Source organism: Leptodactylus fuscus, chromosome 7 (genome assembly GCF_031893055.1).
Source record: "Leptodactylus fuscus isolate aLepFus1 chromosome 7, aLepFus1.hap2, whole genome shotgun sequence".
Taxonomy (NCBI): domain Eukaryota; kingdom Metazoa; phylum Chordata; class Amphibia; order Anura; family Leptodactylidae; genus Leptodactylus; species Leptodactylus fuscus.
The window spans coordinates 103,609,590-103,753,768 of record NC_134271.1 but is presented as its reverse complement, the minus strand read 5'-3'; the positions used below and the strand labels follow the sequence as shown (position 1 = coordinate 103,753,768).

General features: G+C 40.5%; 1 protein-coding gene across 2 annotated transcripts; it reads left to right on the top strand.

Annotated features, from left to right (window-relative positions):
- Nucleotides 1–51,257: 51,257 nt before the first annotated feature.
- On the top strand, nucleotides 51,258–109,216 carry JAG2 (jagged canonical Notch ligand 2). 2 transcript variants are annotated; one of them, XM_075282640.1, is made up of 26 exons: nucleotides 51,258–51,507; nucleotides 52,534–52,860; nucleotides 73,565–73,619; nucleotides 79,674–79,928; nucleotides 80,083–80,143; nucleotides 85,504–85,634; nucleotides 86,746–86,865; nucleotides 87,007–87,120; nucleotides 87,541–87,654; nucleotides 88,991–89,104; nucleotides 90,277–90,323; nucleotides 90,955–91,128; nucleotides 96,488–96,638; nucleotides 96,913–97,077; nucleotides 97,260–97,373; nucleotides 97,484–97,597; nucleotides 97,715–97,828; nucleotides 99,349–99,465; nucleotides 100,979–101,006; nucleotides 101,702–101,787; nucleotides 102,591–102,704; nucleotides 102,808–102,923; nucleotides 103,468–103,710; nucleotides 104,376–104,507; nucleotides 105,432–105,588; nucleotides 105,881–109,216. In XM_075282640.1, the coding sequence occupies exons 1-26, from the start codon at nucleotides 51,349–51,351 to the stop codon at nucleotides 106,315–106,317; spliced, it is 3,759 nt and encodes a 1,252-aa protein (XP_075138741.1). In that variant the 5' UTR covers nucleotides 51,258–51,348; the 3' UTR covers nucleotides 106,318–109,216. The 2 variants fall into 2 exon arrangements, with proteins under 2 accessions (XP_075138741.1, XP_075138742.1); XM_075282641.1 differs by lacking the exon at nucleotides 88,991–89,104.
- Nucleotides 109,217–144,179: the final 34,963 nt, after the last annotated feature.

Genomic DNA, 144,179 nt, shown 5'->3' with positions numbered 1-144,179 from the left:
AAATAGATTCTAACAATGAAAGTGGACAAGTAGAAAAAGGTAAGTAAACTGACTCTCAAGTGAACACCGCATATTATATATACACATTATATATATATATATATATATATATATATATATATATATATATATATATATATACTCCTAAAAGTTGTCTCTGCTAGCACCCAAAGTATTATAACAGATCAGACTTTTATTGATGGAAGGCATATTTGCAGTATCTGTGGCAAACAGATTTGGGTTATCTGGTTAGTACAGTGCTGCAGAATATGTTGGCACTATATAAATAAAATGTTATGTTATGTGGAAAGTACACTGGTCTCTGTGGCTGAAGCTGACCATATAGACATACCCTCAGTCAGAAAACAGCCATCTTGACCAACCATACACATACAAACTTGGCTTGGCTGAGCAGTGCACATGTACTAATGGAAAATGGAACAAAGTCACAGACTCACTGCTATTCGCCTCTGGCGCAGCTTATTTTCCCTTGAACATAAGCATCGGGCAGCTGAATCTGCTATTAGGGGACAGTCAGAAGGTCCCATACACATAAGATGATTGACTGATTCAAATTGTCATGGTTGGCCAAAGCCCATCTAATGTCGATGACGAATTTTACTTTTTGGGGCTAAGTGACATATGTTACATATTAGTTTGGTCAACAGAAGACATCAAGTGAGAGTGGTGGTACCCATAAACATTAAAATTTACATTTAATATGGTGGGGGAATAGTCACAATTCTTTTTTTTTTTCAATAGGAGTAGGGAATACGCTGTTTTCAGATTTCTCTGACATTGGTATATCTTCTGCAGGAACAAAGGATTACTTATACTGAGATGTAACATGTTTGATCCTTGTTTCCACCAACAATGCAAATGGTAGATCCCTATACAGATTACAGAGTTGGCAGATATTGCCACAGTTGGAAAATTTGTGTGACTTTTATTTAATGTGTATGGCCTGACTTAGATTGTTGGTAGATTCCATTGTGTTAGGGGCCAGTTTTACAAATCCAGAGAAGGGGTTTTCCTTAGATTGAGTAATCAGTATGTCATTGATGGGGGCTCCACCTATCCTTAGAATAATACATCAATTGAAGATCAGCTAGGTTCCAACAACCAAAATCCCACAGAGCAAACGTTTAAAGTGACACAGGCCAAGTGACATCACATCGGTCACATGTAAAAAAAACAGTGGAACCGCACACTCATATATTGGATTGAGGTGCAAGCAGAAAATGGGTCCTCCGACCCTGTCAGTATCCAAAAAACAAATTATCTGCTGCACACTCTTGAATCAATAAACAAATACATTTATTGTGAAGGTAACATAGGTTGATGCGCCATGGTAAAAACGGTATTTAGGCATACATCCAATGTTAAGCAGGGGCATTTCGGTCCAATGACCTTCATCATGCCAGATCAATGTGTGAAGTACAAGGAGCCTCCACGCCATGTTACCTTCACAAAAAATGTATTTGTTTATTCATCACTGAATCAAGAGTATGCAGCAGATAATTTCTTTTTTGAACATTGCCTTGTCACATTATCGTATTAGGGTGCATGCACACTGAGTAACGCCGGGCGTGTATGAGAGCCGTACACGCCGGCATTACAGCAGACTGACGAACACTTCCCATTCACTTCAATGGGAGCGCTCGTAACAGCGGCGTTTACGAGCGCTCCCATTGAAGTGAAAGGGAAGTGTTCGGCAGCCCTGCTGTAACGCCGGCGTGTACGGCTCTCATACACGCCCGGCGTTACGTAGTGTGCATGCACCCTTATAGTGAATGCACTGAGCTGCAATACCAAGCTCAGCCACTACAAAAATGTACATCGCCATCTGCCTGAAAAAAATCCTATTAAAAGTTCTATTAAAAATCCTATTAAATGTTCCTCTGACCTTTAAAGTACAATTATACTATATAAAAGTTTGAGGCTACGCTCTGATGTATGTCCTTCTAGCTGCAAAAATGGAAGAGCCAATATTTTTGTCTTGTCAGGAGGCCCAAACATTCTCTATAAATGATAGTATACACAGCGTAATTCATTCTAATAGGATATCAAATTACTGCACTGCAATTGAAGAATGAGATCTGTGTCAGTTTCCCCAAATAATTTCCTTCACCGTCCATAACCTGTTTTTGAACTGTCCTATTATTCAGATCCACGACAGTGTAACAACCCTCCCTCATAATAAAGACCTATTGAGCTTGCTCACAACAGCATCTGGTGAGATGGCAGCGGGCAGAGCTATTCGGTGTCATAAAATGATATTTGGCAGCATCCTATTCCATCTACCAACTGTAGGACTTTTATTTGTGTAAAGTTTGGTCATCAAACTTTTATGGGTTTTGCCACTGAAATAAAATATAAATGTTGATAAAGAAAGACAATATTTAAACTGCTTTACCCATTGTTCGGATACAATCTCCTACATGTAAAGAGAAGGTTTCTCTTCTAGTTTTCTGCCTGTTATTTTAAGTGATACATTGAAATGTGTCAGTTTGGAGGCAATGACTGGACCACTGCAGTTACATGGATTTTCTTCCCATGCTGTTATAATTTTATGTGTTATAATGGCATTGATATGAGCTAGATGGATGGATGGATGGATGGATGGATGGATAGATAGATAGATAGATAGATAGATAGATAGATAGATAGAAATGGATGGATGGATAGAGAGAGAGAGAGATAGAGAGAGAGAGAGAGAGAGAGAGAGAGAGAGAGAGAGAGAGAGAGATAGTATGTTCTGTAGGAGATAGATGCATTGATATGAGATAGATAGATAGATAGATAGATAGATAGATAGATAGATAGATTCATAGATAGATAGATAGATTCATAGATAGATAGATAGATAGATAGATAGATAGATAGATAGATAGATAGATAGATAGATTCATAGATAGATAGATAGATAGATAGATAGATAGATAGATAGATAGATAGATAGATAATGTAGCAGAAGGAGCTAAGCAAACTGATATATAGTTTTGTGGATAGAGATTCAGTATACATTTACTATATTTACTAAAGTCCTGTCCATTCCTAGCTTAGGAGTCCAGTTCAGTAGCATTCAGGGTTACTGCACTGTATACAGAGCTGTGCTAGTGCTGCTGCAGCTGAGGCCACTTCCATTAGCTAATCTGTGGGAGTGCTCAGAGTCTCCACTAATCTGATATTGATGGCCTGCCCTTAAGGATACATTATCTATATTAAAGTCTCAGAAACCCCTTTAGGGAAAACTCCAATGATAAAGTGAATTCTCAGCTGCAATTTTTATTATATTTGCATACGCTCTAAGCATGTCCACTCCTAGAGGGGCAGGATTGCAACCAGTTCCCAGAGGTAGAGGGAGGACCCACATGAATGACATAACTGTTACCCTGTCAAAGGATTTATTCTGGGTAACGCTCTATTTACTCTATCTTCCAGTAAGTTTTATAGGGGTTGTCCCTTGAAATGGAAATAGCAGGACCAGATAAACTTAAAGGGGTTGTCCATAAAAACAAAACAAAGAAATTACACTCACCTGTCCCCGCCATATGTGACGCTGAAGCCAAATACATATTTCACTGTCTTCTTTCCTTAGGACATGGGGACAGGTGATTATTTTTTTTTTTTTTTTAGGTTTCACCTTCCTTGGCCTTCTGCCAAAGTACTGACATTACCGGACAACACTTTTAAAAACAGCCCAGTTGTCCATTAATATACTGCTGTGGGCCTAGATCCTAGAAAATTTAGTATTAAAACCTGGCATTGTTGGAGGTCCCGTGAGCTGCACCCACAGACACCATTGGATCACTAGGGTAATAGCTTTTAGAGAAGTGATGTTTTATATTTAATCACATATGTAACATAATCTATACATATTTTTTTCTGCTTATATAACATATAAAGCCAGTTTCATTAATATGTAGTTGTCAACAAATGGCCTCTTGATTCCTTCCCAGTAGCTCACATGATGTCCATGTCAGCCTCACAGATCCATGGCTTTGACCCAGGAGTGACTGAGCATTATGAGAACATTGAGACATTCGTTATCTTAACAACGGATAGAATGGCAGCCTTTCATTATCTACGTTCTAGATAATTGCTTCCTCAAGTAAACTCTACAGAATTAACCTTTATGGTGAAATGACAATCCCACTTCCAAATAAAGTGCATTGTCTTATTTAGAATTAAGACACAACTACATTGTAGATGCCTGAGTCTAGATTGTATAGATAACCAGCATTAAAGAGCTTTCTGGAACTGAGATATCGAAGACCTATCCATCATCAGTATGATTCATATTGGTGGAGGTCGACAACCATTCACTTGAATAAAAACTGTATTAACTGCAGTAGCCAAGGATGGTGACTACACAGTGTATGGAGCTGTGTACGTATGGAGAGCACAGCTCTGTATACTGTCTTACTTCTAATGGCTATGGCTTCTGCTATCAGTTAATTGTAGGGGGTGCTAGGTGTAGGTGACCCCACTGATATAACTGAACATGGAACATTATTATCTAACTCTCAAAATCCATATAAACCAGTTATCTATCTTGATAGGTTTAGTAGTTTAGTATGTAACATGGTAATATAATAAGATTGAAGAAATACATATATCCATCAAGATATATACTTATAATAATCTTGCAGTGTTCATTCAAAAGAAACGTGAATTCAAGTAGTCCTGGCCATGGTATAGTTACTGTACATCCTGTGGCCCTAGGTCTTCTCTGGAAACAGGGACTTTACTGCAAAGATATTGACTAGAACTGTTCAGAAAAGCAAACAGAATGACACAAGTAGCTAAGTAGTAGGTCGTTGTGAAAGTAGAACCAATGAGAACTTCTCTAGGCCCCAACAACAGGCACTGTACTTCCGCTAGCTTGGGGCTGCGATGCTTGCCTCCCAAAATCTAATGACAGTGCAGCCTAGAAACCTGGTGGTGCTCTAGTTCCAAGTGTGGAAGCAGGTCCTTAAATATTATGCTCCTCCCATCCTGAGTAGCCTGGGCCACCTATGACATCAGTGGGCTCCACCCATGAGCAACCCTTAACTTATCCCTCGATGCAACTCTTAAGTGCAATACAGTTCTGCCAAGTCAATAGCCATGATTGCATAATTCAACTTTCAGGAACTTCCAAAACAACAACTGTGCGATGACCTGCACCAGTTAAAGTGGCAAGTACTGAAGTAAATGGCGTTGAGGTGCAGTAACACTAATAACAACCGGTGGACAGGTATGGCAGTGTTGGAGAAAGTAGCCTTGTACTTATTTAAAAACAAAATACTCCTCCAAAGACAATCAGGTTCTAATACAGAAAATACAAATCAGGCTGACTATGGCAAATGCCACCTTCAAATTCAGTTGTATTCAATGGATTACTATGGGTAACACCACTGTTTTAAGATGCATTCTGATTTGTTAGGTTAGGGATCAATTTTTGAAGGGGGTTATAGGCAAAGGAGATTCACTGTTTGACCTTGAAACTTTTATGTCCCTAGAAAATTCCAAACTATTATCCTCCAATGTTATATCAATATTCACTGAAAGAGAACCTTTATGGTGCAAAACATTATGCTGAAGGTTATACAACCTGGTATATTGTGGTTTATACTGCACCAAAATCCATGGAAAAACAGTAACAGTTGTTAGTTTTAAGGCATTGGCACAATGGCAAAGTGTTCCTGGAAATAACTTTAAGATGTTGACAACTATGGTAGACTGATAACATTATCTCTGTAACCAAGAACCCAGGCTGCATAAGCCGAAATAAGTAGATACAAAATTGGTGCTGAGATTGTTATATCAAGGCTGATATAAAGTAAGTTCACCTTTCCCAGTGGCGGTGCAGCAGACAGTGTAGATGGTTTTTAGAAAAGGCTGCTTATGCCTTCTCACTTTTTAAAGATGTGGTTGTAGGGAATTTTGATGGAATTTTATAATTGTGGTCCTGCCATAAAACCCGGGCGAAACACCACAAAAATACCTGTACTAAGAAATGTCCATAGTTTGTTGTGAACAGAATTAGACCCCAATGCAAGACTCAAAATATTGTTTGGCTATTGTATTTTAAAGTTGTTTTATGACTACCGCCCACTGTTGGGTTGAGGTCTAATGTAGCTGAGCTCTCAGAGGGTCTTAAAGAGGACCTTTCTTGGGTTAGGGCACAGGCAGTTTTATATATACAGTAGCTGGAAAGCCAACAGTGTGCTGAATTCAGTGCACTGTCAGCTTTCCCGATCTGTGCCCCAGGTGAAGAGCTATCGGTACCGGTACCGTAGCTCTTCACAGTCAGAAGGGCACTCCTGACAGTCTCTCAGGAACATCCTTCTTCACAGCAGCACCTATCATGCTGTACAGTGTGAACGGGGAGGAACGCCTCCCTCTGCTACTGATAATACTCGTCTATGGACGAGTACTGTGAGGATAGGGAGGAGTCGTTCCTCCCAGGTCTCACGGTACAGCGCTATTGGCACTGCTGTGAAGAAAGATGTTCCTAACAGACTGTCAAGAACGCCCTTCTGACTGTGAAGAGCTACGGTACCGGCACCGATAGCTCTTCACCCGGGGCATAGACCGTGAAAGCCGACAGTGTGCTGAATTCAGCGCACTGTCAGCTTTCCAGCGGTATATAAAACTGCCTGTGCCCAAACCCATGAAAGGTCCTCTTTAAGAGATGAGACTCTACTCAACAAGTACAAAAGATGTCAGCTATCAATTCCATAGAGATATATACAATAATCAGACCTACTCTTTGTTGCAGACTCAGGGTGGTCTCGAGTTTGGTGCAAGCAATGTCCACCAAGTAATAATACATTTGCCTAGATGGCATCAGGTTCTTCCAGTTATATCAGTTGTGTGCTGTTGTTTACTATATGTCTGTCATCAGTACTTCTAGGGGAAAAATTTGATCCAGGTTTCCATGTGCATGGATACATGATGAGCCCTAGAAGTTTTACTGTACTGAGTAATACATTGTATTGTTAGTAAAAAGGGTTAAATACCAAAACACTAAAGCCTCTTTACTAATTACCAAGCACTTAGTACCAATAATTGCTTGGTATGGTAGCCGGGCTGAGCTGCAAACAGACCACATGACAGATTAATGTAATATCATTGGTCTGTGAGCGAAAGTGCCATTTCAGGTATCTGATTTGTGCGGGTCCAAGCCATCAAACCCCCCACAAATCAGATACTTGATTTTTTTTTTTTTTTTTAATGTAGATTGTGAGCCATATAGGGATCACAATGTACTTTTTTTTTTCTCCTATCAGTATGTCTTTTTTATAGAATGGGAGGAAATCCAGGTAAACATGGGGAGAACATACAAACTCCTTACAGATGTTGTTCCTGGGGGGATTCGAACCCAGGACGCCAGCACTGAAAGGCTGCAGTGCTAATCACTGAGCCACCGTGTTGCCCCCACAAATCAGATATTGATGACCTATCCTAAGGACAGTCCATCAGTATCGTGGAAAACCCCTCTAAATAAAAAAAAAAACTTCAAATGCTCCTAATCACAGCCTGTATAAGTGCCAATGGTATGTGGGTTGCAGAGACGTCAAAGGGCTAGTTCACACGTAAAAACCGCCTGGTTTATTTTGGTCCCGAAAAAAAACGCTTCCTAATTAGGAAGCGGTTTTTTGACCTTGAGGCATTTTTGGAACGTTTTCTGGAGCAGTTTTTGGTAAAAACTGCTTCAGAAAACGCCAGGCGGTTTTCCCCTACCCTAAAGTGAATGGACTGTAAAAAAAAATGCTAGGTGTTTTTCGCCTCCCATTGACTTCTATTGCTTTCCTCAGGTGGAATCCGCCTGAAGAAAGGTCATGTTGCTTCTTTTTTCTGCTAGCAGCAAAAAACTGCTAGCAGAAAAAAAAAAAGCTAGCAGTCTCCATAGACCACCATTGTATGAAGGCAGATTTTGAGGTGGAATCTGCTGTCACAATCTGCCTCATTGCCCCCATGTGAACTAGCCAAAAGACTTCCCTACCATATAAGAATATACCAGTACAATATTTGGCATATGGTAGGCTAATGAAGCTTCAGAGCATTACATCTATGGGCTGTATCAACATAAATACTGGTATATACTATTACTGTATATACTGCTTATGGGGGTCATCACAAGACATGTAGCTTCAATCCCATGTCCTGGATCCATACCTTCACCTCTACATTATAGGGCACCTCACACATGCAGTGAGCCCTCCAAACAGTGTAATGTAAATATTAAACACATAGATCTTTTATTATGTCTGTCTGCTTTTATGTCTTTTAAACCCTTTATTTAACTTACACAATTTTATAAAGTGTTTAGGTTTGACAGCAGACCGTGCCGTCTGCCAGAGCTGACCTCTGTTAACCTGGCCTCTATACACAGCCTGTGCAGTTGTGCCACTAGTAATTGCAAGACTGTTTAAAGAAGGATTTGGTGAAGCATATCATACCACGGTGCGTACGAGTCCTGTCAAGTGCTGGATGTTTTTTTCTGTGGGTTTACTTGTCAGTTAATAGAGTTTGACCCTTCTCTGGACATCTGGCATGTTTCCAAAAGTCAGACAGACCCCCAACATCTGGCAATATGACACTTAACGGCTACCCTTAACATTGACATAAGGATCAATAGGACCTAATAACATTGACCATAAAAGGACATAGTGGAAGACCATACTTGGCAAAGACTTTACTGAAGTTACTTGGAAGTTTGCTGTGGAAATGTGCTATGTGAGAAGGTGATTTAGGAAAGGGAACAAATGCTATCAATTGGACAAAATGGGAGAAATATTTTATGTGTTTAATGTAGTGAAATCTTGTTATTTTTGGTTTCCCCTGCTCACATGAAACACCTTATGACTAGAGATGAGCGAACAGTGTTCTATCGAACACATGTTCGATCGGATATCAGGGTGTTCGCCATGTTCGAATCGAATCGAACACCGCGTGGTAAAGTGCGCCAAAATTCGATTCCCCTCCCACCTTCCCTGGCGCCTTTTTTGCACCAATAACAGCGCAGGGGAGGTGGGACAGGAACTACGACACCGGGGGCATTGAAAAAAATTGGAAAAAGTCATTGGCTGCCGAAATCAGGTGACCTCCATTTTAGACGAATAGTGGATTTCAAATCCGGGTCATATGAGAATGTGAACTTTGTGACTATGAGACAGGGATAGCTGTACAGGCAGGGATAGCTAGGGATAACCTTTATTTAGGGGGGAATGTTATTAAAAATAACTTTTTGGGGCTCTATCGGGTATGTAATTGTGATTTTTGTGAGATAAACTTTTTCCCATAGGGATGCATTGGCCAGCGCTGATTGGCCGAATTCCGTACTCTGGCCAATCAGTGCTGGCCAATGCATTCTATTAGCTTGATGAAGCAGAGTGTGCACAAGGGTTCAAGCGCACCCTCGGCTCTGATGTAGCAGAGCCGAGGCTGCACAAGGGTTCAAGCACACCCTCGGCTCTGATGTAGGAGAGCCGAGGGTGCACTTGAACCCTTGTGCACCCTCAGCTCTGCTACATCAGAGCCGAGGGTGCGCTTGAACCCTTGTGCACACTCTGCTTCATCAAGCTAATAGAATGCATTGGCCAGCGCTGATTGGCCAATGTATTCTATTAGCCTGATGAAGTAGAGCTGAATGTGTGTGCTAAGCACGGAACTCGACCAATCAGCGCTGGCTCTGCTGGAGGAGGCGGAGTCTAAGATCGCTCCACACCAGTCTCCATTCAGGTCCGACCTTAGACTCCGCCTCCTCCGGCAGAGCCAGCGCTGATTGGCCGAAGGCTGGCCAATGCATTCCTATGCGAATGCAGAGACTTAGCAGTGCTGAGTCAGTTTTGCTCAACTACACATCTGATGCACACTCGGCACTGCTACATCAGATGTAGCAATCTGATGTAGCAGAGCCGAGGGTGCACTAGAACCCCTGTGCAAACTCAGTTCACGCTAATAGAATGCATTGGCCAGCGCTGATTGGCCGAATTCCGTACTCTGGCCAATCAGCACTGGCTAATGCATTGTATTGGCGTGATGAAGCAGTGCTGAATGTGTGTGCTTAGCACACACATTCAGCTCTACTTCATCGGGCTAATAGAATGCATTGGCCAGCGCTGATTGGCCAGAGTACGGAATTCGGCCAATCAGCGCTGGCTCTGCTGGAGGAGGCGGAGTCTAAGATCGCTCCACACCAGTCTCCATTCAGGTCTGACCTTAGACTCCGCCTCCTCCAGCAGAGCCAGCGCTGATTGGCCGAATTCCGTACTCTGGCCAATCAGCACTGGCTAATGCATTGTATTGGCGTGATGAAGCAGTGCTGAATGTGTGTGCTTAGCACACACATTCAGCTCTACTTCATCGGGCTAATAGAATGCATTGGCCAGCGCTGATTGGCCGAATTCCGTACTCTGGCCAATCAGCACTGGCTAATGCATTGTATTGGCGTGATGAAGCAGTGCTGAATGTGTGTGCTTAGCACACACATTCAGCTCTACTTCATCGGGCTAATAGAATGCATTGGCCAGCGCTGATTGGCCGAATTCCGTACTCTGGCCAATCAGCACTGGCTAATGCATTGTATTGGCGTGATGAAGCAGTGCTGAATGAGTGTGCTTAGCACACACATTCAGCTCTACTTCATCGGGCTAATAGAATGCATTGGCCAATCAGCGCTGGCCAATGCATTCTATTAGCGTGAACTGAGTTTGCACAGGGGTTCTAGTGCACCCTCGGCTCTGCTACATCAGATTGCTACATCTGATGTAGCAGTGCCGAGTGTGCATCAGATGTGTAGTTGAGCAAAACTGACTCAGCACTGCTAAGTCTCTGCATTCGCATAGGAATGCATTGGCCAGCCTTCGGCCAATCATCGCTGGCTCTGCCGGAGGAGGCGGAGTCTAAGGTCGGACCTGAATGGAGACTGGTGTGGAGCGATCTTAGACTCCGCCTCCTCCAGCAGAGCCAGCGCTGATTGGTCGAGTTCCGTACTCTGGCCAATCAGCACTGGCCAATGCATTTCTATGGGGAAAAGTTAGCTTGCGAAAATCGCAAACTGACAGGGATTTCCATGAAATAAAGTGACTTTTATGCCCCCAGACATGCTTCCCCTGCTGTCCCAGTGTCATTCCAGGGTGTTGGTATCATTTCCTGGGGTGTCATAGTGGACTTGATGACCCTCCAGACACGAATTTGGGTTTCCCCCTTAACGAGTTTATGTTCCCCATAGACTATAATGGGGTTCGAAACCCATTCGAACACTCGAACAGTGAGCGGCTGTTCGAATCGAATTTCGAACCTCGAACATTTTAGCGTTCGCTCATCTCTACTTATGACCAGAACAAGATCAAATTAATAAAAACAATACAAAAACTATCTTAAATACTATAATAAACTACTGAAAATAAAGCATGAAGATACCAGAAAATGACAAAATAGGACAAGATAGTTTGTAGCCCCAGTATAAGGCTCTATTAAATGGAATCTGCCACCACCAAAATTGCTTTGAAACCAATTATATATTGCTGTAGTAAACATACAGATTCGTAGTAAATATACACTGTCGGACTGAAGTGCCTAGGGGCCCACCAGAGGAACTTGTTCTTGGGGTCCACCCAAGGCTTTGATACTATGGCATCAAAGTCATGAGTAAGGGAGAATTTTTTTTTTTTTAATTGTAGACACATGATGTGTTTTTAATTCTCTATTAAAAGTTATGTCTTACTTTACAAGAAGATTGTCATCTTGATTTGGTGCTGGAATCATTGTTTTCTTCATGTCTATAACCCTACAGTGATGATCCAGGAGAAGACAAGAAAAGCTCATGAGGCTTATGCCAATTGCCCCATATTAGGGGAAAAACCTCCTTTCCGACTCCAATCTGGTAATCAGTATAAGAAGATACTGATGAGAAGAGGAAACTACATGCTACTGGGGAAAGAGGAGTCCACTGTGGAGATCACTGCCTAATATGTGTCCACCTGCCACCACCTGAGGGGAAGATGAGACCCCATGGACTGTTATACCCCAATACTGCCCCTTATAATCACCCATCCACCTCCGAACGTCCCAACTCCAACCCCCCCCCCCCCCCCCACACACACACACACACACACCATACCCACCACTCTCTTTACTTTGGAAAAGCTACATGTCTATTTGGATGTGCCAATAAAGCTTTTTTGATTTTATTTGATTTCATCCGATTCAATAAAACTCTGGATGACCTTGTTCCTAGTAAATATTTTTAGATGTGTTTATGTTGTTGTTTTTATTTCATTTCTCTTTTTCAGTTTCATTATTGATTTATTTACATATATAAAACAAAATTTTATATGTTCTAAGGTTTAAGTTGAATGCCCTTTGACCTATCTGTTTATTTTACTGCAAAAGTGGGTTCAAAGGCCCAGTCCCTGTGTTGCACATACTTTCAAACTTGATACAGGGTTCAATTCAGTACCTGAAAAAAGTTGTCCTAAATGCACAATAAAGTACAATTCACCTATATTGAAAATTCAGTGAATTCCGTATTGGGGTCAACATTTCTCCGCTTTTTTCTTTGGATGTTTCGTCCCAATGTTTGGTCTAATTACATATATTAAACCAGGTGTGATCCAGACGGCTGAGATATGTCAAGGTCCTAGTGGAAAGTGAGACTCTGAGAAAAGTTGAGCATAAAACACTTGGCCCAATTACCTTCTGCCTCCTGAAGGTTCTCCACATGATCTTGTTCTCTCTCCTTTTTTTTTGTTTGTAGACAGTGTAAACTAGTAGTAAATACACCTTTGGCATTGGTCAGACAGCCCAAGCATCAGCTCCCCTTATATATCAGCCATAATAGACAGGTAGGCTTAGTCTCTGTGCAACATTTCCATTCAGCCAAGATTTCCATTCAAGAGATTATGGCTGGAAATTTATGTGGGCAGCTGGTGCTCAGGCCAGTATGGCATTGCCCATGGTTTACTTTTTATTATTATTTGATACATAGATAACATAATGAATTTATCTGCATCTATTGGCCATAAAAGGCTGCAGAGTCTGGACTTCAGGGCAGATCCTGAGAGCAAGAAGAAGTGCCTGGGTCTGTCCTGATACTGTGAGACTGCTGAGACGATATTGTTCTATTTTTGGTTGATTTGTGTGGCTGGTAGCAAGCTCCACATACAGTTAGTATTTACTGTTTAGTTAGTAGCTCAGACGAGCAGGATTTTGTTTCATACAGTTTTTGCCTGAAGTTAAGGTTGTATTTAAATTACTCATTTTTTAGCATGATGTGAAGGTTTATTTGTTGTTTTTTCAAATACAGTAAACCTGTTTGCTACAGTTTTGTGTCCCTGTCTCTGACTGGTTGGGTCTGCACCCTTGCTGCTACAGCGTTACCTTCTCCACTATGCACAAACCTGAAATACATTGTAATACATTTATAAATCTTGTTATCTAATTGTTCTTCCAGACTAATCTACATTTTGAGGTCTGGCTGAGAGCTGCAGCCCACATCCATACAGTGGAAGGAAGAATACCACAGAGCCAGGTTTGCTAATATTAGAGATAATTTTTTTGTAGTTTGTAGACGTAGGAGCTGTCATTAGTTACGCAACTATAGTTAAAGGGGTTGGCCACTTTCAGACCAATATTGACAAACAAATATACAATAAAAAGATATACAATTTTCCAATATACTTTCTGTATCAATTCCTCACGGTTTTCTAGATTTCGGCTTGTTGTCATTCATTCTGTCACTTCTAGAGGATAAAACTGTGACCATGGTCATGTGATTTACGGTCCATGGTCATGTGATGAGCACACAGGTGCACAGCTGATTACCAGGCAGCTGTCTGAATACTGTGCTGTGACTATAACGAGCGGCACCTGTGTCCTCATCACATGACCATGGACCGTAAATCACATGACCATGGTCAGACATTTATCCACTAGAAGTAACAGAATGAATGACAGCAAGCAGAGATCTAGAAAACCGTAAGGAATTGATACAGAAATTATATTGGAAAATTGTATATCTTTTTATTGGACATTTGTTTGTCAATATTGGTCTGAAAGTGGCCAACCCCTTTAAATTATTTTTCTTATTGTTCTTGCTATGTTCATCCTCCTCACTAACCATACTCATAAAACTGACCAACACCACCAATTTTTTGACACCTATATATTTTTTTTTACTTTGAGGCTAAGACCCCACATACAAGTGCTGCTTTTTTGTAGGTATAATTGACATGCTGTGATTTCCAAAGGACATAAGAGTTTTTTAAATTGTAGCATATGTGGGTATTTGTCTACAACGTGTGGATGGGATTTCCAGATACTGTAAAACTCCATGGCACGTACATCACAAAAGGCCCCGGCCTTAATCTCCATTCTTGTAACTGATTTATAAAAGCCCCTTTGTGCTGATCTACAATAACTACTTCAGAAGTTACACATCATGGACACACTTTGTTGCTAAATGGTAGCCTTCTGTTTTCTGTATGTGTAGATGTTGTGGCACAAGACTGGTTACTTCAATCCCATTCATTCTGGTTACAAATTACCTATTTGTAGTACTCTGTTTCACATTGTAAAGAAGGACAAAGAGTCATAGATCTCCTCAGGCCACACCCAGCTGAAGTCAAAGCCAGTTGGCAAAAAAAAACCTCCTCTGGAATCAAAATTAAAGGTTTTGTTATGCACGAATGTTATCATAGTATCATATCTATTGCACCTGCTCCAGCATGTGGCCCTTATTTGTTTTTCATCAAGGTCATCCAGGAATTATATACTCTTCGTGGCGTTTGTCAAAGTTAAATACTTACAAGAAACTGCTTAAGGTGTGCCTGTAGATGGAAACAAGCCTGGGCTTCTTAAGGCTGGAATTGCACATGTAGCTGTTGTGGCAGTTTTTGGAGGATTTTTTGAGTCAAAGCCAGAAGTGGATCCAGTAAGAAGATGTCTATGGGTAGATTCACAAACTGGCGGAATTTGTTGAATAAACTTATGCAACTGTCCCATTCATCTGAACAGAGACTGCAAAAATCCATGTACTTGTTGCCAAAGCAACTACTTTTATATGAATGTATTTGAAGTCAAGGTATACCAACATATTCTGGTTAAATGTATGCCATATACAGTACATTGCTAAATATAGCATATAGGCACATTAGATGTATATGTCAGGAGAATGTCCCAGTGTATATGCTAAGCATAGAAGCTAGAATTGATGTAAACCTAGCCTAAACTATAATGATGAGCATATTAGTTAACACCTACATTCCCAGGTTGTAGCTATGACCAATGGCAAATAGAATTATTTTCAATTTCATAGAAGACTAAGTTAATTTCCAAACAAGCAACAAAAAACTATTTACTAATTATTTTTATTGGACCCAAGAAATATGAGATATTGAACATAAATGCTACAACATAAGTCCTTCTGGTCCTGATGATGATGTCAAAGTGCTGTTTTTAGGACTCCTCAGACCTCAGGATCTTCTTCACCCTCTACAGTTACTTCCTGGGGCAAAGTGAACATTGTATTTGTTGATCATGATTTATCTATGATAATCGGAAGAGCTGCCATCACAACTAGAAGAAGGGTAATGCATCTACAAAGATCTTGGATCTTCAAGAGGCCAAAGGTAAATGAGAGAACAATACAAATTATTCCTATTGACAGCTCTCCTACTTTAACGTACACATTGGAACTTGTCGTCTATGTCAGCTGTTGGAGAAGAACAGCCACCTACCTCCACTATTTGCTTTCATGTACAGTTTCAGAACACAAGTTATATAACATCACCATGTTCAACCTCTCCCGACAACATGTCCCTTAGGTTGAAACTCAATAACGGTAATCTAAGACCGGGGGTTTTAGCTTACACATAATGCAGAGGATAAAGGAAAAAAACCCTATCAATAAGGAATGCTCTTACTGCTAAACTTTAAGATCTTTGCGATCTGCGGCCACAAGTGAAACCAACACAGCTGCCCGGTGACAGAACCATATATAAACCCTTGGCGCTACACGTAGCCTGATCTTGTCTCGTATCCATTTTTTTCCATTGATTCTATGGAAAATGTAACATTTTTCTTAGGTTCAATTATGAGCGAGTTCTTTTACATCAATGTTTATTGTTATTAGGAATCATTTCAAAAATGCATTGATTTATTCAGAGTATTGTTACATTTTCCTGTGGGTTTTTCTTATTTCATTTTACAAAGGAATGTTTCAATGGTAATAGTTTAGGATCTTGGTGTCACGCTTCCTGAACATACAAAGGCCCCTTTTCTAAAATAACAGTTTTTCAATTCGACTTGGCAAAGCAACAAGGTTAAGTTATTGCAAAACAACTGTTTTGCATAAAAGACAAGGTTTTAACAAAAGAACTGCGCCTGCATTGCTCCAAATATCAAAGCCATTGTTCTCTATCCATCTGTGACACAGAACATAAATATATCAGATCCCCGAGCCATAATGTAAGCCATTTACATGATGAAATAAAAATTCTTGCTTTTGACTATTTTTGAATTGAGTCAACCAACAATAAAATGGTGGAATATACATGAGGATCATGGGTAATTTTAAGAAGGACAAATCATTTTTGTTAAAGGCATACTCTTGTAGAAACTAAACTCTTTGAAGAGTTCTCCCAATCTGCTCTAAAGGCTGACACCCCACGTTGCAGAAATACAGCTTTTTTTGTTGCAGATTTTCTATAAAGGGAATGGGAAATATCTAGAAGCTTCTTATACTTCTACCTTTTGCTCAATCCACTCCTGGCTTTGGTTCAAAAAAAAAACACAGCACATTCTGCAACAAAAAAAAAAGCTGCATTTCTGCAACATGGGTCCTCAGCCTAAATGTCTAAGACCTGAAAATTGTAAAATGGTTACCTTTTAAATTCCCCGTTTTTTCCATAAATTGTCATTATGGTCTTCTCTCATATCTTGTTTATATCAGTAGCACATTAACAAACGTAATGCATGATTTGGTTACATCGGTGACATACTATACATACATACCAATGGGGCCATTGCATCGATAGCAAGGGCTCATTGCAGAATTTAAAACATATTGATCATTTCATGAGAGGTAACACTACATCTGGTCATTATATGATTTATAGTCTCCAGTTTCTAGTACTTTGTATGCTGTGTATGCTGTAACTGTAGTGTTCACTGCTCTCTGTACTGGTGGATAGAGACTAGCTACCATACACTGTACACAGTGAGTAGAGGGAAATCTGCACTATAACTCTCTGACTCAGAAACAGCCCCAGGAATATGCAAGACATATACACAAAAGTACTAATATGTAGCGATAAATATGTAGCGGTGACAAAGTTTCTATTCATCTTCAAGCCTGTCACTTTTTTGGCTCCTATCTCCAGCATTTTCTGTTCACTTCTCCCTCTTACACTTCTATAAAGATGAGTCAACTCTGATATGACTATGCACTCTGTCTCAAGATAGATACAGAAGTAGGGTTGAGCGATCGGGATCAGAAAAGATCGGAACCCGATTGGCGATCGAGTAAATGTCACGATTGCGATCGGGTTCCGATCCAGCCTAAAAAAGATTGGGAACGGAATTCCGATCCCGATCGCTCAACCTTAGTTACCTGCACAGAATCGCTTCTGCTTTTTGGAGCCCCTGGCCGTTGTTCTCTGTCCTCTCCTCTCTCATTCACAAGCCGGCAGAGCGCCGTGAGTGTCCCCGCCTCCCTAGGCTAGTGTTACTGATGCTGGGAGTAGGCGGAGGCTTGTTGTGGCTTAGGAGAGTGTGGGCGGGTACAGGGTGGGAAGACATGAGAGATTCACTAGGGAGGCGGTGGCGCGTATGGCGCTCTGCCGACGTCTGAATGAGAGCGGAGAGAAACGGACAGAGAACAAGGCCCGGACCTCCGGGAAGCAGCATACACACCAAGAGGGAAGGTGGCAGCGGTTCTGTACAAGTAACCGGACAGCAGGGGGGACTAAGTAGCCGACAGATTTTTTTAATCACTACACAGCGTGGAGTTCAAAAATTGAAGCTTTGGACTCATTAAAAAATCCGATTGACTTGCATTAGGATCGGAATTGGGATCAAATCCGTTTCGGATGGAAAATGATCGGAAATCGGTTTTAAAAACGATCCTGAAATCTCAAGATTGGCTCAATCTTATACAGCAGTGTTTTGCACAGTGAAAAAACATACAGGGGCATAGCTAGACTGCGCAGAGGTAGCAGTCGCAACCCAGTCCTGGTACTGGAGGAAACCTAAGAATCTGTTCACATGGTGGAATTTGGCAGATTGCGTCTCAAAATTATTGGTGGAATTTGTTGAATTCCACCCTGACTCTACCTCCCATTGTATTCAAAGGGAGGCAGTGACCAAAGCAACATGCTGAAAAAAAGTGTTCTGCTTGATCCTGCCATGGATTCGTCCGATTCGTCCTTAGAACCCCGTAGGCAGCTCCTCTGATTAGGCTCATTCATTTCAGAGGAATTAGTGGGGGAAATTCAAAGTAGAGATAGGCAGGAGGAGTGGAAATCTGCCTCAAATTCCTCTACCATTTCCTCCATGTGAAAATACCCTAAAGTTCTTTCTGTCACATTAGTTTTGTATTGAGAGTGGGCTCCAGGATCTTCAAATATTGCTTAAGGACACCAATACAGAATTAGGCTAAGTGCACACAGAGTTTTTTGGATCGGAACCTGAGGCGGAGACTGCCTCAGGTTCCGATCCATAAAATGTGTTGCGGAACTGAAAGCCGCGCACCCTCCTCCGGATCAGGCTCAATGAATGGGCCTAGTCCGGAAGAGGGTGTGTCTTCAGGCCGAATCACCTGAATCGTGCTGATCCCCCTGAAGAATGAACACCTCGCTTATTTTTTCCGGAAATCGGCAAAACCGGCTCCCGGAAAAGCCTCCTGAGCGGCTCCCATTGATTTCAATGGGAGCCGTCTTTCTGGTCCGGGTTTTAAGGCGTTTACAGCCTCAAAACCCTGACCAAAAAACTCAGTGTGAACTGAGCCTTAGTTTACAGGACTCCTGAGCCTCAGTGGGAAATTTGGAATAATCACCATGTACCAGAGTTTCAAATTGATACGAAATTCTCATATGTTTGTTCTTTAACTTTGTGCATTATCTGGTGAATTATGAGCCAGTTTTGTTAACAGGTATGTTATTTTTGGTAAATGTGTTTTTTTCCCACTATTTTATATGTGAAATTTTAGTGAAACGCTGTAATGTCAATATCTTAAATACAAGTGGCAGAATTGCATTAAAACAAATGTAGTGTACAGTTTTAACCTATAACATTTTTGTAAAATGTTATTATATTACACAAAGTAGTGTAGTCAGCATGTAAAAATATGATTTTCTTAAAAAACAATACAACACCATGGATTACTCAGCTATTTATCTGTGCAGCAATGAAAGAAATAGGGCTTTTGGTTGTACTATCTGGAAGGCCTTATAATCGTGTGTGTGAATCTGTAACAGGAGATGTCAGAATGTGCTCCTCTACGTCTATATTTAGGTCGAGTGGCAGACATACTGTATTACTGAAAAAAATAAACTTCCAGGAGGGGATTCAGTGTCCACGTGACACACGAGTAGTACTGATTGAATTTTCTAGATGTCTGTGTAAACTTTTTATAGCAACGTACGCGGTCTACAGCGCTCACACACCTCACTAAATAAACAGGGGTTCATCGCTATCAAACATGTTAGTTGAAAGCAAGTGGTTTGCTACTTGAGCTTAGGAAAACAGCGTTGGCAGCTGTTGGATCACAAAAAAAAAAAGCCTATAGTGGTTAAGATAGCATATTCCATTAATTTTCATACACAATACAAAGCCCATCTTACATGTATTGCTATGGCAGTTTTAAGCAAATAAATATAATCCTTCATATACAATTTATTAAAAAATACCAAGATTTTATAAGATCAAACAGAGTTTGTGTTTTTTACTTATATGTTTAGTTGTTTTTTTTTTTGGTACATTCCTGATTCCAAAAATGTTAGCATGCTGTGTAAATGGTAAAAAAGAAAACAAAAAAAAAACAGGTGCAATGATTTGGAAATCTCATAACCATGTTGTATTCACAATAGAACATAGAACACACATCAGAAGGTAAAAGTTAGACATTTTTCCATTATATTTGAAAACTTTAACTTGTTTTGAAATTGATGGTAGTAACACATCCCAAAAAAGTTGGGACAGGGTTAAAAAGAAAGCTGAGAAAGTAAGTGGTCCTAATGAAAAACAGCTGAAGAGTCAATTTTCAGCTATGTCACGACTTTATAAAAAGCGCATGTTAGAGAGGCAGAGTTTCTCAGAAACAAAGATAGTTGAGAAAAACTGCATCTAAAAATTCTGGAATCATTTCAGAAAAATGTCCCTGAACTTAAAATTGCAAAGAGTTTGAATAACCTGTCGACAGTCCCTGGGACAAGGCTGATGGCCACACTGCTGGATGCAGGGGTGAACCTACCCCTTTTGCTGCCCGAGAAAGCCCCCCCCCCCCCGGAGGAGGGGGCGGGGTGAAGGGGCGTGGACGAGGGAAGGTGGCGTGACGGAGCAAAGGGGCGGGGCTTAGCGCCGTTCGCAGGCAGAGAGCAGGCACGGAGATGACCTGCTCTCTGCCTGAGCGTGAGGGGAGGCTGCTGGAGCAGCGCTACTCCAGTGGCCTCCCCAAACCACCGCTCGGTGCTAAGCCAGTCCAGGACAGCTTGTCCTGGACTGGCTTAGGTAATCAAAAATGCCGCCCTCCCTGAGGCCCTGGCATAGCGCCACCTGAAGCTGGATGGATGCTCATGATTTATGGGCCCTCAAGTGGTACTGCATTAACCCCTTTAACCACCAGTGACATACCTGTGCATCATTGTTGGCGAGGGAGCTGAGCCCTCTCCATATAAGGCACATGTCAGCTGTATAGTACAGTCAGCAGCCACTGCTAACAGCCACGATCGGTGCCGACAATGATTGTGGCTGTTAACACTTTAGATGCCACTGCTAAATGTGACTGTGGCATCTAAAGTGTGCAAGCCTTTGGGCGCTGCCATTTTTTAACAATCACATGGAGGCGATCAGTTGCCATAACAGCTGGGAGCCTATTGAAGGCTCCCAGGCATGTTATTACTATAATTCTATTATACATTATCAAAGGCAACATGTAATAGAAGTCAATGGCTTTTAATATACACTGCAATGCATTAGTGATCAGAACCAAAGCTCCAATGTCTCTAGCGGGCTCTGAAAATAAAACGAAAATAAAATAATTTTTATTATATTATATATTATATTTAAGGGGTGCAGTTTTGAAAATGGGGTGATTTATGGGGGTTTAATACAAGGGTTTTTCAAAACCCCTTCATAACTGGATTAGTCCCTTAAAAAATGGGTTTTGGAAATTTCTTGAAAATTTTGAATATTGTTGTTTCACTTGTAAACCTTATAATGTCTGTAAAAAATAAAAGGGTGACTAAAGTTTGATGCTGACATAAAGCAGAGATCTGGGACATGAGATTTATGATATAATTTTGACAGTCTGACTATCTGTATGCAATGCACATCATATCAAACTTAATAAAATGCATTTTTCTTCAAAATTTCCACCAAATTTCCTATTTTTTTATAATTAAACACAAAACATATCAACCAAAATTTACTACTAACATGAAGTACAATGTGTTACGAAAAAACAATCTCAAAATCACTTTGGTAAGTTAAAACGTTCCAAAGTTATTGCCACATAAAGTGACACATGTCAGTTTTGAAAAATCGAGCTTGGTCAGGAAGTCAAAAAGTGCCATCGGCGGGAAGGGGTTAAAAAGGTATTAAAACATTAAAAATGCTATATTAGGGTCACATTGAGAAAAATGGCGAGGAATTTGGTGTGGAATTTCAGCACTGAATAAAAGCCTCCCATTGACTTCATGTGGCTCAAATGCATTTTATTTCCAATTCCATCTCATTCTGAATTTTTTCCAGCTTCCTAGTAAATTACCTAGGATATTGAATGGTGCAATTAACAAAGCAAAATTTTTCCTTTAAATACTATCATGTAGTAATCATGTCACTTTGTGAACCAAAACATAAAAAAAATTTGATCTTGGAATGTGGTTTAGGTAAAAACGAATATGCAAAAAAAAAAAAAAAAAAAAACGAAAATAGGCTACGTGTTAAAAATAGGCATGAATCAGTAATGAAAATCCCTGCATGGGCTCAGGAATACTTCCAGAAATTGTCATCCGTGAACATTTGCTGTACAATCCACAGTTGCAAGTTGAAGCTGTATCATACAAAGAAGTCATCAACACGAACCAGAAACCATGTTGTCTTCTCTGTGTCAAAGCTTATTTAAAATGGACTAAGGCAAAACTGAAAAATGTTCTGTGGTAATATAAATGAAAACATAAAATGTTTTACAGAAACCATGGATGCCATGTCCTGTGGACTCAAGAGGAGAAGGACCATCCAGCTTGTTCTCAGCATACAGTTAAAAAGCCTTCATTTCTATGGCATGTGTTGTATTACACATGGGTTGATGCTTACATCATTGGTACTATCAATGCTGAGCAGTACATAGAGATTTTAGAACAAGATATGCTCCATATATCAGCAAAATAATGCTAAACAACATGCTGCATCTATCACAACAACATAACTTTACAGAAGAAGAGTCCGGGTGCTAAACTGTCCAATCTGCAGTCCAGACCTTTCATTAATAGAAAGTATTTGGCACATTATGAAATGAAACTTCAGAAAAAGAAGACTGTTGGGAAGCTAGAATATTACATCACACAAGAATTGTAAAATATTCTTCTCCCAAAACTCCTGCAATTTGTTGCCCTCCTCACTTACCAGACTTTTACAGACCGTAAAAAAAGACAATGGTGGTCATTTGGGATTTGTTGCTGCCACCAGTTTCTAAATAAGTTAATTTTGTCAAATGAAATGAAAAATGTCTAAGTTTCACCTTCTGATGTTTGTTATTTGTTATATTGTGAACAAAATATGGTTAAATGAGATTTCCAAATCGTTGCATTCTTTTTTCTTTACATTTTAAACAGTGTCCCAACTTTTTGGAAATGGTTTTGTAAATTTTGTATATTTGAATATACTTTTTAATTTATGTTTTAATTGTAGATTTTTATTCTAGTGCCATAGATTTCATATAGATCACTATCTGACATGTAAGGGGGCATTCACACGGGGTAACGCGGTGCTGATTCCAGCACGATAACTCGCGTAAGAATCAGCGTTGCAAAACAGAATCCCATTGACTTCAATGGGTTCCATTTAGCACGTGTAACACTTTGAAATTAATGGGAGACTTTTTAACCCATTGATTTCAATGTGTTACGCACGTTTAACGGAACCCATTGATGTCAATGGGATTCTGTTTTGCAGCGCTGATTCTTACGCGAGTTATCGTGCTGGAATCAGCACTGCGTTACCCCGTGAGAATGCCCCCTAAGGGAGCAACATCTATATAGAGTTTGTATGTGGATATCCTCCCACACTCCAAAGACATACTGATAGGGAATAGAGATGAGCGAACACTGTTCGGATCAGCTGTTCCGAACAGCACGCTCCCATAGAAATGAATGGAAGCACCTGGCACGTACACTTTGCCGGTGGCCGGTGACTGTGCTAGGTGCTTCCATTCATTTCTATGGGAGCGTGCTGTTTGGAATGGCTGATCCGAACAGTGTTCGCTCATCTCTAATAGGGAATTTAGATTGTGAGCAGGTTTTGCTGTGGTTTTTTGAGCCAAAGCCTAGAATGGCTCCAAAAGTAATGGGAAATATATATGTGAAGTGCTTATACTTCTCTCGTCTGCTCAATCCACTCCAGGCTTTGGCTCAAAAAAAAAAAGCAGCAAAATCTGCAACAGAAAAAGCTAAGTTTCTGCAAAAGTTTATGTCTTATATAAGTGTTATAATGTATGGAGGTTTCCACACAATTTGGAGGGTTAAATCTAACATTTAATTTTGTACATTTCAACACCCATAAGGAACATCAAGAGTGTTGGAGCTGCAGATTGGCAAGAGAACGGAGAATTACTATAGATTTTATACCGGCTCCCTGACAGGTAAATGAAATGAAGGCTTATTATAAAGAGTTGTTTGGTTTAGAAGCCCCAACTTCCTAACACTGTATTGAGGAATTCTCAGATATTCAAATGAGGAGATTGCCTACTACTTCTAACAATTAGCCTGAGCAGAAGGTGTCTGGAGGGCTTATGTTCATGCTCTACAGATGTCCCTTTAGTTTGAGTACCAAGTATTGCTTTATGTCTCCTGTGGTGGAACTAAATTGTTGGGTGGGACACCATATTATCAAGGGACCCTTGCAGTAAAAATAAATTACCCAAAGTAAAATACCTATTTGAGGCTAAGGCCCCATATAGCGAGCCGCAGCCAAAATGTGATGTGGAAAAGACCGCCATGGAAAAGCATCGCATTTTTTTCCGCACAGTTTTTCAAAGAAAGTCTACAGACTTTTCCTCTGCAGAAATTTGGTCCTATACAGAAAATGTTTCAATAAGTATAATTGACATACTGTGAATCACAAAAACGCAACGATTTTTGAAATCACATTCATTTCCAATGTGGATATATTTCTGTAATGTGTGGATGTGATTAGCCAGAATCCCATCACTTTGCAGGTACTGTAATAATATGCAATGGTTTTTACCGCAATGTGATGTCTTCACAATGAGGGGCTGCGGACTGAAAAGCTGAAGTAGCACTCCCACTAACATTTCTATTCCTTGGCCCATAAAGGTATGTGCACACAGAGTTTTTTGCAGGAGGATTTTGACGCAGAATCCGCCTCAAAATCCACCTGAAAAAATGCCTCCCATTCATTTCAGTGGGAGTCTCTCACAGGTTTTTGCCGCTAGCGAAAAAGGGAAAAAAATGTGACATGACCTATCTTCACACGGATTCCGTGACTGAGTCAGCTGCGGCGTCCACAGCCCGAGACTCCTTCCTAATTAGGCTGAATCGGCATCCGGTAGCGGCTAGCCACATGAAAGAACCAGCTGCGTAAAGTGATCTTCTTCATTTCTTCTTCATGTGAACTTACCCTTAGGGCTCATTCACACGGAGTAAACGCCAGCTTATTCTGAACGTAAAACACGTTCAAAATCAGCGGCGTATAAAGCAGTTCCATTCATTTCTATGGGAACCGGCATACGAGCGCTCCCCATAGAAATGAATGGGCTGCTTTTTTCACTACGAGCACTCCCATTGAAGTGAATGGAAAGTGCCCGCGTATACGGCTAGCTCTGCTCATGCCGAACCGTACACGCGGGCACTTTCCATTCACTTCAATGGGAGTGCTCGTAGTGAAAAAAGCAGCCCATTCATTTCTATGGGGGGCGCTCGTATGCCGGCTCCCATAGAAATTAATGGAACTGCTTTATACGCCGCTGATTCTGAATGAGTTTTACGTTCAGAATAAACTGGCATTTACTCCATGTGAATGAGCCCTTAGGAAGGTACTTGATGTAGTACACAAAAACAAAATTAGTCAGCACTGCTCAATAACATGAACTATATGTGCAGGTGCACATTACCATGGCTGCAATATACATGCAAACAGAAAATTGCAACAGCACTCTGCTAGCACGAAGAGCATTACTGCAAATAGCTACTGTATATAAAATTACTTGAAACTGAGGTTCTTGATTACCAGTTAGATAAAATCGTGTGACCCATCAGCCAGGATCAAGGCAACATTTTTAGATGGGATCCTATAACAATTGGAGAGTCTTATTGGATAACCTATGAATACAGCCAATAGTAAGAAGATTACCTTCACTACAATTTACATCAGATACCCATGGGCCAGAGAATAAACATCCTTGTGGGAACGCTACATTTAGGTCAATTGTGATGACAGAAAATGCCTTACATAATGGGTGTTGTGAGCAATTTAGATTGCTTACATGATGAAGAAAATAATTTGCATGACTGATTAGTTTAGCTGCAGTTTGTCTTCTAAATGACAATTTTTGTCATATCTTATTTCTGATCATTGTTATTAGTGCATTACTCTAGAGTTGAACGTTCAATAATATTTCCAAGCAATAAACACAGATTCCTGGTATAGCGCACATGGCAGTAATTGAATCCATACAGTCTCTTTATAGTCAGAAAAACAACATGCATTGGAAATAGAGAATTGTATTTGACTTGCAGGTGGAAAAACAATGTCCCCTCCGTTTGATCTCCTAAAATTAACAGTTGCTGCAGTGTGAAATGTGATCTCACCCACTGTTACATGTCTTGAGATCTGGAACCTAAGCTATAGGTTTACATAGGAAACAATAATAAAAAATGAATACAACAAATAAAACGATTCTCTGGTGTCCCCTTTATACATACTTTGGCTGAATCTACAAAGATGTATGTTGCTTTAAAAGTAGACATTTGAGAAACTGATGTGAAAGACCCCTTTAAACTTGTGCATCTTCAGCATACCCCAAAAGAAACTATACCCCAAAGTCCCCATATGTCCTTTGAGACAGTCAGAAGCCCAGAAAGCACTCAAGTGAGATACCATGTGAGATACCGTTAAAACTCCTGTACATGGCAAAACCATTTGAAGAGGTATGACAGCAAACGGTAATGTAAAGGTTCTTACAATGAAGCCATAGACACCGTATGATGCCTCTGTAATAAAGCATGAATTAATCTTTGTTTGGGACCCATTCATGTGTCTTCATATGGCACGACGCCTGGGTCTGCTGCTAACTCACTTGAGTGCTGTCTGAGGTTCTAACTGTCTCAAAGGACATGGATTAGGCATGTTGCATAAGATACGAATATATTTTGTCCTCCTAATGAAAACTTTTTATAGGGTTATGAATAATCATGAACGTCTATGGGAAAAGACTGTTCTTGAGACAAACCCTTTAAAACAAAAAATATACCAGACCCTAAATAGGTTTTATCTAGAGATGAGCGAGTACTGTTCAGATCAGCCGATCCGAACAGCACACTCCATAGAAATGAATGGATGCACCTGGTACTCCCGCTTTGACGGCAGCCGGCCGCTTAACCCCCCGCGTGCCGGCTACGTTCATTCATTTCTATGTGAGCGTGCTGTTCGGATTGGCTGATCCGAACAGTACTCGCTCATCTCTAGTTGTATCCAGAACAGAATATTAATGTGTGATCCCAGTGGTCTTTACCGATGGGACTCCTAGTGAGCATGAACACCATACCATTCAATCCCTTGATAATATTGCAATGAGAAAAACAAAGAACATGGGATCCCCATGTCTAATGATCAGTGGGGATCCCGGCAATAACACATTTATCAGCTATCCTATGATGTATATCCTTTGTGGGGTTAAAAATACAAGATAGCTTTAGAACACACCCAATTTTCACTTATGAAATTTGTATCTTAAGTTGTAAATTAACAAGCCAAAGTGTCTTCACTTAGGATTTACAATCCATTTTGGACTAAAGTTCCACTTTGAGAAGAAAATGCTGTGAAATAAATATTGTCCGGACTACACGTGGAGCTCAGTGTTCAAACCTAAAATATATCAAGCTGTGGTTTACAGTTACACATGTAAGAGTGGCAGAAACCCTGAAACACCCCATAAAAGGTAAAGTGTCTCTTTTCTTGTAAAAACGCAGAAGAATCGTAGATCCTATTTCCTTAACTATTATCTGCACATTTGTATATGTTCTAAAGAAAACAAGGACAGATGCCAGCCGGACGGATTACTGAGCATAATCTTTAATCTTTTTTTTTTTTTTTTTTTGACCAGAAAGCCTCGGACAATAAATCACTACACAAGCCTGCACTAGGGCTGCTCCTACTGATTCTATGAAACCTATCACCATACATAAACACTTTATTTTACTAATGTATACTTAGGTAGCCACCCAAAGAGTGGACCTGGAGATACATATGCAGGAACGGAAGATACCTTGGATTATGTCAAATCAAGACATGATGGGTTTTTAGATACGGATATAAAAATTGTTATTCTAAGTGTTCGGAAGTATTTTCAAATAGCATTTTATTTTTTTGCACATTTACTATTATGGTAGATAAAACACTGACCTAAAGCATCCAAAATACTGTACTACATGCATTATAGAAAATACATACTATATTTCTATTAGTCTTAAAGTGGTTGTACAGAAGTATAAAATAATAGTGGCCTTCTTCTAGAAACAGCACCACACCTGTCTGTAGCTTATGCCTTGTATTACATCTCAGCTATATTGAAGTAAGGCTAGGGCTACACTGCGACTTAGGCCACAACTCCCATCACGTAAACAAAGATCATCATGTCACCCTACGACTCCTTCACGAATGTAAGTGAATAGCCTCGCATTTCAACCCTGAGGGTGCTGCAACCTTGACATGTTTAAATCCATGAGTGCTCAGTCTTTTTGTGAGTGGGGATCACAGTACTACTCCATTAGTGGTGGAGTCGGGGTGAGATGATGATCTTTGGCCCTGTGTTGGGATTTGTGTCCAACACCACCTTGTAGCCGTGGCCTTAATGGGGTAATATGTAATACCACACACAACCTGTAGAAAGGTGTTGAATTGTTTTTGGAAATAAGTAAAAACATTTTTTTTTGGTGTTTAAAGAAACACTTAAGACTCCACTAAAAAAAAAAAAAAATTGTCCCTACCATTTAAAAATGAACTGTTGGCTATTTTAATGTTACTGAATAACTTACTGAAGCTATATTGTTAAGTTGCACTCCTCACAAGAACACTAGTCTCCTTTCCACCCCTCAGTGTGGCTGACTTATCATGGCACGAGAAAACTGGCATACATGAAATCATTCACAATCTATATGCAAAAATTATGAATTTGTAAGTTTTGCGCCCCACTTGCTACGTTCCTGATGTTGGACATAATAGGGTGTGGAGGGGGCGTTTACATCGGCCCTGTCCTTCATTTACAACAATTTTCTGACCTAAATGATTCCATAAATCTATGCCAGGAAGGAGCTGGAGAATATTTGTGTTTAGATGAAAAGACCCCAGGAAATGTACCTAATATATAACGTTAAACTGAACACAGTCATTTTCAAATAAGGGGACAAAAGAATTTTTACTGCAGTGTTTCTTTAATCCTGTAAAAATTCAATAAACCTAAAAATGACACGTCAGCATGGTCTGTATCATATGTGGCAGTTACTGTGCAGTATTCGTGAGAAGGTAGAAGGAATTCAGCTTTCCCCAACCCCTTCTCTAAATGATGTGATACGGTGTTATCTGCCTCCATCTTTATCACTTATGACTGCTGACACTGCCTGCAATGTCAGCAATAACCTTCCCTTACCTCTTTTGGATCTCCATGTGGCATCTATTTCTCTCCCGGTGAGGTCATGTACCCAGGGTACATGAAGCCACCAGGAGAGCGCCGGATTCTGCGAGGAGGCGCAAAAGAGGTAAAGGAAGATGAGTATGAATGTTTTGTTTGTTTTTTTTCACCTACTATACTATGGGATATGAAGAGATCCAAGAGTGTAATGCAGATGGCATTTAGTTCACCCGAGACAAATGTCCACTTATTGGGTTTTGTAAAAAGATTAACAATATAGAATATTCCGATTGAACCCAGGTCACTACAAGTTGGTTTGTCCATGTCTAATAAATAGTGATAATAAAGTCTCAGTGGGGTTTGCTCTATGCAATGGATATATTTATATCTTCTTTTAGTCTCTTATTATTTCTACCTCACTAAGGCCCCCCAAATTAGCCTTTTGGAAACTAGAAATTAGCAAAAGTGATCACTACAAGTTTTCTGATCTTTGAACCTTCTTTATTTAAAACAAAACAAACAACAACAAAAGAAAGAAAGAACTAACTGTATAAGTAAGAGTCTGACTCCCAGCATATTTCAGGAACATTGTGGATGCTACATATAGTTGTTTTACTCGAGTATAAGCCGATCCGAATATAAGCCAAGGCCCCTATTTTTACCACAAAAAACTGGGAAAACTTATTGACTCGAGTATAAGCCTAGGGGGGAAATGCAGCAGCTACTGGAAAATTTAAAAAATTAAAATGGTCAGAGTTTTTGGGTGCAGTAGTTGCTGGGTGCTGGGAAAGGGTGAGGGGATGTTTTGGTTGCCTGTCTGCCCCTTCCCTGAGCTTGAGTACTGGGTTTTTCCCCTCACTTGGAATTCAGCCTGATGAATATAGAGTATCTGCAGTGCTCCTATTTAATTATATAATTTGAGTGTCCCTTTATTTTCTTGTTTACAGCGTTTGTTTCATTTGAGTCTTCAGCTCCAGCACATACGGGTTTTGCTATTATTCATGTATAATATTATGAAAGCCTCAAATTAAACTATTATATGCCTTTTCTAATTACTCTAATATGTACTATTTTCCTCCTCAACTTGTTTGTATACCACCAAGACTTCTCTTGAGCTGCACAGATTATCAAGAAATGAAACAGGATAGAATTAATTTTAAAGCTTAAGACTGAGGCCCCACGTCGTGGAAACGCAGCTTTTTTGTTGGAGATTTTTGTGTTTTTTTGAGCCAGAGCCAGGAGTAGATTTAGCAGAAGGAAGAAGTCTAACTACATCCTATATATTTCACATTCCTTTTGGCTTTGGCTCAAAAAAATTGCAGCAAAATCTGCAACAGAAAAGGCTGTGTTTCCACAGTGTGGCCTCAGTCTAAAAGGGTTTTCCTATCCCCCTCACTCATCATTTTGCCTACTGTCTCTTTTTCTCACTTCCTGTATTCTTCAGCAAGCTGGTGGGCAGACTTTGATTATTTGATGGACAGAACACTATAAAGTAACTCATTAGATATAAACATTATCTTTATTTAGAGATTATTTATTATGATTACTAGAAATTTATAATAATGCAGATTAATATGCACAGTAAGTGTATACATGATTACACAAGTTTCGTGAGAACACTTTCATGTTGCAAGGACTGACAACAGACTTGCAGTAAATTCAATATTATTTGTGTTTACATAAGCAGAATATTAGCTCTGTCTGAGCATTTATCAGCAAAGTGGACTTCGCTGACTTGATTGCCTAGACAGAAGAGCAGTAAATAACAGGTTTGAAAGTAATACAGAGAACTCAGTTCCCCTCCACAGAGCAGCAAGTCACGTCAGCCGTCCTTGATCAGATAACAGGCCGGGTGCTTTGACAATGATGTGTGAACAATGGGAGGAATAAGATAGCAGTAAAGATAAGATATTTGATATGGGAATACCCCTTTAAAACCAGAGGTGTAATTAAAGGCTACAGACCCTGGTGCAAAAACTCAGCTTGAGCCCTCCTACAGAGCTTATCTTCACAACTGTCAGCTGCTCTTAAAGGGGTATTCCCACGCCGCATACTCACCAGTCTTCACTACTTTAAAAACTTCTTTCTTCCTGGTTTCTTGCATCATTTGGTGGGCCGGGTTTCATGCAACCTGCAGTTTAGCTCCGCCCCCAAATTAGTCTGTAGCTCCGCCCTCCGTGATCCTATGGGGCGGCTGAAGGGCCTGTGATGTCATCAAAGGTCCTCAAACAACACAATATGCACAATACTGCCTGTCTCTGCCATAATGAACACAATTGAATTATCTAACCTGATAAATGGGAGAACAGAAGACGAGTCCAGAAATGCAAGCAGCTCCTCTCCTCTATCTGAGAGCATGGAGGTAGGTCAGGTGGTGAACATACAGGAATAGCTAGAAACACAGGCTGGCTCCCGTGCACTTAGCCCCTCCCTCCTCCCCCCTGAGAGCAGGCAGATACATCACTTGACTTTTGAGCAGATAAGTCAAGGGCTGTGTCAACAATGAATTGTATAAAGTAAGATAGTGGACAAACAAAGCAGTTTTGCTGAAGCCATGTATTTAGGAAAAGTCTTACATTCACATTGACAAGCAGTATAGATAGGATCCTTGTGATGGGACAACCCCTTCAACTGTACATTTTTAGAAGAATTTATATTTCCTTTTCTATTTGGGCCCAGATCACCATGAAGACTTGTTCACAACATGTTGGCGCCCACAACATTCTCAAAATTTCCATCCCCAGTCCGTGACCCTCACAATAAATGAGCCTACTGTTTGTGCCACACCTTCCTTCCACAGAATCCCTACTTGACTGACTGCTACTTTGGGCAATAAACAGTTAATTTTCTCCTTTCTGACAATGAAATTCTATGTATCATAAATCTTTTTCACTCCAATATATCAGAGGGCAAATATCATAAATTTGCTATGCACAGACTACCAGCCACTAAAGGAAATCAGAAAGTAGATCTTCTGGCTTATGGATCCTGTGACAACTACAACCACTTCAACCTCTTTATTTATGCCTGTACTTATGGGCCCTCTAAGGATAGTGGTTCCGGATATGACTGCACCCTCTGCACCCCCTCAAGTTACACCTCTGGTTAAGACTACTTTTTATTACAATCTATCTATTTAATACTGCTACAATTCTTTTGCACCTCCTATCACCCTGATATAATGTAATACTCCAAATTCTATTCTATTTATTACTGAAGTTATGGTTATAAAGTCTATTTACACCAGCGACCCAGATAATTCCTGTTTTTGAACTATTTAGGAACATAATAAGACTGATCTTGGTACTTGACCCAGATATTATTCTTTTCTGCTTAATCTCATCTAGGGCAAGACATACGGTGAGGATGACCTCAGCACATGACAGTAAGGAAAATTTTAAGAACTACAGTATATTCTTTAGGATCTATTACAGATTATTGCACATTTCTCTCCTCACGTTCAGTTTTAAATAATGCAATTGAACTCTTTACTGTCTCTTTCCATAATTCAGACAGTTGTAGACATGCTGCTTAGAGGGGTTCAAATCTCTATACAGTTCAGTTGAGCAATTTTGTTCTAGTCATCAAGCTAAATTTCCATTCTTCCTAACAGAGTTGCCCAAATTTACTATTGTTCTTATAACTAGACACTGACATAACTATGGCACATGTTTGTAGCAATTTGGCACATCTAGGTTAGGCTATGATTTTTTTGACATACTAGACATGTGGGTGTGGATTCTCAAAAAAAGGAGGCATGGCATGGCATTCTCCACAGTGTTACAAAATGCAACAAAATAGTATCAAAACATTCTGACTCAAAATAAGCCAACTAAAAGTTAATATAAACCTAGACAGTCTATACATATACTAGATTTATCATTTAGCATCAGCCATTGTGAAAAATCTACTGTATTCTCAGTCTCTCTGTCTACGTAACTGTAATTCTGGGGCAGCGAGTGCCATTTTAGCAGTATGTGAATGAGACCTGACAATGTATGCTAGAATCTGTAGTTTTAGCTTGACAGCCACAAGTTGCAGACAACTGGTTTACTATGTAGTTGAATTATGGGAGGCATAGCTTGGAGATTTGGAGATCCTGGGTCCCATTGCATTGTCTATAACAACCCTCACACACATACACACACATCTACCATATACCATTTAGAGTACAGATATCTTCCTGCATGGAAATGATCCTTTGTGTCTTCTAAGGCTCCAGGGCCTGGGTGCAACTGCTTCTCTTCACCCCCTATAATCTCACCTGAGTGTATTACTGCGGTAGCTGGGAATCACAGGGTTAAAGAAGCTGTCCAGGAAACAAGTGACGGTGGTCCTGAATCATATACCTGCTGGCCATTTAAACAGACATAAATAATAAAACCACTGTGTGGCCCAAGTCTAGTACTGACCACCCTTCTTACATTTATATTACCATTTCCTGGACAGCTCTAGCTTTCAGCATATTGTTAGTAAGAGATTTACCTAAATTGTTGGAACATAAATCACCTTAACTTCTATGCCCGTGACAAAGCCCTGTAAATTACTGCATGTAAACACTGGCTCCCGGTTGCCATATTAGGCTGAACACTGCTTGCTTACTTTCCTTGTTAAATGACTGCTGTCCACTCTACTTTATGGGTCTCTACTGTACATAGAAGCGTAGACCAGGAGGAATTGGCTGCACAACTCTTTTATTGTAGTTGTTGCCATGTATTTGGCTGATAAAACATAAATAACTGTTTGCATTGCTACATAGAATGGTTTCGTTTTTGGGACTATTAAAAGAGACAAGATAATCTTCAGATATGTCATGGGCAGAAATGAGAGAGTGGCAAGAAAAAGTGGGGCTGAATGGATGCTTTATCTAAGGAAAAGAATTGTATTGAGCCAAAGTGTATTCAGCAGGAAGGAGATGTATAAGAGCTTCCTCTATAGCTCCCATTATTTTACAGCCTCATTCAAGTGAACAGTGATAATCTGAGGTCACTGAGACTCTCTGCATTGATCTATGAAATATCTGAAAATAATTTTGCCTGGATATACCCTTTGATAGGTGGTGGCATATCCCTTCTGGCCAACTTGCACCTCAGTGAAGGGACAGAGGTCCATTTTGGCTATTTCTTTGACTTGAATGAGGCTGATCTTGAATACCAAACAGACCATGAATGGGAAAGGTGCTGTAAATGGAAAATAGTACCATGATTTTATCTATAGAAAAGTTACCAAAATGTTAAAATAATAAAATTGGAATTATTTTTATTATAATTTCTTATTAGTGCATCCCCTTTATTGATGAGTGGCCTATAGCTGTGATACGTCAGATGTGCAGATATACCCTTCAGTAGTATACACAGAATAGAAGAAACCCCATAGCAAAGGCTACAATGCATATTTCCATCTGCACCCCATTTCAATGCCAAATTTCCCCCCCTTGTACGGTTACAATGCAGTTCCTCTGGAGAGAGCAGCCCTGCACATGTCCAACTTCTTACAGTCACTAGCTTATACTATAGCACCCATACTGAAAAAAAAACCTTTTTCCCCTCTTCTAATCAGAGCCTACTAAGTATAATAAAACTAGGCTAGTAAATCAGCTTTAACTCAGGTGACTGTTGTTCTGCATTTCTGTCTAGACTGGATTCTCTTAACTGGAATGTAAGCTCTAGCTACATTACCCTTATAATCCATCGCACCATGTTCACATCCAAAACAATGTGTTCACAGAGAGGAACGCTGACGTCTTCTATACAGTGTATTACAGCATAAATAATCAATGCCACGCTGCGCAGTGCGTCAGATGTCTTGTTCCCTGTTGTTCCCTGTTATGTGTTCCCAGTGAAAGTCATAACATCATATCCACATGTTTTTAAAGGATATTTATCAGATCTGAAGAATATTATGTCACATACAGGTATTTATGGAAAATATCTACTGGTACCTTCATTTACTTGAAAACCAGATGACTGAATAAGAAACAATAATAAGGTATCAGTGTCAGTATGGTCTGTCTATGTGGTCTGAGTCTGTGCAAAAAAACTTCTGGAGTCACAGCTGCTGCTATGGTGTTGCATATGGCCACCCCCTAAACTCAACTGACTGAAACATGCTTATGATGTCACAGCAGATTACTTGACAGAAACATTATCATTAGAGATGAGCGAACACTGTTTGGATCAGCCGATCCAAACAGCACGTACCCATAGAAATGAATGGAAGCACCTATGACGCCGGCCGGCCGCCGGCAAAGTCAGCGTCACAGGTGCTTCCATTCATTTTTATGGGTGCGTGCTGTTCGGATCGGCTGATCCAAACAGTGTTCGCTCATCTCTAATTATCATTAAAGTGACTTAACCTAAGTAAAAAAAGATGTCACAAGATGTTACCTCTCAGAAACTCACTTCTGATGTCACAGTGGTTTACCTCACTTTAATACACTGTGATGTCACAGAAGTTGACAGACATTTACCTCACTAGTCTAAAAACCACTTGTAATATCACAGTAAACCGACATGTAGGTTTTTGCTGTCCACTTGAAAAGTCGGACATCTTTGGGAACGGACAGTTAAGGAAACCCACGTACTGTAAAAGAACACACCCGATGTCCATTTAAATCATTGCAAATTGTCACGGACACAGTTAGTATCCAATGCTAATGTCCGCATAAGATTTTGAACGGACATTAGCAGCGGACACTAGCTGTCGGACACTGACGGTAGTGTGAACGCTCCCTTACCTGACAGTAACGCTACATTGACATGAGAGTGATCAATGGCTGTGTAATGTCCTTTTTTTAATGAATGCCACACAGCAGCTTTAAATTTAATATCGGTGAATGAGGGCTATCCACATGACTGTTACAACGGACCGACAAAATATAGGTTGTGTACTATTTTGCACCCTTGGGTGCAAGACTGCAGTGAAAAATGTATGTCTTTCAAGGCCGTTCTGCATCTCGGTCGTCTTAATGAAGCCTTAAGCAGTTGTGATGTTACAGTAATGCAGTTGTCTGAAACAATTGATGCCAAAGCTATAAAAGTTGTGATGTTACCACTGCTGACTAGAAAGTGTAATATTTGTGATGTCACAGCTGAAACTTGTGAAGTCATAGTAGCTTACCTAGGAGCAGAAATCAACACAACAGAGCTCAGTTGCATGAATAGCATATGGGTTTCTTGATTTCTATCTGCTAAGGCCTCGTTTACATCTGCGTCGGTAATCTGTTTGGGGGAGTTCGCCAGGGGAACCCACCCTGAACGGATTACCGAATGCATTGGCAAGTGGTGTGCAGTAAAAGCACATGGACCACATAGACTGTAATGGGCATTCTGCACGGTCTCTGCATGGAACATGCGGACAGAAAAGTAATTCACAATCTAATTTCCTGACCACATGACTTGTGCGGAGACCGTGCGGAAAGCACACGAACTGCATTATAGTCTATGGGGTCCGTGTGATTTCACTGCACACCGCTTGCCAATGCGTTCAGTAGTCCGTTCTTGGGGGGTCCCCATGCAGACTCCCCTGAACAAATTACCGACACAGATGTGAACGAGACCTAACTTGATAACAGTGAAGCGCTAGTCGTAAAAACATTACGCATGGCTCAAAAAAATCCCTGATCGCTGCACCAATCTAACAGTATGTGTGAGACATGGATAGTAGTAACGACCCATTATTATTATCTTTACCAGTACTCCCCATGACTGCATAGTCTATGTACAGCTTCACAGGCTGCACATATGACATGCCCACCGCTGAATAAATATAGAGATAGATAGATAGATAGATAGATAGATAGATAGTACACTTTTTGAGATTTACAGAAAATAGACAAGTTGTATTGAATCCATTGAAAATTTTCGGCAGTCTTTTTGTGATATGATAGAAATCTTAATAATTGACTCCTTTGAGGATACATGCAAATCAGATCCAACAAAGAATACAAAATGTAATATATTATTAAGTTAATGAGGTGGGCAGGTTGTAATGCCAAAAGTTTATGTAGACAATTTCAATTTTATATTTTGGCAAATTATGGCAAACTTTTTCACAAAAAAAATTGATGACACTATACAGAAAATATCAATAAATAATCTGGGCAGTGTTGTCTACATTGAGCTGATGCTTGGACCACCAATGATCACCTCTAATCTATTTGTACGTCTGGCAGCAGGTGTTTAGTTCCCCTGCAGTGCCACCACAGGGGAAATTAAGCATTACATGATACCCTTTGAAATCAATGTGCTGTCTTTGTAAAGCAGGAACATGCCAAGTCCTCCAGAGAGATAGACTCTTCATTCAGGCTAACTGAAGGAGATCCGGAACAAAGAATCGCCTCAATTACCTAAGCAGATATTCGAAACCAGACAACCAGTGACATCACTCTGGCATTTTATGCTATTAAAGGGATATTATAGCACATATAAGTCTCATGAAGTGATTAGTTAATAAGCCAATGTAGCATTTTCCAATTATATATACTACAGAGCAGTATTATAATAAATATATAGGCTCAGTCCATATAATGGACTCCTGTTTATTTTTATCCATATCTATTTTGTGTTCTAACTATGTAGTACTAGCTGCAAATTACATATAACTGTGTTAGAATACAAGATGCAATTGTGATAATGAATACAATTAGAATATTGCATACAAAGTGTGCAAATGTGCATAGCTGTGCACAGCTGGCATGGAAACATGCCTGGAGCCTAAATCTCAATTAAGTATTCATTATCAAGCCTTTCTTCATAAATTTGCATAGCGGATATTTTTTTAATAACACTCACTCATTATATTATACATAAAAAAAGGAATTATTTAGAGCCTACATATACAATAAGTAGGGAGTAGTACTCAACCTACTCCATTAGGGCTCCATGGTGTGTGCGTATCTTTTTCAGTTAAAGTTGAAACTAGAGGGTTTCTAGCTAAAGGGTTGTCTAGAATCAGCTGTAATATGTAGGGGAATCTCATACTAAGCATTAAAGGGGTTGTCCCATCTAAAGGATCCTATCTATACTGGTAGCTTATGTAAACTAAAGACTTTTCCTAAATATATTGCTTTATAAAATCTGCTTTCTTCTCCTGCTATGTGACCTTATCCCTTTCATTGTTTACACAGCATTGCTATAACCATGGACCTGGACTCACAGCTCTTGCTGGCAGGACAATCAGCTAATTGCAATTTGCTGATAGAGTCTGTTATATGTCTATGTAAACACACAGATAACACTGAGTCAATTCTCTACAAGCATCTGCATATTATCTGATCTGTATAAGGATTGTGTGCCCCTCAGGAAGGGGGAAGGGCAGGGAGGAGAAATATAGGCAAAGTTGAAACAAGGAGATGGGAAAACCCCTGCAGCTCCATCAAAGGAGAAATGAACCATAATGCAATTCTCAGCTAAATAAATTTAGTACACGGAGCTGCTGGATTCTCCAGGGTGAGAGACCTAGATAGAGGACTCCATCTACTAACTTTAAAGGGGTTGCCCAGCCTAAAAGTTAATCTATTAATTAGGCCCGAGGGAGGAGAAAACCTTACCTGTCCCCGATGCTCCATTACCACCCCACGCGATCTGGTCCTGCAGCTTCATTGTTGTCTTCCAGTGGTAGTACGCGCCACATATCAAGGGATTTGGAACGTCAAAACCAATGGGAAATTCATCAACAAGAAGGCAGCCAACGAGAACGCCCTGGGAGGACACCGGAACATCAGGGACTGGTATGTTTTTTATTATTTTTCAGGGCGGGTTCACACCTGCGCCCAGTCTCCGCTTTGCAGGTTTCCGTCTTCTGCCCGAGAAACTGGACAGGAGATGGAAATCGGCAGTCAGTTTTCAAAGCCATTCACCTGAATGGGTTTGCAAAGTGACTGCACATGAGCGTTTTGTGCCTGTCCGTGGCGAAACATTTTTTTTTTTTTAACCGGACACAAAGTCGAACATGCAGGCGGACACTGACTGCCAGGTTTCCATCTCCTGTCCAATTTCTCGGGCAGAAGACGGAAACCCACAGTGCAGAGACTGGGTGCAGGTGTGAACTTGTCCTTATTATGTTTTTATTATTTTTTACCTGGACAACCTCTTTAAGTTCCTACATAGGGTATATGAAAAGGGGTTTTCTACAACAGGCAACCAAATAAAATGCATTCCAGGATTTGCTATTGTATGGTATACTGTAACTACTGTATATACAGAATATGTCTAATATGTTCAGACTACTACATATTAGCATAATACAATTCTATTCAAAAATAGAGACGTAAATAAAGAGGCCAAACCTGGATTTAGTAAAATCTTCTGGCTTTAATTAACTTCCAATAAAAATGATGAGAGTGAGATGCAGTAAGCGTTCATGTATCGATGTGCTTCGTCTGAGCCTGCATAATAGAATTCTATGCCATTCTTTGTATAGATAGCAATAGACGTCCCTAAATGATTTCAATCCCTCAGAATGTTTTGCAAACATAAGAAAATGGGTTCGAACTGCAAAAGCACAATGATGCACCTATAGAGGGGTGAAAGCCAACAGCTCCAGTCAGCAACATTAGGTGGTTGACTGTTATTGGTCTTTTATAGTATCCCTACAGGCTAGGGCTCGTTCACATCTTCGCCCGGGAGTCCGTTCTGCAGGTTTCCGTTTCCTGCACAAAACAGAGCAGGAGACGGAAACCTGCAGGACTCTTTCATACCCATTCATTTGAATGGGTTTGAAAGGTGTCCGGCCGTGAGCGCCGGTGAGCGTTTTATGCTCTCTGCGGTGAAACCATTTTTTTTTTAAACGGACACAGAGTTTAATGCAGAAGACAGAAACCTGAGAACGGACTGAGGAACGCTAGTGTGAACCCAGCGTTAGCAGCCCCTGGTTGATTTTGTATCTATGGTGTCATGTTTTTACTGATTGTTGTACTGATGTTTTAGAAGCACTGTATTTTTATTTTGCATTGTGATGTGCTACTTGAAGTTTTCTCTTGCAGGAGGAGCACAGCATCCCTCTCTATAGATCCTAAATGTAGTTTTATGGGCTTCTTTTATTGTGTATTCACCTTCTTGATAAGTAGGGGATAATCCTTAAAGCGACACTCCATTGAAGGCAGCATAGACCTCCTGTTTGCACAGTAACCCATGCTGAAAAAAAGATCCCATTGTGGTCATATGACTTTCTGAAGAAGGTAAAGGATGGGGAAAGACCCTGTGAAGAGACAACTATTAGATTATATTCACACGAACTGAGACTTGGACATGTGAGTGCACGATCAATGCAGTATCCATTTCTTCCACTGATCCATTCATCTCAATTGGTGAATCTTGTCTATTACAACTGTCCTGATAACCTGATGCAATTTTTTCACTAGGACCATGTGGTTGATGAACTCGGTAGTCTGAATAAGGCATAATTATTGAGGGGAAGGTCTTTCAGACATGAGCAATTATTTACATGAGTAAAAAAAAAATATCACCAAAATGTCCCTATACAGTGAAGTCTGACATAAAAATTAAATTGGTTATAAACATAATCATTGTACCTTGAAGAGGTGACACTAAACTTTCCAAATATGCCTCTCTTATTCACTGAAAAATAGAAAATTGACAACAGAAAAATACCACATGGCCCATGTAGCCTGCCCTCATATTATTACCAGTTTTATCTTAGGACAGACATGTTTCTCCAAGTCTTGCTAAAATTCACTTATTGTACATTTCCTAACTTGGAAAATTTGTTCCAAACCTTGGCCTTGGAGATCCGTGTTATTGTAAGGTGAAGGTTTATTCACATGCAAGTGGTGTACTTTTTCCTGAGAACCTAGAGCTGAAATCAAAGTCCAGACAAGCAAAAACACACCCCAAAGCACCTCACTTGTATATGAATAAAATACTGATTTACATGAAATTGGGACTTCAAAGATGAATAACTGAGACATCTTTGGAAACTGTGGAATCACCTCTGCAAGGTAACGTGATTAGATTTACAGTATAACCAATTTACTGCTGTTAAACTCACTTTAGTACAATTCTTTTACTCAGTATAAAAACTATCAATGCATGCTCCTATTCACAGAAACTGAAGTCAAACATAGATGTTCTTCATTCCAGACTTCAGAAGCACATACATGACCATGATGACCATGTATGTCTCCTTTTGTCATGAAATGTTGACCCGCATTTGGAGGGTATGGCTAAGGGAACAGGGTGTTGGCTGGGAGGTCCACAGTAATTCTTTGTGCCAATGGTAATGGTGTTCCTAGTTCTCCAGTAAGGGCCGCGCTAACCATAGATGCAACGGTGCAGCTGTACTAGGCCCTATGGTTGTGGGTCGCCCCTCAGCTGCCCCGGATGAAGCGGGATAGTCCCACATTTTGAGTGATGTCTTGCTGTTCCAGGTGGCACTCAGTGACTTCACCTTTGTGTCCTTAGGACACAAATAGAGTTTGAATACTATAATGGAGCACAGAGCTATTAGCTCCATTCTTCATTATTCAGCCTTCAACTGATAATGTCTGCGGTAAGGAAGCGCAATGAGCACCGAGCCACAGACATTACAGTTGGAGCCTGCAGGTCCGCGGGAACACAGTTCATTGAGTTTTTTTTTTTTTAGATATAAGTTTGGTGGTTGAGAGGGGCGGAAGAAATTAAGCTGTGAGTGGGCATTGGGGGGCCCACTTTCAAAAAGCTTGCACAAGGCCCCCCAATGCATTAAAATGGTCCTGTCTCCAGTAGTTTACCATAGATTGTAAGCTCTTGCGAGCAGGGCCCTCAGTCCCATTGTGTGAAATGACTTTCTTTGTAATGTATCTTTCTGTCTGTATTTGAACCCTACAAATTGTACAGCGCTGCGGAATATGTTGGTGCTATATAAATAAAATTTATTATTATTATTAACAATGATATTTCTGTAATTGGACCTAATGTAAAGTCTTACATGGCTAATTTACTAAATTATGCAGTGACACGGTTAGTCGTGCTTTTGGAATATTCATCATCTTCACAAGGTAGACACTTGGATACTTTTCTTGATAAGTCCTCTTATGGTGCTCTTTTCTATTAATCTCTGTGCAATGCTTAGTTTATCCTGTGGTGTTTCCTGCGTGATGGGTGCCAGGGGCTACCAATAAGCCACTCTGCCTTGTCCACAGCATTTATAGCTAGAGCAGTGAAATGCATATTTGTCTTGCGCTAATGAATCTTATGCATATCTCTAAAAGAATTTTCCAATTTCACAATACAGGTGGCCTTTCCTTAGTATCAATATTAGATTGGTGGGGAGGGGGGGAACAAAACTGTCCGACACCACTGCTAAGCTTACACCGTGCAGGTTGTTGGACACATGTAAATGTGCTTGAGCCCTGTGGCCCCTGGAAACAGTTGATTGGAGAGAGGAGCAGAAAGTCCAAGATGATGCTTTAATATTACAGAAGTTCCTAATGCCAGCTTTACAAGCTTCCTACAGATACTGTCAATTCTATGTAAATCTGTAGCTGGTTATCGGCGACAGTGTAAACAAAATAGGGGTCTGTAGACTGCAGCTGCCTGACTCTAATGTGAATTCCTTTAAGACATTGCAAGCAGCATGATAGTACTGACATAGATCACATAGAACAAATACTGTGCAGTCTTCTGTAGTCAAACCTGTTTCCGTTGTTAGACTCCTTCATAAATTATGAAATCAATACAGAAAAGATACACTAAAATTTAACTTTTAATAGTATAGGTTAAAAGTATTACAGTATACATTTTAAAATAAATAAATTTAATGGAGAACTTCACTAGAACAAAACCAATAAATGCACTGGTATTAGGATAGTGTGGTGTTAGTAACAATAGATAGGACGACCAGTAGATACACTGGTATAAGGTAATATATTCCTATCCCAGTGTATAGACCGAATGCAGCCACCTGTTTCCTGCATCATAGTCTAATACTATTGATACACCTACTTTGCATCTAACCCTGAGGGGTATTATGTTCTATCCTTCATAAGTTACTGTATTTTTCGGACTGTAAGATGCACTTTTTTCCCCCCAAATCTGAAAGAAAATGATGGTGCGTCTTATAGTCCGAATGTGGTGTTTCTGGTGGAGATCGCCATGTTCCTGCTGCTGCTGGCTTCCTGCAGCAGCAGGAGCGTGGCAATGCTGCAGGCCCCAGCACCTCTGCCAGCGTCTAAAACCCCCTTCCCGGCATCCACCGTTCTATTGCCGGGATGTCGGGTCTGTAAGAATAATGGTGGCCACTCTGCTGCAGAGCGGTCACCATAGCAACCGGGTCTCCGATATACGCGGAGGCCCAAACCTAATGCCCGCAATTAGAATGCATTCTAATTGCGGGCATTAAAACTTAATCCACTCCCTCCCCCCCCAAAGTGTAGAATACACCCCCATACAAGTGAAGTTGCAGGCCGGCTCCTGTGTGGTGAGGTTGCAAGAGCCGACCTGTTCTGGTGACAGCCGAGAGCCAACTGAAGGCTCCCAGGCCTGTCACTGCTATATTATTATTGCGGTTGGTCTATGATCAGCCGTAAAAGTAATGTAGAGAATGTCCCATAGATGGCAATACACTTGTATTGCAGTCTATGGGGCTTGCAATCAAATGATTGCAGGTTCAAGCCACTTAGGGGGAAGGGGCAATAAAATAGTGGGAAAAAAAAAAATCTTAAAAAAAATTAAATAAATAAAACTTCTAAATCACCTCTTTTCCCTAGAATACATATAAAAGTAGAAAATTACTGTGAAACACATACACATTCGGAATCCCTGTGTCCGAAAATGCCCGCTCTACTGATATTTTTCAAACTGCCGTGTTTTTTTTTCACCGTTTTGCCTCTGATTTAAATAAAAAGGTGATCTAAGCAATAGACATTCCCCAAAATGGTATAACTAAAAAGTACATCTGGCCCCGCAAAAAAACCGCTCTGTGGATCTCCGTACAGCTGCAGGGTCACCTGTTAATGTGACCTTGCAGCTGTTGCAAAACTACAACTCCCATATATGAAATATTTTACAATTTTATTGCTTCAAATTTTTTCCCCCCTATTTTCCTCCTCTAAAACCTGCGTGCAGGTGCGTCTTATAGTCCAGTGAGTCTTATAGTCCGAAAAACACGGTACATTTAGCTAGTTTAAAGGGTCGTGCAGCTGAAATAAAAATCCTCCTGCAGGTTTAAGAGATATACTATATATATATATATATATATATATATATATATATATATACACAGTATATTGTTATATATACAGTATATATATATATACATATATATATTATACATATATATATATATACATATATATATATATATATATATATATATATATATATATATATACAGTCCTATGAAAAAGTTTGGGCACCCCTATTAATCTTAATCATTTTTAGTTCTAAATATTTTGGTATTTGCAACAGCCATTTCAGTTTGATATATCTAATAACTGATGGACACAGTAATATTTCAGGATTGAAATGAGGTTTATTGTACTAACAGAAAATGTGCAATATGCATTAAACCAAAATTTGACCGGTGCAAAAGTATGGGCACCTCAACAGAAAAGTGACATTAATATTTAGTAGATCCTCCTTTTGCAAAGATAACAGCCTCTAGTCGCTTCCTGTAGCTTTTAATCAGTTCCTGGATCAAGGTATTTTGGACAAACAATTCAAGTTCAGTTAAGTTAGATGGTCGCCGAGCATGGACAGCCCGCTTCAAATCATCCCACAGATGTTCAATGATATTCAGGTCTGGGGACTGGGATGGCCATTCCAGAACATTGTAATTGTTCCTCTGCATGAATGCCTGAGGATTTGGAGCGGTGTTTTGGATCATTGTCTTGCTGAAATATCCATCCCCGGCGTAACTTCAACTTCGTCACTGATTCTTGAACATTATTCTCAAGAATCTGCTGATACTGAGTGGAATCCATGCGACTCTCAACTTTAACAAGATTCCCGATGCCGGCATTGGCCACACAGCCCCAAAGCATGATGGAACCTCCACCAAATTTTACAGTGGGTAGCATGTGTTTTTCTTGGAATGCTGTTTCTTTTTGGACGCCATGCATAACGCCTTTTTTTATAACCAAACAACTCAATTTTTGTTTCCAAAATGAAGCTGCCTTGTCCAAATGTGCTTTTTCATACCTCAGGCAACTCTATTTGTGGCGTACGTGCAGAAACGGCTTCTTTCTCATCACTCTCCCATACAGCTTCTCCTTGTGCAAAGTGCGCTGTATAGTTGACCGATGCACAGTGACACCATCTGCAGCAAGATGATGCTGCAGCTCTTTGGAGGTGGTCTGTGGATTGTCCTTGACTGTTCTCACCATTCTTCTTCTCTGCCTTTCTGATATTTTTCTTGGCCTGCCACTTCTGGGCTTAACAAGAACTGTCCCTGTGGTCTTCCATTTCCTTACTATGTTCCTCACAGTGGAAACTGACAGGTTAAATCTCTGAGACAACGTTTTGTATCCTTCCCCTGAACAACTATGTTGAACAATCTTTGTTTTCAGATCATTTGAGAGTGGGCTGTCCATGTTCGGCGACCATCAAACTTAACTGAACTTGAATTGTTTTGTAGAAAGAAATGGTCCAAAATACCTTCATCCAGGATCCAGGAACTGATTAAAAGCTACAGGAAGCGACTAGAGGCTGTTATCTTTGCAAAAGGAGGATCTACTAAATATTAATGTCACTTTTCTGTTGAGGTGCCCATATTTTTGCACCGGTCAAATTTTGGTTTAATGCATATTGCGCATTTTCTGTTAGTACAATAAACCTCATTTCAATCCTGAAATTTTACTTTGTCCATCAGTTATTAGATATATCAAACTGAAATGGCTGTTGCAAACACCAAAATATTTAGAACTAAAAATGATTAAGATTAATAGGGGTGCCCAAACTTTTTCATAGGACTGTATATATATATATAACAAAAAAACTATTTTACATTTTCATCTATTTTTCTTAGTGCCGCCAGGGCCTGATGAAGCCCCTTGTAATGCTTGCAGGTGACCGCTGCAGCCAATAACTGGCCAAACGACACAGACAAATATATACATTCGTAAGCCAACTAACTTTTATAACTTTATTTTTTCTCCACCCTACTAAATTAGCCCACTACACCTACTGTGTCACTTTCGTTGTTCCCTTATGGCCAGAATTGCTGCTTTACAGTCTCACACAGAATCACAGTAAAAACCTGCATGTCACATGTAAGCCACGTTTGTAAGAATAGTGGGACTGTAATGTGCCTTCAGCAATAATCCTAAAAATTTGACAGTTTAGGATTTTTTGCAATTGCTGGTGCGTGATGACACATGTAAAGCATTGTATTTCCTGATGTAAACCTCTTATAGACTTCTGTTATTAGAAAAATAAAAAACATATGATGTACATTGTATACATTTTTATTCTATGGCTTTGCATTGATAAGCACCACATTCTAACTACACTTACCTACACAGCTACTGAAAAAGTATACTAAGGTATAACTGTCCTGGTGTCCAGTGGACACCAAAATTAATTTTTTTTTAACCCATTAGGTCTAGAATGCTTCATGGATTGATTTGTGAAGCATGGAAATCACAAGGAGGGTGTTAACACAGCCTTACATTGCTAGCATGTTTTAATATACCCTATACATTTACCATTGATACTATCAGCAAATAAATATTTTGAAATAATATTTGCGTACGATATATTTTGATATATATATATATATATATATATATATATATATATTCAAAGAAGTTGCTGATCTTTGCCCTGAGTGTGTCTTGCTCAGGCTGATCCACTGTACAGATGACTAAGCACTAGGGTGGTATGTTCGTCTCATCACCATGTTCTGCATTATTTAAGCAGAAGGGGGAGCTCAATGGATTAGAAATCCACTTTGTATTTGAACATTACATGCATCTACTATGTAGGTGCAGGCAAAGTATTAACTAATCGCTGTCTGGTAAGATTTTTAGAAATAGAAGAATAGATTTAGAAAAGTATGTAGAAATATGATTATTAGAAATCAGTGATGTATAGGATGTATCTTAGCATGTTATTGGGGTTGAGACGATCTTGAGATTTCATAATTGTTTTTAAAATCCGATTTTCGAGCCGAGCCCGATTGTGAAATTTGCTCGATCGCCAATCAGGATCCAATATTTCCCGATCCGGATCACTGAACCCTATATGTTATATATAATATCACATATTATATAAGTAGCAATTAATCCATATCATGATGTTAAAGGGACTGGTAACAAATGCTAGAAATATCAGGTCTATATGCCACTGTCTCCTGTTGGCCTCATATGGTATTCAATGGGTGGCTGAATACAAGTGTAGCCATAATAGTCAAATCTCATAACTGTTATGTGAGTATTCCCCTCTGCATCACATATGGTGGAGACTGCAGTGGCTGGGTTATATGGACACTCATTCTCCATATAGTTACCGTAATTTCCTAAAGATACTGTAGGAACTGGCAATTGTTGTATGTCCTATGTCTTTTTAATGTGTTGAGTCTAGTTCATTCTTCTAGTCTGTCACTTGACAAGAAAAAGTTGGGATTACAGGGCTCTTTTTTCTCTGATATCAGACAGACTCTGTGTTGGACAGACGCATGATATGAAAGCAAATGTTCACACTTCAGAAACTACACTTGTCTATTAGAATTAATATAATTCTCTGATATAAAGAGGGAGAAGCAGGGGCAACTCCTGCATGGAGCAAAAGTTAGGTCCTGTATCCCCTTCTTCACAGGGTAACTGAAGTGAGTTTTAGGCTGAATGGTAGGTAAAATGGCCTTGGCCATATGGCTGGTGGCACTGAAATATCTGTAGTGTTTGTACGTGGTTGTTTTAATGAGAATAGAGGGGACAGTTCAGCAGGGATAGGTAAACTAGAGTTTAACAAGGTGGTGCAATGAGCACAAATGCATGCAGATGATGGAATAAGGTCCATTGAGTGGGGACTTCTGGCCAGGGGCTACACGTTCCTCAACTTAACCGTAACCTTTCCCTAAGTCTTATTGTAAATTTATTCGCAACAGCATTAAAAAAACAAACAAACAAACAAACAAACAAACAAACAAACAAACAAACCCTTATACTTACCTAGTGTCTGCTCAGTGGTTCAATGAAGCCAAGGGAAATACAAGTGACTTCATTGCGTATGCACCAGACCTTGTACTTCCCGGTTTTCACTGTAACCACTGCAAAGGCTCTGGCAGTGCCAGAGGAGAATTTGATGTGATTCATCTCTAGGTAAGTATAAGGCTGAGGCCCCACGTTGTGGAATCGCAGCTTTTTTGTTGCAGATTTTGTTGCGGTTTTTTGAGCCAAAGCCAAGAATGGCTACAAAAGAAATGGGAACTCTATAAAAAGTTTATGCTTCTTCCTTATGCTCAACCCACTCCTGGCTTTGGCTCAAAAAACCGCAACAAAATCTGCAACAAAAAAAGCTGTGTTTCCGCAGCGTGGGGTCTTAGCCTAAAGGTTTTTTCTTTTTAATGCGGGCATGGACAGGTTTACGACAGACTTAATAGGGACCCTAAACCCTTGGTTCATAAGCACCTGTGGGTGGTTTAATGTTCCAAATGCCCTTAAAGGTTCCCCATGGCTTCAACTACTGTACAACATACCACAGGTTTTGCAGTTGGGTTGCACTGGGGCTACACAGCCTGCGCAGCAAATTTCTAGATCAACTGGTTCTGGCATGCCATGAGTTACCAATATCTTCAGGGTTGGGGGTAGATGGGTAAGATGGGCACTGTTCACACTACTCTGTAATCTTCAAAAACTGTGGGCAGCTGTGCCCTGGTTCAGTGGGTGTGATACAGCTATCAGTCAGGCTTCCTCAATGTATTCACATGGCTTGAATAAATATATTGCCATGTGCAATGTCTTCTGTGTTTATGATGTGTTGGGTAGTCAGGGGGTTTAGCATGTTTAGGCTTCATGCACATGATCATCAGTGAAAATGGCACGGGTGACATCTGGATTGGAACTGCCCTACTAGCCCTATAGTCAGTTTGTTCTATTTGTGCCTTAGTATGTTTTTACTGTAATAATGGAAATGTAAGAGCCTGCACATTAAGGCCGTGTGAGAGCTTAATATGCACACCTTATGATGGGTACACAATGACATAGGTAGGGAAAAATGGCTCCCATTTAAGGCTATCAATCAGATAAATTGGAGGCTGTATTCGGCCTGCTCAGTTACATAAATGTTCCTCTCAAAGCAAGCGATTCTCATAGTAAACACATACTAAGGAACAAATAGGGTGACCTGACTATATGACTATTATGGTAGTGCGAATGAAGACCCGTAACCCTTTACTTGCTGATAGCACGGAAAAAAATAAATACATTTGTGAACCTGTGTCAGGTCTAGCTGTTGTATGGAAATGTATGACATTACATATTACAGTATATTTATCCACAAACCCTTTCTAGCGGCAACAGTGAAAAACAATGGCGATAAGTCCAATAAAATGGTACGAGTGATGAACCACTAAGGAACCCAGGACAGGCCTCCATTTTCACACGAAAATTACTTGACAGTGCCTCAATACACAAGTCAAGGTTGGTGTATAAATAGTGGCATTATATGAGGGAAGGTTGGCATATAAAGAGTGGCGTTATATGACGGAAGGCTAGCATATAAACAGCAGTGTTGTGGGAAGGTTGGCGTATGAACCATGGTGTTATATAAGGGAAGGTTGGGCTATAAACAGTGGTGTTATATGATAGAAGGTTGGCGTATAAACAGCGGCGTTATGTGACGGGAGGTTGGCCTAAAAACAGCAGTGTTCTATGAGGGAATTTTGGCCTATAAACGGTGGCGTTATATGACGGAAGGTTGGCCTATAAACAGCAGCGTTATATGAGGGAAGTTTGGCGTATAAATAGCGATGAAAGTAGCCTGGTGTATAAACAGTGGCCAACAGAAGGTTGGCCTATAAACAGCGGCGTTATATGAGGGAAGGCTGGCATATAAACAGTGGCGTTATATGAGGGAAGGCTGGAGTATAATAAGTGGTGTTATATGGCGGAAGGTTAGTGTATAAACAACAGCGTTATATGACGGAAGATTGGTGTATAAAAAGTGCTGTTATATGATGGAAGGTTGGCGTATAAAAAGTGGTGTTATATGATGAATGGTTGGCGTATAAAAAGTGACGTTATATGATGGAAAGCTGGCCTATAAATATTGGCGTTATATGATGGAAGGTTGGCGTATAACTAGTGGCGTTATATGACAGAAGGTTGGCATATTATTAGCGGTGTTATATGACAGAAGGTTGGCGTATAACTAGTGGCGTTATACGACGGAACATTGGCGTATAACTAGTGGCGTTATTTGTATGTGTATTAAATTTACATTTTGCGAAACTGAACCTGCGGAGACATCTTTGCAAAACGCAATGTAGTGAAGCAGGTAACGCAGTCGCTGAGAATTGTATTTATCTCCCAGGATCTGAATGATAAATATTAAGCAGCCAAAAATTTCCACCTAATAAATATGGCGCCAGCTTAGAGTTCCCTGTATAAAGCAGCCATGAGATGAGAACAGCTTTGCTTGAGTTGCCTGTTCATGAGAAAAAATAGGATTTGCTTTTTTTTTTTTTTTTTTTTATTCTCCTCATATAATGGCAAATAGCTTCTCCTCATGAATCCGAGTGTAGAAACGGGCGAAACCCGTGAGGTGATTCCCTCCTGAGTGAGGCACGGCGCCCCCCTCCCCTCCTGCGCCATTTCTTGGCTAACTGCCGTCACTATCTTATATACAGCAGGTCTCCATAACAATTGCGGCGCTAGGAGCGCAAACACTGACGCTGCTGCCACCACCTGCAGCCTGGCCCCGCCCACCGCGCGCCGCCTCCTCATGAATATGAATGACGCAGCGCCCTCGCTAGTGGCTAGACGGGCTGTCAGTCAGTCAGCTCACTGTGGGTTATCCGGGCAGGGAGAGCAGGGGAGAGTGATGTGAGGAGTTGGCTGGGGAGCTGCTGCCCTGACATCCAGCCCATGTATCTGCGCTGCTAGCCGCCTGATGCCTTCACTCCATGGCTGCTCGCCTGCCGCTGCCTCTTGTGCCCTCCTGTCATTCCTTGCGGCAGCTCTGAGCTCGCTGGCCATGCCGGAGAGAGCGGGGAGCGGCAGCCGCCACCTGACAGCGGTGGGATTCATCCTGCTAACTTTATGGGTTCAGGTAAGGTGGTCATCAAGGATAACCCCCTCCCCTCTCTGCATATTGGTATGCTCCCCAATCTTGCCTGTCACCCACATGTGCTCCTCTGGTGCAAGACCCCTGATCCTGCATGCCACCCCTGCCAATTCTACTTGCTGCCTGTTCTTGTCTGTGCCCACCATCCATGCTCCATCACTCCTAAACTGTAGTCAGGATTCTCCCAGCACCCTAATAACTTTTATTCTCCCTATTATTTTTTATTTCTAGCAGGGATTTCTACAAATATTTATTATTGTATAACCTATTCCTAGGTTGTAGCTGCAGCTCTAGCTGTGATCGGAGTACAGTGTAGGACAAGTCACTTCTTTGGATCTGGACTTTATACGATATGTATTTTATATAGTGAGGATTAGATTGTAATAAGATTCTAGTAGCCTGCAGATCTAGTCATGTATATGCTATAGGACTAGAATCTGTATCTAATTCAGTGAATTATCTGTATGTGAGGTTATTCTACATTGTGTCTATGAAGACCTCTATATCCCACAGTATGTGGTTTATATATCTGCATTATAAGGATTAAATCCTATAGAATAAAGATCTGGTCAAGCTGTATATAAAGCCTCCATATAGGAAGCGTTGTGTAAAGTTTTGGCGTTTGCCTTAAACCGGTTGCATGTGTGAATGAGAGGATGGAGTGGTAGTATATAGTAGATTGCAATATACTGTAGGTAAGACATGTATACATGCAGTCAGCAGGGGACTTGCTATTACATACTCCATAGCACCATAAAGCCCCCTCTCCTGTAAGTGATCCCTGGCGTGGATCGATGTGGGTGCACTCGGACCCCTGCCTGCATTTTCCTCATGCAATCAATACATTTTATGACCAGCAGCAATTAATCTGCATTTGTTCTGCTCCACGGGGGCGACGTGTAACACGTTTCCCCCCGCTACCCCCCCTTCTCGTTCCCCTCCCTTACCCCCGGGCAGCTCCCACCAGGGCACCATAATGATGTCTCCCTCCGTTTGATGTGTTATATTTAGGCTTCCCAGTCCACGGGTTATTTCGAGCTGAAGCTGAACTCGCTGAAGAATGTCAACGGAGAATTGTTGAACGGGGAATGCTGCGATGATATGAAGAGCTCCCAGAACCAGGACTGCAGCAAGGATGAGTGTGACACCTATCTCAGAGTGTGCCTCAAGGAGTTCCAGGCCAAGATCACCCCAACTGGGCCGTGTAACTATGGCTCCGGACATACTTCGGTGCTTGGTGGAAATACTATATATATGAACAGCAAAATGAGTCAACAGGGTAAAAGCTCTGCTGGAGAGGATGGCAGGATTGTTATCTCTTTTCAGTTTGCGTGGCCGGTATGTACCACTTATTTCTTTAATATTTTTGGGTTGCTGTACTGTATCTCTGGATGCTGTACTGTGATACATTCCATAGAGGGCAGTATAACCGTTCAGTGGTGTCGCTATTCTCTTACCTTCTGGATTGCCAGCTATATCTTAACATGAAGGTTGATGGCGATGCCAGTGGTTTTTCATTGGCGCTTATATTCAGTATTTACATGTGTCCTCTAGTGATATTTCCGTTTCTTATGGATATGAGATTTTAGCATTTATTTTAATGGCCATGATATGATTGGCGCCATGATTTGTCTGTCACTCCGTCCTACTAAAGGTGCCAGGTATTGCCTGTACGTTTAGTGGTGCTGCTGTTTCATCCAAGCTGGCCATATACTTGAGATGTTTATCTGCCGATCACTGGTATATGCCGCTTATTATAGTAGCATCCACCATGAATCTTATGTATATGATCAACACAGACTTCAGATTCTTGGCAGACTTCACCAGATTTAGCTGGATCCTCTGGAGGTCTGCAGATGAATATCTTGCGTGTATGGCCAGCTAAAGTCACGTCTAAATGATGAAAATTTTCAATAATTGTAATGCCTGGGAAGATTTATGTTTGCATCAGTTTTAGTTTCGATGTAGTTTCTTATTCTTACACTACCACCACTTTACAGTTTATACCTGCGTGCCTTTGTGTCATTTTTTTTTTTCTCTTCCTGGCAAAACATAAAATAGCTTTTTCCTCCCTTTGTTCGGTTGTAGGTAGACAGGCGCTGGTGGTTGATTTGCACTTGGAAGGAAATTGTTGCCTGCAATTCACCTGAGTTTGCATGGATACCAAAGCCACCTGGGTGTCTTGTTGTAACACCGGTTTGCAGATTATATGGATTTGCACAGGGTGCAGCAGAGAGCGTACACTGATAGTCAAGGTTACTACTAGTAGAGAGTGTCATCTGACTGTACTGAGGCTCCTTCATAGAGTACTATGGACTGGAGGAGGCCCTGGTTGTGTCTTAATAACTATTCCTGTGCTATAGGATATGCTCCCAGTGGCCATCTTCTATTTGGGTCTTCTTCATGATTTTTGAGTTTTTCTTCCATCTGCATATACAGATGTAGCAGAGCTGACTTGGTAATAATATATGTTGGTAATGCAAACTTTGGATGTTGCAGTAGGTTTACCCCGCCACTGTTATATAAAACAAGACTGTAAATTTAAGATGAGCTGTCCCATCTCGGCCAAACGTGCTTCAGTGTTTATTTTGTATTGCTTGTATAGCATTTGTATGTATGTAAACATCAGGCCTTAGTTATAATATTGTATATTCTGTTTATTAGTGTGTAGCAGGCCCATTGCTTATGATGTTGTTGCTGGTGCACAGGGAGTGTAATGGGGTGAGGCCAAGCTGTGCTTGTGACTGTACAATGGGACAAATGTGTTTACCTGGCAAATGTTAAGCTGATATTACAGACAGACGGAGAGCACGCTGCCTGGAGAGAGGCTGGCTCGGGGCTGGAGACTCCTCCGGGGAATGCATTGTCACCTTGGGGGTGTGTTGCGCAGTTGGCTCTAGGCCAGCGTGAGGCTCTGAAAAAGAAGGGAGGATGGGAAGATTGCGACACGAGCACATGACATGTACGCTTAAACACGGCCTGTAGCTTTATATTAAACAGCCCCATGTCTACAGTGAGTCCTTCACATTCCAGACCTGCATCCCACAAAAGTCAGAATTTGGTGGATGTGACTGGTATCGTGTCCCTGTGTTGTGATGGCGGGTATAGAGATCTGTATGGCTGCCAATTTTTAATTTTATGTATTGCATTGAAGTACACTTACATCTTGCGCTTTATATATAATTTAATTTTTTTAAAAATTATGCATTTATTTTTTACATTTCTTTTAACTTCCCTTTCTTCATTGGGGCGGTTGGGCCTGTACATAGGGCTGCAGGATGCCATTCCATGCGGTCATCGACCCATTATTATACATAGAGATGACCAGTCCCTCATTCTCCTCTAGCTGTTAGAAACCCAATCCAAGTGTGAGTCTGAGGCATATCAGTAGTACTGGCTCTGTGTGAGATTAAAGTGCATTAAACACACGGGTTTCGCCACTGGCTCATATAACTGACCCCCACCCCCTCCCCTCTTTCCAGTCTCTCTCGTGCCCCCCTTCCCTTAAAACACACACACACACACACCCCTTCCTCTTTGACGGAGACAGGTGTACTCCACTGCCACTCACATGTAGTCTCTGGACCCCTTTACAAAAATCTGCTGCTCTAAATTTATCCCTCAAGTGTTGATAAAATGTCTTCATTTCCCGTAACGCCACGTACGCGCGTGTATTGATTGCGATGTAACCATTTTGGAGAATTGACATGAAATCTAGTGGGTATCATTTACCAGATGAAAGGGTTCATTTCAAATTAGAAAAAAGGGTATGCTTCCCCCCCCCAAAAAAAAACAAACAAACTGCACCAATGTGAAACAGGTGTCTAGTATTGTCGGTCAGAAAAGTTGTTTTGTTTTTGTGTTTTTGTTTTTTGTGTCAAAAGTCCATTTGTGAACTTGGCAGAAAGAAGAAATCTAAAAGCTTCCTCTATATTTCCCATTCCTTTTGAAGCCACCCCTTGCTTTGGCTCAAGAAAACACAATCTGCAGTAATAAAAAAAAAATAAAGCCACTGTAAAATTACAGCATTCAAGTGAATTATACTTGCCTGTAATACCAGTCACCACCTGTGACCAAGTGTGGTGATCTAACTGATCGTGCTTCAGACTGTATTGGTATATATTTTTGATAACTACTGCAGATTGTTTCTATGTATGCATAGAGTATATACAGGATTGAACCGACCTGCCGAAACTGGATAATACAAGAAAATATTGGAAGGAATATAAAGGCTGGATAACTTCAACATGTGTCTGGACACCTAGCTTTTCTATAACATGGAATGGCATTTATGCTGTGTCTTACACTAGATGGCTCATTACATAACAGAAATACTGTGCAGAAGACTAGTAAACCAGAGTGACAACCCTAGTGGGAACGGTAATGATATCTATATTCGTTGTCACCCAGCTTTCCCAGAATCAGAAGTAACAAAGCTCTATTTAAGGCTTTGTGATTGCTTGGCACTTGCTTATCGTAGCATGGCTTTATCACCTTTGTTTCTTGTGCATACATGCTACATGGAGACTTGCCATAATAAATGGAAACAGGATTGGACAACCTGGGGCCCTGAAGTTATTGAAGAACCACAAGTCCTAGCGTGTCCTAAGATTACAGCAGATATTTATAAGGCTAGGAGCTATATAGTTATGTGTGTTTGGGGGAATTTTAGGGATTCCAGGAAGGATGACGCGTTTCTTCCCTTATTATTTAATTGCAGATCATTATGACTTCATGATAAACATGTAACCACTGGCCAACAATGGTGGGATGTGATGTCATTTGGCTGGTGCATGCATAGTACAAGTCATTGCCAGAGACTGTATTATAATCTATTGCTTCCTAAGATTCTGATCACATCTGCAGGGGGGGGGGCTTCATCTGGTGTCTCCATTGCAGGTCCTGTGCGAAGATTAGAGTTGCATGTAGTACTATTCTGCCCATGAAAATGGATGGTGCTACAACACACATCGGACACTAGTGGCATGTATCATGGAATGAATCTGGTGCTGCGTTGCGGTCTTGCACACAACAGTTTTGATGCATTTGTTCTGTTTCACAGATCAAGGGCAGCACTTGCCTTGGCACATCCGTATTGTGAATATGGCCTAAAACTTGGGACATGCAGTGGATTTGTGGCTGCAAACTTGCCACTGCCTAATTCGCAAAGGGTGAAAATGCAGCAGATCCATCCGCTGCAGTTCATGACTTGGGGTGAATTCACATGTTGTGGTCAGCTTTATGGTGTTGTCATTTCCTGTGTACCCTCATAACAGGCATTTTAGGTTTGGCGAATCCTGATTGTGATGTAAGACCACAATGTAGTCTCACAACATACAGTCTTGTGTATTGCAGCTAATGATGGTACATGCGGCCACTTTACCACCTGCAAAGTACCACAACCCAACAGTCAGCAAAGCTCTGTACCCACTGGCTCTCTATGTGGTTCACTGGCAGTGTCACATTTTTAATCTTAATGGTGCTCATTGAAAAGTCGCCAGCTCGCCTTAGCCTTAAATGGGATATATCCCTTTTGTTTGCACTAGGATTTAGCAAACTTGAACTGTTCAATGACTTATTCAATGGCCTTTGTGATGTCACACAGCAGCGAGTTGGTTTGCTATAATCTGTGTACATGAGGCACACTTTGTTATATTACTGTGGCTTAAATAGTTGGTCACATCTTGAATTGTTGTGTTATATTTCAGTGCAAAACTCTCACAATTTGGTTACCAATGACACCTGTCAACATTTGGTTGACGCACTAACAATGCAGTCTTTTTCTGCAGAGACTACATTTTCCAGAGCAATCTCCGTGCAGACACTGAGCTAGCGGGCAAAGTTAAATGTTATAGGAGTTCTCCGAGACTTTACAATTGATAGGTTATCGATATTGGACACCTGGACAGAGAACATGGCTAGCCAAGAACAGTGCGCACATGGTATAGTAGACTGATTCATTTGCATGGGACTGCACTTCAGCATGGCCAAGTGACCAGTGATAGCGGTGTAGCACTGTCTTTGGAAGACTCTTGCCAGCCAAGTGTTGCATGGCACTTGTTCATTTCATTGGACATTATGGAATATTACACCGTGCCAAACAAGTATGAGGCTGCCTGCAACTTGCCTCTGATAAATCGACTGTTCTTGGATCTCTGCTATAAAGGAGTGCTTGTCCACATCTCTTGTCTTTTGCTATCTCGATGACGTTCAGAATAGACAGTCGGCTGCATTCAAGACATTGCGTTGATCTTATATTGCACCCAAAAAAACATGGCGAGGTGATTATGGGTTTAGTAATGGTTGGACCATGGCTTAGTAGCTGCTTAATGTATGATCTTGTTGGCTTAATGTATTTAAAGTGTATTGCCTTATGTTGTAGCATAGCACCTATAATTATATACTTGCATTCTATACGGTTCAAGATATAATTATGTATATAGCCTGGAAGGTAATTCTCACAAGTGATACCCAATGAACTATTGTTTTCTTCTGTTCTCTCATATGACTATTTTGGTATTTTGCAAATAAATATTTCAAATTTTCAGAATTCACAAGTTGCTTTTCTTAAACCTCTTATATATTTCAATCCTAGTACAGGATCTATATCTGAATAAAAACGTCAGTAGCAAAGGAAATTGTCCTTGGGAACAGATGGCAGGTTTTTTCCCTTTGATGTCAGATATGCAGCCTGAAATTGGCTATACACCTTTTGCTAGCTGTAGACTGACCTCCCCCATACACACACACTCTTTTTGGCTTGGGGTGCATGTGTTCTGAATGGGGAGAGGGGAGTAACCACTGTTAGACAACTTTGGCAGCATCTTATCTGAGAACAAAGTGATTGGGAATGTACAATTTAACCTGAACCTTCTTTTAAGTGAGCATTTGGGACATCCTTCATACACGTACTTCAGATGGTCGGCATATTCACCTCACGTCTATCATGACCGTTTTCTTCTATTTGTGTTGGTAACCTCTGAGTTTCCACAATCCACTGCTCTCCTGGACCTAATTGAAATATAGATTTTGGCTATGGCAACACTACAGCTGTGGCTCTGACGTGTTTGCAATATAGCTCTGTCTTTACCCTAGGGGCGTAATTTGAGGGGGTGCAGTCGCACCAGGGCCCAAGAGCCTTAGGGGGCCCATAAGCACTGGCATTAGTATTGAGATAGCAACTTCAATCTGACCCATAAACCAAGGAGACCCACAGATTACTCTAACCACACTAAGAGTGGTGAAACTCCTTAGCACCCACAACCATCACTATCAAGAATCTGCTGTAGGAATGAGGTAGGGGGCCCCAGACAAAAGATTGCAATGGGGCCCACAAGACTTTAGTTACGACACTGCTTCACCCCAAGTAAAGTGAATGCAGTTACATTGCATAGATATCTGTAGCAAACGCAACTTGTGATGTGCATTTTCTCAACTGTCCTTAGGATAGTTCATCAATATTTACTTGGTGGGGATCCGGAATTTTGAACCCCTGCTGATCAGCTGCTCAAAGAGGATGTGGCACTCACAACCACTGTGGCCCCTTCCCTCTGCGGATGTCATGTTCATTGATCACATGGCACAGCAGTGAAAAACTGCACGACAGTAACCATACTGGAAAACCAACACAACTCGCAGATAACCGTGATTGTTGCTGCAGGGTTTTGGCCTTCTTTCCTCATGGACTTGGATGGGCACATTGTTGTGCCAGTTACAAGGTTTTGCTCCTTATTCTGTTGATTACTGATCTGCTTTAGTATCTCGAGTTGAGTTCCAGAGAGATTATTTTTATTTTTATTTTTCCCCTCATTGTTTTTTGGTAGAGGTGCAACTCTCAACTTGAACCTCCCTGGTGTGATGCAAAATTTTTAGCAGGACCCCTACCTATCATGTGCCATGTCTAAGACCCCTGGTGTGACTGCTTACACCTCTGCCTACTGTAGAGACTCCGGTGTCTTCTCTTATCAGTCAATGTGGCTTTCCCTTAATGACTTCCAAAGAAAAAATCTTCTCTTCTGTAGCTGAGGAACAGGATTTCAAGGCTAAGTGTCACTCTCCGTCATACTTGATTCACAGCTTAAAGACGAGCACGCCGTTCCTTAGCAACAAGGCTATAAGTCACCAATTCTTATGCCCTGTGGACAGACGCTTCAGAAACTAAACACCTGTTCAAGTTTCACCTGGGATAAGATTTGTAAGAGTTTTATAAACAAAGTTCAATGATCACCCCTCCCCCGCTTTTCAATGATAAATACAAAATCAATAATTTTTTTTTCTTTTGTACTTTTCTTTTTTACAACTTTTTTTTTTTTTTTTTTTTTGTTCTCCTCTGTGAAAGCGGAATCTGCTATTTATTTACTAATAATTTTAAATTTTTTTGAAATGTTTTGTCCTAAGTAGCCATTTGTGAACTATTAAGGATTCCAATTCATTTCAATAGCATTATTATTTCTTATATTTAATAGCATGGAGATATTGGAGTCTCAAGTATTTCTGGTGCCCTGTGATAGTTCTTTGCATTACCGTGTTGTGTGTGTGTGTGTGTGTGTGTGTATATATATATATATATATATATATATATATATATATATAATTTTTATTGTTTTGGGTCCATCTGGCAGGTAGTACATTAACCGATACCAGTTTACTACAGTATGTATGTAAGCATTGCATGCATATATAATGTTAGACACAGTCTCTGATATACGAGCATGTCGCTGGATGGTTATAGAGGGTTGGGGTATAGCAGTGGTGTGTGTGTTTTTTTTATTTTTTATTTTTTTTTTTAAAGACAGTTTTTTTGGTTTTGTATCCTACTTATTAATATATATATATAATGTCCTATGTACATTACTCTATAAAACTGATATGCTATATTTTATTGGTAATATATCATTTAAATTTTATTTATTTTTGTCTGGAAGCCTCCACTTGCTACTATGGGCTTTTGTACTTGAAGGCTTGTCACATATTGACATTGAAGAAAAGGGTGCGCCAAATCCTCCAGGTTACTTCCTCAAGGATTGGATTGAAACGTTGCTAGGCAACTGAGTAGGTGCCAGCGTTAAAAACCAAATGCTTAAAAGATTGAAGTGATGTCCAGATTCTGATCTAAATATAATACAGCGTGTGCTCATTACGCTTTACGCTCGCACATTACATTTACTTACGGTATTTGGTGTCCTTTCCCCCCCCCCCCCCCCCTCCAGGCTTCTCTGGCCTCTTAGCTGTACAGTAAAGGGGGGTCAGCCATTTTGAAGCAGATTTATTAAAACTGTAAATAGAAAGCTGCCTTAGTTGCCAATAGCAACCAGTGTCGCTTGGCATCCTGTATCGGTCCTAAAGCATTCACAATGGCGCTGAAATCGGCCATTTACAATACATTGTGGGACTTTGTATTCCAGAACATGAATTCACTAGTTAATGTATTCCTTATAATATTGGTTAAGCCTCAAAATGGCCACCCCCATAGTTGTTACATTGGTCTATACATGGATTTACTAATGGTGTAAATTTACAGTAGACAGTCTAATAATGGACCAGGTTTATAACTGGCTGGATGATAAATCTGGTGAGGCCTGGCTCACATCTGCGTTTTGGATTTTCATTTGGGGAGTCCGCTTGGGGGGGCCCCCCTTCCCCCCAGGACGGAAACCTATCTGCATGAAAAAGCGGTTACCATGGGGCCACACAGTGGCTCAGTGGTTAGCACTGCAGCCTTGCAGCGCTGGAGTCCTGGTGTTCAAATCCTGCCAAGGGCATAAAACCATCTGCAAGGAGTTTGTATGTTCTCCCCATGTTTGCATGGATTTCCATCCATACCTCAGACATACTGATAGGGAAAAATGTACATTGTGAGCTCTATGTGGGGCTCACAATCTACATAAAAAAAAAAAAAGCGCTTACCTTAGGAAACCGGTGGACCCCATAGTCTGTAATGGGGTCCATGTGGTTTCCACTCGGTTTCTGCACAAAAAAATGTGGAGAAAGTGCTGCTTGCAGGACTCGGGACTGTTCTCTCCGCATATTTTATGCTGATAGGGGAACGGAATGGGCCGAACGCAGAGGTCAACCATCCTGAGTCTTTAAACTGTCTATTCTATGGTTATACCATGTGATGGCTTGCTTTTCAACATAATTTTGGCACAGTTTTAGTGTACATTGCCAATAGTGGGTGTGACAGATACAACAAGCTTTTCTGCTAAGCCCTGTATCCTTATTGACGTCAAAAAGTGTTGAATATGCACAGTAAGCAATGTAAGTTTTTGGAGCACATAAGGCCAAGGTTTTTTCACATCTTCCCCAGCATCCACTTGAGTACAACGTGCTGGGGCTACTTGATACCCCCCACACTGCTGACCACCTTAGAGGCTTGGTGCCCCATCATGTTTTCATGACTTCAGACCATTTTTCATTTTAGTAGCCCCTCTCTCCTTGGGTGTGTGTGTGTTCTTCTATTAACTTCTCCTTTACTAATGTTTTCCTACATAGGGCTTGTGTTAGTATCGGTCAAGTGTGTCTCCAACCACATTATTTGTATTTAAGAGGTTCATTAAAATTCAATAGACCTTGCAAGCTTATGTAAACTTGTTCCTTTAATGTTTTTAGTATTTTCTTTTGTGTTTTTGCATGAATGAGCATGCGTAGGCTATTTTCTCACAAGTGGTACTTGGTACGACTATAAGGCTGGAAACTTCGTTTTTTTGGGGTTTTTTTCCCCCTTTAAAAAAAAAAAAAAAAGTGATCATTTGTAAAATCCTACTTAAGGATAAGGCCCCACCACGTGGTGTCCCACAGCAAAAAAGCACTGCAGGAAAAATGCGGTGGCAACGCATTACCGTTCCTCCTGTTATGATTTGACATAAAGTTCGCAGAGGTTTTCCTCTGCGGACTTTCTGTTTCAATTATACCTATAGGGAAACCACTGGCATTTCTGTAGGTATAATTGACTTGCTTCGATTTCTGAAACTACACTGGTTTTGGAAGTTGCGGCATGTCGGCACCGCAGTTTTTGCTGCAAAGTGGGCATGCGAATCCCATATACTTTGCCCTGACTGTAAAACACTGCAATTTTTTCACCTGTGGCATTTCCACCCTGCGGGGCCTTAGCCTAAAAGAGTATTCTGGTAACCATAATTTGCCCCTATCCGTAGCATTGGGTACCTTGCTGATCCATGGGGGTCCAACTGCTGCAGCTTCCTCATTATGAAAACTGGGGGTTTTGCACCCCAGTTGGAATGGAACAGGAGCTCAGAAAAGCTTGCTGGTGCTTCATTTATTTTAGTGTGACCTGCCAGAGCTAGCCAAGGACTGTACCTTGGAAAGGAGCTAACATGTTACTGGAATACACCTTTACACAATGTTTTACATTGCATTGTTTGAAGTTGGGGAAAGGGATGGTCTCCAGCTACACCCTGAGTTGGCCTTATGGGTGAAGCATTTTATTGTAGTTTTCTACTTCCTAAGCATTGATGGCATATGGTTCCCAGTGTATGATCACTGTGTCTGTCTACTGGGCGCCCCTCACATTAGAAGGGCAGTCATTACTAAATATGGATGTTACATGGTGTAAGCGGCCCTTCACAGATCACACTTTTGGCCCATAAAGATGGCGTCCGTGTATATCCGTACAGACCCTTCTTACACACCTGTACTCCAAGTTGCATTTGTAGCTTCTGACTTGATAACAATTGCATTACCTGTCACTCAGCTTTCTAATAACCTGCAAGTCTAAGTTGTTGCATTTTACGATCTGTAAGTTCTTGCAGGGTATGTACATGATGCATCCCGTGTCTTCACTTTAACACCTGACAAGTAGATGGATAACAATGTCGGTGCCAAGTTGGTTGTCACCCAGCTCTTGCAGAAAGAGATGCATTGAATAGGACTAAAGGACTTGGAATTAGGTGACGTGTAAGTGTCTGTACACAAGGCGTTCACAGTCAATAGAACGGAGGCTTGTGTGTAGTAACGTGTGCAGTGTTATATATGTTGTGTAGCATTCCTCCTCCACATACCCGTAGTGCTGGCATTTCTTATGCTCACTAGCATACAGCTTGTACAGTCCCATTTTAGACACTGCTGACAGCATTTTCCTGCTAGTAGAGTACTACAGATCAGTTTCTAAATGCCATGGCTTTTGTACCAACATCCTGATGCTTACAAATAGCCCATAGAGACTATTTTATATACAGCTTCTAGCCAGTGGCTTGCTAGTGATGTAGTCTCTTCTATTGGTCTTAAATAGACTTATTTTGTATGTAAATCTATGCTGACTTGTGCCATGTGGTACCCAATGTAGAATTTCTCAGAATGTAACTTAAGGGAACCTGTCAGGGTGATTTGAGACAATAACCCACACACAGGTCCTTATGGACTGTGGATCTAGTGTCCCAAATCCTCCCTGTATTAAAGCCATCCAGCCCAAGGTCTGGTACATGCTCACTGAAGGTGAGGTGTACTCCTCTGGCTTCAGTGAAGAAACTGCACTGGTGCAGGGAATTTAGGACACTACACCCCTGCTTCATAAGGATATGTTGGTAGTTTACTGTCCCAGATTCCCTGATGGGTTCCCTTTAATATCATACGTAATAGAATGAGCTCCCCAAGGCCACACCAGAGGGTCATTACATTGATAGTCATTCTCTGGACGATCTGGTGTGGTCATACATTACATGAGCAGTATATTGGATTCAATAGGAACTATGTAATACTTTGTTTGCTCTGTGGTGGCGCTGTAGGGGAATCGAACAACTGCTGCTGGTTTACTCCCACATAATGCACCTGATCGGTGGGGCTAGGAAAGGGGTATATTACATTTGTTTTTTGTTAGACTCCCTCCTGGTTTTCTGACAATCTCTTGTGCAAATCACTGATGTGAATAAGGTCTTATCCTATATTCACCTGATCGTAATGATGGGCTGTGTGCGTGGTGTTTTTTTATGTTTGTTTTTTTTTGTCTTGTATTTTCTTTACACCTGTGAATGGGGCCCTCACATAACTGATATATTGTTGTAGCTGACCATTAAAATGTAGATCATGCTCAATATTTCTCTATTTTCATGGATCCCTCTATACATTCAATTGACATGAGACTTGTCTTTCTCAATATAGACTGTGGCTTTTATTACATTTACTATTTTATTCTTCTAGCCTGAGACTAAACCTATAGTACGTGATTTTCTGTGTGTGAATATGTTCCTAAGGATAAATATTGCAGTTCCTGAAATCCTCTTTTGATCTGAAGGGATTAGGATCCTGGTAGTCTAAGTGCTTATGTGCCTCTCGCATCTAACGGACCATTGTTGAGTCTTTAAAAAGTGATTCCCAGAACTTGGGGAAATTATTTAGCACTTGAAGAAATTCAATAACTTGCCATCAAAATACCTTGATGGTTAAGATTCTGTAACTGTGTGTGAGATTTTCAATGAAAAAGTATTCTGACAGTCTCAAAATTACGCAGCATCACCTAAAAATTATTTGTTTTCAAACAAAAGTTACTCTTTGTAAATGTGAAAATTGTTAAAGGTGTTCCCCATGGAGGGTTTCAATATTTCCTTCCATTGTTATCCATTCGTTGCAAACTGCTTGCTTTCAGGTTGGTTCGATACTGGATCACATAATTGGATCTAGTCCCCAAGTCTGTCCACCTCCTCGCTCTTCCCCAATGTTCATTGCTAGCTACCTGTACTATGGGGACTAGCCTTGCTATTATGATGTATACATGTGACTAGCAGTGAACATGAGGGAGAGATTCTGGTGCTGGTTCTGGTCATGTGACCCATGGTTGGTTGGGTTTTTCTTTTGGAAAATATAGCAGTTTTTAGAGTCAGTCAAATGTATATTAAAAGGAATAGGAACAATGAAGAAACCTTTTCAAAAATACTCGGATGATTAGAGGAAGTCATTGGATTACGCTGGATCCATTTCTGGCTGTGGGTCAACCCACTGTGATGATAAATTGCAAAATCCTAACCTCAATAGCTTCCTCTAATCCTAAACGGGAGGTCCAAGCCTCTTTGAAAAATATTTAGCCTTGTCCATAGATGTCTTTCTCTTTGGCAAGTCATTCTTGAGACTCCTCTGTGATGTCTTATTTGGACCATAGTATCACAAGTTAAGCTCTAGAGACAACAACTTGATGGGAAGCCGGTCAGCTGCAAGAAAGCAGTTTCTTGTAACTTACTTTGCCTCCTTCAGAAAGGTGGTGCTATGCTGGCTTCTCTCCCAGGTCCTCTGACTTCTGTGGCACCTTACCCACATGTTCTTATTACAGTTTCTGGACCATGCTGATGCAAACTCTGAACGGGCAGAAATATTTCATTGTGTAGACTTCTCTTAGGTTTTGTAGCACAGAGAGAACGTTGATGCCATCACACCTCTGTATTGTCCTGTCCTCATAGTCATGAACTACAAATGATGGATGTGCTGGGAAGTTTTGGAGTCTATTGGCATTTCCCTTTTACAAGTCCAAGTTATACATAGCTGTGTAAAAGAAGCTAGACCTCTTTGAGCTACAACTCTGCCATATTTCTCTGTTTTTTGTTTTTTTATCTTACCATGTTTGTAAAATTGGGTTGGATCCAAGCTACTGTAAGGTATATTTTGCTTCTTTCTTTCCCAATAGGCCAAATAGGAAAACCTTTACTCTAACTACTTGTGTGGGTGCTGATTTTCCTAGGTGTCTACTTCAAAATCATCTGGTGGCCCTAAGATATTGGTGCCATGATCTTTCTTGTCCAGAGTACATCCAGTCCATTCCTAGAGATGTTATATATGCTTCCTACCTGTCCTCCAATCTTTGGGATCTTCTTTTTAATCTCAGACCTGGAATATTGGAGTACTTGCCTGTTTCGACTTCTTGGTTGACGTTGGGTCCTAAGTTGGACCCAAAGTTTCTTGACTTGGTCTCTCGTTCTGTGACTGTCAACTTCGTCCCTTTCCTGTTACAACGTTCCTGATCATTGAATGACTGTATAACCAAGTGCACAGAAGTGTTTTGCAGCTTGCTCGTGTTTATAGGCCTGGGTTTGGATAGGTGCCGCTCTGGCTTGCACGCTCTAAGACGTAGTTATTTATAGGACATTGCAGTGAGAACCTGATTCGAGATCCTTTCACTTCTACTGTATTCTTTATCTAAATGTCACAGAACACATGTTGTTCACTCATTTTGTTTTCCTTCTTCTGTCAGTTTTTGACAGGAGAGATGTATATGTTTTTGTTTTATGTATATGACCCCCAAACCTTTTACATTATGTTCTCTTGTTCCTTTGCGATAAGTTGTATCTTGCTCAGAAATTGTGAAACTGGTCCTAAAGAAGTTGTAGCGTGCCAGAGCTCTAGCCCTATTTTTGCACAGGCAAGTTAACATGAGGTCGGGTAGGTGAGCCAGTCATATGTTCACTACCGTATTTCAGAGTTCATGCAGGGATTCTGTCTTGTCACAATTACATTTTTTGTTTTGTTTTTTTTACAAGGAAATGATAAAAGGGATAGGAAAATGTGTTAGGCGCTAGATCTTGCATGCTGTCTCCTGTATGTTTGCTGACAGTACGTATCCTTAACAGAAGGTAGCTGGATGTCCTGGTGCCCCCAGAGTTGGGGTTTAAAGGTGCCTCATGGGGCACAAATAATTATTTATATAATCTGTAATGGCAGTCATAGCATTATATTCCAAAAAAAGCTCAGCGACAACAAATCTATGTCCACCCAGGAAATGGCTATAAAGCTTCCCTAGTCTGTGCACCCAGTCCACCTGGATGCCTGAAGTCTGTGTAATGTATGTGGTCATTACACTGGCGAAGGCAAATTCACATGGTGCAGTTACCATCCTAGGCGCCACACACACCACACTTCAGGTCTATTCCTTAAATTATATCTATATTTATTTTTTTGCACCTTATATGTGCATTTGCATTCAAATTTGCATACTGTGAAGCCCAAAAATGTGGTTTTAAAATAGTGTTAAAATAAAAAAAACATGCAGTTTCACCTGTTAAAACCACAGCAGCTTTAATTGTTACAAAGAAGATCTGTAGTTATATCCACATGACAGTGTTTTTTTCACACCCAAGTCAACACCAGTATGACATCTTGTTGGGTTGAATCCCAGGTCCTTGATATCTAACAATACTTACTATTGCTCTTGTATATGCATGAATACATTTCAGGAGTCTCTAGATGTCATGCGCTGACCCCTGGTAGTGGTCGCCCACTTGTATTTACTAATTCTATCTTTCTTTCTTTCTTTCTTTTTTTTTTTTTTTTTTTTTTTTTTTTTTAATGTAGATCTTCCCATTAAAGTATTGTATACAATCTCGTGTACTGCATGTCATATTTCGCGGCTATTGTAACATGTTGGAAATCTGCTGTAAGATGTAACCTTAATCAACCCAAGGAGATGTGTGAAATATTTATGCATGCCGAGCAAGCAGTGACAATAAAACACTTCGAATAATACCGCCTCAAATTGATACTCCGTTGTTCTCATAAATATTGATGCAACCTACAAAATTGCAGCTACCCTCGTGTAGGCAATATGCCTGTATGTCCTGTGATGCCATACTAGGAAATAAAGGTTTAATATCGTTTACTCCTATCATGCTTTGCGGCAGATCCTAAACGATCTAGGGATGTGAATGTTGTGGTAGGGAACCCTGTTCCATCTCTTGCTGATGCTACATATAGCAACCAACATTTGAACAATATAAATCTATAAATACTGTGTGTGTGTATATATAATATATATTTAAAAAAATCTAATTTTATTGGCAGACCTCTAAATGTGTCGCAAGTTTTCAGACCCCACTTGTATCTATTCCCTAGTGACTCTGTACACATCCGCGAGACTATATAATTAATAGATCATCATTATACATTAACCTGCTCCTAATAAGGTTAGTTAACTCGCTGACCCTCTTTTTACCCCCCCCCCCCTTTAATTTAGGGATGTGTAAATAAGCTGAAAGACTTGAAGTCAAGCAGTCAAAGGGACTCTGTGAATGTATGACATGAAAGCGTCATTTTCTTCTAAAGGTTGCCAGGAATAAGCAATGTTATTCGATACTGGTGGGATCCAACTACACTGGAGACTGCAAGCTGTTAGAAACTAGAGCGAGGAAACGCATACCACTATGAATGACAATTTAACCTTGAGACGGAGCGCTGTTCTGCCGTGCCTTTTATTCTCCGCTCTGTGATGCTGCTTCCTTGCAGGCGAAAATAAATATGCCTGACATATATGATATGGGGAAATATCCGCATCAGCAAAATGAGATGTTTCTCTTAGTCATTTCAATGATCCTAATACAAAGGGGGAGCAAGATAATGGGACATAGGGGATGTACACAGGAATAGCTCTGTTGCATCATTTCACTACGAACTTGGCACTGCAACTTGACTGGCCATAAAAAGATGATTCACTGATCCTTGGACGGTCGGAAGGATTGTACGCATGGAGGGAATATGAATGAATTACAATAGTGATGCCTGCCTCCACGTTCTCTTGTATTAGACACCTGCACTTATTGCCCTGTTCAATGACCATCTCATTCAGGTTATAGACCTGATCCCAATATGTAAATGATCTGAACTATGTAATAACTGGAAGGGAGAACTATAAAGATGTGGTGACTGTCTCTCTTGTACCCATCTGTGGAAAGATCTAGATTGTCATGGACAATTCAATGTTGAACCTAAACCACACTGGTTCTTGTTGTGATTTATCCATCCCGTAAAGTCTATGGTAAATTTTCCATCCTTCTCTGCAACTATAACACATTAATATGGGTTTTAGTCCACAATACACACTAGGGAGCACCTACAAATCTGGTTTAGGTGCTAGTTGTGACACTTTTTTTTTTTTTTTTTTTCTTTTTTTTTTTCTTCAGGTCTCGTTAGACTTCTGACCAGGTGTAATCCTGCTGATTTGTAAAATTTTATAACTGTTTGCCCAGTGCTGCTGCTTACCGATATATATATATATATATATATATATATATTTTTCTGAATCTGTTTTGCGGTGTCTGAATTGAGTTGTGCTACTTTTTGCATTATGCCATCTCTGTGTCTCTAGGTCTCAAAGTCAAGACACAGTTCATCCGTTGACAAACTCCAGAACGTTTCAGGCTTTGTCGGCCTATAGCTCCTCTATAAAGGGCACAAATGGTCTTCTTTTTGAACTTGGACTCTAGATGAAAAGTGAACCTACTCCTTTTCAGATATGGTTCTATCTTCCTCCATAAGTCCTATTCTTCATCCCTTATCTTAAACTTTTCTGGCTATAGTCTGCTGTATATAGTGGTGTACATATCTGCAACATGGTGCATTTCTTTGTACTACATGGAGCTATCTATGTAGTTTATCACTGTTAGTTTGGATTTTACTACGTCATCCATTTGGTGATTTGACATGGTTTCTTGCATGGTCCAAGCCTTGCTAGTATGAAGAAAGAATTAGTATAGATTTGGAGGATCAAATACAATGACTTGCTTGCGTTTTGGGAGATATTTTAGGAGCTGCGCTTTTTGGTTCATGTAGTAAAAGTGCTATGTCTGTGGTTCAAGCAGTTCTACTGATTTACCCTTCCTATACGATCAGATCTTTGCCTCTTTATTTGCCTTAAAATCCACTTGCCTTAATATGGAATTTCCCTACTACATATTGGACTTTTATTCTAGGATAGACAAAATTCTTGGTAAAGTGAACCACTCCGTGAGCTACTTTTGATTTTGCTACTGATAGAAGGATCCGACTCTCATAAGGTGTACTGGGATTAGTTAAGGCTTGGGCTGCATCAGCTAGGGGTGTATACTAGGAATGTGGGTCCGCGAGCCATCCCTCTGTTAGTCCTCCAACTCTTCTCTACCTACATTTTCTTGGTATAGACTGTAGTTGGCACTTATAAGAGGCTTCTTTGCGAAGACTTGGGTGAAATGTAGACCTAATTTAGTATTTTATTTCTAAAACAGATTCTCTGACTATTGAAATTCTGGCACGTTGGGCCTACTGTGGCTGGAACTTATAGATGCCAAATATCCAAGCACTATTTAGGCTATATTCCTTAGGGGACTAGAACAACGGGAAGAAACTTCCATTGTTAAACCAAAGTCTGTCACCAGCTCCCAGCCTATGGAGCCAACCTACAGATGGGTTACGATCACCTGAGTCGGGCTGGGTTGTGGTGACAGACTCCCTGTAACAGATACTATCAAAGGATTTCTCTGACGGATCCAAACAGCAAAGATGAGCGTTGTGCGGGATGTTGTAGCTGGAGACTCCAGATCTCTGTCTCTGTTGTGTATAATGCCTTAGATTATAGCTCTGTCATTATGATCTGATTAAGGTTCTTGTCATCTCAGGGGAAGTGTGAAATGTGGCAAATGCATATTAAATTGGAGCCAAACTACCACCTTGGTGCCTGCTTCTAGCCAACGTGTCTGCATTGAGACCAGAGCTATTTACCCATGGTTGCCCAAGTAGTATCATTCAATTTTTCCTTCCTAAGCATAAGCCACAAGTAAGGTACAAGACACACATTGAGGAAACCACAAGCATTCAGAGTTAGACCTGGTCACACTTCATTTACTCAACAAAAACTTTTCAGTCAAGTTTCTACTTGAAGAGATTACAGTCAGGTTTGCCCACACTTTTCCTCTTGCCAACTATTTGGTCCCTATTGTACAAGGTTGAGACAAAAAAAAAAAATTCTGAAGAAATTGTTTCATTGTGTCAACACTTGAGTTACCTGTAAATGGAGAACCGATCGCTTGCATTTTAGAAGTGCGGCCTACAGCAAGCGGAAAATTGGTATATGGTGTCGGGGTGGGAGCACAGCTGCGGCAGGCACAGTTGTCACGTCTTGCTCTGTGTCTTGTCCTCTTGTGACTTGAGAGAATTATCCAGTTGTGGTGATAAATATGTAAGATATGGGGATGTGGAAAGACATCAGGGCTCATGTTGAAACAGAAAGCACAGTGAATTTATTGTGTATAGTAGAAGGTTATATTTAGTGTAATGTACGGGCCAACAACTGCAGGTGGTACATCACTGCATTGGTATTTATAAGAATACTAGAGCGGTTTTTGTCCGTTTTCTGTTTGGCAATATATGATGTGTTTGGTTTGCTTGTATTTATGGTCTTTTATGTTACCGCTGAGCTTTTTTGGTTTTAGCACCATTTTATGTCTCTCATAAATACAAGTCTATGTAGCTGCAGTAACAAGATGAGAAGCAGTTGGCTTGTTCTCCTATCAAGAAGCCTATAATGCAGGAGAATTGTTCAGATGAGCTCCATTATTGTATAATAATGGTCACTGAGGAGTTTCTTAATGGTAACAGGAATAGGCTTTCAGTTCTGCTAAATAGATCTTAAATGTGATCCAGAAAGAAGCAAAAGGATGTCTGGCAATACATGTCACTGCTCTGATCTTAGACATGACTTTGCAGATTGTACTAAGTATTGGTGGTTTTCTTCCAGTAGAGCGGTGGTCAGAAACCTACTGTGCTTATCGGATCTAGTCGCATCATGTCGGTTTGGCTTATTGCAGAGCTGTACAATAATAGCCAAACTTCTTGCCATAGAAGAACCTCTAAGTCCAGGGAACCCATGGTTTGGGAAATACTGGCATGGAGCGGGATGTCCAAAGCATCAACAGATTCGCTTATGGCACTTAGCCTGTTGATGTAATCTAAGAAAAGTTCTTACAACTGGGCCTCTTGGGGTGCATTCACATGGAGTAACGTGCCGCGTGACCTGGCACGTATACGCCGTGTGAGATTTTGAGCGCCGTATTCGCTCCCATTGATTTCAATGGGAGCCTGGATCGTATACGCCGCGTTATTTTGCAGCCGCAAAATAACACGGCGTATACGAGACTAACTCCCATTGAAATCAATGGGAGCGTATACGGCGCTCAAAATCTCACACGGCGTATACGTGCCAGGTCACGCGGCACGTTACTCCGTGTGAATGCACCCTAAACTGGTTCCTGAAGTCTTTAGTAGGTTGTCGTCTTTTACCTTTTCCTACATCAGTAAAGGATATTCATAAAGTTTCCAAAAAGTCATATTTTACTCCATTGTTTTATTTTTATATTCTATTTATTTTGGTAACAGATATGGCTATACAGACACCCTATAGCGGGCACCTGCCATTTTCAACTTTTCTAGCAGAGCTGCTGGCTGGAATCTTTTATTAATATATTTTATTGTTTTGATTTTCTCCTCACCATTTATCTGTTTTGTTGGATTTCATCCTGGTTTGGTGTAGTGTGTGTTTTTGTAAATGCAGAATCCCCCGACCTTCCGCTACAGCTTGGATTCATGAATGATGCATTGTTAGAGAAGCATTTAACACCTTTTGAAGGAATTGATTTCAGTTCTGTACGTGGTTGCTTCTAAATTGAACATGGCTTCCCATTTGTAATGTTGAGGTTATATAGGCTCTTAGTGGGGATACCTCCACTTATCCCTGTAGGAAAATGCTTGTATCAAGAGACCTTGACCAAAGTGCAAGTTACTCTTTTAGAGAAGGTGTCCAAACACAGTGCATGTAGTGAAACTTACCATGAAGGGTGGCCTTATTACAAGAATTGTCTATAGTGTTCTTATTCCTGACTGTGTATCCGTGCATTTTGTTTGTTTGTTTGTTTTTTATGTAAGCACCTCCTAAAATCCCACAAAACTGCCAAATGAACTAGAACTTGTAGAACTAGAGCCTTGTGCCATTTTGTTGTAGAAAGGTAACTCAAAACCTGGTCCAATGTCCTAACAGTTGACCGGATCAAAGCCAACGATCCTCTATTATCCATCCTTTGAGGACCACTGTGGCAATGACGTGACCTATCCCAACATTAATGGAAAGAGCATATTATATAGTAGTGTAAGAGTGTAAGTTCATCTATACTTTGCACTAGATATTTGACTTTGATCCATATAGTTCTTTGTTTGGAGTGAAACAGACTGAATTGTAATGCATAGCTTGATATTTTATATTGATGGCCATCTTTTATTCATCCATTTTAATTTTCCTTTTTCTTTTCAGAGATCCTTTACATTAATTTTGGAGGCTTGGGACTGGGATAATGACACCAAAGTTGGTAAGTATCACAACATATGTGTAAATGTGCAAACTTTCTTTTCTTATTTATTTCTTTCACCATCTCTCTTGCACTTGTGCATCTCTCTCTCCTATTCTCATTGTAAAGTAAATCAGTAAGAAGTGTAAATTTTACAATCCTGACACTGCTGTAATGGCAGTATCGGGTGCCAAAGCACCTCTCCCAAGCTTCTAGCACAAGCACAGCTAACAAGATCTCTGGGGACGATACTAATGATTTACTTGTAACACTGTATGAAGCTGGCTTGCTATCATTTTAATGTAGGTATTGTGAAACCAGCTGGGAAATCTATTCCGAAAAATGTAGTTAGTTTTTAGAAATTGTATTTGGCTGGCTGGAGTAACCGGCGTCTAAATTCGACTGGGCCTTTTTATGAAGGCTCCATGCTACAATCGCTTTTAGTCATAATAACCTGAAAATTGGCTTATCTGTAAAGCTTTTTTTGGTTTGCCATCAAACCTTTTTAATGGGACTTTCTGGCACTACAGAGATGATATTGAGCGAATGGCACCACATGTGTCACCTGGCTGTGCTGCAGCTCCATCCTACTCCAATGAATGGAACTGGCTGCAATACTAAGTACAGCCACAATATAACATATGGCACTGTGATAAGTAGTGAAGCAGCGATCAATATCCTAATCAATGACAATCACTTTAAAGGTGAGGGGTTGTGGACAGAGGAAAACAAAGCTGGAGTACCTCTTCGCATTTAGGTCTACACTTGCTTATATGATCTAGGAATAAGGAGTTTTGAAGAATTGGTCAACATGTAGCATTCTTTCCAGAAACGGCACCACAACTGTCTGCAGGTTGTACACGGTAGTGCAGCTTAAACTAATTCAGTTTAATTGATGTGAATTGCAATATGGAGAGTTGTGGCTCTGTTTCTGGATAATCTTTTTTTTCTGATTCTGTGCATTCTTTAGGTGTTGTTTCACGAATTATGGTGCAGTTTAGTTTCAGCACCCAATATATTGGTTAGCCTCTCTACCAGGTGGGTGGACTCCGGCTTTCTGCTCCAACTGAGGACCGCCCATCTGACAGTTTCAGAACCCAATATGCTAATTAGTCAACTAACTGCATGAATTGTGCAGGAATGGTTAGGACTGAAGAAAAATCCATTTGTGGATTAGCACCTATTGAAGGATATAAAGAGTTGGGGTTGGTGAAATCTCCCCTTTTAAGTCCAGTTGTGTTGCCTTTGTCCCGTAAAGATCTCCCACATCTGATTATATCTAGGGGGCACTAGGTGTTTGATCTACGTTTTTCATCTGGCATCTATGAATGCTGCCATGCTGTCTCATGAAAATGAATGGTTACAACTAGTGTGGCCTGGCTCATGGGACCTGTAATCCATATATAGTTTGTGAGCTGTTACCTGTACTACATAGCAACTTAGAGGAGCCTTAGTGGCTAGAACACGGGGCGCTACTGTATTAGTGGCAACTTGCTGACCTACTGTATGATTGCAACAAAGGTTGCCCCAACCCAGTACTTGACTCCTACTTGATACCTGTAGTGTTTGCCCTGTGAGGATTGCACAATGGCTCCTTTTTCATGGTAGTAGACTCCATGTAGTTTGGATTCGGAAAGCTTCACAAGCTGTTGCTTGGGTTTCAATGTTATTTGTCAATGATTGATGGCAAAATAGGATTTGGGGAGAACAAATGAGTGATTAAATGGCTTATACTGTTATTACTACTCTTATGTTACCCTTTTTTCGTTTCCCGCAACTAAAAGGGGTTGTCAGGTGTAAAAATAATAGGACTGTTCTTTCCACCTAGGAACAGAGCCAGTCTTGTCAATGGGCTGTTTCAGGTATTGCAGCTTATCCCCATTCACTTTAATCAGGTTGAGCTGCAATATCAGATACGGCTCAACAGTGGGGCTGTTTCTGTTAATACGTGGCCCCTATCCAGTGTAGGATTTGCATTGTACAGTACAAACCATGCTTGTACTTGGTTAAAGACTTGTTTACATGGTTGTATATTGAATTTTACCTTCCAAAATGTATTTGGATCCAAGGAGAGGGGTGTGTTAACCCTAAAACTGCTCTGGGCTTGACCTCACGGTGATAGTGTACACACATTTGTAATGCAATGTCTTTCTGTTCCAGATCACTCTTTGTAACTAAGTCAGCTTGTTGCCCTCCATGGGAATAGTGCACCTGCCCATGTTTGCTGTGCACAGTCTTCATGAAATGCTGGTTTTTCTCTAACTTTGTTTTGTCTTTATCTTCGTTTGAGCTGTTAACTAGTCACTCAGAAGAACAGGGTCTGAGTAACTTTTGCAGTTGTTGTCTTATACTCCACGTGGGTAAATTGTGTTCTTCAAAATCCCTATGTCTAACATGACCTGATTCTGCAATTTTAACTATGAATATTTCCATGCCAAGGGCAGTATGAGGCAGTCAAGATCAATTACTTTGGAGGTATCAGTACTTAAGGAAGAAAAATGTGTAATGGCATATCTAGGGTACTTTCAGACTTCTTGGATATACATATTTTTTTTATTTTTTTTTTGGCATTGGAGCTCTGGAAATAATGCCCCATATTCTGTGGACTACAGAGGAGGTCTTGCCTGAAGTACAGAGTGCCCAACTTTGTCTAAATGGGCATAGACCATAAGAAATGTAATTGTCTATGTAACTAGAAAATTGGCAACTTTGGTACTTGGCAAATTGGTACTTGAACGTGTGGTTTTTGTACCCCAACAATCAAATTTGTACATCTAGTAGTCATCTCTTCCAGTGGAATTGGCCACTTGTGTGTATCAGTAGTTGCGACACATAGTGGATGACTTGATATCAATAGAATATTTCAATAAAGGCCTCTATAAATATTATTTATTTAAATCACACTTCACAAATCATTGGGTACCTTCATAAACAGCTGAATATCTGTAGAATATTCCAGAGGGCTGGTGAAGCTTGAGCCAAGTCTTGAAGTTGGATTATGGAAGATGTAAGTCTTGGATCATGTGCTGGGTGGTAGACCTAGAGAAGCTAAATTGATGGAAGGTGCAGCATGTACAACACCCAAGGCTCTTTAAGTTTGGACATGAGCTTGAAACCTCCACCATTGTGGTTCTTCTGCCTTGGATTATTGACCTGTGATCTAAAATACCCCTTTAATACCTTTCCTGTGTATTTTTAGACTACAGATGAGACAAATCGCGCAATTTCCCCCCTCCCAACATTTTTTCCCATCTTATTTGTCTTCTGTAACGTTTCATCAAGAATTGGTCTAGCTATATTGGGCAGCAGTATAAATTTAGCCTGTCTCATCTGAGTGTCACATTTTACACTAACTAAATTACCAGTCTGCTCACAATGTTATTTTCTCAATTAGATTGTCTGCTGCCGATATGACTGGAGCCCCAGTGTCTTGGTGAAAAAGCACCAAGATGTCAACCGGCCAATCCTAACCTGTTACTACTCTGTTCACACCACATATAGGATGTGTTTTATTTATGGATATAATCGGGGATATAAAAATCGGAGATTGTGGTAACGCTGCAAACTGCAAATTGTCGCGCCTGTAAATTCCCTTCAGATTTTGTTACCATAATAGAGATCAACTGGAATAAAAAACAGATCCGGCTATGTGCAGTGTATACGAGTAACCCTAGCTACTGGCTATATATAATCTTTAAATATTTTACATAAGCTGCTTCTTTATAGCCTTTTCCTTCTGTATTTATTTCCTCCAGCTAAAAGTGACTGCCTCTTGCTGTCGTCAGACGGGTAGAGAGGAATGTAGAGGAAGTAGTCGTATCCTGTGTCGTGTCATCAGACCTATCAAACCACTCATCTGAGGACATCTCCTCTGAGATCCTCAATCTATTAGTTGTGCTAGTTGATGAGTTGTTTTTTTTTTTTTTGTTTTGTTTTGTTTTGTTTTTTGTACATCGTGGTGTCCAACCAAATTCTAGCACCTGCATTTAACAACTGGAAAGGAAGACTCAGTTTAGGTTGCCCCATCCTTTTTATGCATGGGTAATCTAAACTTCCTAGGGCTCACACTATGGGTCTCGTAAAATTGCCAAAGAAGGAAGTAGTTAACCAGACTATGTCTCAGTTCTTATGGTTGTTCACTGGTTTAGATCATATATATATATGGCCAAGCTTCTCAAAGTCCTGATGTTGCCAGAGGAGGATTCTTGTGGCCCACAAAAATTCTATCAGGTCGAGGAAAGTTGCCTTCGTATCTTTGCAGGTACCATCAGGGACACAATAGCAGCAACTTGGGATCTATCATGCACAGAGTGATGCTTCACCTTGTAGCGGCGGGGTTCCTATTGAGGACACACCCCCATGATGTCCATATTCAGTGTTTGTGTTCATGGGACAACCTCGCTAGCGGAATCCTTGATTTATATTGAAAACATGACCTCCTTTTATTGTCTTTGTAAGCATCAAGACCTCTTTGGCTATAGCTGCGGATGCATTGCTAGTGCACCCTGCTGCTCTTTATATGAACAGTATCCAGCACCAAAACGTGACGTTTTCTTTAAAACTTAGCTTTTATTTAAAGCATTTAAAATGCCATACATCATCGCATCTTTCTGGAAGTACAAGTCATATCAGGAACCATTCACTGACGCGTTTCGAGGATGTATGATCCTCTTAGTCTTAGTCTGGCTACGACTAAGAGGATCATACATCCTCGAAACGCGTCAGTGAATGGTTCCTGATATGACTTGTACTTACAGAAAGATGCGATGATATATGGCATTTTAAATGCTTTAAATAAAAGCTAAGTTTTAAAGAAAACGTCACGTTTTGGTGCTGGATACTGTTCATATATTGGCTGCTAACCTACACCGATGGAGTTTTGAAACCGTGCATCCGTGATTTTTTCAAACACTGCACAGGTGAAGATTCATCATACTATCACAACAGGCAAAGTAAGTGGGCTGTGATTTCCCTTTCCCATTCCCTCAATCTTTTCAATATGTGCTGCTCTTTAGTCTGTAAACCTTATTTTTATTTTTATTTGAGGTTGTTGTGCCTAGTAGGTAAGAAGATAATGAATATAAAAAGCCAGTGTTTAGATCTTGATGGTCTTGATAGTCAGTCTGTACAGGGGGAGGGGAGGTGGAAATGGAGCAGTCTGAGAATGCAGGGATGAGGTATACAGTCTGTATCCTGTTCGTGTTGTTGATTAGGAAATGGAAATGCCTTTTTGAAAAATTTTTTTTTTTTTTTTTTTTTTTTTTTTTTTGCGCTTTAAGTGAATTTTACACTTTAGATGGCTTAACTCAGTACAAGAAAACTTTTTTGGAGGCTTGTCCACTTGCCTACCTTATCCAACTGTATAGAAATACGCTAAATCTTTACTGTGGTGGTTTGTACTGAAAGAAGTTTTTGTAATGTCTGTAAATGGGATGTGGGGGAAGGGGAATCTGGGCCCAACCCTGGGACTTGCCCATTGGCTGTTCCTGGTATTACAACTCATCCCAGTTGTGCACTGTACATAAAGAACTGGAACCAATGGCAAAGATAAATTAAGCCCCAGTTGACGCACTGCTTGACATCACAATACTCCCAGTTGTCTGAAAAAGGAGGTCATGGGGACCTGTATACTATGTATATGGCTCTGGCTTATTATTCAGGTTTGTAACATTGCACTTCCTAAGTAGATTACATACGTGTGTAGGTTCCATCAGTGGGCCTCATAGGAGCCACATGGGTCCCCTCCTATGGTATATTTGACCTCAATACAGTTCTATTTACTCGAATGGTGAGGCCCTGCAATACCATATGTTGCGCTAGTATTGGCCATGTGTTTATAGTAAGCGTATGTTGAATTATAAATGCAGCGCTTGAGGTATGTATGCCAAACCAGATCTGCATTAGATATGGCAGCTGTGTGTGGTCTTTACTCCAGTCTCCTTTCATTAATATGTCTTTACAGTGCATTCGTTTTGGTTCACTTGATCTTATAGGGTTTATTCAATAATCTAATCCAATTGTCAAGCGTAAGAACTCTAATTTTTTTATTTTTATTTTTTTCTTTCTTTCTCCTAGACGAATCTCTTCTAATTGATCGTATTCCCTATGCTGGAGTGATCAACCCAGACGACCAGTGGACACCTTTGGTTTTAAATGGCCATGTTGCCCACTTTGATGTTAAAATTAGAGTAAAATGTGATGAAAATTACTATGGAGTTATGTGTAACAAGCTATGTCGCCCAAGAGATGACTTTGTCGGTCATTACACCTGTGACCACAATGGGAATAAAGCCTGTATGGAAGGCTGGATGGGGGAGGAGTGTAAGCAAGGTAAGTTACTGATCTGATTCTTAAGTTACCAAACAATGCTTCGGGAAACGTTTAGAACTACTTGTGGAGGGGAGGTTTTCATTAAATAAATCCCTTCTAGTTTTCCAATAATTTAAGAATCATGTTTTTCTAATGGCTATGTATCTTTTGACAGCAATATGCAAGCAGGGATGTGACTTACTCCATGGTGGATGCACTGTTCCTGGAGAATGCAAGTAAGTTGTAGTGGGGTTTTTTCCCTCCTTGTCCTTCAAGTGTGTGCCGTGGGGTTCACATTGCATCTTCTTTTAAATTTACTAAAATATCTGGAGTATATATCTTTAAAAATGGCATCATGCACATTATTATTACTTTTCAATTTTTTGGCATTGGATGTGCTAGACCATGATTCATTCTTTGTTTTGCCACGGTCCTATAATTGCATCCTATCCCCCTGATGTGAATTCCAGGAGCATAGCTACTTGTTTATCAGATGAGACCTCAAATTGGATGAGGAGGATGGGCATAGTTCATATTCATGTTGAGCTAGTTTCGTCTAGGTCTTATAGTCCTTCATATTCTGGCTGTACAGCGCTCATAAGCCCTTCATGTTGGATGTTGTTAGACTAACAATTTGGCTGCTTCTCTAACTACTTTACTTCCCTGGTTTCTGATGATAATTGTAATCCCCCCCCCACACCCCCTCCCCCCCCAAAAAAAATAAAAATAAAAAGGGTTGAGAATATTTTCATTATGTAAGGTCCAGTAAATGTTTTGTTCTGAAGCAGAGAAAGTGGAGCTCAATATCGTAGTCTTAGAAAACCCCTTAATAGGGAAGGTCTTCCATGTTCATTTGTCTGCCAAGGTACCCTCAAAGAGCATGCCATGATTTAGTGTAATATATTATTTTGAGAGTCTTATTTTATAGTGAGATGCCATACTGTAGTACTGTACACTACAATGTATGAAGACATTAACATAGTCTTTATATAATCTGTACCTGTCTGTATTTTTATAATATTTATGTAGGTATTCTTCTGCAACATTAAGATATATATACATGACTTTCTTTATTATTTAATCTCTTTTTGGCTTTGGCTTTTTGGTACAACTGTGTGTAAAATAAAAAAAAAATAAACAATTCAAAAGATTTGTAACCTCTTTAAATTCCCTTTCAAGTTATTTTCTCACCAGAGGAAACCCATTACAGTGGGAAAAAAGTACATTCCTCTTGAAACATACACATTTCATCATTTATGTAGTAGCAGGATCCTTGAAATTTAAGGATAAGAAACCAATGTTTTGTTTAATGCTCTACTTGAGACAATGATCAACCTTTCAGATCATCTGCAAAGTGCAAGTGGTTGGCCTACATTGTCTTCAAAGACTGCTTATCTAGAGGCAAGTCCTGTGGAGTCTGAACCTACAACTGTGCACAATATTAGTCAGCATTGCTTTGATCCCACTATTGAACTGTTTCTCTATAACCTGATTAACATCTGGGCTATTACAGCCACAAGTGTAATGATGGCCATGTTTATCTGGTCACTCCATAGCAGGAATATGTTTATTCACTAGGCCTGAAGAAGGAGCTGACTACTACTACGGTATATCTCCTTAATCTTCTACAAGATGGTGTGTTTGTCTACACGCTCCGTGATGGATGAGCTGTTTAGTGCAGTGGACACATCATTTTTTTTTATAAAGTTTTTATTGTAGGATTTTGTGTAATCCATGACCTTGAGGTTGTTTGTGTTGAACAGCTGATGTTTTAAGATGTGTATGTAGCAGCATGCACATGCGTCCTCTATGATAGTGTACATACTTTCTTTCTGGCATGTAGTATCATGCTGCTTTGTCAGTTTTCATCCCAAGTTTTAAGTGGGAGGAACAAAGTGAACGTCTTTAAGTATAAACTTTTGTGCAGTTATGAGTTTTGGGACACCATGACCACCAATGCTTCTAAAGCATTAAGCTGCAAGTATGAAAACGCCTCATTCCAGTATTTCAGAAAGCCAGGCGATGGCGCTTATGTTAAAAGTGATTGAACAGACTTATTAACACATATATGGTAGCCATCGTTATCATATGCATACTGTGTTTTCCCTTCTCCTTGTCATATTCTAGATAAGAATATCCGAAGTACACATTGTCTTTAATCCTCAAAACCCTATTCCGCTCCATTTCCTTCCCTTGTTTCAGTACCTTCCTTGTATTCAAGGTGCCAGCTGGTTCTAAGGATGCAATGTAAAGAATGACTTTGTACCCCCATGAAATTCCGTCTCTCGGCCTCTTCCTTTCGGCTGCAAGGTCGATGTATTCTACATCGAACAATTGCTTTTGGTGCAGACATAGAAGTTTGGAGCCTGATAAGGTCACCCAGACTATACAAAAACTATGTGTTTGTTTTTCCCAACCACAAGGTATTCTGCAGTTTAGTCACGTGCTTTGGCAAAAGTTATCTTTTGTTCATGTTTGTCGTCAATTTGTCAGCAACAGCTCAGGTGGCCTATAAATCTGCATTGTATCCTCATCCCCTTGCACTCTGTGCTCTTTGTGCACAGTAGAACCAGCTTGAACTGCAGCTTTTTCTTCTTCTTCTAATCTATCTATCTATCTATCTATCCATCTCTTTGGTTCTAATTGTAAGAAGCTACATAAAAATATGCAGTGGCCTTAACCGGATCCTAGTGCCTATATTATAGCTTTTGGCTATATTCTTATAATGTGCTATGGCTGGCATTGGATGGAGACTTTGCATTGTACTTAATGTCTGTCATGCTGCAGATACTTCCATAGGTTTATACTGGGTTACACAAGGTGTGTGTAGCCCAAGTGTCTATGACGTATCCTAAACTGGACAACCCCCAGCCACCACGGTCAGCTCTGATATTGTCTGCTCACGTTACAGGCAAATAAGGTTGGCGTGAAGCACTGACCTAAAAACATTATCAGATGTGATGGTGTTACTTGCAGCTTTTACTCTATTGGGAACACTAGGTTCTTGTTTCACAAGACACCCTCTTAAAAGGGAGTTGTACTGGTTCAGAAAAATGGCCTCTTTTCTTAAGCCTTGGAGATCCCAAAGCTTGTAGTCTTCGATATTATCTTCACATAGCATATTTAAAAAAAAAAAAAAAAAAAAAAAAAAACTTTATTGCCCAGGGATTCTGGGTCTGTCAGTGACTGGTTTTCTATGAAGGATCTGGTGTGAGATGAGGTCAGGTGAAAAATGAAGTTTTCTGTTTACTTTTGTGCATGTGCCATAGAAACGGTATATGCTCCAAGACGTCACTACAATAGGATGTTGGTGGACAGTGAAGAAAAAATAAAATAAAAGGCCTGACTGTCTATACTGTGATTCGTGTAAATCCCTCTGGTTTCCGATAAGGAAGTCAAATTAAAGCTGGCCCATCACCTGTAAAATTAGGATACAACAGACTTCCTGTGCAAGAGGAAATCCACATTTACTCTTCCTAGATAATGGTAGAACAACCGGACTTAACACGTAGTGACCCTTTGATTCATAAACATTGTGTTCCTCTAAAAATAAAAAAAATGGTGTGTCACTGAGGAATGCTGGAATCCTGCACTGTTGTAATCTAATAAAACCGTAAAATATCAGGGCGGTTTATTGGTTATTTTTATTTTTCCAGTTTCTTTGGCTGAGAACACTGAAATAATATGCATTTCTTGAGTGCCTTAAAAAAAAAAAAGGTGGTAATTTTTATTTTAACTTTTTTTTTTTTTTTTGTTTCTCTTTTTGCATCTAAATGCACTGGGTAAATGTTATAACTTTTATCAAACTTTGTATAAATCTAAAGTACAAGTGAATATAAGTAACTTTGCAGAGAAAAAATGCCCCTTCCTTCCACTTGGCAGTCTTTTTCCTTCCTCTGCCCCCATAAACTTATTTTTGCTTTGAAATGTCTGTGGAATCTGTCTTGCCAGAGGAAGATGAAATGCAGTTCACAGGTGTATTGGATCACATGGAAGTGTATACAAAGTGGAGGGGGTTGGCATGACTAGAAGCTGAGTCACAAAGTGCTCTATTCACATCACTACAGGCAGGGGTGTAATTTGAGGGGGTGCAGTCTCATCGGGACCCAGCAACCTTAGGGGGGGCCATAAGCACTGGCATCAGTATTGAGATTGCAGCTTCCTTCTGGCCCATACATTAAGGAGACCCACAGATTACCCTAAGGGTATACTCCTTAACACTCGTAACTATCACCATTAAGAATTCACTGTGTATGGATAAGGTAGGGGGCCCCGGACAAAAGATTGCATCAGGGCCGACAAGACTTAAGTTACGCCACAGACCACAGGTGAATACTTCTCTACTGATCCTGCTGACACTTCTGGGTTAGGAGTTGCTGAGCAGATTTTCCTTTACTTTCTGTAGAGGAGCAGCTATTGTCCATCCACCTGATCAAGGTGATTATTAGATCATTAGAGAGCATAGAATAGAATTTAAGTCCTATAATGGCCATAAATGGTGGTGGTCTTCATGTACACACACAGTTCTATCAAATTTTTTGCAGTTTATTGAAAAGTTAGGTACTTTAAGTAAAACATTATTGCAAGTTCTCAATGTGTCCTTTCCTTACTGTTCTACTTAGCAGAGCTCACTTTGTGAGATCACTTTGCATTGTGCCAATTAATATGTATTTTCTTGGCTGTTACATAGAATTGCATGAGAGAATAAATTCAATTAATTTGCCAATAATGGAGGGAGTTTTTTTTATTTTTAGTTAAAAATTGCCCAACCCGATTTTCAGGTAAAGATGGTTCTATTGTGTCTGCTGTCAGGATACAGAGAAGATCGTATTAGCTCTGATACTGTGTGAATCGCTTTATACCAGAAGTAATAATAAAAACATTTTGAACACATAAATGAAATCTTGCGTTGCAACAATTATGGAGGTCTCGATGTGGGAATGTACAATATAAAAGCGCAGCGTGAATACATAACACTCATTGTATGGAAAAGGTTCCTAAAATAACTACAGTTAAAACTGACAAGACAGCTGTGTCTTCACCCACCCCCAGGCCTTGAAATAACACTTCCACTCTTTAGAAAAACAAATTGGCTAGCCTCTTGCCAATCCTGCCCAAAAGCAGCCGCAGAAATGTGCTTTATAATGATTCGAATGTAATGTCATGTGGAGTGTGTTTGTGTGTGTGTGTCTCACCCCCATACTGATTTTTACATGTACTCTATGTAGACAAATAGTGGGGCTTTTGGATAAGAGAATGCTTAGTCTCTTTGGTTTTCTGCAATTGACACGGTCCAGCAATCTGTCAGTCCTTGTGGTTGCCCATTATTGCTCTGTTCTAAAGGGAATAGCCTACTTACATGATGAGAGTAATATTTCCCTAAAATTATTAATAATAATATAATATCATCATCATAATCATATTGGCTTCTTGCAGACCTAATAACACAGCTATGGTGAAATAAAATATGGTGAATATTTCAATGTTCTGCGGTTTATTGGTTTATTATGCAGGTTATTTTTGCTGGAGATTTTTTTTTCAGTTGACATCAATCTAAACATTATTTTTATTCACTTTATAACTTTTCTCTCCCTAGGTGCCACTATGGTTGGCAGGGCGAATATTGTAACAAGTGTCTTTCCTTCCCTGGGTGCCTCCATGGCAGTTGCCGCTCGCCATGGGAGTGTAACTGCGAGACCAACTGGGGTGGACTTCTCTGTGATAAAGGTAAATTTCTTAAAGTTGTCTACTCTTTAGCACAAGTATTTCTAAACTGGCCCATGACTCTTCCAGCTGTGCCATTTGGGCCTGAGACCTCTGATTTGGTTCCATCCAGATGGCTTTGTGATGTTTTAAGTTTGTGGTTGTGCGTTTTTCTTATTTCTTAATGGTCAGATTTTCTCTCATGGTGTAAGGACTTAAAACTGAACATATACTTTAGATATATGTTAGGCCAAACAGTCTGACAACTAAGTCAGCTTTCTCACCTGACGTTCCCCATACATGTGCGTCCTCAGCGGAGTTGAGTACTGAGTTTTGAACTGAACCGTAAGAAAAGTTCCCCAAGGCTCCCTGGCAGCGCTTTATCTTCCCCAAGTACTAAAGAATTGTCCTGTGAAAATTGTCTGATCCATATCTAACCCGGGAGTAGAAAGACCCCCTTCCCCTATACACATTCAATGGTCACATCCAATGTGTATGGATTGCTTTAGGCAGTGACTTATTCAGTGCTTGTGTATGTTTGGTTGCTTTCTCCAGGTAAGAAACTAGATATCTAATATCCCTCAGATGTGTAGAATTTCTAACCTTTCATTAAATTTTGATGCAACTAGTCTGGTAACTTTATTTAAGTTGGTCTTCAGTGAAACTTGAGATCTCTGAAGATCACCAGAGGACTGCATTGCTTGAGACATTAGGTCAAGGCCATGCAACACGTTGTTAGCAGAGCAGAGTTCATGATGATCTTTAGTGTCACAGGAGACTATTTTTGCCGCATCCCTAGCTGGTGGGTTATTAATTTAGCACCACCAATTGTCTCTTATGTTCGCGGCAGCCTTAAAAAGATTGTTGCCTTGACCTCTATATGGAGAAGTAGCTTTATAGAGCATTGCTGTCTAGAAGCCTTTAGACTATAAAGCTAACCAGTTGTCAACCTTTCCTCACTCTCCACCATCATTCAAGGTTTCTTTTTGTGTTCACATAAAAAAGTAAAGGGACAGGGTGATGATATTAGGTAATCCTGGTATGACTGAAGCTAGTCAGAGGAAACTGATTCCTACAAATCGATCTCAACAGCCTCAAGATATTAATACTTGTCTTGTTTTCTCTTGACATTAAGATCTGAACTATTGTGGAACGCATCATCCATGTCTAAATGGAGGGACCTGCATGAACACTGAACCTGACAAATATCACTGTGCCTGTGCGGATAGCTATTCTGGAAAGAACTGTGAAATAGGTTAGCAACTACTTGGATCTATCACCATTATATTCTAAAATAATAACCTCTAAATACCTTAAAAAAATATATATTTTTAAATGGTCATAAGTGACCAGTTTTGCAGTCCACCAGCATGCTAATCTAGTTTATATTCTCTAGCGGAACATGCCTGTGCTTCCAACCCATGTGCAAATGATGGCGTCTGTCATGAAGTCTCCTCTGGGTTTGAATGTCAATGTCCACCAGGATGGACAGGTCCAACCTGTGCAATTGGTAAGTTAGAAGACAGAACTGGCCCAGGATTTGTATTTTAAATGGGTGGGGAAATCTCAAGATCTAGCCAATCAGATCCTTTGAATGTTAGCAGAGGTGCAGAGTAGCTAAGAAGGTTAGACCTTGTGACAGTCGTCGCTTACTATATAAACTGGTTCTTGACACAGATGACTGGCAATTGGCATATTAAACCAGTAATTGTTGCTTATGGTAACCATTTGGTTTCCATTTGATTTAACATTTGACAGATTTTCTGCATATTAGTTTTATGTTTAAATCAAACTTTAGATTGTTTTTATGTAGACTGTTATGAGCTTACTAGGTTGGAGGCAATATGAATGAAGTATATAAACCTTAACCAAAATGTATTTATGAACTAATTTCCCGTTTAAATTTTTTTTTTTTCTTTCCACTTTTCAGACATTGATGAATGCGCGTCTAACCCGTGTGCTAGTGGAGGGATTTGTAAAAACCTTATTAATGGCTTTGAGTGCGTTTGTCCTCCACAGTGGGTTGGAACCACCTGTCAGCTGGGTAAGTCACTTCGAAACCTAGCCATAATATTTCTCCAATATGTACTGTAGTAACATTGAGTATGCAGTTGAGACAATGCGACCGTACACAGAGCGATCACCTTTAGCACTGATATAACGTATATTATGCAGTTATTTTACTTCACTGAACTCTTGTAAAATTTAGGATTTCCAAAGTCCAATCCTTGATGCAGTTTGAGATTTAGATGTTTATTAATCATGCATTTATTACCTAATATGAATGTTTTATTAATGGTGATGGGTTTTTAGCAAACTTTAGCTTAACTGGTGATGGGGCTTTTTCTGTGGCTTGTATTAAAAAAAAAAAAAAAAAAAAAAAATACATACATACAGTTGCAGACAATTATTGGTTGTCTCCACTGTGTATGAGGGTTGTTAAGAAGTACACCAAAAAGGGTTAAAATCTATTTCTGCATTTTTATAAAAAAAAAAAAAAAAAAATTCATTTTTCTTTCACCCCAGTTGGCATGAGCTTTGTTGCCCCTTATTGTTAGGAAGGAAAGTGAGCTGTTTTTGTACTCGGGGACTGTTTTCCTATTGTCAACACCCCTATTCTGAGGGAAGCTATAGCAGCCAGAACCACATTTTAGATAAAGTAATAGACTTTCTCAATCTAGTTCCCCTTCCCAGTGCAAGTGTCTAAAACCTTTGTTGACGTCCAAACAATACAAAAAAAAAAATAAAAATCTATCCATATTAGAAAGGCAACCTGAAGTATCACTTTGATCCTTAAATCATAGGTCATGTGGTTCTGTTTAGTCTATGTAAATACGGATGTAGCACCGTGACCTCCAGCCTATGGCTCTTAACTTTTTGGAGCCTATTACTGCCAGCATGTCGCAACATCCACTGACTGTCATGGCATACTAAGCGTCTGTGTTGCAACAGCTGGCGACTTATTTGATTTTTGTTTTGTTTTGTTTGTTTTGTTTTTTTTTTTGGGGGGGGGGTGTTTGTTTTTTCTGTATGGTGAGATGAACTTTCCTTCTTGGTGTACTTCATTTATTTTATTAATCAGAATAAGAAGTAAATAGATAATATATCAATTTTATTTTATTTTATTACACCCACCACCTCTCCAAAAATTGCCTTCTACTTTTTGGGTTGAATATTAATATGGCATGAATTTGCAAATGTCTAATCCAGTATATGAGCATGTTCTATTTGTATGACCTGCATGAAATGTGATTTTTATACATAATTTTTTTTTATTGACTGCTTAATACTATTAATATGTGGGTGTATTCTGCTTGGTGCCTGGGAAGCTGTGTAATGGTGTGTACTTTTTTTTTTCTTTCTTTTGTCTTGTTTCACAGATGCTAATGAGTGTGAGGGCAATCCCTGTGTTAATGCTTATTCTTGCAGAGATCTCATTGGTGGATATTTCTGTGACTGCATTCCAGGATGGACAGGAAAAAACTGTCACATCAGTTAGTATTGACTGGTTCATTCTTAGCTGACTCTTCCTATCCACTCTTAAACCACATTCACACCCGACCAGTTTCACCCTGTCACCACACGGTCTATGCATTGACTCTGCACTGTGAGGATACAGAAAAGTTGTATCTAAGAGTATGTTCACACAAAGCAGGTTTAATACAGACATTTCTGTGAAAGTCCCATTCACGTTGCAGAAATCCATCTGCTGGCAGAGCAACTCCTGCCAAATCTGCTCTGTGTGAACATACCAAATAAAGTCCACGAGTCGTGCAAAATGTGACCATTTCATGTTACTCTATTCCCCTTTCTAAAGATTATTTCCACCAAAAAGAATCACCAGGCACACCAAGGCTTTATTCATCAGTCACTTTTTTTTCTTTTTTTTTTTTTTGTGAAAACTCAGACTCGACCACAAATTTCTAAGGCCTTAGTCCTTGAGTCATCCTCTTCTGTCATATATAATTGGATTTTGTGTGATCTAAGACCCAGGGGTAGTTCCTTCACCCTACAAACAGAGCCACCTTTGTTCTGGTTTAAGTGACTAGGGCTGGGCTGCGATACCAGACTCTACCTAGGAACAAGGTTTATGCTATTTCTTGGAGATTTGTCTGTGACTAGAGAGAAGGAAACCCCATGGTTACTAGTGGTTGTGACTGGAGACAACTCAAGGACTTGACTGGGGATTTAATATTTTTTTTATTTTTTAAAGAGGACCTTTCACCACCTTCACCAACTGCAGCTCTTGGCATCTATTAATAGGCGTCGCTCCATTGATTCTGGCACAGTTGGAATTTTTTCTCAACTGCCCACCATTGCTGAGCAATCGGTTCCGTTACTTTTGTTGCCTAATATGCCACTTATTCTCTGTACTGTCAGATGGATGGTGTCAGGCAGGAGCAGGTAAGAGGTGTGATTCAGAGCTCCAATCGCTAGACCATGTCTGAGCTCGGAATGGCACCCCTTTCCTGATCCTGTCTGACAATACAGAGTCTAAATAGGAGATCTTGTACCAGAACTAAAGAGCAATGGGGGTTAGAGAAAGCTTCCAACTAGAGCAGCACCTTGGTAGAGGTGGTGATGGATTCTCTTTAAGGTGGAAGTTTAATAAGTCTCACCTTGACATTTGTGCCATGTATTCTATAAAAATCTTTTTTACTTCTAGATGTTAATGACTGCCGTGGTCAGTGCCAGAATGGAGGCATTTGCAAGGTGAGTTATATTTTATTTACTTGTATATTCACTGCTTTCAGGCAGGAGATGGCATTGCAACACTACAGCTTCCCAGCCTGAAATCCCTGATAATAGGGAACACTAGAACTGCTTTCAACTATACAGCAAAAGGACGTAAGCAGACTGACAATCCCTTTAGGATTCAAAGAGTTGCAGCATTTTGTTTGCTGGGTGTCTCGCTGCCAGGGCCATTTCTTATCATGAGATTGGGATTTAGTGCTCACCAGTCACTGGATTCCAGTTCTTATCACTCTGGGTCCCACCACACGAATCCCCACTGATCATAAGTCACCCTTACACCTTAGGTGACAAGTTGTGAGTCTGGGACAACCCTTTCAAATTGCCTTTCTGTATATTTAAGCTCCACTGCATCACTTAAATGATTAAACCGTTTCCCAACAGTAGCCTTGTCTCTGCTGCCTTAGATAATTTGGTTGACTGTCTTGATTTCATCTCATTAAGAACTTAAGATGGGATTGTCTTAAAGTGAGAGGTTTTTAGACTGAAAGGTTTAAATTTGGCAGTATTTCTGTTACGCATCTTTCTCAGAATTGGACAGTGAATGAATACCTATAATCTAAAGGTTTCACTTCTTTTATGATTGCACCAGGATAAGGTAAATGGATATCGTTGTTTCTGTCCTCGTGGATTTATTGGCAAGAACTGTGAGATAGAAGTGAACGAGTGTTCAAGCAATCCATGTCAGAACGGCGGCGTCTGTGACGACTTAGTCAATGGTTTCCACTGCCGATGTCTCCCTGGCTTTGCTGGTACTACATGCGAGGTGAGTTTTTCCGAGTTCTCTGTTGTGTGTTCTCCATGGACAAGGCTGGGAAATCTATCTGTGGATTAAACTAGATCTCAAGGGGCCAGGACATTACATATTGATGTAGGCATCACACGATACTTTGTATGCATAGGCAGATTTGTACAGTGGTGTCTGAGTGGCTTCCAACCTATGAAGGTGTAGCATTCTACTCTCCTCAGTTGTCAGGATTTATTTTTTTTTTCCATTTTGTTTCTAAGTCTGTTTTATTAGCAAATTGAATTTCTGGATCATTAAAATTCCAGAGAGATGTGTAGCTTCTTCATACCCTGGAGAAATGTCTCAGACAAGTCAGCAGCTCCTAGTTTAATTATGTTCCTGCGCTCTTAGACTTTCACAGCGCATTTTAACTTCGAAAGGGTTGGGTTGTATGTTTTATAGACTTTCTGTCTAATGTCAGGCAATCGACGGACGCCTTTGTTGTGCGCTGCTGGATTAAAGAGGCAGGTAAATGGTTAATGGTATTATAGCTTTAGCATAGACTTTAAACCGCAAGGCTATATGTAGGAGTATGCATAAAGGAACCCCCTAATATCACCACACCCTAGTAACCTAGAACTTTAATAAGAAGCCTGGTGTGGGCGCTCGCCTTCCCCAGACTGCATGGCAGTCATAATGTCTTTCGCTGTCCTGCATGACCACTGTGCAGAAATATTCTTAAAGGGATTGTCTGGGATTTAAAATGGTTCCTACGCAAAAACAAATCCTATACGATACCTGTTGACTCCACTGGTGCTGGGGTGGTTCTCACTAGGCCATGTTAACTAGAGGTAGTGCTGTGTTGGGATCGGATGCATTGATCATGTGCATGTATGCCATGTCATCAGAGACAGCTTGGTTAGGTGTTATTTAATTTTATCAATTTCCCATATCATTATATATATATCTATATATATATATATATATATATATATATATATATATATATATATATATATATTATATTTTTTTTGTTTTGTTTTTTGTTTTTTTGTTAAATAATCCAGTTCGAACCCTTTGCATTTCTTTAGTACTGTATCAAGTCTTCTTTTCATTTTGAGTCCAAAGCAAAAAAGAAAATGCTATTGGAACTTGTGTGATTGACCGGTATTGCAGTGTCATGATGGTGTTCCATTCACAGCCAGATTTGTAAAAGTTAAAGTAAATTACCATTTTCTATAGCATGGATGACTTAAAGGGGCGGACTCCTCTCCACACCTTGAATACTATAATATAGAGGACTGTCAGAATTCTTTGCCCTATGGCTTTTATTGCATGTTGTACTTCATTTTTATTGTAGAAGATCAAGGAGCCAGGATAGAAACTATATGAATTGCAGGAAGTTTTGTCCCCACTTAACTATATCCTTACTACATACTATTAAACTTGAACTGGAAAGGGAAATTTATACTAACAAGAGGAAACATGTGTACGCCACTGATAGGAGGACATCTGAAGAAGAAGGCCATATTCTCACAGGCTGGGTTAGAGCAGAGATTGTCTTGTAGTCAGACAGCTAGACGTACGCTTGTCCTTGAGCTCTGCACAATGTGGGTTGTTTTTTTTTTTTTTTTTTCTTTTCTAATTCTCCTCTTGAACATTCAATCTTCAAACCTCCATTAGACGTGCTCATACAGATGAGACATTCCTCTCCTGGCATTATTAAGTCTCCTGGATCATGTCGCTGCAAATTTTGATTTGTGTAAAAAAAAAAAAATTACCACACCTAACATGATTTTTTTTTTTTTTTTAACTTTTATTTCTGTTAGCTTTCTTTTTCATTTTGTATTTTAAGACTGGGTATACATAAATTCATTTTATGTGCCCTCTCCAGGACAGATTCCTTGTCTGGGATTGTGAATAAGATCTGCTTTTCTCTGTAAATCGCTCCACTGTTTACGAGTTGTCTCTTGTAGATCAGTCCCAGTTAAAGGTAGTCAGGCTATGTTGCAATACTAGAGATGGCCTGTGAAGAATGGAATGGGTTTTTTTTTGAACATCTTACCCCAAAAAACCTCTCAGTCCTATTGAACATGCAGTCTGATCATGTTATGTTTTTGAGGAAAAGACTCAGCATAATTTCTGGGCTAAGGATCCAGAGGGTTTGGTTTCACTGACATCTGTCCCTTTATGAGATGACAATCAGTCACTGAGTAGGACCGCCCCCTGGACTCCTAAAGTGAGAAACCGCAGATGAGTTCAGATGAGTAAATTACAAGTTATGCTGAAACTTTTCCCATCAATTTGCTATGTAATATGCTGTCTGCAGTATGGACTGTATGTAGTGTAATGCATTTTAGTTTCAAAGGCATTTATTGAATGACAAAAATAAATGAACAAGCAGTTATCAGGCTTAACCAAGGAGGGCACTTAAAGCTTAAAGTGAAAAAGTCCAAAGTCTTGTCACTGCAATTGGGTGCAAGCACAAATAATATCCCATGCATTTAAGAACAAAACCTATGAACGGTAATTGTAATGCATATGGTATACTGGGGTAGAGAAATGAACTAGATCACAAAAAATGTTTGCAATAAACCAGCTTGGATAAGCACATGTATAATACTTTATGTGCTGATATCTGCAGGCAGTAAATAGGCCTAAGCAGCCTTTGCGTGCAATATTAAGATTCAACGAGTAACATATAGGATGCACTTGCCATAGCCATACATTTGGCAGGCCCCCTGTTTTGGTTGACCTTTTTCACCAATTGCTTTAAAGGGAGTCGGTTACCAGAACAAGTGGTGGTGGTGGGGGGGTTGTGCTTCCATTCTTGAGAGATTACTTTTTTCCCCTAATATGCTAATGAGCTATTTGGTGTTATGAGGGCAATGATGATGCCATTGTTGTTACCTCCTTACTATGATTGACAGGGCCAGGCATTGCACATGCAAGTCATAGCAGGAGAAAGGGATGGAGGGACTGGTTGCTGGAAATCATCATTCCTTGATGTGATGAGAGCAATGATGATAAACTCATTGCACTAAACTGCACCATTAGCATGGTGATAAACTTCCTTTATGGATCCTGGTGATCCAGTGTCCTCTTCCTCCTTATATTTACTGTAACGCAATTCCGAATTGGTATTTGCTATAGGAAAACCCATAGTACTATGGCTTCCCTCCACTGTATAGGGATAAACACCATCCAGGCATGAAGTGGTTAACCAGTGGCCTTATAATAAAGTAGAGTTCCTTGCTGCTGCTGTGTCTCCCTGTATTGTAACCTAGCAGAGTTGTTTGTAAGAAGCAAGTGTCTGGCAGTCTTCTGCCAAATCCCGGCAGAAACCTCGGGTGTAATATTATTATTACCAGTGGATTTAGTAGGACTGCTTTATATCAGGGAGGCGACGGACAGGCTTCCCTTGCCTAGTTTGAGATTCTTTGAACTTCTAGAGTATTGGCTGACATCGCTCCTTCTTTTGATGTCTTCTGACCAAGCAAGGAATTCCTTACGTTTTGTTGGTGGCACAGACCTCTGCCATATGTGCGGGTAGAAGCCATTGCAATGTAAAGTGTATATACAGACAGAACGCACTGTGCTTATATGTGTTGCAGTCACCTGCAGTGTCTACAAGTAGCTGTTATGCAGCCTAGATATAGCTGTGCTAAATTTATCAGTGATTTTATGTTTTCTAAAGAATATTTCACCCTAATAAATCACTTATATAACCTTAACCTTTTAATATGACATTAAACACAAAATCCATTGGAATGAACAGACTTTAGATTTTTTTTTTTTCAGGCTGAAACTGATGCATTTTAGGTTTATGACAAAAATTTGTGTCTGGCTTTAATAACCACAGTCAAGACAAGTCGAAGCCATTTATTAGGATCGACTACCTTACAAGGCCATAACTGCCTAAAGGTTTACATGGTTTTAACATTTGTTTAAGTTGGGCATTTTTGTCCTAATAGTGACTGCAGAGAGTTGTTCTCGACCTGTAGAAAGTGCAGGCCAGTCAAGGTCTCTGCTTCTCCAGTGTTGATGCTCCTGGAGATGCTGCAGAGAAGATTTCTGCTGTTTGTAAGATGCATTGTAGTGACACATGTATATACAACGTGCTGCTTATGGACTGCAGTATATTGCTTCATGATGGATCAGAAGCCGCTTTATTGTCAGTGTTGTCGCTCTGCACATTAGCATACAATGAAATGTGATCCAGCATGGAAAGTGTAGAGTTAATGGGATGCTTGGCTCCACGTGTTTTAGGTCTGGCTTTTTTAAGCATAGGATAATCCAGTTTCCATGTCTACTATTAGAGCCTTATCAGGATCCAGAACTCTGCTTTATCTCGTCTTCCTTTTTTTTTTTTTTTTTTTTTTTTTTTTTAATTTTTTTTCCTTGTGCTTTTTCTCCAATTTTGTATTGAAGCTCCATCTTCTAGATTCAGAGGTTTGAGTAGAATTCCATTCCCAAATTACGTATTATGAAAATGGATTAATACATATATATATATATATATATATATATATATATATATATATATATATATATATATATATTATTATTATTTTTTTTTCCCATGTCTGTTAGAGCCTGAGAATGGTCTGCTAACTTGTAGGGACGTCTCAGAAACTATGTTGATCATGATGTATTGATACAGAGATATTGAGTTGGGGGAGTCAAACAGTTCGGGCTTCTAATTTATAATGACTTTTACTTCTGTTATACTATTAATATTGTCTAGTTTGTTACATATTTACTTTAATAGGAACCCATCCCTAGCTTTTTTTCCTGAATTAGAGGATCTTTTCTGCTTCTGCCTGTCCATGGCTGTTGGCCTTCTTTGAAGGATTCCTTAGTCAGTGGTTTGGCTTACAGACTCTTTAGCCCCATTAGTTACTGCCTAGTAGCTGAAGTATGTATTAGGAAGAATACTGCCGCCTCCTTGGTTGTGCAGCACTTTTAGTTTACTAGTCTGTATGTTTTTCTCTGTGCATGCTATACTTGTATTAGCTATGGCAGCAAAATGGGTTATTACAGTAGTTTGCCTAAAAATGGCAGATGTTAAAGTGGCAATAATTGCTGATAATTGTAATAGGCATGTTTATTATAAAGGGGGTTGGGACAGTGCACTCACTGTATGTATGCCACTGTTCATCCTGACCTCCCTGGTTCATGGGTCGGATATTTTGGATATTAGAACAGTGTTGGTTTAAGCTTATCTCTGATGTTAGTGTCATTCTGAGTGACAATTCTACGTCATCTCTTAGCTGTGTAATCCATGAATTCTCTCCAGATACAGATATTAAAGTACAACTGCACATCAGGATTCACACAGTAGTTATAAAAGTGTTATCTGGAATATGAATTAGAACTTTCCTATTTTTCCTTAAAGGTGGACATTGATTTCTGTGATCCGAACCCCTGCCAGAATAAAGCTCCCTGCTACAACGTAGGAGGCGATTATTACTGTGCGTGCTCAGACGATTACGACGGCAAGAACTGTTCCCATCTTAAAGACCACTGCAAAAATGGCTTGTGTAAAGGTAAGCAGAGGTGCCAGGGCCGCCCTGTTAAACTGGAGAGGATTGATCTTTTGAGTAGGGGCCCTGCAGACTAGGTCACGTCTATATTTGTAGGTGCATGCAGAGAAAACGGTGCCATAAACTGCTTCGCAGAATGCATTGTACAAATGTTAGTAGTTGGCTATTTCAGTGTGTGAAGTGGAGCCCCGTCCTGAGGTTTTTTGTCAGCAAACTCTTTATGGAGCTGATAGTGAGCGTCTCAGTGTCACTAATGTGTCCCTCTTTTTATTTTTAGTCATAGACAGCTGTACAATAGCGATTTCTACTAATGCCACCCAGGAAGATATCCGTTACATCGCCTCTAATGTCTGCGGGCCTCACGGACATTGCATTAGTCTGCCTGGTGGGAATTTCACCTGTTCCTGCAATCGAGGCTTCACTGGTGCCTACTGCCATGAAAGTAAGTTGATTTGAAGAAATAGAACTATGCAAGAATGCACAAATCTGTCTTTATAGTTTTAGATTCGATTTTTTTTTTTTTTTTTTTTTTTTTTTTGTATTTATTTTTTTTGCAGAATTTAAAACTTTGATAAATTTTTAAACTTTTTTTTTTTTTAATTTTCTTATAATTGTATATTTTAGATATAAATGACTGCCATGGCAATCCATGTAGAAATGGCGGCACCTGCACTGATGAGATTGACTCTTTTAAATGCTTTTGTCCTAATGGCTGGGAAGGAGAATTATGTGATATCAGTAAGTTGAATCTTCTATTTCTGTGACTATATACGAACAGCATGTGGGAACTTGTATATGTAATATATACCTGTATATTAACAGCTGCTTTCCATTTCAATTTTCTATAGACTACGATGATTGCCGTCCAAATCCTTGCCAGAATGGAGGTCGTTGCATAGATCTTGTGAACGACTTTGTTTGCCAGTGTGAAAATGGATGGAAAGGCAAAACTTGTCACTCGCGTGAGTAATATATCTTACACATAGTATATAGAATACATATGTATATTTCTGGCTGTCTAGCTATAGATTGTAACTATAGTTCTCTATTACAATTCATCTCCTCGTTCTTCTCAACAGGTGAATATCAGTGTGATGCCAACACCTGTAGTAATGGGGGGACTTGCTATGATACAGGGGATACCTTCCGCTGTCTCTGCTCTTCTGGATGGGAAGGAGCCACTTGTAACATTGGTGAGCATTGTCACATTACATTTTTTTCATTATTTGGTATAGGCCAGTTTCATCCCCGATCTAAACAGTTAGTCCTGTGTCCTCCACATTTGTGGTCTCCAGCTTATACAGTAAGTCGAGCTATTGCAAAACTACAACTCTCACCATCATGAGATTTATGGCTTTTCAATGGCTCTACATCCACTTGTTGGAGACCATTGGTCCATCTAGTCTCTTAAATGGGTTTGTGGACTGTGATTCCAGATTTGTGTGTTACGTGATTTGCACCTGTCAGTCAAGTGTTACCCCACTTATTCTGTAATCTAGAGCATAGGATAAGATAGGATCTTAGTTTCTTCTCTATACTGTGTAAATTACAAAATGCAATTTTTTTCCCTTTATTTTTTTTCTAACCATGTACAATTCTTGCTGGAATAATTCCAATAATGGCCAAAGTGTACAGGAAGGACCGTTTGGCAATGGCTGGTATTTCATATTGCTATAATTGGTGTGATGTACTGTGCAGACTTCTGTATAGTAGTCCTTGCTGGATTTGGTATCACTTGTGCTGTGCAGTTATGATGTGATGTCATGCTGTTGTTACATATTTCATTCTTAAGTTTCCTTTTATTTACTAAACTACTTAGTTCTCTAGTAACTGGAGAACTAGTGATTACAGACCTTTATTATTAGAGGATGTTTCACCACCTTTGCTATCTCCAAATCTTTGCATCCTTCATAGGCACTGATCCACAGATTCCAGTTCTGTTGTAATTTTTTTTCCCTCTAGCTCCTACCATTCTAGAGCAATCAGTTCTTTTAATTTCAGTACTCAATATGCTTATTGGGCTCTCCACTGTTATGTGAGCTGCCACATCCAATCTGCTCCACACCAGGACTGCCCATTTAATAGAAGAGAGCCTAAGTAGCATATTGGGTGCTGAAATTAACAGCATTGATTGCTCAGGAATGATAGGGGGCTATAGAAAAAAGAAAACTTCAATTGCACTGGAATCAGTGGAGCACACCTATTACAAGATGTAAAGGGTTAGAGCTGGCGACGGCCCCCTTTAAAACTGCCTAGTGTGTGGTCTCTATAGATTTGACTTCATTTAATCCAGAGTACAATTTTGTTGAAAATTTCAAATCCTCCAAATGCCCAAGGGTGCACATACCATAGAGTCAGCCACCATGGCTCCTATAATTAGTTTCTCTTCCTCCACAAAACTGGTAATGAACTGTGGTAGGATTTGGCCAAGGATCAGGCTTCTTGTCTCTTGTCCAAGGGATGGGAAGAGGTTGCCTGTACAACCCTAAAACAGGGAGGGTGAACCAGAGCCTAAGGACTGGCCCATCTTCTTTATCTCTTCCAATTCTGTAGCCTCACAGCAAGCATTGTTGAAGCCTCTAGTAGAGCTTCTGATATTCAATGCATTGGATTGTAACCTTTTCTGTGATTAAATCCTTTCGTTTTTGTGGTTATAAAGTCGGATATACAAAATTTCTTTCATAACCATTTTTTTTCTTGTTTGTGTCTACAGCTAAGAACAGCAGCTGTCTCCCCAACCCCTGTGCTAATGGAGGGACGTGCGTGGGCAACGGAGATTCCTTCTCTTGCATGTGTAAAGAAGGATGGGAGGGACGTACCTGCACACAGAGTAAGCCTTTGCATTTTTTTTTTTTTTTCATTCCTTTAGGATATAGGGTGTGTCTCATAACATGTTTTATCCTTTCATTTATTTGCCAACATATTTGACTCATTTGGGATGGGAAATAGCCAGAGGCTACAAAAAAGAAGCTTGTGTCTTAAGAATACGTGAAGGCTAGAGATGTGGATGAGCTGTGTTTATAGAAGACTCTTGAATGTATGCAAGCTATTGCCTCTGGTCTAAAGTTGTTGCACCTTATTTTCCCAGCTCTAATAAATGTTACTTATTTTCCAGTTCAGCTGAGTTTAGGCCAGGTGTAAAAAGTCATACACCTAGGATGTGTCACTACTGGCCTTTTTGTGCCCCTCACACCATTTTCATGAAAGTGGTGAGGGAGATGCGCAAAGTTTAATAGCTTTTACTGCTTAAAATGACCACTGAAATCTATGCCAACTACAAGTTGGTGTAGATTTCTGAACAAACTGATGGCCCAGTGGAGGAGCTCCTGCATTTGAGGCGGCTCTTATGTCAGTGCTTGGAATATGAAGACTGGCGTTCTTTAGAACTGTCCCCCTTTGGCACAAGCTCCTTTTTACCCTTGCAGTCTCAGTTTATAGGTAATCTAAATATACATACATACATACATACATACATACATACATACATACAAACAAACATAGTTTCTTTTAGCTTTTTCCATAGAGACTCACTTTAATGGCTATGCATGGCAAATTTTGCACAACTTGTGCTCCACCTATTATGGTTGCTTAGAGTTGCCCACTTCTAATGTCACTTGCACTTGTAGCCATACATGTATTATACTTAAGCTGGTCATACACAATAGATAAATGTCAGCTAAACCCACTGGTGGGACTAGTTAATGTATGTAGAGACCTCTCTATATGAAGACTGGTTAGTTGGATTTCAGTTGCCCACTTTGCCCTACATGCCTGGATGTATTGTTCTTACTTTCTACTTACCAAGAGCATGCATACTTGACCAAGCTGTTTCTTTTCATGTACATGTTCTGTAAACTGTTTATTCCACAAGAGGCATTTTTTGAATACGCCATCAATGTCTATTTTGTTGAGGACCCTCCACTAATCCAGGAAATGAGTTTGTCTGTACCCCCTGACTTCCACTGAGCCCTCCTATTGCACCTATTCTCAGAACCCATGTGCATCCACACCTCTTCCCTCCACCATTTTATGACTTTTACAAATGATATGCCTTAAATGTCTTAAAATCTATGTACTTGTGCAGTGTATTGCTAGTGCTTCTTTGGCACCATGCAGATTCATTACTTCCCTCCACGGCTTCTACTGTGTAGATGACAGGTCCACTTTAAATACATATACCCATTATCGTCTTAAGTAGTGCTCTCCTGCAGAGCTGGGGGTGGATTGAGGAATTAGGTCGCAGCCATAGAGCAGTCTGGCTCTCTGTAAGACTTCATATCTCATTAAGCAATCTATTCTAGGAAAAAAAATGTCAATTTACATTTTCTTCTTTTTCTCTGTAGATACAAATGACTGCAACCCATATCCTTGGTAAGTGTAGTTTTAAGTTTTCTTTTTTCCAGCTCTTGTCTACTTTATTGTGTGTATATTACATTGCAAGACCTTTATTGATTTTCTACTCACCATAGAAGTTTGCTGAGCCGCATCTGTTCAGTTTTCTATAATGCAATGTTTTGGGGAAAATAAGGTATTTAGCAGAGTTGTCTGCATTGCATTTTCAGTGCTGTCAAACCGGTGTAGCAGCTTGAGAATCACGAGGAAGCTATAAACCTACAGATATAAGGCTACACATATAGGTTTCATACAACTTAATAAAGACCATGCTTGGCTTCTTAGAGATTTTAAAAGGACCTAGCAGTATGTTTATAAAGTAGTAGGAGTCCAGTGGGTGGAGTGACTGCAGGCTCAAAGTAGGACCCACCCACTTTACTTATGCTAAAATTATACTATAATTTATATATTATAAATATGCGGTATGCTTGATGGATCCCATGTGTAATGCCATAGGTTTTCTTTAAAGAGGACCTTTCACCAATTTTGCACAGGCAGTTCTATATACTGCTGGAAAGCCGAAAGTGCGCTGAATTCAGCGAACTGTCCGCTTTCCAGCAGTATATAGAACTGCCTGTGCCCAAATCGGTGAAAGGTCCTCTAAGTATCTGATGGATTAAACCAATATTAATTTATTGTAACTCTTTAACTTTTTTTTTTTTTCCTCTGTACAGTTACAATGGTGGAATTTGTGTTGATGGTGTCAACTGGTTTCGTTGTGAATGTGCACCTGGATTTGCTGGACCGGACTGCAGAATCAGTAAGACATGTTTTCCCTCTTACTATAATAATATGCTACTACTACTTTTATTCTTGTATAATATTCTAAAATTTTACTTTTAGAATTGATTTTATTATTAATTGAACTGACCACACGGTATATTTGGAATTCATTTAACATGGACTATTTCAATAATTTTGCATCCCTGCTATCTCGTCTCACACGGCCATTGTCTGATTGATGACACTAACTGTATACTGTTCAACCAGGGTTGCTAATATGTAAATAACCAAAATCAAGATTCAGTGTCATAGTGTGGCATGTAAAGAGTGGGATGTCCTATAATATTTAATAATCCCCCCCCCCCTCCAGCCCTACCTCTAGTTATTGGTATCTATAGGCTTTATTTTAAGTACATGATTAAAAGATGGCTGCGGTTTCATAAACCGTACTATACCGCTCCATGAGCTGTGCCTGGTTATTGAAGTATAGGGCCGCAAACGACTGATACAGGTGTAAAGATTTTTTGTAGAAGAAAGCAGGCATGTTTTTTCTAATCCTGTAAAACATGGTTTCTCCTATGCCCAGACCAAATGTATAATAATAAAAGCCTTGTACCATTATTTGTATTATATGCAGTTTATGAATAAAGAGCAGAGAACAGATTCACTGACAAACCCTGAGCAGCTGTTCAGCGCATTGCAATAAAAAAAGACCAACCCTGCACATTGCACACTTTGTGCTGTAAACCAAGTGGGCTTTGCCATCTTTGATTACTGTCTATTATGCAGACAAATAAAGGCTTGCCAAGCATGGCTTTATTATTGTTTTTTCTTTTGTAGACATCGATGAATGCCAGTCTTCCCCGTGTGCGTACGGTGCCACTTGTATAGATGAAATCAATGGCTACAGGTGCACCTGCCCTTCAGGCCGAGCTGGTCCACGTTGCCAAGAAGGTAATTATTGTGTTATATTCCCAGAAGTGCCCAGGACTCTTGTAAGCAATTTATATGGATTGTTTGGCAGAAGATCTAAACTTTTTTTCGCCCCTTCTGCTAGTGATTGACGTTGGAAGATCTTGCTGGCTGAAAGGAATGCAGTACCCCCATGGCAGCAAATGGGACGAGGAATGCAATAGCTGTCACTGTATGGACAGCGTGATCGACTGTACCAAGGTATGGATTATAATGCTCATCCTTCTCTAATCCATTGCATTAGGGTTAGGGTTTTCTAGCTTTTATGAAAACAAATGGAGATTAAGTTTTCCCTGACACTTTTGTGAAAGAACTTGTTGGATTCTGTGCAGAATAGGGTAACATAATTGCTTGTGCTCAGGTATCTTGTATTTGCTTATTTTATCATCTGCTGTTGCTCTGATTTAAGATTAAGTCAGGGACTAATTCTTTAGTGCTTAGTATTAGTCTTGCAGCATTGGTGTCCTGGGTTCAAAACCAGCTAAGTGAAAAATAGTCATGGAGTTTGTGTTTTGGTTTTTTTACATGGCTTTCTATAGGCCATAAAGGTTTCTGCACACTCCAAAAACTGATACAATAATTGGCTTTCTATAAATTTGGTGCTATTTTCTGAAACAGAGAAATTTGTGTGTATATTGGCACAATATAAGCAACTGGGAATAAATGTAAACCTTTTCAGATTATGGGAGGGATGGGTCTTAGGAAGGAAGGTTTTGCTTAACTTAACCCCTACAATTTCTTTTAGGTCTGGTGTGGGAAAAAGCCATGTCTACTAGAAAGGCGCCATGATAAGAGCCAATGCCCCCAAGATCAGGAATGTGAACCAACACTGTCTTCTGTAAAGTGCTTCCAACCACCATGCCATGAATGGGGAGAATGCAGCGGCCATGAAAGATCTCCTATGATTAAATGCCTACCCAATTCAGGATACCTGGATAACAACTGTGCCCGAATAACACTCATTTTCAGTCTAGAAAAAATTCCACAGGTACCAGTTTTAACTTTCATTAATGATTGAGATCAGCTGAAACTTGCTTAAGAGCACAGTCATACAGTATATTGGGTGCTCCATGTCAGTCATGGCTTTTAAAGAAACCTCCAGCTGTACTGATACTTTCTAAGCCGTAATGCATAGCCTAAAGATGTAGGGGTGTGCAAGGCACAAAAGTTGTAAAAAATTTTGCGAAAACTAAATTTGCAACTTTGTTTTCTGCACCCCCCCCTTCACCCCTTCCTAAAAAGTGGGCATGGCGAAAGAATGGGGCCATCGTCTCCACCAGATTCCTAATCCTTTTCCACCAGAAATCTGAGAGCTGTTGTACATTTCCCTCCAGTCACACAGCCCTTGGGATGGTTCACCTTACCATAAATGAGGCATCAACCAGCTAAGAGGCTATGAACGCCAATCTTCATAAATGTCCCCCATTGTGGTTCCTATATGTTCTATTAAATCCCTTTATCATGTTCCACCAACTGAGGCCCTGCATTAGGTTTAACATAATTCCTGACTTTTGAGTGATCATTTAAGGGGGATTTACTTTCTTTAGGCCCTTTTGCGTTGTCTAATTTCACTAGTGTCTACTACAGATGAAATTTTGGCTAATGGTTATAGATCTATGTGTTATACTAATTGCTGTTTTACACCTCTCCAAGGGAACTACAGTGGAAAATATCTGTTCAGAAATCCGATATTTGCCTTCCATCAGGACTGTCTCCAAAGACCAGCAACTTGTCATTTTGTGTGATGAAACGTTTGCTGCAGAAAAAGCAGTGGAGGTTACAGTGGTAAGTATACCCTGTGGAATATAGTATCAAAATATTGGAATTAAATAGGCGACAGACAGAAGGGAGGTCCACGGCTTGGGACAAAAAGCATGTCGGAAAAGTGGATGTCTTGCTAAGAGTGGCTTGCTTTAAGGAAGAGCTGAACTCATTTGCCTTCATTTGAATGACATTGGTTTTAGAGCAGCAGACCACAGCTATTAGTCGACATTATGGGGATATTCTAATACTTAAATCCCAGGTGCTACCAACCTTATTGGACATTTAGACTAAATATCCGTCCTGTTTGATATATTTCCACCAACATTAGGAGTAGAGTAAGGACCATTGCAGCCCCATAGTCAGTGGGGTGATCTAACAGATAATGTTTAGTAAGGCTAAAGCCCCATGAGACGATACGCAGCACTAAAGCGCAGCAGGATAGCATCACAGTTCTTCCCACAAGCGCTTTGAACAGAAAGTTCATGGAGTTTTCCTCCTCCTTTGGGGTAAATCAACACCTTACTTTAGTTAAAAAATTTTTAAAAAAATAGCAAAATCTGCAGCAAAAAAAGCTGCATTTTTGTAACACGTGGCCTCAACCCAAAGTATTTTTGTTTGCACTTATCTTGTTAGAGCAGTACTGTTCCATACTGTGTTATTACCACTAAAATAAAATGGGAGGAGGAATTCATAACTTAAAGTAGATTTCTCACCAGACACATTGCACTGGTTAGGTGGGGAGTGGGATCTCCACCTGTTGGGTGAATGGGTGTCTCTCCCCATATGGAGGCTATATAGGGAAATTGTAGAGGGGGCCACTTATTTCCACAGCTCAGCTTTCTCCATTCAAGTCTATGGCTCCTACAGAAACAGCTAAGCGGAGTTTGATTCCTTAGAGTTTTACAGAAGCTGATCATGTTTTGTTTTTGTTTTTTTGTCTCTCAGGCACTCGTCTCACAAGTGGACAATCAAGATGTCCATCTTATTCAAAACGCTGCCAATACAATAGTCAATGCCATCACCAAAAGACAGAACAGTACCGTCATGCTGGCAGTCACCGAAGTCAAAGTTGAGACAGTAATAGTAGATGGCCCCAGTTCAGGTGTGTATCTTGGTTTTTATATTGACATAGTGCTTTCCAAAATAACCAAAATCTCAGACACGTGTGCTTTTATTTTAGTTCTGTAAGAAATATTTTAACTTCCCAATGCCTCACATCCAATGCTGAAAAAAAAAAAAAAAAGCCATAAAAATAAATCCCCAGTTAGGTTCACTCGAAGCACAAGTAAAAGAAGGATGTCCTGCTACCATTGCCGTCCAATAAGATTAAACAATTTTTTTGTGAACTCTTTGCTACTGATGTGTTTTAACATTTGTCTCTTCTCTTTCTTTAGATTACCTTGTCCCTATACTATGTATTGTTTTTGGCGTCGTCTGGGTAACCTGTATAATCATATGCGTGTGGTGGATGCGAAAGCGAAGAAAAGAGAGGGAGAGAAGGCGAGCGGTTCGCCAAGAAGAGGAAGCAAATAACCAGCGCCAACCTTTAAATCCAATATGGAACCCAATAGGGGTGCCTTATAGAGACATTCAGTATGAATGCAAAAATCTCCTGCATATTCAAATAAGAACTTCTGGTGCAGAAGAAGGGGTGAAAGAGGACATGGTGGATAAGGAGGAGGACACAGAGGAGGACGATTGCCTCCCTCAGTCATACACAAAGGCTTACACAAGCATAGGGGATAGTGACTGCTCAAAAAGTAAACCACATCGGACAAGTCTTGACAAAGTGGACAACAGATGTGTTAAAAATGTGAATGCACCCCACTGAAGGAAGCAAAGCCGTATCCGTATACATGGAAAGGACCGTGTACCTATTCTGAGAGCGGGACGAGGAGACACACAGAATTCATCTCCAATAGAAAGGCCCTTTCACCATCTGTTGGTGTCTTGGGCATGTTCCTTGGCAATAATTGCCAGGACGTTTTTTTTTCTCTGGACGAGTGGTTCAGGACTAAAGTCTGGACTCCCAGTTTCTTTATATAATGTAAAAATGTTACCAGTTTTTTTTTGTTTTGTTTTTTTTCTATTTGTTGCTGTAGTCTTTCTATAAATTATTTGTGACAATATAAAAAAAAATGTCAAAAAAGAGAAGTTCTTTGATAGTTGCTATTTTTATAAAGTTTGCTTTAAATCCTCTTAAGTCAAGAGGAGACAAAGGTTCTCTGTATTTTCATTATATCATGTAAAATTTCTTATGCAAAGACTGTACAGTTGTTTACAAGATGTATTTTTTGGTTTCTTCGTGTTTATAATTTAATGACTATGTCCAGCCCTCCAGGTTGAGGAAAATAAGTGACTTAAACTTTTTTTTTCTTAAACCAAGCCCCCTCCCCCACCTCTTTCCTGTCTCTGTCCAGTGTTTTTGCAATATCCCATAGACAAAGTGGTAGTTTCCAAAAATTCCGTGCCCAGCTCTTACATAGGTTTTCATTATCTTTGCTTCCAGCACTGGGCCCAGCAAACTTTTTGCCTTACAAGTCTTTTAACAGGCACAGCATTAATGCGACACAGCGATCTGCGACTTAAGTGTCTTTGTTTTTTGTTTTGTTTTTTTAATTTTTTTTTTATGGTTAATTTTGTTTCATATTTTTATTTTAGGATTGCAGTATTGATGTATGTGACAAGTGCCTTGAGATTAAACTTTTTCTTTAGCAACTGTCAAAGACTACCTTCTGCTTTAATATATCTCATATATTACGGGCAGAGTGCTAGGGTTCTCCTTTATAGAGACATTTATTTTTCTCATTGTAAACATATGTTTTGTAAATATGTATATATTGAAGGAATCGCTCTGTATATTTGATTTATTAACAATATTTCAGAATTTCTTCTGTTGTCATGCCATTCCTTTTTAATTTATGTTTCAGAAGGGAGGTTTTATGATTTTTTTTTTTTGTTTGTTTGTTTTGTTTTTAATGTCCAGGTTCAGTAAGGGAGGTTAAAACCGGACTGCACTTAGTCTACAAATTCAGATTTTAGGCATGTAAAGGAGTTGTACGGGATTTTTGTGGTTTTCATCCAGAAACCGTGCAACATCTGTCCTTGGGTTGTCCTTGATTGCAGGTCATCTTTATTGAAGTGTATGGAGCGGACTTGCAGTACAGCACACAATCTTTGGACAGGTGTGGCATATTTTTCTTAACCTGTACAATGTCTTTAACCTCAGGATCCCATTCTACATCCTTGACCACATCTCATTCTCTTAGCTTATAACACTGGGTTATTTGGCAGGGTCTCCACATCGTAAACATGGTGGTCATTCTTGATATTCTTTTGCACAAAATCGGTTTAAGGGGATTGTAGAAGATTAAAAGAGTGTGTTAGGTTTTCGGAGGTTTTTTGTTTTTTTTTGGAAATTATTGTCCTAGAAACAGTGCCACATTTGTTCATCGGTTGTCCCTGTTATTCTGGTATTGGAGCTCAGCCTCCTTTATTTGGATAATGCTAAGCTACAGTACTAGCAGTGCCGTTCCTCCCATGAGGCGACCTGAAGCGACCGCTTCAGGCGGCGCTATGCCAGGGCCCCAGGGAGGGTGGCATTTTTGCTTACCTAATCCAGTCCAGGACAAGCTGTCCTGGACTGGCTTAGCACCGAGCGGTGGATTGGGGAGGCCACTGGAGCAGCGCTGCTCCAGAACCCTCCCCTTACGCTCAGGCAGAGAGCAGGTCATCTCCGTGCCTGCTCTCTGCCTGCGAATGCCACTAAGCCCGCCCCCTTCGATTGGCCCCACTCCTCCGCTCTGCCACGCCCATCAGCTCCGCCCCCTCCTCCAGGGGGGGGCTTTCTGTCATTCGCCTTGTGCGGCGTAAGGGGCAGGTTCACCCCTGAGTACTAGACATGTGCGGTGGACAAGCATGGCGCTGCTATTTAATCCTATGCAACATCCAAACTCTTGGTTTTGATCCCTATTAACATGGCATGCAGGGGGGATCCTGGGGTTCATTGGAGTCACCCCTGAGTTTTTAGATGTATGTGAGGTTAGGCTTTAATTGTTGACAAGAGTTGGGTCTGTTGTGCCTATACTGTGACACAAGAGTTAGATTGGTGTATATAGGATGTAGAAACGTTCGAGCCCAAGTGATCTGGTTTTTTTAGACTATGGGGGGACTTTGCTCAGAACGTGGGTAATGGTGACGTCACAGGGACAAGCATTTCCTTATTTTGTGAAGCGGTTAGTTAGTTGTGGTGATACATTATGTTCTTTCGTTGAAATGACAAGCCTAATGAAGGGAACAATTTTTTTTTTTTTTTTTTCTTCTCTGTTCATTTTTGTTTTCTCAAAAAGGCAAAGGCAGCAAACGCAATAGGTTGAATTACCTCACGAAAACATGGCTGTTCATAAATAAGGCTTCAGCAGTTATTTTTGTATTTTTTTAAAGGCTTTATTATTACATAGTATGTCAAGCTGCTTAATTTCTCTCCTCTAATGGTAGTATCAGTGTAAAGCAACATCCTGACAGATTACCAGCGGGAGGTGGGTTGGGGGAGGGGGGATCTGAAAGTGTAAACTCTGGCCAATGACCGTGAATGCTTGAAAATAATTATTTTATACAAGAATGCAAGAATTGCTTAGCAGGATCTTATTCTGTTTAGTGCATTTTGGTTGATATGTTCTTAAAAAATGTTTCAGAAAAATTATTTATTAAAGCATTTTATAACAATGTTAGCCTGTTTCCTACTTGTCTTTTTTGTGGGGGCTTGTACGGAATTAGAGCTTCATACACCGGTAGTCAGTAGACCTATACTAGTCCAGTGGGAAAGTAAAGCCGGTTGCAGATGACCAGGTGCTTCTGGCCAGCCGTGAATTAAAGGCCCGATGGACACGTGGTAGTCACTGTCCTGGCCGTGCTTCTGTGGCCGATTTTTTTATTAAAGGGGCTCAAATCAGCAAAATCATGCTGATAGAGCCCCACATATGCGTGAATAGCCTTTAAAAAGGCTATTCAGACACCGTAAATGTTAAACTACCCCCCCAGTTTTAAAATAATACCCTAAAAAAGAATGTGATCAACTTACCCATCGTGCATGGTGGGCGGGCATTCAGGGTCCGTCGTCTTCTTCATCCACGCCTCCTCTTCCTGTGATGTCCTCGGGTCCCGTCTTCCTCCGGCGCTCGCGAACTGACATTGCTAAAAAAAAAAAAAAAATGACCTGGGCGCATGTGCAGTAGCATGCGGCTTCTACTACGGCTACTGCGCATGCCCCCAGGCCATATTTTTTTTTTTTTTTTTAAGCAATGTCAGTTCGTGAGCGCCGGAGGAAAACTGGACCTGAGGACATCACAGGAAGAGGAGGCGTGGATGAAGAAGACGACGGACCCTGAATGCCCGCCCACCATGCACGATGGGTAAGTTGATCACATTCTTTTTTTAGGGTATCATTTTAAAACTGGGGGGTAGTTTAATATAACTTTAGCAGTGCCTGAATAGCCTTTTTAAAGGTTATTCACGCATATGTGGGGCTCGATCAGCATGATTTTGCTGATAGAGCCCCTTTAAGTGAATAGGGGGACGCAAAATAGGACAGGTATAGAACATGTTCTATATTTTGCGGCCTGGACGATCGGCCCACATACGTGACCATGTAATTCATGGTCAGGTGTATGAGCCTATAGAAATGAGCGGGTCCGTGTGCAATCCGGGAAAAAAGGAAATAAGACACCGATTTTGGCCACGGTCTTCTGCAAGAGGCCTACTGGTAGGGGAGCTTAGCTATGGTAGGTGCAGAGGTAGAAATCCCTACCAGACCCTGGAACTTCAAGGGTCTCAAAGGCTTCATAAGATGCATGAGGCAACGTAAGATGCCGCCAGTATTCTAGTTAGAACATGGTAGCTTCAATATACACCTCTGGAACTCGCCATATGATAATATAGGGTTACATTGGATAACACTTGGGGCAAATTATGTAATACGGCAAGTAGTATATCATTTAAAGGTATATTCCCATGTATATAATTATATTGATATTTGTAGATAATTAAAAGTTAAACATTTTTGCAAATATAACTAATTAAAAATTCTGAAGAGTCTAAAAGATATTTTCTCTAAATATCTTCTGATCACAAATTGCCAGTGGTTACGACCACACATGCAGAAACTTCCTGTGGTCTGGGACTTGCCAGTAACCCAGCTATGATTTTCTCATTGTAGTTGGATCAGGCAGGGACAATACATGTGTGAGAAGATATCCCGGCCACAATAAGGAAATCATTGCTGATTTTCTGACTTTAGAAAGTTCCTGCATTCATGGTTGTATCCACTGGCAACCAATCAAGATAATAACTTGTCACCACTAGATATGTAGAGGAAATCTTAAACTCTGTAAAATGTTTAATTTAGTTTTATTTGCAAAAATGTTTAACTTTTCTACAAATGGAAAAAAAGGTTATCTACATGGGAATACTCCTTTAATTGAAAATGGTGTGTATTCATACTTTGGTCACATCACTTTAAAAAAAAAAAAAAAAAAAAATATATATATATATATAATACATTTTTGACTGCAACTTGTGAATATGCCCATATGTATTAGTGCAAGACCTTATACAAAGATGACTATAGTCTCAATGACCCAATTATGGCCCCAGGCTATAAAGCACATGGTGCCATATGAATGTACATGGTGTTTATATGGTTCTGAATTATAAAAAAAACCCTATAAGAAGCACTGCCTGAATACCTCCTGTAGGCTAAGGCCCTTCATTGTGGAAAGGCAGGTTTTATTGTTGCAGATTTTGTTGCGGTCTTTTGAGCCAAAGCCAAGAATGGCTATAAGTGGAATGGGAGATATATAAAGTACTTCTACCTTCTGCTCAATCCATTCCTGACTTTGGCTCAAAAAAATGCAGCAAAATCTGCAATGAAAAAAGCTGTTTCCACAACATGAGGCCTTAGCCTAAGGAGATATACAATAGAACATGCCACCAAATTGGTGTGCAAATATGGTTGCGATATTTCTTATCCTTACACACATGTGACTGGGATCTTTAAACTATGAAAGGCTCCGTGCAAGAAAATACATTTTTATTCTAAGTGACCCAATAGTTTAATATTGTTCTCTTCAAATGATGCATTAAGGGAGATGTTCAGATACATTCCTATTACGTTGTCACTTATTTCATTGAAACGAACAAGGTCAACCTCTCTCCAGAGTATAGAGGTCAGAAGGATTTGCGTTTTCCAAATCCAGTCAGATAATCACATGGATTTGGATTTTCCACATTCATGTTGATCTTCTATCACTGCAAATATCTAACTAGCATTTTGTACCTAGAAGAGATGTGCTCCTGTTATTGCTCACATCATGTGTTCTTCATTTCCCAGTGCAGCATGGGATGTTTTGATCTCATGTGTAAAGGGATTTTTTGGGGAGGACTGACTGAACATTTTTAGGATCAGTTGAAGATAACCTGCGGATCAGCGGTCTGCATTTGACAGAGGTGCTCTTTGAGTGCTGCTGGCGCGTCACAGGTCATATAACGTCCTGTCCATCATATGATGTAACTTGGGCTGAGCTATAATACCAAGCATAGCTACTCTACAGATGTACAGCATTGTGCATGGTAAGTAGTGAAGATCTTATCCAAATGCTCTTTAGACCAGGACTAAAAACATGGCTGAAAAAATGTTGGTGTTTTACAGTCACAGCAAAGTGCATGGGATTCTAGCATGTCACTTCCTCACTTTGTGGGAAAATTGCACGCAGCAAACGCACTGCGAGTTCCAAAACCGTTGCATTTTTTTTGTAATCACAGCATGTCGATTATACCTGCAGAAACACCATCAGTTTCCCTAGAGGTATAATTGAAGCAGGAAGTCTACATAGGAAACCTCTGCAAACTTACTGTGAAAACCACTGCAGGAAAACTATAATACATTAATGCCGAAAGCTACGTGGGGCCTTGGCCTTAGCCAGCTGAATGGCTGGGGTCCTGGGTATCTGCCACCTGCCGGTCTTCAATCGGTGACCTGTTCAAAGCATAGGTACTAAATCTGGAAAGTACCTTGAATATCCACCAAGACTTACATAATTTAATGGAGTTATTACATGTTCATGTAGTAAAGACAAATTACTTGGGGACTTTTCTCATGTGAAATTTGTCTTAAATACTTGTATTTTCTTAATTCTACATTGGGCTGCCCCTTTGCCAGTCCACTTGTAAATGAATGAATGAATGAAGCATTACAATTCCTATTGTCAGTGTGGTCTGACACCATCCAATCATAACGTCCAATGTCCTCTTGGGTGGTGCCAAGAAGAATGGCACCACCCAGCTGTCTGTTCATACATCTTCTAGATAGCCCTCTAATCTTTACTGAATTGTGTTGTCTAAGGTCCCACGTTGTCTTCTTTTATTTTCAGTAGAGATGAGCGAGTAGTGAAATATTCGATATTCGTTTCGAGTAGAGTCTCAATATTCGACTACTCGATCAAATATTGAATCCCATTATAGTCTATGGGGAAAAAAATGCTTGTTTCAGGTGAAACCACGATTCGACTAAAGGAGAGTCACCAAGTCCACGAGTAGCAGGAGGAAAGTGTTTAGGAGGAGCAGTTAAAGCGCACGGACCCACATAGACTATAATGGGTCCATGCGCTTTAACTGCACAGCGCTTGCAGTTGCACTGATATTCTGTTCAGGGGGGTCCTCCTGCGGAATCCTTCTGGACGGGAGGAAAGCGCTAATGTGAACTTACTCGTCCTGCAGCATTCTACAGTGTACAGCATTCGGTCAATCAACACTGGTTCTGCTGGAGGCTCGTCTGTGAGGAGGCAGAGTCTAAGATCGGACCACAGCAGTTTCCATTGTGGTCTGATCTTAGACTCCGCCTTATCACAGACGAGCCTCCGGCAGAACCAGCGTTGATTGGCCAAATGCTATACACTGTATAGCATTCGGCCAATCAACGCTGGTCAATGCATTCCTATGAGAAAAAGTTAGCTCCCGCATAACCGCAAGCTGCCAGCTCTCCCGACTAGCAAAGAAGAGCCTGCTGCAGAACCAGTGTTGATTTGCAGAATGCAAAAAAAAAGTGTTTTTTTTTTTTGTTTTTTTTTTAAAAAAAAAGGTCTGTTAGGGCTATTAATGGGCTAGTAAATGCACCAATATACATTTAGCAGTGTTTTGAGTGACTTCTGCGGGTCCATGGGCGCACCTGGCATCATCTTCATTTATTTACCTAGTTTAGCTTCCTGCTTTGCAACTTCCTTGTTAGCTACATCTCACCTAACTATCCCCTTCCACTATCTCTCTCTCCCCCCTCCCATAAACCCTCTCCCTGTCTCTCTAGCTATTCTGCTCATAACTACTAGCCCTTCCCTACCTGCTCAACCCCTGACCCCATTATATATTTACCTTTCTTCCTTCCAGTCTTCCTCCTGCAGGACGGCCCCGCTTTCTTTTCTGACTGCCCACGCTTGCTATAGACCCAGCGCTGCTCTGTAGCCGACGATCCAGCTCTACTGTGCAGGTCTCTGATGCTGATCCCACTCCTGCGCAGCACAGGTGGATTATTGTCTAGACAGAGCTGCACTGGGTCTATAGCACGCACCGGCAGTCAAAAAACAGGAAGACATCCCGCAGGAAGAAGATAGGTAAGTATGATGGAGTGTGTAGGGGTGGAGTAGTAGTGATGTTCTGTTTCCAGAAACAGGAGACGAATTATCACCGGATAACCAGCAAATGTCCCTGGGGTGATCACATGACACCCGAGGGATATGGGTGAATATACATTTTTAATAAATTATGTTGCTTAGAAAGTAGCCAGGGGAGGGTGTTTGGATTAGTGCAGGGATTTAATTCTATCCCGTACATTCCTTTTAAGAAAACACCCCTGGCCATCTAGCTCACTAATAAGATAAGATAAGATAATCCTTTAATAGTCCCACCTTGGGGAAATTTCAGCGTGTTACAGCAGCATAGTAATACAGATACAGGATAATACAGAGTAATATGTTACAGACGTAGACACAGATAAGCTGAGAAGAGAAGATATACTAGGAGTCCATGGCAGCTAAGGAAAAACAGAAGAGAAAGAGGAAGACCTCATGGTCATCCTCATAATCATTAGTTCTCTGTGCGGAGAGCTCTCCGTTTGGTCTGATGTAGATTATACAGCCTGGTCGCGGTTGGAAGGAAGGACCTGCGATAGCGCTCCTTCTCACACTTCGGGTGAAGCAGACGGTCGCTTACAGTGCTGCCAAGTCCCATCAGGGTCCCATACATGGGGTGGGATTTGTTCCCCCGCATGGAGGTCACCACAGACAGTATCCTTCTGTCACCCACCACCTGTACTGGGTCCAAGGGGCTCCCCAGGACAGAGCTGGCCCTCCTGATCAGCCTGTCAAGTCTATTTCTGTCCCTGGTTGATATACTGCTTCCCCAGCAGGCCACACCGAAAAAGATGGCTGAGGCAACCACAGAGTTGAAGAAGGCCCTAAGAAGTGTCCCCTGGACTCCGAAGGCCCTCAGCCTCCTGAGCAGGTAGAGTCTGCTGTGGCCCTTTCTGTGCAGCGCCTCCAGGTACTACCGCATCCTAAGGCCGTGGCTACACTGAAACTTTTTTTTGCACTACTAACTGATTTTAACTACTGAGCTGCCATATACATGACTGCAGAGAGTTGTATGCCATCTTGTGGACTGCAGCTGCCACTCAATGGCTAAAATCAGTTGTACTACAAAGTTTTTATATTCATTTTTAGTATTTGTAGTGAATCTTCATGTGGCAATGAGCAGGAGTATTGAGGTATTATATCAATATGTTATTTAATTAAAAAATAAATAAATAAATACTACATGCTAATAGACATATTGACCTCTACTTGATGGTGTTCATTTAGCAACTGGAGAATTTTTCCCCTATAGTACTAAAAACAATGTAACCACTAAAATATTTGAGAAACTTTTATGATGCTTAAGGGAGCCTTCACACGGAGTAATAAACGCTCACTCATTCTGAACGTAAAACTCGTTCAGATTGAGCGGCGTTAAAACAGATCCCATTGATTTCTATGGGAGCCGGCATACGCGCACTCCCCATTGATAACAATGGGAGGCTATCTTACCTACGCGCGTATCATGTCAGGCATATTCTTCGGTTTCCTCCGACACTCCAAAGACATACTGATAGGGGATACAGATTGTGATCCCTATACGTCTTAGTGACAATATCTGTAAAGTGCTATGGAACATGATGGCACTATATAAGTAAGCATTTCTGGATCAGCTCTTCTTTACTTCTCTTCATGTGACCTGTGGTTATTCTTTGGCCCAACAGTGAAGTCCTGTAATATTGGGATGTGAATTAAATGAACTTTCCTAGAAAAATATGTAGAAACACGTTCAACAAAATATAAACCTCTTGTGCCTTTACTATCACATGCTGTATTATATGTATACGTTGTGGAGCTATTCATATAAAATACCTATGTTGTATGGACTTTGTTCTTGGCCATGCTTAGTAAGCATCAACCAGTCTTAGCAATAAGCTACGAACACCAGCAAGTATCCATGTCACTATGAATATGCATTTCCAAACAGCAAATTGTCACATTGGTTATGTTTGGGATTGATTTCTGACTCTTCTTATATACATTGTATTATAAAGGTATATGATCTTATTATTTGCTTACTTGGTATCAGTGCACACAGGCAGTCAAGCAGGACCTATCCTAATACGTTCCCTGAACATCTTTGTAATTACGTATATGATGTAAATCCAGTCTTGTACCATTGACATCGATAAAAAGTCGCCTCTTGTTTGCAAGTCAATTTCCAAAACCTCTTTGTGTGTTATTCAGATAAGAAGAACTAAACTGTATATCAAGGGGGTATTGAGTCGACACATCGCCATAGTCTTCAGTTTTATTTCTTCACACATACTATAAACCTCAGATAGAATTATATATATATATATATATATATATATATATGCATAGGACGACAGAGCAATATGGTACTCATTGATTTCCATTGTTAAAGCAAAATATGTAAGGAAGCTTAAAGAGGACCTTTCACCATTTTGCCCACAGGCAGTTCTATATACTGCCAGAAAGCTGACACAGCTCACCCATAGACGAGCATTATCAGGAGAGGGAGGGGGCGTTCCTCCCCGCTCCACAGCACAGCGCGATAGGCGCCGCGAGGCAGAAGGACGTTCCTGGCTAACTGTCAGAAACGCCCTTCTGACCATGGAAGAGCTACGGTACCGGACCGTAAGCTCTTCACACCGGGCACAGATCGGGAAAGCCGACAGTGTGCTGAACTCAGCGCACTGTCAGCTTTCCGGCAGTATATAGAACTGCCTTTGGGAAAAATGGTGAAAGGTCCTCTTTAAATAAAATCTAGGACTCCTACTGTTGTGCTAAATCAGTGGTTGCCAAACTCAGTGGGAACATGTAATGTTAGGAGATCTTGAGAGCCACCAATGCTGAAAGACTTACCAAAGTCTTAAGACCTATTTGCTACTTTGTGGATTTCCATAATTCATAGAGCCTCAAAATTTGAGACATGCAGGCTAAATAGGTCTTGTCCAATGAAGACGACTCCAGGAAAGAGCTCCACCAGTGTAAGACTATCTTCATATCTGTGCCAGTGTTTCTATGGTTCTGATCGTCCAACAGATTAGAAACAATAAATAAACAGACTTCTATAATAGCGGACACACACAGAACCACATATAATGGAGTCCAATGGGTGTTCGCTTTTTTTTTTTTTTTTTTAATGTATATATTTGAAAGCACCAGAGAAAATAGTCATTAGTGTAGGACTTTTCATCCAGCAATTTAAGTGAATACAGTAATGGGGCCTCTAAGCTGACAGCCCAACACCGAAATGAATGTAGTCTTAGGGTCAGTTCACACGTGAACTTCCCGCGCGGGTTTTGACACGGAGAGAGACGCGGTGAGCCGCGTCTCTCGCTTGTCAAAACCCGCCTGCCGTGACCATCGCGGTCGCAGCTTTCCCCTCTGCTGTCGGCTCAAATGAATGAGCCGACACAGGAGGGAGCTGCCGGGGGCAGAAGCCGCGCGGCTTCCGCCTGAAGAAAGGGCATGTCCTTTCTTTTCTCTGCTAGCGGCAGCCTGCCGCTAGCGGAAAAAAAAAGCCTGGTGGTCTACATAGACCACCATTGTAAAGGGGCGGATTTTGAAGCGAAATCCGCTGTCAAAATCCGCCCCTTTGTTCACGTGTGAACTAGCCCTTAGGGCCCCTTCACACGGCGTATGCGCGCCGCTCATTTAGACAAGTATATACGTGTCCGAGCGCGACGCTTCAAAACAGAGCCCATCGGACATGTATATACTTATGCTGTGTGAAGGGGCCCTTAGCTGAAATAAACTCTTAAGCTGAGGCCCCACGTTGCGGAAACACAGATTTTTTTGTTGCAGATTTTGTTGCAGTCTTTTGAGCCAAAGCCAAGAATAACTTAAAGAGGAATGGGAAATTAATAGGAAGCTGTTATACTTCTACATTTATTCAATCCACTCATTGTTTTTGCTTAAAAAAAAAAAAAAAGCAATAAAAAAAAGCAATAAAAAAACACAGCTTTTCCACTGCACATTTTTTCTGCAATGTGAGGATGGGATTAGCCAGAATCCCCTCCACTTTGTAGGTTCTGTAATACGCTGCGATGTTTGCAATGTGGGGCTTCAGCCTAAAAGTGGATTCTCTATAACAATCTACCACTTTTGATATCGTATCACTCACTGCCGCATAGCAGATCTACACAAAGACAAAAGTTTTCATGAAGTAATGAGTATTGTTCTTGTGATGAATAATTCATTCTAATACATTTTAGTATATTAAAATTGACCGAAAAATTTGCTACACATCATTCTGCAGCTTTCAGACAGCCGGTATAAAGCCTACAAGCAAAAATTCCATTTATTATGAACGGGAAGTAAAAATGACAAAATTGATTGGAGTTGGTGAAACGCATTAATTATTCAGGTCCTAGCTGAGTGCCAGGGGCAAGGATCCTACACACAAGGTTATATTGTCTTGTCTCTAACCTGCAATTTTGAAGGAAAGAAATATCCCATTTTAAAGCAATAAAGTAGGTCATGATAAAAAGTGTCAACACACATTTGCCTTATTTTTCAATTCAGTCGCAACATTAACACCAAACATAATTTAATAAGCAGAACGTGGCCTTGGTTTGACTTTCGCATATAAAAAGTAGAGTGGCACTCGCTAAAAAGCATTTCTTAGGCCTGGTTCACATCTGTGTTCCTTATTTCGTTTGGGGAGTCCGCTTGGGGAGTCCGCTTGGGGACCCCCCGCCTCCCCCCCCCCGAATGGAATACCAAGCACATTAAGAGCAATGGAAGTACACGGACCCCATAGACTATAATGGGGTCGGTGTGTTTTCCGTACAAATCATGTAGAGAGAAAAGTAGTTCAAGCAAGGTCAAACCTTGTCCTTGTCCATACCTTGTCCATAAGCTATGTTTGTATTGTGTCGGAGTTCTTCCGTGGAGCTATCTGTTATGAGTATTGCAGGGAGTATAAGGGCCCCTTCACACGACGTAAGTGCTCGGCTCATTCTAAGCCGTACACGCGAGCGCTTCTAAACACTTCCCATTCACTTCAATGGGAGCGTGCGTAAAATACGGCTCGGAATGAGCCAAGCGCTTACGTCGTGTGAAGGGGCCCTAAGAGTATTCCAGGGAGCACTGGCCACAATGTACAAAAAATGTGATTCATATTATATTATTTTTCAGTGACTTATTGCAGAGAAAAGTACATTCTGCTCTGCTTTTGTATTTAGTAAATACAAGATGGAATGACAAAGCATACCACCAAGGACATTTTTTTGGTCTCCATCTGGTGACTAGGCTCTTATGGCTATATTTTCAGGGAACTCTTTCATCATTTACACCAGACATTGCCCCTGACATGCTTGGACAGGAAAGTAGGACTGATCAGTTTGCACCCATACACACTTTATTAAGTAGGTTGTGCAGTATTGGCAAAAAAAATAAATAAATAAATCTGCTTCTTCTCCCAGAAACAGCTTCCGGCTAAATTCCCACGTCGTGGAAACAAAACTTTTTTTTTGTTGCAGATTTTGTTGCAGTTTTTTGAGCCAAAGCCAGGAGTAGATTAAGCAGAAGGGAGAAGTATAAGAACTTCCTATATGTTTCCATTCCTTTTGTGGCCATTTGTGGCTTTGGCTCAAAAAACCGCAACAAAAAAGGTGCATTTCCGCCATGTGGGGCCTTAGCCTAACTCTTGCCCAACAAGTTGTGCCTGGTATTGCTGCTTATTCCCATTGTTTGAAATGTAGCTTAATTGCAATACTAGATATAGCTAAGAATAATGCAGTTTCCGGGAGAAAAAAAAATCAAATTTTCTAAATCTGACAGCTTGTTTAATTTCTAATTGTAAAATATTCAGGTTTACATCATGTTAAGGTAGTCACGGGTTTGTGTGAAGATTTCAATATGAGATACTTTAAGCACCCTTCAAGATTCCACAAAGGGCTGTGGTAATTTTAGAAGTCATTGGTTATTCCTATTAACAGTAGATATATATACCGCAATGTAAAATACAAAACTGACTATGGAGCTCAGTTCTGTGTAATACTAGATACTTAATAGCAAGTTACTAAGGATGATGCCATTTATGTAACGACCAGAAAATCAATTAGTCAATAATCTGATTGTGCCCCAAGCAATGTGGGCCATAATTCTAAGGCCATATCTGTTACAGCTCTTCAGTACAGCTTATAAACATTCAGTGTATTGTATTCTATGATATTTTATAGGGCATTTGACTCAAGTTCATTCTTTTCCTTGGAAACTCCTCTCATATGATCCATTTCTTTAGTCCAAATTCCATTCCTAGGAGCTGTCTGCAAACATATTAATAGGGTCAATGTGACTTATTCATTCAGCTTATTGTTCTAGAGAGGGAAACCCTTCAGCCACAAGCTGGCGCACATTTAAGATGGCGTTTCATAAAAATATATATTTAATATAACATTAATATTATAAAACCACAGTAGGAAATGGTGGGAAATTTTACACTCAGAAATCTATCCTTTCCTTACACATCATATCAGGGTAGCAATAAGAACTCTACAGGCACATGTCAAGTGTTGGTGCTATTTTCACCCCTCTCATTGGTGCAAGTGAAATCTGCATTAAAAATCTTAATTGTTATGCTGCGGATTGTAACATCTGCACCATATGTCAAATCTGCAATGCATACATGAGATTAAGAAAATCCCATTGAGTGAATGCCACACTGTCAATTTTCCAAATGAAAATCCCTACAGCAAATTTGTGTGCAATCTGCAGCATGTGCACATGGCCTAATAAGGGGTAACGCAGGATCTGCCACCACATTTCTTAAATAATTTTTAAGACAAATTGAATTTACAACTAGAACATAATATATAATAATAATACATTTTATTTATATAGCGCCAACATATTCCGCAGCGCTGTACAATTTATAGGGTTCAGATACAGACATACATAACAAAGAACGTCATTTCACACAATGGGACTGAGGGCCCTGCTCAAAAGAGCTTACAATCTATGAGGTAGAGAGGGTGACACAAGAGGTAGCATTTTTTCACTTTTTTTTTTAAACTGTGTTTATTGAACTTTTTCAATTTAAATACAAAAATTACATTCCAGTTTCTCATCAAGGGAAAATCCACCACAGTAATAGAAAAAAAGTCCAAAGAAAAACGCTCAACCCTGAAAATCAACTAAGAATGGTGTGTTACAATGATCAGGGCTGCACGGAGACCTCCGACTGGAAAGTAGGTTGCAATTGTGAGAACAATAGTAAAACATCCAGCGCGCCCAAAACCAGTTGAATAAAATAAAATGTAACTTTTACTTCATATTAGTTAAAAAAAAAGACAATTTTTTTTATCTTACAACATGGATCCAGAGAAGACAAAAACAGATGGCCTACGCGTTTCGGACCCGTATTGTGATCTCTTAGTCATGGCATGCCAAATGGCCCCCCAGGCACATCATAGTGCTCCCCAGGCACCTACTAGTACTCCCCAGTGGCCCCCAAGCACATCATAGTGCTCCCGATTGGCTCCCCAGGCACCTAATAGTACTCTCCAGTGGCCCCCAGGCACATCATAGTCTCCCCATTGACTCCCCAGGCACCTAATAGTACTCCCTAGTGGCCCCCCCAGGCACATCATAATGCTCCCCAGGCACCTACTAGTACTCCCCAGTGGCCCCCAAGCACATCATACTGCTCCCGATTGGCTCCCCAGGCACCTAATAGTACTCTCCAGTGGCCCCCAGGCACATGATAGTACTCCTGATAGGATCTGAGTGTTTTATAAAATGGTCGTGTATTTTCTGGTGGTGTTTGTCTGGGGATTTGAGCCGGTATCCTGTGACTCTCTCGTCATTCTCTTTGCCACTGCCTGCTTGAGCTGGTTTGATGTCTCAGTATATGCGAGCCTCAAGTATTTGTTATTGTCATCTACCTATCAAGTCTTTCCGGGGTCTGTATAAGGCTGACTGCTGGCTTCAGTCCTCACCAGTTTTCGTTGTCACCAACCTGGATGCTTGGCCCAGTTTAGTAGGAGTGTTTTATGTAGTTGCATGGTCTCAGGAGCTGATTTGGAATCGGTGTGAGTTTTGTTCTATGTGAGAATCCGTTTTACCCGCAACATTTTTACTTAACCCCTGTCCTGCATTGCTTGCTGCCTGTCACTGTTTGGTATTAGTGAGTTTCTGTTTCGGGTTTTAGGTTTCTTTTGCCCCTGTCCTGTGATATCCTTTCCTCACTACTCCACTTTTCCTCTCCTCAATTCCTGTTGTGTGTCTATGGTTGTGCTGCGCCTCTTAGTTCTCCAGCACGTCCCATCCTAGTTGTTATTGTTTGCAGCTGCACCTATTCTTTCATTAGGGGTGACCGCCTCTAGTATCCCAGTCCCTAGCCTCTTTCAGCTCTCACCCAATCTGTCTGTTAGGTCTTCGCGTTTAGAGAGTCAGCTGTACCTAAGCTAAGCTTAGCCCCGACAACTACAGGCTAACACCCTCAGGCAGAGCCTAGTCAGCCGTCATAGCGCTAGGGAAAGCTTACCTATGTTGCAGAGTGCAGTCGCAGAAGAAAGCTTCAGAGTAGATTATATGGGTTAATCTTCAGTTTACTTCTCAGAACATGAGGTAACATCAGCATCATGTCTATATAGCAATACAACAAGGAATACACTGGAAAAGATCTAACCATAGAATAGATGCAGCATTCTGAGATATAGACAAGTCTCCATAGCATATCATTACATGTATTCAGCACATAACAATAATAACATCGCCATCTAGTGTCCGGAAGCTGTAAGTTCCTCCAACACAGTATAACACAATAAGTCTATATCTGTTGCATATATGTATATACCAACACCCTTTCTCAACAATAAAGACTTATTCAGTCAAACTTAATTTCTTCATCAGTTTCTGATGTCTTTCAGCATTCAATGCCTTAGTAAGAATATCGGCTGTCATATCTTTAGATGGACAATATTCTAACTTCAGCATTCCTTGCTCCTGGTAATCCCTCAAAAAATGAAACTTTATATCAATGTGTTTTGTTCTTGGATTAACTCTTTCCGTCTGAGCAGGAACAATACAACCTTGATTGTCTTCATACAACTTTGTTGGTTCCAACAGTTGTTCTCCTAAGTCTGTCAGTAGTTGTCTCAACCATATCTCAAATCACATGACTATGGACCATATATCACATGGCCATGGACTGATTTTTATCCACTGGGAGTAAGCAGAATGAATGGAAGCAAGCAGAGATCTAGAAAACCATGAGGGATTGATACAGGAAGTATGTTGGAACATTGTAAAACTTTAAAATTGTACAAACAATAACATTTGTTTCTCAATATTTGTCTGAAACTGGACAACCCCTTTAAGTTTTTCTGAATCTAGTGATCACAAACATGGCTGGACATTATCCAAGCTTACTCTAGATCACCAAGACTCCAACCCCCTGCACTAGATTTGCTCTAGATCACCAGGACACCAACACTCTGCACTAGATACAGTAAGACACATGTAGAAGAATATCTGCAATCGGGAGTTTTCTGCTTCGTGTGAAGCTGATCAAGCTTAGACGTCACTGGAATTTCCAAAGTACGTTCTCCATGCTCTGGTATTCATTGTACGTCTAGATGAAGCTAAACTCTGACATGCTTGGCTGGGCTAAATGTACAATTAAAGGTGCGCTAAGAAAACTGTGAGACCCATGAAAAGGTGTATTTGTACTACGGGGACTCAATGGGGTCTGGATTTATTATTTATTTTGTCATTATGAGGCTGCCATATACAATGTGAAAATTTCAAGTTATCTATCAGTTAGAGGGTTTTCCAGGATTTATTACCTTCATTAGGATAGGCCATCAATAATGGACCAGTGAAAGTCCAACTCCCGACATTTCAGATGAACAGCTGAATGAAGGCTCCTAAGCACATTTAGTTGTAGTTAGGTGGGACCGAGCTGTCATTTTTGGCACAACTACCACTAAGGGTATGGCAACAATGAAGGGGATATGAAAATCGCTGGAGAACCCCCCCTGTCCTAAATATAGGCCAGCAATATTATATTCCTATTGTGAAGAGAAGGGCGCAGTGTCTTTACCACTGCATTGTGTAGGAAAATTTACAAAAAAAGCAGAATTTCCGAAATGGGGGGTCTTAAACTCTATAACTGAATGTAGTACTGAATGTCAAAAAATCTGCTGTGTAGTGGTCAAAGTGGATCAGTAGCTTGGCAGAAGACCCTACATGGGTTTTTCCATCATACATATTTAGGTTAGGAATTCCTACCTATTGGGAGAATGGAGGGAGGTCTTTCTATTCAAGTTTATAGAAGCTAGGGGAATAGCATGGCGCATGTAACTCACTCAAATGTATGGTCATTCTCAATTCAGTATTAGCCTGGGTGCGCACCTGAATCTGTATGGGTGCCAGGGATAAATAGAGATGGAGCTAGATAGATAGATACAGTAGATAGATAGATAGATAGATAGATAGATAGATAGATAGATAGATAGATAGATAGATAGATGTGAAATTTATATTGAGTTTCTCAATGGATGATCGAAATGTAGCACGTGCTGAATAAAGACACAGATTTCTTTTTCACAATCATTAAAGTGCTGCCAATTTTCCATTGTCTACAAACTATGGTAGACTTTTGGTTCTGGTTCCAAAAGGATTTGCACCCATTATAATGTAATTTGCACGGTGCTGCTCTCCTTCACTGTCTATGTATCTGCAATGTACATTATAGTATTACATTTATTTTCCCCAATACACACACTTCTACTATAACATGGGGTCAGTGTCTTCAGTCGAAGTATTCTTCTGCTTTAGAGCAGCTGCCTCATAAACCTCAGGCCCCCTCCTGTTAGAGACAGGTGGGCTTCTTGAAACAGAATGGTGTTAAGTAGATGGAAAGAAATACCTTGGAGAGAGCAGATGAGGGATGGGGGGACGGTTTTCTCAGTTACACAGCACATTAATTGTTAATTATAACGCTATCCATCTTTCAATGATTCCATGATTGCTTGGCGTAATGTAATTGGTTTATTGGCTTCTACACCATATATGACGCTATGACATTCTTAAAGGGACAGTATGATTATTTCCTTAATTTTATTATAATTAATATACTAGCGTAACAGTCTGTTAATTTAGGGATGGATGTCTACACAGCCCACAATAAGGATACGGTTAAGAAAGGTTCCCCTTTCGAAACGCGTCAGCTACTTGTACTACCTACTATTATGGGTCTTACCAACTTTGTCTGACACCACCCCGATGATTGTTTTTTTAATGTATCGTTTGTATAAAGAAGTGTTTTAATTGGAAGGATAAGTTGGACTTCGCTTTCTGTTTCGAGATTTTCCACGTGGATGCATTCCTAGCCGGAGGAATTTTCTGAAGCCCGTGCGTCTATACCTGCGTCAACGGAAGTGAGTGCTTCTTTGTATTTTTCTCTTCACTGGAGATATATTTTTACATCACTTCTGGGGGCTGTGTTTTCCCTTTCCCCAACCCCGTTTTTTCAGTTTTTTGTCACAATAAGGATAACACTTCCATAATGCAAATTACGAGGGCAGGGGCATAGGTACGGTATAGTATAAACCATACAGAGGTAGCAGTGCACACTGGCCCAGGATCCTGAGGGGTTCAAAAGACTTTTTCTGATAAATATGAATACAGACGATATTATGGAACATATATAATAGGTGTGTGTGTGGGGGGGGGTCAATAGATATTGCAATGTCGCACACAATTCATCAGCGCAAACTGTAGGCAAAGAACCCAGATGGTATACAAGGAGATTTGAGCTCTGAAGCCTTCACACATCTCTTCCTTGTATGCCTATAAGGTTTGTCCTTCAAGAAAACATTGTTAAAAGTAAAAGTCAATTGGTTGGAAGGGGAACTGTTTCTCCTTAGGGAGACCACTGCCTTTTCAGTCCACTTTGGAGTGTACAGTAGCCCTGCTAAGGATACTGGGAAAATAATATGCAAAAAATGTCCTCTTTGATGGAAATAAGAGAACTTGCTCTAGTGCTACTTTTCAGAAAAATATAGCACCCTACAGCTCAGTGCCATGTTCTCCTGAAACCTAGTGGCATGATCTGGGATTAAAGCCAATCCACAATATCTCTTCCATGACATTAGGTTTCAGGAAAATCTTTCATTGATCCATAGGGATCTACTTTCCAAAATGTGGCTCTAGAGCAAGTTCACTTTCTTCTACCAAGAAGGACATACTTGCATTTTGTTAAATGTCCATGCCAAGTGCTTCTATAGTAAATAAGGCTTAATAATAAACCTAAGTGCTAGAATGTTCTACCTGACTTGAGGTCTGTGTCACAGGGTGATTTAGAGGTAACCACATTATAACAAATAAAGGATACATTGTGATCCCTTTCCCTTTAAAACTATATGTGCTAGTCATGGCATTGTAAGAACTAACTTAACTATGGTACAATATGAATACCTTATTGAACGATACACCTTGTGCTGCTGAATTGGATGTGGTACGTAGTGAAGTTGATATGAGATAATGAACTATTTGGGACTAAAATAGTAAATTATTAAGTGCATTGTATCTAATAAATAAAAATGTACATTGTTGTATTGTAATGAAAGGATCAAGTACATTGTGAGAATTAGCAGAGCACAAGTAGCAATGGCACAATGTATCCTACCAAATCCATAAAACCATTCTTTTCCTTTGTGTAATTATCATGTGACTTTTTTTTTTTTTTACATCCTATACAGTATAACCTTCCACGAGCCAAGGTTAGACACAGAACATTACAAACTTCGCCTGAACTTCTGGCATAAGTTCAGTGCGTGACATAATTTCCGTAACACCCTCAGAGTGATTGCTTGTTCTCAAGTCTCCCCTATACAAGCACATTTCATGTTCTCTTTCTCACAGGAAAATAATAGACAATAGATGCTTAGGTGGGCATTAACAAAAGTATTCGTTTAAACAAGCTGGCGGCTGCCCGGACAGCAACCAGCTGATCTTATACAAAAACATCTCTCTCTGCGTTTGGAGGGAAAATTACAGTGTATTATTTTTTCATTAGAAGACAAGCTATCAATTGTTCATAGCCTCTGAAAATAGTCCTGGAATATTACAAGCTACAGTGCATATGTGCATCGTTCTGGTTTTTATGTTCAACTTTGAATGCAACATCCAAAGCTGGATTATAAGGAAAGCAAATGGAGCTATCGCCATTGGTCTACTCCATCCGGGCGCCTTAGGGTAGGTGGGTAAGTTTTGCAGCTGAATCAACCACGAAATTCATGGGAAGATAGAGCAAGATGCTTCTCTTTTTCAACATGCTGAACAAAAGAACCATCCATTACTGCCTACTATTCAAAACAATTGAGGCTGTTGTCTTTCAAGAATAGTGCCACACCTGTTCACAGGTAGTTTGTTGTATTGCAGCACAGCTCTATTTACTACAGTACCACACAAGAAAGCAAGACATGTTTTTCTAATCCTGCACAACCCTTTTAAGCAGGATATTTCCGGGTTATAGATGTTTAATGACTACAGGTATAGACTTAAAGGGCAGCAACAGAAACCTATGGGTATTCACTGCTTTCAATAAACCCCACCAGAGTTACAGTCATATGGATACAAATGAATTATTAAACACAACTTAAGAATTGACTGTATGAAGAGCAGTTTTGAAGTCAACATTTAAAGTCAACTTACCAATCCTGCTTTCTAAGAAATCTTGAAGACCACCCACTTTTGTCTCGTAGAGTTGTGTTGAATTTAAATGTAGAAAATCCCACCACTAAAAGTTGGTGGCAAGTCTTATATTTCTCTAGTTATTAAAATCTACTTTTAGGTTATAAATTATGTCTTAGAATGGCAATGGTAGAACACACTAACCTAAAAGGGTTCTTCATTTTGGACAATTCCTAAGGGTCCATTGAAAATAAGCAGGTCATAAAGTGTCCCTTTGCTAGGACCCCCGAGAAATGAGTTGTAACTTGTGGGAAAACCTAACAATAATTATTTAGTTTCCCTACAGTATTTGCACAGGGAAAATTAAGGATTTCGGAGTACCCAATCAAATCAATGAGTCGGTCACTTTGTAGACACTCTCCACTCTATCCATGACAATTGGGATCCTGAACAGGACTCCACCCCATTCAGAGTTCTTTAATAGAGTAGATTTATAAGCTGGACAACCCCTATAAATCAGTAGCAAGGTTTTATATCATCACAACTACATCTGCTTCAATGTAGGGAATCCCTTTTGAAGCTTCTTGGTCACCTCCGGTACATTTCGTACTTAGGAACTGGGTTAATTAAACTTCCAGGAAATGACTCAGATGATGTTGTCAACAATTACGACAAAAAAAATCTCATTTCATACAAAATATAGGACGGCGATTTGGTGAAAGTTTTCCAAGGGGAGCCTTACATTGTGTTATAAGGTCATAATCCTGCTGCAGGTGACCTTTAAACTTCTTCAAGTCAACATTATCAATATTGCACGATGACATTTTGCGATAGCACAACTGCATTGTTATATGGCTGAGGGAGGGCTATGGCTAGGTCTGAGAATAAGTTTGCTGCCTGGGATTGTCTGCTTAAATAATATCTCCCCAATCGGACGCACTTCCCTCCTGAAAAACAAAATGACAGGAAACACATGTCCTGTAATTGGCAATCAGTCTCCTACATTCCTCAAGAATCTTCCAAAAACACTTTCATGCTTGCATTCCTTATAAACAAAACCATGAAGGTTCACAATTAGCTTCAGCGACTGGACATAAGGGATAAGAATTTCCTATTTTGTTACTCAGGAGCTTTGGCAGCTCAATGCAAAAATGAGGGACCAGGAGCACGATTGTACAATTCTTGAGAAAGCAACAGGATATTCATCGAGCGTTCCCGTTATGTGTCAATGGAACTTTTCACATGCATCTAAATATAGTCCTAGAATGCTTTAAAAAATGGACGCACCCAATACTAGAGACTTTCTGGCATTCTCTGAGAAGAATGCATTATTTTCTATTTCACTCTCCTTGAAACACCATGCCCATTATTGGGAAGTTTTTGTAGTCTGCGTGGTAGCTAAAGGCTTGCAGAAGAAGCTGTTGCACTTAGGTGCGTAATGAGGTCTAAAAGTCTCTTTGCCACAAAAGACCTCTGAGACTTTTGTAAACTGGGTTGGCTAGGGTGGACACTAGATGTGTTTGATGTACCACAGTCAGAAAGATTATAATATGCAAATTTGGGGTCTTTTTTTAAAATCTTCTCTGGTTTCTTAACTGTTTCCATTTCTTGTCTATGTTTGCTGAGTTTGTGAGTCCTTCATGGTGTTCTGCACTGTCTCTCATTGCTGCTTCTCTCTGGAAACCGAGTGAGAAACTGCAGCTACATCCCCCTCCTCTCCCTTCAACTCTTTCTTTTATTCACTGCAACACCATAGGTAAATTTGTCTTATTAATAAGAATTTTGAAAATATACAGAGAGCCTGCAGATTCGGCACAGCGTTACCATGGGTCGCTACGAGGTTAAGTGATTACCACTTTATCCTGATAAAAAATATCATGGTAAATATAAGTCATAGAGGGACAATTCCATCATTTATTGGTATAGGTCACTAAAAAGAAACATGTAACATAAAGCTAAAGTATAACTTTTATTACATAATAGATAAAAGGCACCCCAAAGCAAAAAATAAACAATTCAAGTCAGTATTGGTGATACTTAGAGACGGACACCATTAGAGGAAGTTAACTCCCAAAAACTCTAATTCATTCAGAGTACTGCAATGTCCAGACGGATTGAATAAATAAATTGTTTAAATTGTTTAAAAAGCACATGCCACATCATTAGGACAGTGCTAAATATCTAGGACAGAACGGGGGTGGGGGTTGGTTGTGCTGAAAATATCTTGCTGGTGTATGGTCAAGTGTACACCAAACACACTTGTCTTAATGAGACAACTTCTTTATCAAAACAAGATACCCGTATATACTCGAGTATAAGCCGAATTTTTCAGCACAGTTTTTGTACTGAAAAAGCCCCCCTCGGCTTATACTCGAGTCAGCAAAAAAAAAAAATATATATTTTTAGGAGGGGGGGGGGGGGGGTTTCTATGACCAGCTACAATATCAATGTATAGAATCTCCCATAAAATAGTGGGGGAAAAATAGAAGCTTTAAAAAATAAATAAATAAATAAATAAAAGTTGTAAATCCCTCCTTTCCCTAGAATACATACTAAAGTTGAAAATGACTGTGAGACACATACACATTAGGTATCCCTGTGTCTGAAAGTGCCCAGTCTACTGAATATAGGGTATCTACAGTGCTCCTGTTCCATCGGTAAGGGGTTAATAGGAGCACTGCAGATACCCTATATTCAGCCAGACTAAATTCCAAGTGGGGAAAAAAAAAAACAGTCCTCAAGCTCAGCGAAGGGGCAGACAGACAACCAAAACACCCCCGCCCCTTCCTCAGCGTATACTGCACCCAAAAACTCTGACCATTTTAATTTTTGAAATTTTCCAGTAGCTGCTGCATTTCCCCCTTAGGCTTATACTCGAGTCAATAAGTTTTTCCAGTTTTTTGTGGTAAAATTAGGGGGGTCGGCTTATATTCAGGTCGGCTTATACTCGAGTATATATGGTAAATAATTCTAATGTTATTTCACCTTGGTTCATCAGAAGTTTAAGTAAGTAAATGAATAAGTGTGTTGGGGTGAAGGTTGTAGTAAAAGAACATGTAAGGGGAAGTCGTGGCGCATGAGATGACCCATTTCCCAGAAGGGATTTGCACCTTTCAATTTAATACCAGGCATACAGAATGTTCCTGCAGAAGACATTCTCAGTTCTTTGTTAGAAAGGGGGGTGAACAAGTTTCAAATCTAAAGCTTTAATTCATTAAATTCTTTTCTTGAGTTTTATGTCCTAACATGTTTCTTGAAGGTCTTTGAATTTGGTCTTCTTGCTCTTCAGACTTTTTTTATTAAGTAAGTAATGTGTTGGAAAAGCACTTTATCCTCTCTATATAAGCCAAAATGGTTCTTATTCTGAGTACCAACAAGACTGGACAACTCTCCGATCAATATCCTCCACATACTGTACAAGAGAGAAGGCATATCACTTGACAGGAGCACTATTGTATGGATGTTGGGACAATGTTACAGGGAAACAAAAGACATTCCTCTCATGTTGTATAAAGTCAACCAAATTTTATACATTTTGTCCAATTGGTGACAAAGGATCTGACAGATTTTCTTACACAGACAGTAACCTATTTACATATAGCTAATAAATAAGAACATTGGTAGTAGACCCTACAGTTAAAGGGATTCTTTTTTTTTTTTTAATGTAGATTGTGAGCCCCATATAGGGATCACAATGTACGTTTTTTTCCCCATCAGTATGTCTTTGTAGAATGGTAAAAAATCCACGCAAACAGGGGGAGAACATACAAACTTCTTGCAGATGTTGTTCCTGGCAAGATTCGAACACAGGACTCCAGCACTGCAAGGCTGCAGTGCTAACCACTCAGCCACCGTGTTGCCCCCAGTTTAAAGGGATTCTATCATTAGACATGCTGACAATAGCCTTTAAAAAGGCTACTCTATCCCTACTTTTCTTTAACTTTTATCTGACGCCATTTTTTGAAATACAGACTTTATTCTTATATGCTAATTCTATGCATGGAGCACAGGGAGCGTTCCCCCTGTGCTCTGAGCACAGCATTGTCATATCCAGTATCCAACACCCTCTAGCCACTACACATCCATTCATGTGACGAGATCTTCACTGTGTAGGAAGCAGCACTTCTCACTACAGCGCATGCGCAGGGTTTGCATTCGCTGTAGTTAGAAGTGCTGCTGCCAATGCAGCGAAGAATAAGAGAAGGATCTCTTCACATGAAGGGTCGTATAGTTGCCAGAGGAGGTGGGATTCTGGATTTGTTTCCTGGCCCAGTAGTATACCATTGCTTCAGCTATCTTTTTCGGTGTAGCCTGCTGGGGGAGCAGTATATCAACCAGGGACAGAAATAGACTTGACAGGCTTATCAGGAGGGCCAGCTCTGTCCTGGGGAGCCCCTTGGACCCAGTACAGGTGGTGGGTGACAGAAGGATACTGTCTGTGGTGACCTCCATGCGGGAGAACAAATCCCACCCCATGTATAAGACCTTGATGGCACTTGGCAGCACTGTAAGTGACCGTCTGCTTCACCCCAAGTGTGAGAAGGAGCACTATCGCAGGTCCTTCCTTCCAACCGCGATAAGGCTGTACAATCTACATCAGACCAAGCGAAGATCACTCCGCACAGAGAACTAAATGACTATGAATGTCCTCCTTCTTTCTTCTCTGTTCCTTAGCTGCTATGGACTCCTAGTATATCTTTCTCAGCATATGTGTGTCTACTACTTCTGTAATATTTACTGTGTATTATCCTGTATCTGTATTACTATGCAGCTGTAACATACTGAAATTTCCCCACTGTGGGAATATTAAAGGATTATCTTATCTTATCTTATCTTACAATAAGCACAAATGAAGTAATGTATGTTACAAAACTAGGGATTGATACAAACAAAGGTTTGTGCAAGACACTGTATAATTATTGTATGATCTAAACTGAGTCACCAGCTGCCCCGCACCAACCACTGTAGGACATCTTGCCACCAGTAAGTCCCACCATCCAGTTTGAAAGCAATGCATAAGTGGCATTGTAACATTGCATACTTTGTGGCAGAAAAGGAGTACCAAGAAACAAGACAAAGTCCATTTCAGCTACACTGTTCTAAATATGTCCTGGTCAGAGTCTAGTATATTAGATAGCAGATGTATCAATCCTCTAGTGCCTAAGTGGCCCAAAAGTCTCTTTGTCTTAGTATTATAAATTTCCAGTGTTGGGAATCAGCTGTATTGCATTGGGGCCCAGGAGCTTCAAGTTATGACTATGACTGTCTGTTCTTACAAAATAAAGTGGTGTGCTCCTGAAAATATCAAGCACATTCTGCATCATTCCACTTGTATCATGATGGTTGTCCTCCTCTCAACCTGAATGCATATTGCTCAGTGTAACATCTATATCTATATATATATATATATATATATATATATATATATATATATATATATATATATCTTGCTTTTAACAGGTGATCGTTCCCTTTGGTCACCTATCAGTGTAGCAGAGAACCTTGGCATAAGTGAACACGTGAATGTACCCAAACCCCTGTTGTATCAATGTAAACATTTGAAGACCATCACATCTTAAAATAATAGACAAATCCAGCTTCTCTACGAGCGGCCTTTCTCCTTGATAAGGCGCGGTTTACTTGGCTACTGGCTATAGTAATTAGGTCACCACTAAGGTGTCTTGTTTCCAAAGGAAACAAAGAAGTTATCTAACCCTGATACTCTACTTCTTATATTACTTGCATTGGCATTAAAGAGAAACACCATTGGATATTAACATCACTGTAAGCAGTAAATATTGTCACATTCAATTATAAGGAAAAACACTGTAATTACTGTATACTTTTTGTATTATCCTGTTATTCCACCATGGCTTAGAATAGAGCCGAGATTTAACTTAGAGGAAAATCAACTATTAATTCATATGCAAATTAGCTGTTTGGTACAACCAGGACATAGCCCAGTCTGTCAGATTTGTTTTTGCCTTTGGTCATCACACATTGGGACCTGACAGTCTGTGAGGTGGCGACCAAAAGTGAAAATTTTGTTCAGGTAGATATGCCATACCCCAGATGCACCAAACACCATACTGCTCAGTTTAAGAGCTGATTTCCTGAGCAGCAAGATTCTAATTTAGCACAAGAATGGTATGTTAACTATTTCACTAAGGGCGGGTTCACACTTGCGGCGGTCTCCACTTTAGCTAATCTGGCGGGTTTCCGTCTTCTGCCCCGAGAAACTGGATAGGGGACGGAAACCCGGTGGTCAGTTTTCAAGCCCATTCTCTTGAATGGGTTTGCAAAAAGACTACCTGTGTGCGTCTTCTGCCTCTCCGCGGTGAAACCGTTTTTTGTTTTTTTTTTAAACCGGGCACAAAGTCTTGCATGTCCGACCGAAAAACAGTCTCGCCGTGGAGAGGCAGAAGGCACACATGGGCGGTCACTTTTCAAACCCATTCAAGTGAATGGTTTTGAAAATTGACCGCCGGGTTTTTGTCTCCTGTCCATTTTCTTGAGGCAGAAGACGGAAACCCACGGATTGGCTAATGCGGAGACCGGTCGCAGGTTTGGACCCGCCCCAATAACCCCACAACAGCATATAGGTAGTTAAGACCCAATTTTGATAGAGGTGGGGGCAACATGGTGGCTCAGTGGTTAGCACTGCAGCCTTGCAGCGCTGGGGTCCTGGGTTTGAATCCTGCCAGGACCAATATCTGAAAGGAGTTTGTATGTTTACCCCCGTGTTTGCATGGATTTCCACAAAGACATACTTATAGGGAAAAAAATACATTGTGATCCCTATATGGGGCTCACAATCTACATTAAAAAAAAAAAAAAAAAAAAAAAGCAATTTTGATAGAGGTAGACTCCCTTTAATTCCTCTATAGTCCTGACTCTGGAAAATTGCAGAATTACATGGTGATTACTGAAATCAGTGGGCCATCCTTGTCCTCTAGAGCAAAATACAATCTGTTTTGCCAGCTCATTAATTTCATGACACTTTACAATGTACATATAGTCCTGAAATTAACAAAGTCTGCCCTTTTCATATTCCATAGTTTTATATATCAGGAAATGATAACAATGAATCGCTGGTCCACAGAAGGTCTTAAAATTACATAAATACAATCTCAAAAAAACATGAACACACAACAGCTTGCACCCATCATTACTTATGTACCAAAAATCAAGCCAAAATGGAGCAACCATGAGAAAAACTAAATCAATACTTTATACAACCTCCTTTAGCAAAGATAAGTTAGAGCAATTATTTTCTGTATGACTATAACTGTAATGTTTTCTAGAGAAATGTTGGCCTTCTCGTTTATATATCATTGATTTGGATCATTCACCTCTTCCCACCGCAGGCATTTTATAATTTCCAATTTTCATTTTTTATTTCCAAAAGCCAAAACCTTTTTTATATTTCCATTCGCAGAGCTGTATGAGGGCTTAGGCTAAGGTCCCACCTTGCAAAAAATGCTGCTTTGCAGATTTTGCTGCATTTTTGAGCCAAGGTCAGGAGTGGCTTGAATAGAAAATATAAGGAAGCATACCTCCCAACTTTCAAAGAACAGAAAGAGGGACAGAATGTGTGGCGAGCATATTGGGCTGAGGCAAACTTAGTTCCACCCACTTCTAAATTGACTCTGCCCATTTGCATCCATCTCTATTTGTGCTCCCACACCGTATAATGCTCCTACAATAACCCTAATATTATTTGCCTTCACATTATGTTCCTCCTCACCTGCCCTCACAGTATAAAGTCCCTCTCCTGGTGCTCCCACAGTTTATTGTCACCCTCCAGCTGCTCCATAGTTAAACCATGGGGTAGCTGGAGGTGGACATTAAACTAGGGGGAAATACAGGGGTAAATTAATGTTCCCCTTCAGCTGCTCTTAGTTTAATGTCCTCCTCCCACTGCCCCAAGTTTAATGTCCACCCATCTGCCTCCCCAGTTTAATGCCCCCCTCTATCTTACCCCAAAGTTTCATGTTCCCCTCCATCGGCCCTCCCACAGTTTAATGACCCCCTTCATCAGCGCCCAAAGTTTAATTTCCTCCTATATCTGCCCCCAGTTTAATGTCCCTCTTCATCTGCCCCCAATGTTTAATGACCCTCCCTTGGGAGGTATAAAAGAAGCACTAAAGTGCTTCCTGTCTGTTAAATCCACACCTGACTTTTACTCAAAATATCACAGCAAAATCTGCAACATGGGAGGCGAAACAGTGAGAAAATGGCAATTCGCTCTTTTGATTTTTTTCATTAAAATAATAACACAAAGTAATTTGTTATATGTTTTTCCTCATCTGAGGTTACCTAATTCTAAGACCTTTTATGGACTAAATGTTTCTATTACGTCCTGATACACAAAACCATAGAATTCAAAGAGTGTTCTTTGTTTTTCTCATGGCTGTATATTGTGTACGTATGGACATTGCAGAAAATGCTGTAAAGGCTGAGTCAAATAAATATGGTATATTAATAAGAGGATGATCGTAACAGATATAAATAGAGGCCAAGATTATATGCAATTAATAAGATGATGACTTTAGTATTTTTGTCCTGCGGACAGGAAATGATGAACTGACAAAGCACAGCTACTGCATGATGCAAGGAAAATGGACTTAAGTGATTTAGAGCACCATTTGTGGTCAATAGACTGCATAAACCAGAGCTGCAAATCGACTCAGTGCATTTCAGGGTTAGCAGACCTTCAGCAGTAAATACATTATTCTTGATTTATGTAAGAAAGGAGCTAAGTTGAGTAATGTTTATAAATTATTCAAGAACATATAGGAAGAATAGATCCTAGATAGTTTTAGAACAGGGGTCTCAAACTCAACTCAGCATGTGGGCCGCAGAGCAAGATCCCAGCCAGTCGGCGGGCCGCACCGCGGCAAATTTAGCTCCACCCACTTTTATGTTGACTCCGCCCATTCATTTTTCATGTGCCCCCACACTGTATAATCCTCCTACAGTCACCCGTAAACTATATGTCCCCCCTCCATCTTTCCCCCAGTTACATATACACCCTTCATCTGCCCCCAGATTCATGTCCCCCCATCTCTGCCCCCAGATTCATGTCCTCCCATCTCTTCCCCCAGATTCATGTCCCCCCATCTCTGCCCCCAGATTCATGTCCCCCCATCTCTGCCCCCAGATTCATGTCCCTCCATTTCTGCCCCCAGTTTCATGTCCCCCCCATCTCTGCCCCCAGATTCATGTCCCTCCATTTCTGCCCCAGTGTCATGCCGTTCTCCCCCCTCCCTTCGTCTGCCCCCAGTGTCATGAGCCCCTTCATTCCACCTCAATGTTTAAAGAGGACCTTCCACCATTTTGCCCACAGGCAGTTCTATATACTGCCGGAAAGCTGACAGTGCGCTGAGTTCAGCACACTGTTGGCTTTCCCGATGTGGGCCCAGTGTGAAGAGCTTAAGGTCCGGTACCGTAGCTCTTCTATGGTCAGAAGAGCGTCTCTGACACTCAGTCAGAGCGCGATTGGCTGTGCTGTGAGAGCCGGGAGGAACGCCCCCTCCCTCCCTGATAATTCTCGTCTATGGACGAGTACTGCGAGCAGAGGGAGGGGGCGTTCCTCTCGGCTCTCACAGCACAGCGCGATTGGCTGTGCTGTGAAGAAGGACGTCTCTGACTGAGTGTCAGAGACGCTCTTCTGACCATAGAAGAGCTACGGTACCGGACCTTAAGCTCTTCACACTGGGCCCACATCGGGAAAGCCGACAGTGTGCTGAACTCAGCGCACTGTCAGCTTTCTGGCAGTATATAAAACTGCCTGTGGGCAAAATGGTGAAACGTCCGGATTCAACTTGGATCCGGCGTCCCTAGGCTTGTGCAGGCCGCACAAAATTGTTCGGGGGGCCGCATGCGGCCCGCGGGCCGCGAGTTTGAGACCCCTGTTTTAGAACATCATGAAAAATCTCATATTTTTTGGGCCATATTATAAAATAGATATACAGCCTTGTCTGTTGCATGCAGTGGTGTATGCAGAAGAGCAGGGGCCCCATACAAAACATAAAAGACAAAAGAGTATGGCATTTGTTAACCCATCATTTTTTTTTCCATTACCATAGGGCCAATTTCCCACAGACTAGTTTGCAAAGAGTGCAGTTTCTGCACAGATTCTTGCCACCTAATCACATAGGAACAACCAGGACTGGGATGTGTATGGTTGGTTAGATAGTTAGCTAGTAAACCGTATCACAGACGGACCTTTGGTTCAGGATCACCTAGAAATCCTTCAGCTACTTCAGCGTCTTGATGTTTCACTATCTTATGTATTCATTTATTGTTATATGGCAATAGGGGTAATTAAAACAATATATCTCTGGGCTGCCACATTGGTTTATAATGGCTATGCATGTTACTATGTAGTGAATCTATTATGGGATCAGTTACCATATACAGTCCTATGAAAAAGTTTGGGCACCCCTATTAATCTTAATCATTTTTAGTTCTAAATATTTTGGTGTTTATAACAGCCATTTCAGTTTGATATATCTAATAACTGATGGACACAGTAATATTTCAGGATTGAAATGAGGTTTATTGTACTAACAGAAAATGTGCAATATGCATTAAACCAAAATTTGACCGGTGCAAAAGTATGGGCACCTCAACAGAAAAGTGACATTAATATTTAGTACATCCTCCTTTTGCAAAGATAACAGCCTCTAGTCGCTTCCTGTAGCTTTTAATCAGTTCCTGGATCCTGGATAAAGGTATTTTGGACAAACAATTCAAGTTCAGTTAAGTTAGATGGTCGCCGAGCATGGACAGCCCGCTTCAAATCATCCCACAGATGTTCAATGATATTCAGGTCTGGGGACTGGGATGGCCATTCCAGAACATTGTAATTGTTCCTCTGCATGAATGCCTGAGGATTTGGAGCGGTGTTTTGGATCATTGTCTTGCTGAAATATCCATCCCCGGCGTAACTTCAACTTCGTCACTGATTCTTGAACATTATTCTCAAGAATCTGCTGATCCTGAGTGGAATCCATGCGACTCTCAACTTTAACAAGATTCCCGATGCCGGCATTGGCCACACAGCCCCAAAGCATGATGGAACCTCCACCAAATTTTACAGTGGGTAGCATGTGTTTTTCTTGGAATGCTGTTTCTTTTTGGACGCCATGCATAACGCCTTTTTTTATAACCAAACAACTCAATTTTTGTTTCCAAAATGAAGCTGCCTTGTCCAAATGTGCTTTTTCATACCTCAGGCAACTCTATTTGTGGCGTACATGCAGAAACGGCTTCTTTCTCATCACTCTCCCATACAACTTCTATTTGTGCAAAGTGCGCTGTATAGTTGACCGATGCACAGTGACACCATCTGCAGCAAGATGATGCTGCAGCTCTTTGGAGGTGGTCTGTGGATTGTCCTTGACTGTTCTCACCATTCTTCTTCTCTGCCTTTCTGATATTTTTCTTGGCCTGCCACTTCTGGGCTTAACAAGAACTGTCCCTGTGGTCTTCCATTTCCTTACTATGTTCCTCACAGTGGAAACTGACAGGTTAAATCTCTGAGACAACTTTTTGTATCCTTCCCCTGAACAACTATGTTGAACAATCTTTGTTTTCAGATCATTTGAGAGTTGTTTTGAGTAGCCCATGATGCCACTCTTCAGAGGAGATTCAAATAGGAGATCAACTTGCAATTGGCCACCTTAAATACCTTTTCTTATGATTGGATACATCTGGCTATGAAGTTCAAAGCTCACTGAGGTTACAAAACCAATTTTGTGCTTCAGTAAGTCAGTAAAAAGTAGTTAGGGGAATTCAAATCAATAAAATGATAAGGGTGCCCATACTTTTGCACCGGTCAAATTTTGGTTTAATGTATATTGCACATTTTCTGTTAGTACAATAAACCTCATTTCAATCCTGAAATATTACTGTGTCCATCAGTTATTAGATATATCAAACTGAAATGGCTGTTGCAAACACCAAAATATTTAGAACAAAAAATGATTAAGATTAATAGGGGTGCCCAAACTTTTTCATAGGACTGTATTGTCACTGCAGTAGGTAAGATCAACAGCTACCGGTATATACATAAGGCTACAGAAGTTCGTATATTCATGGCCAACTCCATTCACATTATAGCTAGAGATGAGCGAACAGTGTTCTATCGAACACATGTTCGATCGGATATCAGGGTGTTTGCCATGTTCGAATCGAATCGAACACCGCGTGGTAAAGTGCGCCAAAATTCGATTCCCCTCCCACCTTCCCTGGCGCCTTTTTTGCACCAATAACAGCGCAGGGGAGGTGGGACAGGAACTACGACACTGGGGGCATTGAAAAAAAATTGGAAAAAGTCATTGGCTGCCGAAATCAGGTGACCTCCATTTTAGACGAATAGTGGATTTCAAATCCGGGTCATATGAGAATGTGAACTTTGTGACTATGAGACAGGGATAGCTGTACAGGCAGGGATAGCTAGGGATAACCTTTATTTAGGGGGGAATGTTATTAAAAATAACTTTTTGGGGCTCTATCGGGTGCTAAGCACACACATTCAGCTCTACTTCATCAGGCTAATAGAATGCATTGGCCAGCGCTGATTGGCCAGAGTACGGAATTCGGCCAATCAGCGCTGGCTCTGCTGGAGGAGGCGGAGTCTAAGATCGCTCCACACCAGTCTCCATTCAGGTCCGACCTTAGACTCCGCCTCCTCCAGCAGAGCCAGCGCTGATTGGCCGAATTCCGTACTCTGGCCAATCAGCACTGGCTAATGCATTGTATTGGCGTGATGAAGCAGTGCTGAATGTGTGTGCTTAGCACACACATTCAGCTCTACTTCATCGGGCTAATAGAATGCATTGGCCAGCGCTGATTGGCCAGAGTACGGAATTCGGCCAATCAGCGCTGGCTCTGCTGGAGGAGGCGGAGTCTAAGATCGCTCCACACCAGTCTCCATTCAGGTCCGACCTTAGACTCCGCCTCCTCCAGCAGAGCCAGTGCTGATTGGCCGAATTCCGTACTCTGGCCAATCAGCACTGGCTAATGCATTGTATTGGCGTGATGAAGCAGTGCTGAATGTGTGTGCTTAGCACACACATTCAGCTCTACTTCATCGGGCTAATAGAATGCATTGGCCAGCGCTGATTGGCCAGAGTACGGAATTCGGCCAATCAGCGCTGGCTCTGCTGGAGGAGGCGGAGTCTAAGATCGCTCCACACCAGTCTCCATTCAGGTCCGACCTTAGACTCCGCCTCCTCCAGCAGAGCCAGCGCTGATTGGCCGAATTCCGTACTCTGGCCAATCAGCACTGGCTAATGCATTGTATTGGCGTGATGAAGCAGTGCTGAATGTGTGTGCTTAACACACACATTCAGCTCTACTTCATCGGGCTAATAGAATGCATTGGCCAATCAGCGCTGGCCAATGCATTCTATTAGCGTGAACTGAGTTTGCACAGGGGTTCTAGTGCACCCTCGGCTCTGCTACATCAGATTGCTACATCTGATGTAGCAGTGCCGAGTGTGCATCAGATGTGTAGTTGAGCAAAACTGACTCAGCACTGCTAAGTCTCTGCATTCGCATAGGAATGCATTGGCCAGCCTTCGGCCAATCAGCGCTGGCTCTGCCGGAGGAGGCGGAGTCTAAGGTCGGACCTGAATGGAGACTGGTGTGGAGCGATCTTAGACTCCGCCTCCTCCAGCAGAGCCAGCGCTGATTGGTCGAGTTCCGTACTCTGGCCAATCAGCACTGGCCAATGCATTTCTATGGGGAAAAGTTAGCTTGCGAAAATCGCAAACTGACAGGGATTTCCATGAAATAAAGTGACTTTTATGCCCCCAGACATGCTTCCCCTGCTGTCCCAGTGTCATTCCAGGGTGTTGGTATCATTTCCTGGGGTGTCATAGTGGACTTGGTGACCCTCCAGACACGAATTTGGGTTTCCCCCTTAACGAGTTTATGTTCCCCATAGACTATAATGGGGTTCGAAACCCATTCGAACACTCGAACAGTGAGCGGCTGTTCGAATCGAATTTCGAACCTCGAACATTTTAGTGTTCGCTCATCTCTAATTATAGCTTATGTTCTAAGGTGTCTATGAAGCACAGACACTAAATGATTAAAAGCAGAAATCGTTCATTTACATAGAAAATAAAGGTTCTACGTTTTATCCATATCAACGCTTTACTGGTAACGACAACCTTACTCGTGAAAGGGTTATTCGCTTTCTGGAGTAACTTCAGCAAGTAACGGGCCGTATTTACTTACCGATCCTGGCTTCTACGGAGGTGGCTGTGAGCAGGAGCCGGGATCGGTAAGTGAGGCCGTGGGCCCGCGAACCCCACAAACACTATCATTATAATTGGGGGGTCTTTTCAGATGTGTCGCAATGAAATCCCTGGCTCAAGTGATGTCGCTTCCATTATTGAAGATGGCTGACATCAGTGAGGAGTGCACTTGAGCCCAGGAGAGGTAAGTAACATTTTTTTTTTTTAATCTTTGTATCTTCCCCTGGGTCTCCGATTATTATACTCTGGGGTCTGAAAAGACCCCAGAGTATAATAATTGTTCATGGGTGGTCCACAATGAGGCATAATACTGTGTACAGGGGCCACTATGAGGCATAATACTGTGTGCTGGGGCCGCTATGAGGTATAGTACTGTGTGCTGGGGCGACTATGAAACATAATACTGTATGCGGTGGCGACTATGAAACATAATACTGTATGCTGGGGCCACTATATGGCATAATACTGTGTCCAGGGGCCACTATGGGGCATAATAGTGTGTGCAGGAATGCAGGGAGGTCGGTTGAGGGGGGGCCATGTCAAAAGTTTGCCACGGGGCCCCACCATTCCTAGTTACGTCACTGGCAATGAATCTTATGCTATATAAACATTAGCTGTCTTGGTACAGGTGATCTGCGGTTGTCACAAATTTTCCTAAGATTAGGCTGTCAGTACTAGAAACTGGATAATCTCTTTAAAGTAGTACGTCACACTTCACTTTATATCTACTACAGAGAGATCTTGGTTTGCAGCAGTAAGAGTTGTTTGGCTAGAACTTATGTCTTGGTGGACAGGTATTGGCTGCAGGTACCTGGCAGTATAGTTTAGCCTGACTCTGTAAAGCAGCCTCCTTAATAACTACAGTCTGAATTTCAGGCTACCCTCTTACCCTTGCACATGTCCTTAGATCTATTCTGGTAGTCTTCAAGGCGTCTGCTGGTTCTATATTGACTCCTCCAACCTCTTGTGCTCCCATCCTAGCAGCTCTAGTACTGCACTGGCACGTTCTCCTATTTGTTGCACTCCTCGGTTCTCACGGGGAGTGACTGCTATGCTCTGGGGGTACAACTGACCTATGGCCAAACTCTGCAAATAAAAGCACAATATTAAATTTATGTGACAAAAAAAGAAAAAAAAAACATCTTGAAAGCATTCAGTACTTTCTAGGATACATTCTCCACTTGGAGGGATATAATTCACATTAACCCCTTACACATTATTAGGATGTGTGTTTCAAATTTAACCCCTTACATGTGCATTAAAACTTTAGATGGCAACCTAACTGCAATGCCTGTATATAGTACTTTCCTGGGACAGCTGCATCAAGGCACATTATGTTAGTTATTCCCGTAGCTAGCCATGTCTTTAAAAGAATCATTGTGTCCTCATAGAAACATGCTACATCTTGTACCAAAACGTGAGCCTAGAAAACATTGTAATAACCATTAATAGCTGAGCCATTGCAAAGCAGTGACTAAATGCCTTCATTATAACCTCTGCATACAGGTAACTACATGCCACATGCTGCATAAACCCAGTAGTTTATAACGTCAAGCTTTGTGAGAGAGAAAGCCAGATTCAGATTACTTAGAAACCACAAGATAATTGGCGCTTTGAAGTTCGCTCAGGACTTCATTAATTTCCTTTCCAAGCCAGTTATTCTAAAGGAGTCAATATGTATGGAAGTAATGCAGAGTTTACTATTGCAGGAAGGCTATGGGATGTCACATGGGTCAATAATAATGTACAAAAGGGTCACTGGACAGACAATACACCAGGCAGAATTACTGCTATAACATGGTATAATTCACTAAAATAAATTCTAACCTCTGTATTCATCTTTATATTAATAAGTCAAATGCCTGAAAAAATTATTAAAATTATATTTTTATTACTAGTTGATTAATTAACAGTTGATCATGCATTAATGCCAGTTAGGATGTATACAGATGGGTGACTGTACTACAATGGAATAATACGTTTGTCCCATGTTAGTCTCTATTTACCATTGCCTGGTACTAGGGATAATGCATAGGGTGGACTGGCAATTACAAACTAACATGGGACCAAGTTATTAAACCATTGTAGCCTATGATAGTACAACCATCTTAAGGCACCGGCCC

Excerpts from the sequence above, each read along its gene's own strand:
- JAG2 (XM_075282640.1), top strand. The coding sequence starts at position 51,349 with ATGCCTTCACTCCATGGCTGCTCGCCTGCCGCTGCCTCTTGTGCCCTC. Across the intron at positions 97,598-97,714 it reads AGGCAAAACTTGTCACTCGC|GTGAATATCAGTGTGATGCC; the intron begins GTGAGTAATATA and ends TCTTCTCAACAG. Across the intron at positions 99,466-100,978 it reads GGGACGTACCTGCACACAGA|ATACAAATGACTGCAACCCA; the intron begins GTAAGCCTTTGC and ends TTTTCTCTGTAG.